This window comes from Grus americana, chromosome 1 (genome assembly GCF_028858705.1).
Source record: "Grus americana isolate bGruAme1 chromosome 1, bGruAme1.mat, whole genome shotgun sequence".
Classification (NCBI taxonomy): domain Eukaryota; kingdom Metazoa; phylum Chordata; class Aves; order Gruiformes; family Gruidae; genus Grus; species Grus americana.
In genome coordinates this window covers 102,563,078-102,707,256 of record NC_072852.1, presented here as the reverse complement: position 1 = coordinate 102,707,256, position 144,179 = coordinate 102,563,078, and the positions used below count along the sequence as shown (strand labels likewise).

Here is a 144,179-nt window from a genome sequence, read left to right as displayed (position 1 = left end):
TGTTGCTCACCTTGCTGAGTCTGTAGCTCCTGCAGCTGCTAGATTTTCACGGAGGTTCAGAGTTTTTACCAAGAGCAGCAAAAAGTTGACAAGATGCTTGCAGTTCTGCTGTGGCTGACAGAGTGCTGAGTTGCAGCAAGGGAAGCAGGAAGGCTCTTGTTCAGCTCGCTCCTGTGATGCATGAAAAGCTAAGAAATAGCCAAGCAGGCAGGGGAGCGATGGCTCCATATGGAGACTTGGGATGTTGAAGGTCAGCTCTGCAACGTAGAGATATGGAAGATGGGGATTTTTGAAAAGAAAAATGGCATTTTTCAGAAATAGACATAAGCAGTTTCCACACAAGCATCAGGAAAATACTTTCCAATTGCCCGTGCCAGTTGGACAGAGCCTCGCCTGGAAGATGTGTATGCACAGGGCCCATGCTGGCAGGCAGCAGATCTGCAAGGCAGAAGCCACAGCACAGACGCTGGTGGCCTCCCCCAGCCCCAGACCTCAGCATTTCCCACGAGAAAGGAGAAGCTGCTGCTCTGCAGGGGCGGAGAGGCCACATGTCACAGCCACCTTGGGGTTCCTGTTGCACCAAAGATTTCCTGACCGATGTTGCAATTACTTTGTCCACCCTCAGCGTGCAAACAACCCCTGCCACCCATGCCTGGTGGCTGGCTCCCCTCTCCCTGGGGGGATGTCGAGGCACTGCAGCGTGGCAGCCAGCCAAGTTGAGTAGTACCCCCTTGCAGAAACACAAACCCTGCAGACAAACCATCTGTCCCCTAAGGCTCTCCTGACTTGGGTTGCATGGAGGGACTCAAGGATCAGTGGGACCTGATGGACAAACTGAACACAAGTCGACAGTGCACCGCTGCAGCAACAAAGGCAAATCAGATCCTGGGCTGCATCCATAGGGACACTACTAGCAGAGATAGAGCCATGATCATCCCACTCTACTCAGTGCTTGTGATGTCACATCTAGTGTACTGTGTCCAGTTCTGGTCCCTGCAATTAAAAAAAAAAAAAAAAGAAGACGCAGACAAACTGGAGAGGGCCAAAGGAAGGTCACAAAGATGATCAAAGGGCTGGAGAACCTGTCCTATGTGGAAAGACTGAAGGGGTTAGGTCTTTTCTCCCTGGAGAAGGCTCAAGGGGACCTCATCAGTTTTTCAGTACATGAAGGGTGGCTACAAATTAGACAGAGGCTCTCTCTTCACAAAGAGCCACATGGAGACGACAAAGGGCAATGGGTATAAGTTGCACCAGGAGAGATTTCCTCATGATATAAGAAATACGTTTTTTACAGTGAGAACAATCAATTATAGGAACAATCTCCCCAGGGATGTGGTGGAGTCCTCATTGCTGGAGGTTTTCAAGATGTGACTGGACAGGGTGCCAGATAATCTCATCTAGGCTCCCTTTCCCATGAAAGGTTGGACCAGATGATCTTTAGAGGTCATTTCCAACCTAGGATGTTCTATGTTTCTATGAGACTTGTCCCATCTCCAGACTCCAGCCTCCCTCCAGGTCTTTGCACCTCCTGGTCCCTGTGCAGCCCCCCTCCTGGGCATTTCCCCTGCTACCCTGCTCCAGCCATCCCTGCCAGGATCCCCTCCCCTGCCTCTTACAAGGGGGAACCATGACTGCACCATCCCTAGACAGCACGTGCCTTTGACAGGAGAAGTGTTGTCTCTGCTCACAGACCCCTCGCTGCTTCTTTTCTTCTGCAGAAGGATTTGTTCCCTTGCTCATCCTCCCATCTCCTCCTGGAAAAGCAGAGAATAAAAAGGGAGACAAGCCTGCCACATTGTTGCCCCTAATCAGAAGGGCACAGGGAGTGGGATAGGTTGTGTTTAGGAACATACCTGAAGGATTTGGGATATCCCGCCCACATACCCATTCAGCTGGTGGATCCAGACTCCTCTGTGCCATTTATCCTGATCTGTCCCCTTGCTCTGCATGGCAATCACCCTTCACCATGAGATCACACAACTCCTACACCCACAGCAGCACGCAAATCACCAGTCCCAACCTTGTCCCATGTAAATCATGGCTAATCTGCCTATTGTATGGGGAACAGGCAACGAATCACCCACTGACCAAACAGAGCCAGGGAAGAAGTGCTTTAGAAAGAGTGCTGCAAAACATGCCCAACATGGAAAAACAGACTCTGGCTACAGGGCAGCTCCCAGCATTGGAGAGATGGTGCTGGTACTTACCCAAAGGTTTCACCATACATGTGTGTGCATATCTCTATTGCCCATGCTGCCCTGCCTGAATTCGGAAATAGCTCCCCGCTCCAGCTCAGCAAAGAACATTTCTACATCAGAGCTTCTAACCTCCATCACATCAACAGTGACCAAATCTGTGGATCCTGTTCTGGATCCTTCATCCCACTCCATGCCATCTGCAAATGAGATGGAGTTGGAAATGTCTGATCCAAACCCGAATCAATTGCCTCGAAGGCTCAGAATGAGTTTTTGGTCCTAATGTATTACTCGATGCTGGAAAGTTGAGAGTGCCTTACAAGCCTGCTAATGAAGCAAGTGCAATAGGGAGAGAAATACAAATCCCATTTCTGTGCCAAAGTGAATTCAATTTTGCAGAGAAACTGCTTATTCAATACCGAGCATCCTGTGATCACTCAGTTCCAGTCTGCTCTTTTCCTTCCCTAACAGGATTTTCCCAGCACTACTTACCTCATCAACCTTTCATTGCTGTTAAGCCAGGATTCCCAGACAATCTGTCCCACTGCCTCAAAACAACTTTCTGTCTATCACTAACAGGTCTGCAGCACCCATATGTCCTGCAGCCTCCACTGCTAACAACAGTCTTAATCTTCTTCCTTAACACCGGTTATCAAAGTAACACTCTGAGGCAGGAATAGATGCTAAATTTCAGATCATTAGCAGAAAACAGAACCAATTATGAAAAAAATAGCCAAGAGTAAGAGATCTCACACTGGATTAAAAATAGATTGTTTTTATTCATTCTCATGACTTCAGTTTGGCATGCAAACAGCAGTCTTTGCAAGCTCAGAAGGTAAATGTGCCTGGAGAGGATGCCAGCAGGGACAGCCTGCGTGGGGATGTTACCCACCTGGCTCATGTCTGCAGCACAGAGGAAGGTACACGCAGCACCATGGCTTATTTTGTGGGCCTGGGAAACCTCCCAGGGGGGACCTGGGCAAGACCGGCTGGGGAGCAGGCAGGGTTACCTCCTGCACGGGGTGGCATCGCTGCTGGGCACGTGGGATCACCGGTCATGGGCCGCCCCAGGGATTTGAAAGCATCTGAGGAAAAAGACTGGCTGTCAGGCACCTGCAGCTCCCCACATTGGTCTTGCTGGGGGGATGTATTTTTCTTTGACAGCATCCTTTCCACCAAATGAGACGTAACTACTGCCATCTCTAGCTCACACTTTTGATGGTAAAAGCACGGCAGGCACTGACAAAAAAAAAAAAAAAATCCATCTAAAGCAGGGAGGAGGAGGAGGAGGGGAGGATGCCTGCAAAGTGAGCGTGGCTCTCGGCAAGCACTAAGAAATCTCTGTGTATCTTCCATCTCCCTCTCAGAGAAAATTTTGATAAAGAATAGTTTCCAGCTGTAAAGGACAAGTGAAGCCCAGCAGTGCTAAGGGGCAGTTTGAGCTGCCCCTCTGCTAACAGCCCGGGCTCCAGCACCAGCTTCACCGTCGGTGACCGTCACCGCCCCGCTGCATGTCAGAACCCAGTGCAGCGACAGCACTGGCGGCCTGACGGGTGACAAGCGGGGGAGATTGTTCATACGGACTCAACAGCAAGTCAGCGGTTTCCATGTTGAACATTACATTGACATGGATTGTTTAAAAGCCTTGAGAGTTTAGCTTGGCTGGGACAGCCACAGCGGCTCAGGGGAGGGAACAAGAAAACTAGATACCATGTCCATGAGGATTATTTGTTCTTCAGCCTCTGAAGAGACTCCCAAAGTGCTATCATCAGTAGGCTTAAATTCATCATGTGGGGCTCTAGTACTGCTGGGAAATGCCTGGGAGGGTGTCTACAAATAGACACCTCCCCAAATAAAAAGTTGAAAGCCAGTGGGAAATAAAGAGGGAATAAGAAGATGGAAAGTTTGTGTGAAGAAGAGTAGCTGTAGCTTGGCTGCACAAAAGCTTTGTCTATTCCAAGTATAGCAAATGGGAATAAAACTCTGAGTCAGACCTTATTTGTCCTATTAATTTGACTGAACATAAAGTCACAACAGAGGGGGAAAAAAATTTACACAAAACAGCCTTAAATAGCTTAAACTAAACCCAACCATTTACCAACACTCAGTCTCAATAAAAGCAATTAGCATGCAAGATATTAAGAACCTATCCCATCTTTAAAATGTCTATGGGCCATAGAGGTGCACAAAAGATAGATTAGAAACAAATTTCAACCTCTTATGCTATCAATTCTCAAGTTAATTATCTGATAATCACCATGGCGTTCATTTACAGAATAAATATCCCATGTAAATTTAAATCTGCATGTAAATAGAAAAAGAGTTAATTAACGAAACAATAAAGTACCCGGCAATGTAAACACTCTGCTGGCTCCACTCCCCATTAGTGGGAAGAGTCTGCTGGAACTTTGTGCTGAACTCCCAGACTGAAGCACTGGGGTCTATGCACTGGGGTCTGTACTCTTAGCAGCAAAGCAACACGTGCTATCATAAAAAGTTGCAAGTTTGCCAGCAGCGAGGAAGCACGAGAAAGCACGGATCCCCATTCAACACAGCTTGTCCTTATTTCTGCCTCCATCAAATAAAGCACATAAGCCTCCGTGGAAATCACATGCTTGTGTCCTGAACTGAATAGGGATAAGCAAAGAACATGCTTAAATATTTTGCAGAATTAGACCCACAATCTTCATTTCGTACTGCAGTAATTAATTTTCAGAAAAATCTGTTTCTATGGAAACTTATTTTGGGTCCAGCAGAGAGATTTTTTCCCCTTTGATTCGCACTTTTGGAGTCAGTCTTTCCTCCTTTCTCCTTCTCTAGAGATGTTCTAAAAAAGCAGATTTCTGATTTCTTTCCCTGTTTCACAGCAAACTACTGTGTCTAAGTTCCCTCATTTGTTAAGCAGAGAAAATTCTCAACTATGCTATTGTGAGAGTGTGAAGTCCTTGAATGGAAGATGCTGTAGAATAAGAAAAGATAATCTAAAAACTTCATCTTGCCTAGTGGCCCACACATTAACATAATTTACTCTACTGAAAGAGGGTTCTAATGCTTTTAGAAGCATTTTTTTTTTTGGGGGGGGGGGGGGGGGGGGGGGGAGCAAGCCCTGATAGGCAGTATAAAAGGAAGAGAAAATGTGAGGGGGTGCATGCCTTTTTTTGCATCTTATACAGTTGTATGTATGGCTACAAAGTAAACAGAATAAGAACATAAAAAAAAGTCTAGATGGTCAGACTGTCTACTTCCTCACCTTGTCTGAGCAATGGCCAAAAGCCCAGGCTTAAAGCAGAAGACAAAAGCAGAGCAGCCGTACATGATACTTCCCCAAACCCCAGCTTGGGACTTAATAGGATGGCTACTTCATGGTTAGTGATGCTTAGTAGATTCCCCTCTTGATCATTTTCTCCTGCAGAACAGAAAGTTGTAGCACAACATCCCATAACGAGGAGCTTTCTAACTTCATGTTGTGTCAAAACCCTGCTCCTTTTCATTCCTTCCATTCTGAGGCTGCCACCGGCTAGCTTCTTCCATGTCCCACCGCTGTCATGGCAGGAGAGAAGGAAAGCCCGACTGCTGCCAACCCTTTCCTTGCCATTTGAGGCTTCTCACAGGAACTGGGGTCGTCTCCCCCGGAGTGACAGGCTGGGGTGGTTCAAGCCATTCCCCGCCTGAAAGCCATGCCATGGCTTTCATCAGCCACTGCCAGCCCTCCCTGTGCCCTTGCCAGATCTGCCGTCCTCTCTGGGGGTGGAGGAACGGCCCTGCGCAGAAGGTGTGGGTTCACTGCAGATGTACACAGCGGCAAAATGATGCTATTTTGGCATTTCTTTCCTGATAACTCACGTCTTGTTTGTTCCCTTGGCTGCTTTGAACATCAGGTGGGTGATACATACACCTGGCTATTCTCACATCGAGATCTTGCTTCTGAATGATAATGGTCAGCTCAAAGCCCATCACTTTATATGTGAAGCTGAGTGATTTTTTCGCCACCATGTCTCGTTTTACAGTCACCTACACAGAATATTATCTGCTGTTTCATTGCCCAGTTCGTCTCACAATTCCCCTGTGCATTTCATCAGAGCCAGCCCTTATTCCTAATACCTTAACTAACTTAATACTATCTTTCATCACTTAGTAGTCATCCTCTTTTCCAGACCGTTTGTGTTCATTGAGCAGCACAGGTCTCACGACTAGTGACCTCCCTTTTCTGTCAGAAATATTTATTTTCTTTTCTGCCTTGTATTTTTAACAAATAGTTCATCCCTGCAAAGACCTGCCAGTCTTATCCCATCATTACTTAGTTTCTGTAAGATCCTTTGATGATGGACATTGTGGAGATCACGGAGACTTTTGGCTCTGTACAGACTACATCCATGGGATTTTTTTTCTCATCCAGATGCTCGCTGACTCCTTCAAAGGACCTAATAGATTTGAGCTCCACACCTGCCTTTTTCATTAGCCAGATCATTTCTTCCTTGCTTGGTGCAGAGGTCAAGCTTCCCAGCTGCCTTCAGGACCCCCAGCCTTGTCATGTCTGCCTGGTCTAGTGTAGCAGCTTGCAGAGCAATCCAAGCCTCTGAGTACCCGTGCAAGTTACACAACAAACTCTGGCCTAATCCTAGAGCCCAAGTGCCTTGTGTTAGTGAAGAGTGTAATAAATATCCCTTTAGACACTCATTTTTCAAAACAGGTCAGATCTTTGCCCATAACAGAGGCTCAGGAAGATGTGGTTGTCCAGTGTGAGCTACCAGACTCCCAGATCACTGCTTCTGGCTTGATGACCCTGTTGCCAGCAGCCTCTGGGTCTGCCCCAGAACAGCCTCATCAGTCAAGTCCCAAGAAGTTTTGTCTTGCTAAAGTCCAATTAAATGCCCCAATGACAGCACAAAAAGAGCTACTTAGGGTCCCATACCTTTGCCTCACCTGGGGAATGCACCAAATTAATGCTCACGCTCCAAGACCAAAGAGAAGGACAACCTTGCGCTGCCTGCATAGGATGCGTGCTGCCTTAAAGCATACGCGTAGTATCAGGACAGTATGTTCATAGCCTTCTGCCTAGGCACAGAGGGTCGAGGGCCTTACCACAGGCATAGCTTCCCAAGGACAGAAAGTGGGGGAATTTGGACCATGCCGATGGTGGTGAGAGTTACCCCGCAACATCCTCATCCTTCCTCCCCATCTCTTTAGACCTTCAGTAATTCCTCTCTGAATTGCCTGCCTCTCCTAACATTATCAGGCAGAAGCGTACGTCCCACTTCATTAAGCCTGTAAGCCACTGGCTGGATGATATCTGACTTGCATCCGTTTGCAATTTAAAACGGGCATTTGCTTCAGATCAAAGCGGTAGCGGCAGCAGGAACAGAAATTAGCATCTCACGGTCTCTCTCCCCCCAGTTTCATTGCCACAGTGTGTCTCCCTCATTACCAGGGAAATGAAACGTCTTTACAGTTCAGGCTGCCTCTGCCTTTTATCCCACAGCCACCGCGTGAGGCATTACTGCCACATTTAACAGCGATTGGTCACAGCCCTTCTCTTTCAAATGGGACAGTGGGCCTCTCCTCCCTATTAGCATCCCACAAGGGGGCTGCGAGGAGTCACAGCCCCTCGTAGTTTCCCGTACTGCTCCCAGTGTTCACCCATTAATTCCCTCATGCTTAAAATAACGATAAAACCAGTATTCTCCACCCCCCCCCACGCCAGTGAATTTTCACACTTTGAGTCGACAGTCCCAGAAACAAATTCTCTCTTCCCACCCCTACAAGGAGCAGGTACAGCACACACAGTGCCAGAGAACAGGTCACCCCCCGCCTCGCAGCCCCCCCCCCCCGCGCTTTGCTTTCGTGGTGGTCCCCAAGGAGGGCTCTGGAACAGCACCCATCGCAAGGGCAGCCTCCGGCAAGGCTCCTTCCCTCTCCCCTCACTTTGCCCAGCAGCCCAGGCACAGGACCTGCTCCTGGTGCCTGCAGGGGGAATAAGCACAGTGTCAATTAAAAGATAAAATACCCCCTGCTCAGATTATTCTCATTAGATAAGCTGCTGATGGACGTGAGTGGTTTGCAATGGCAGTGGTGAGTTTGTGCCCACACGCCCCTGGAGAGCTCACTGGCACTGGCTGCAGAGGAGAGCTTAGCTCCTTGCCAGCATCATTTATAAACATATAACTCTCCTTAGAAACATACAGGAAAAAAATGTGATAAATGAATGAAAGCTAGGAAGCCCACAAGCACATACTCGTAATTGTTGCTTGTGGTATCCCGTTTCTTGTACGAAATGCAGAAGCAAGTAGTGTCTGGACCTTGCTTTCCAGTTTGCATTTCTAAATAGGAGGCGCTAGGGAAACACTCTTGTGTTTGGTTTAAACAATGTCCATGAAAATATTTTTATATTTTTTTAAATGCCCAAGCAGGTAGGTGACCACTAACTAGTCAGTCCCACACCACCACAACCTGGTGACTGCAGCTGGCTTGAAATGACACTGAGCTGGTCCCTCCTGCTTGCTGTGGTAGCAAAGGAGTGAGGTACCACATTACCTCTCGCGCATCCTTCCCACCTTGTACTGCTTCTGCCTTGGAAAGCATCGCTCTAGGGCAAGGGCTGCCTTCTCCTGCTGTGTGCAACAGGACTGTAATCCCGTATTTGCTGGAAGAAAAAAGAGGGAGGAGGCGGAGGATTGGAGAAGGCCCCAAAAAACAGCAGTAGGCAGATACGATGCAGCAGTTTCTTAGTGGTTAAGGAAGGTTTAGAGTTCTAGGAGTGGTTCTGCTTTGGTTTAGGTGCCAAAGACCAAGGCCAAAGGTCACGTGAAACAAGCAGGAGCTGCAGGAACCAGCTGGAATGCAAAATGGCATCAAGTGAGACCACAGCACATATCAAAACTGCATCTTTTATTTCCAGATTTTAAATATTTTATCACAGGAAGAAAACCAAATGTGAAATTTCAAAACCAACCCAGAGTTAATAGGAACGAATGAAGAAATGCTGCTTGAGAAGGGACCTCCCAGGAGAACTCCAAGTCATTTGTTTAGAAGCATTTCTTGAAAGTTTGGCAACCTTCCTCAACAACCTTGCCCTGGCAGTGCAGGACAGCACACTGCTGCTCTGACCTCTGCTCCTAGGGAGCAGGGCAGGCACAGAAACCCTGAGCCATGGGCTGCCAGAGGATGCAAAATATCTCCTTGCTTTCAAGCTGCTTCCCACCGCTCCTGCGCAGCAACCAATTCATCACCCACCCTGCCTCTTCACAGGATAGAGGAGCCTTGCAACGAAAGGTCCTTGGCGCACCCATCTTCAGGTGAGAGAGGCACTGGTGCAATCCTTTGTCCCACTGCACGTTGGGTGAGCCGCCCTGGCAGGTCACTGAGCACTGGCCTTGCCCCTGCCCAAAGGCAGGTGCCATAAAAGCATTCCAGGAGGCAACGCAGGAGTTATATTCCCACCTGTCCGGCCCTCATGTCATCCATCTTCTGAACAAGTGAGGGTCTTGCCACACTGCAGGGTATTGCTCGCTTGCCTCAGAGGCAGTGCTGCTCTCCCCTTGCCTTACAGTTTCCATACCTTCCTATAGAAACGCAAGAGCACAACACAGCTTTTGTGTTTCTGTAGCCCTGTGCAACTGCTTCGCAGTGGATTAATCCCTCTTGGACCCAGCTTTTTATTGCCCTGTAGCACCTTCAAACTGCTTTAAAACCTATGAAAGGACCCTGGACCTTCCCACCACACGCTGCCCTCACACAGGACATTCCCTGGGCAAGGGCACATCTGGGGGACAGGGTGCGACAGGAGCACTGCTGTGCTGCAGGGTCTGCACTGTTGCACAGTTTTCCCCCCTGAGGTTATAACAGCTAAATATATATTTTATCAGCTGTTCTACTTTATATCAGAGGCTGGACTTGGGGAGCCCTGGCAGCAAAATCATCACCATCCCCTGACTCACCATGCACACACATCTCTCTCCCTCTCATGCATTTACCTCAGCTGAGTGAAATGTTCTCTTTAAAAATAGGACTGTTTTGGAGTTTTTGCTGTGATAAGTTACAACTCTTCCAAAGTTCACTCATGGAAAAAAATACATCTTAAAAAATATAGCTGAAAGGTTTGGCAGTGATCCAGCAAAGCCGGGGGGGGGGGAGGAGGAAAACACCCCGGCACTGCAAAAACACACATTCTTCTTGCAGACCCTTTCATCAAGGCCCTGGGCACACTTTAGAAACTTAAATTAAAACCTCTAAACCTGTGTGAATAGAAAGCTGCTACTTACACAAGCCTCTGGTTAACTGAACCAAAATGAAACAGAAGCACCCCATTGACAGAGAAACATTCCTCTCTCTGCCCACCTTCTTCCCCCAGTCCACCAGACAGAAAAATCTCATGTTGCAGGAGAGTCTGCAGCTTTTTACGTGAAAATCAGATGGCAGCAGAGACGTCTCCACACACCTGCAACGGAGAGCCAAGGTGGCCGGGCTCGGGGGATGCACTGAACCCAGCCAGGTCACTCACAGGGCTTGCATGGCTTATGGAGACTGACCCACACACACACATGCTGCAGCAGGGCAGGGGCTGTCCCATGCCACCAGCCCAGCACTCTGGTAATGAGTCGCAATCTAAATAACTTAGATTTTTGAGCAGAAGGCTGATCTTGGTGAGGTTCATCCTAAGACACGTAAAGAATGGGTTGTCAAGCCACCTGTTAGTGGTTTGCTGCAATAACATCTTGAAGAGGTGAGAGATACCAAGTGACAAGAAGATGGCAAGATTATTTTTAAAAAAGAAGGGGAAACTGAACACTCACATCTTAATTGCAATCCTCAGAGAGACACAGGGACGAAGTACTTACAAGCACCCAGAAGAATGTAAAAAAACCCACCAAACTTTTTTTTAAACAAGAACAGAGCATGTCAGACCTATTTAATCATCCCTGCAAGGCGGCTGCAAGCCTTGTGGGAAGAGGTAAGCAGTAGACGACATAGATTCTTGGCTTCACCAAGGCTTGTGAAGTATGGTCCCAAGGTACTGTTATGGGCAAGCTAAGGAAACAATCTAAACAGAAACACAGAGGGACAGCACAAAATTGGTAGATAAACTAGGTGCACAATTAAATTGTTAATAGTTTATGGTCAAAAATGGTTCTTTCTTTTCTTTCCGATGCCCTAACACACCTACATCTCCTTTCTGTATCCCCTAATCACAAACTGGGTGCCAGGCAGCCAACGTACGGCTGGCCTAGGGCTGGCTGCCAGGCAACTCACACTGCAGCCTTCCCTTGGTAGGGCAACTCGCCTGCCTCCTCTCCTTCATCCAGCTACCACTTTTCATGAAACTTGTAGGAGTTTAATGTCCTGGGAGCATCTGTTTCTCTGTCAAAACAGACTGAAACTGGTCCATGAGTTAAAGCATTATTGAGACAGGATTAAGACAAACAGACAGCAGGATCTTTCGCAAACTGGTGCGGAAAGCTGTTCAACAGACCCACGCAAACGGTGCTTCAAGTAGATAGGAAAAGTCAACAGTCTGAACACACAGTGGAGAAATAACTTGCTAGACAGCAAATCTGCAGGAGAGGAGCCTGCCGATTGCGAGGCAAGCGCAAACAGTGCTGCGCTGTCACACGCGCACAGAAAATCAAACATCCTACTGGGATGTGTAAACGGGACATAACCCACAAGGCAGGGGGGGAACCTCTGCAGAGAGCCCCACGTGCAGCTCTGAGCACTCACGCCACAGGACAGACAGATGGGGTCAGGGCAGCAAAAGGGAAAAACTGCACGAGGCTGAGCAAGCTGGAGCCAGCCAGCAGAGACAGAGGTGGCTGAACAGGGAAACAAGAGCAGTAGCCTTCAAACTTATGCAAAAAGTGCTTTTTCAAGGAGAAAGGGACTGAAGCACCTGCCAGTTCCTCGGGATACAGGACAGGCAGTTTTTCTAATTGTAAGGAAAGTGAAGGACTTCAACAGATCATCTAGAGGTGCTGTGGTGTCTTCAACCCTTCCTCTGGTCAAAGGAAGCAGGGCTCATAAACATCTGCCATGATTTCCATACGGCTGCTTTGGTCTGAGGACAGTGCTTTGAGTGTCACCGTGACACCTGACCTTACAACTCGGTGGGACCACATCCCACTTTGTACAATTAGGGGTTGAGTATCCCTTGACTTATAGGGACTGGATTGAAATCTCCTTTCTTCTAATGCATCAGCCAGCCTTCAGGTAGCAGAGCTCCTCAGCCTTGAAAACGTGAGCCCAGAGCATAGAGGAGCTGCCCCGTAAGAACATGCATGGCTTTTTTTATTGCATGGTGCAACCTGGAGATGTCTATCAGGTCCCAGCCATGCAGCTTCCTGACCCGTAAGACAGCCTAGGCATGAGGGGCTGGATGCTGTCTTCTCCTACAGCAGTCCCAGCAAAGAAAGGAGCCAGAAAGTCTTCGTACACTCATCTCCAAGATGGCATGGTGTCCACTTCTTCCTTCTGGGATCCAAGACTCCATACGAGTCCCTTGGTCCCAATGGTCAGCAGGACTTTTTTTGTGGATGGCTCTGGTACCCCTGCTATGGACTTTCTTCAGCCCCAGGCAGCCTTGCTCAGTTCTTGTGTTCCTGTGACAGGTTTTGTGATGAAGACCCATTTCCTTTCGAAGATGATGCTCTTTGGGCACAGGCACTCTCAAAACAAGGGGGCAGCAGTGTCTGAGAGTTTCCCTGGCTAAGCCAAGTGCAATGCCTTAAATGGGACACCAATACGCCATTTCCAGCTCTGCCACTGTTTTTTAGCCTGCGCACCACATAGATTTTGTCAAGTCACCTGAAATGAGAAGCAATTTGATACTTTTGTGTCACAGTGCAAAAAGAGCTGGTTTTTTCCTTTATACCTGTAGAGGAATAACACCACTTCTATCCACAGTGGGAAATGCGTACTGCAAGGACCTCAAATATACCACAATGAACAAAGTGTGAAATAGGTGGGTACCTAACCTAAGAGACAGGAACACCTGTTATGAAAACCCTATTTGCTTAGTAATTCAAAACCACTTCATTCCACTGAAAATAAACACACAATTTCAAGGATTCATTGCAAGAGCTACTACAAAACAATAAAAAGCCCCTCTGCAAGTATTCAGTCCTCCTCAGCTGTCTAGCTCTGCTCCTTCACGTTACATCTGCCATTATAGGCCAGCTAAGTTTTCTTGACCCCTCCAGTCCCTTGCAGTTCCATCAATTGGTCTTCTCCTGTGATGTTGCCCCTGTTGTTTTTTCTGAATTTGAAGTACCAGCAGAAAACACCAAGGGCCAGGAGAAGGATCAGAACCAGTGGTAAGTATAGGATGAAGTTCAGCAGTGGTGGGGATGAGCAGATCATAGACAAAACAGGTGGCTCTAGAGGAAAAAAAAAAAAAAGAAAAAAGAAAAAAGTGAGGCCCCAAGCTAGTTTGAGTTTCTGTCTCTTACTGTTTCTATACGTTATCATCTTATCACTTTTCCCTCAATCTTCAACAGCTACCAATTGTTAAGAATTCATACAGGCTACCTGAGGAGAAGAGGGAGAGAAACCAGGTAGTTTGCCTCAATTTCTTGTTTTAGGAAGTCAGATAGGGCCCTGGCTCGTTCAGCTGAAACATCCCACCAGAAACAGCACAGCTCTTCATCTAATCCAGTCCAGACTGGGCCCAGTAAGGAAAAGCCACACACCCTCCCCCCTCCCAGGTCCCTGTCTGACACCAGTGACAGCAGGATGAGGTAGAAGTCTGTCAGAGCCTGCACCACTGAACAAGGAGGGACAAGAGGAAAGCAAAGGAAAACAGATTAAGGAGGTCCCTTTCTCCACCAGACACCCGCCCCTCCTTGGTTCTGCCACTCTGCAATCCTACTTCAGCCACGCTGAGCTGCAGGCAGCTGTGAGCCCCATCCCTGTCCCTGGCAGCTCCTGCAGAACAGCTCCCCAGATGAGGTGGAGGCTGCCTGTAGACCCTACGGGTACTTCAAAAACCCATGTTTGCTCAGTCCTGTGCTAGCTGAAAAGCTCTCATTTGCAGCCTCTCCATTTTGTCCTGGGCTCCTCACATCCATCTCAAAGTGTTGTTCCTCAATTCTCCTCTTTACCCAAGATCCACATGCAGATGTTTTACGCTTGCTCTGCAGAACCATGCTGAGCATGTGAGTTTGCTGATTTGAAGTTGCAGGGTCCATGAGGGACCCACACAGCCTGGTGGGCTAGGTGTGACCCTGGGGATGAACCAACCTGGGGGCTACTTCTGGCTGTGAAACTGCCTTTTACCTCTCTACCTGTGAAGCTTTGCACCCCATCCGTATAGATGGAAGCAGCATTTACTCTCCCATAGGAAAATAGGGAGAAGTCTCCACTACATGAATGCCTCTATAGTACTAGGGAGGTATCCTAAAGGGCAGGATCAGGGGTTAGAGCTGAAGTTACTCCTGATTATGGGTATACTTGCACATGGCTATGTCATTACCCCTTGGAAAACTCTAAAACATTGAAATCTGTGAGACAGAGGGGCATTTTGAGATACCTGCATCACTGGAGAAGCACACACACACAAAAAAAAGAGAAAGAAAAATCACTCAGCTAATCTCTTGGATTTTATGAAAACCACTTGGCAAAAACACTTATACAAAAATTGGAGGAGAATTTTCCAGCAGTTACTGTGCAATTTTAGTAATGGTTACTCCACCAGTAACGGGTAACAAGAGACAGAGGGAGCTGATGAAGGAGAAATCTGAGTGCTAGAGGGAGCCGTGATGGACAACAGCAGGAACATAACAGTGGGGGTTTGAAGTGCTGTCAGTCCCTCCCTGTACAATTAAATCCAGATTAGCTCTGCTGTAGGTGCAGAGTCATGTGAGTAGGCTCGGTGCGTGCCTGTGCCAGTAGCGGGCACAAGGGAGGGCTCTGCAGGGTCCCCCGAGCTCTTCCACCTGGGTCAGCGTTGGTAACTGCTGCAGAAGCCATAACCACATGTGGGCACTCAGGCTGGGTTCAGACATGGCAACTCCAGGGCTGAAGGCACGAGAAGAACAGCAGGCTCCTCTCAGCTGGGTGCAACATGGTTGTTTTCGCAGTTGTATTTTTTCCTCCACGTGGGTCATCCGATCTTCCGATTTCCCCAAAGAGGCAACAAGAGAGTACTTTTCCCTCCCAGTTACCTCCCTAAAACACTCTGTGTGCCTGACTGAAACCTTTGCTTTTATGTGAAATTCTGTATGCAGAATCCAGGTCTATTTTTGCATACGGCATGCACCCCAACTCACCCCAAGAGGACAGAGTCTGTTTTTAAGAGAACTCACTGGAAATTGACTTGCCAGAAAAATCACACCAAGAATTTTTTCCCCCAAACAGTTAGCCCTCTGGCCCCAGTGGTACAACTGAGAGCAGGGGGTTGTGCCCATGGTCCTCCAGAAAGCTCACAAGCTGCAAAGCACTGCGGACACAAGAGCGCTGAATGGGACCCTTGGGACCACGTATCTCACCGTCAGAGCTCCTGGCATCTCATCTGACCACCACCTCCACTGTTTACAATGCCAAGCACCTGGGTTTCAGCCCTGACAGATCAATGGGACTGGGATCTCACTGCCTCCCCTGCCAGGTCCATAGTGCGTGTCCCTTGAAGAGCTCCCCTCTCTGCCCTGGCTCCCAACACAACTCTGGCGATCTCACTGTCCCCCTCTGCGATCCCTTAGCAAGTCCTCCCAGCCCTGCTCCATCCTTGCCATTGCAGCCGACATCACTAGCAGAGAGCTGCCGTTACCTGCCCGCCACGCACCCCAGCATGGGTAAGGGGAAACCCGTGTGGGGTGAGTAGCCCCTCACGCCCAGAAGCATTACCTGGTGGGATGGTGGTGAGCTGGGTGTACCCCGAGCGCGCCAAGGCTCGCGGAGCCCAGCTCTTCCCCTCACTCTGCTGCTGCCACTCCTGCACCTCACAGAAATACACCCCAGCATCGCTCTCCTCCACGCTGGGCAACATCAAGCTGAAGTCACCGGTGGCGGGGCAGCGGAGATGCAGCCTCCCAGCCAGGCTGTCCTGGGGGTACTTGATGGTGCCGTCATGGTGGAAGGTGAGCAGGGGCCTGACGTGGCTGCTCTCCTCCCCCCGAAACCAGGTGGCTGAGAGGCGGGTGGTGGGCAGGCGGGCACCCTGCAGCAGGCAGTGCAGCGTCATCTCCTTGCCCTCCCTCACTGAGATGCTGTGGTTGGTTTTCTCCAGCTGCAGTTCATGCTCTGGGTTACGATGCAAGCAGAAAGACACATTATGGTGTTGCACTGCCATAGAAATGCTCCTGCCTGCGCTCGCAGGCTGACAGAAATCTTCTGGAATGAAGCATGGGGGATTGGGATGGCCTCTTGCAAGAGTGCCTGCAGGACACCCACAGGCCCCTTTGCTCCTGCGACTCATTCTCCCTGGGGTGTTTTTCCCCATCCCTATCAACTCTGCCCCCTGTTCACAACATTCTGCTGTAATACTTCCCACCCCCTCCAAGTAAGTGATAAAGCATCCTTTGGGCAAAAAGCTCTTTAGGAAGCTGGAATTCTCTGATGCATTTCATTTAGGGCTGCAACCCATAAACCAAGCGAGGCTGAAAGAGGGAAGAACTGAGCCAGGAAGACCCACTGTGCACCCCAGCGGTGCAGTGCCCAAGGTGGGAGCAGTTGAGCCTTCAGCCTTGTTCTCAGCAGCAATGTCCTGCAAGGTAAGGAAAACTCAATGTCTTGCTTCAGGATGCTCAGGAGTACCAGGAAAGGGCAGCTTCTCTATTCACAGCACTGTACGACCAACCAAGCGCACCATGTGTTGGAGGGAAAAGAAAAAGAAAGTGCACGATTCACTTTATTATGAAGCATTAGACATCATCTGCCAGTGGGAAAAATATCAGCTTGGTTGGTTTGGGAGGATGTGGTAAATCCTCCTAATTCCCTGTTTCCCTCGGAGAGGCACTGACACCTCCTGTATCCCTAAGTCTAAGCTCCAACACAGGAGACACTGCTTCTCAAGTCCTGACAGCTTAGGAGAGGCCTGGCGGGGGCCCTATCATAAATTAATCCAAGCTTCTCCAGCAGCACCTATACAGGAGATAACTGCATGCTCACCTGGGAGCTTGAACTCCAGCGTGGTCCTTCCCGATGTTCCCTCTCCAAGTTTGTACCAGCCATCCACCAGCCAGAGCCATTCTTCTACCACACAGTAGTACCTGCCCTCGTCACTGGAGTCTGCAGAGAGTATCTGCAGCCAGAAAACATTGCTGGACACCCTCTGGCTCAGGAATCGGGACTTTTGTGCAGGCAAGCTGAACTCAGACCCGTATTCCAGCACGCTGCTGTAGTCAGCCCTTACAATTTGCAGAGGGGTTGCATCTGCTGAAGAACGTACGAGGTACCAGGTAACAGCGAATTGAGAATTATTCTGGGTGAACATGATCCTGCACTCGATGGTTGTGTCAGCACCACCGACAATCTCCACAGTGCTCTCTTTCGTAGCTACCTGAAGCTTGCTTTCTAAAACAGAGAAACAAAATAATCATATGGGCTGCAGCTGCCAATACAGGGATGCTGGCAAGGAGAGGAACAAGGCTGGCCCGAGAGACCTGCCAAAAGAGGAGGGAGGAAGAGGGTGGTCAGAGGACTAAGACCCATTAGAGGATGCTGGCGCAGAGGGGGTGGGGGAAGGGGGGAAAGAGCAAATCCACACACCCTTATTTGAACCACGGCAGCGAATCACAGGGTGCTACTGGGCAGGGGAGTAGCAGAGGAGTCACCTGGGGAACCACGGGGCAGGAGCAGGGGGATGGAGGCAGCCGCCGTGTTGCAGCTTGGAGGCAAAGCCACTGTCTGAAATGAGCATGTCTACCACTGTCTACCACTGCTTTCTCTATCAGCAGGCTCACATGTAAGTGACAAAACCAGCCCACAGCTTTGGAGACTGTGAACAAGTATCTTTTATCTCAGAGAGACTACAGAGCGACTACCCATGCGGGGGTTTCACTAACAGTCTCCATCTCAGGTCTTTGCTGTGGTTATTAATCGGAAACCACATAACACAGTTCTGAACATCCACTGTGATTATACTCAGCAATCATTCAATTTAGTGCTGAGCAGTTCAGGAGAGGAAAGCTGTGGTGCTGCCTGCAGCTCTGCCACCCCGACAGGGTACACGGTTGCTCCTGATGCGCCTGTGCTGCTCCTGGTCTGAGGGATCCCTTTCCCATCGCACATGGCCTGTGGAAAGGCTGCAGGCTGGTCTCTTTGGAGGGCCTCCAACTGCCTGCATTTCCCCTTGGCCCTCCCCTCCACGCTGAGACACCACCTCTGTCAGATGGGGCCAGCAGTCAGGTGAAGGAGTACACACAGGTATCTACCCGTGGGTAGACAGAAATTACTCAGCATGAGACACCATCGGAGTTTTAAGGGACTGTAGGCTGAGTTTCCATTCTTAGCATTTTCCTACTGCTCAGCTCCTACGCAAGGACGCCCTGTGCCACAGAGGCTGGGGGCAACCAACCTCCCTTAAGCTCAGCCCCTGGGTGTTGCTTCGAGGATGGGCTGCAGACAACATGCTGAGATGCCCCCGCAGAGCCTCTCAGCCCCCTGCCCTTGGCCGCAGGCTCAGCAGGGTACTCTCCTCTGCGGCACCTCCCCAAGGGATGCGATGGCAGCAGGGTATGGAGAGGGAGGGTATGTGGACCAGGAGCGATCTGTGGCTTCTCCTGCAGGGGCTGATGGGGACACGGCAGGAGAAAGCCTACGCATTTCCCCTTCTTTCAAGCATTTCTTCTCAAAACTCAAGCAATCCACTTCAGAGGCCATCACTGTCTCTCTTGAGACCGGACAATGCAAAAATATCCCAACCAATGGCTCTCGGCATCCCTGCGCGTTGTCTCTGCCTCCATCTCAAATTTGCCAACAAAATCTCCCTGCTTACGTCCACTTACGCTGCTCTTTTCTCTTTGCACTTTATTGCTCTTCCTCTCTCTTCTCTCCACACCACAGACAGACACATTTTCACCAAAAGGTTGACAGTTTCCTCCACAGCAAGACTTGCACAAGTCCCAGTATCTGCTTAGTGCCTCACCTCAGTGATGAGGATTTCAGCAGCAACATTCACTGGGAGGTACGGGAGGTGGCTGCTCCCAAGGGATCAGCAAAGTGCTGTCCTGCATTTCACAGTGCACATTTGCTGCTCTGAAGAAACAGGTAAGGGCAAGAAGGAGAAGAGACCAGAAAGCAATCACCCTAATTAGAAAGCTGTGCAAATTCATCAGGTCCACAGATGCAGAGATCCAGCAGACTTGAGCGCACTCAGGAATCAGATTCAAGTTGATGCCTTCCAACTTCAGCACTTAAAAGCATACCCAGCCCAGAGCAAGTTCTAAGGAAACACAAATCTTTAGAGAGGGACACTGGAGATACTCAAAAGCTGTCTGGAGATTGCCCTGGGCAACCTGAGCTCCTCCCGGAAGCGCTGCTGCAGTCAGGGACAAGTGGATAAAACCCAGGACCTTTCCCCAAACCCAGAGAGGCTGCCAGCACAGGAGACAGCAAACTGGCTGTGGGGGGGGGGGGCTCTTGCTTAAGTATGGCCTGGCCTGACACCTGCCAGGGCAGAAAATACTCCAGAGAAGCAAAAGCTACTAGAGCTCGGAGAGGAGCCATGGGAACTGCTGCTGTGAGCACTTGATTTTGATGAGAAAAATTGGTGTTATGCTCTCAGAGAAGATCACCTCAAGAGGAAGCAGAGCACTCGCTGCAAAGCCCCTTTGTTTCAGCTCTATGTCTCCTCTCGCTACCACTAAAGATCAATTACCAAAAAGGGCAGAGCAGCTGCCTGCCTTTTGCTTTGGTGCAGAAAGATGTGGTGCTATTTTCCCTTTCAATTTCTATTTAATTAACCAAGCCGAGCCTCTTGCTGCCCACCTTGCTGTGAACCCTGCCTGCTGACGCCATGCTGTCTGCCCAGCCCAGGACCAGCGGAGCACACAGAAGGGCTGGAGGGGCAGCTGGTGCAAAGCCCCCCACGGCTCGCTCCAGAGCTGGGGGAAGCCACCACGGGCAGCTGCACTGAGAGGCTGACGGGAGCATCCCTGCCAGGGTTGGACAGCAAAGCGCATTATGGCTGGGTCTCCATCTGCCTGCCATGGGCACTAATTATGGGATTCCACCAAGGGTTGGATGCTGAACTACCTGGGAAGCTAGAGATGGAAAGAACCTGTCCTCCTTCCCCTCCTGTTTTGACCTGTCACACATGTCCCTCCCCTCTGAAGCTACAGCCCAGATCCACAACGGCATTTAAACTCCCAAAGTGCCGACTGACACCGAGTGGTAAATAAAGTGCCGAAGCAAAAGTCAAGAACTCCAGTATCTCTGCAGGCTGCAGCTCCAACCATGAGATTTTATATGTGAAGAAACAGGCTGGTGATTTTCATGATTTGCAGCTTCATTTTCTGCAGCTTCGCCTCATCCCATTGCTGCTAGAGCCGGCTTCGTTCCCAGACTTACTTCTCTACCTTCCTAAATATCCTTCACTGGTTCATGCTGCCTTTCTCAGAGCAATGATGCTAAAGCTAGCAGCCACCTCCCACTGTGCATCGCCCCCTCCCAGTTCCCACCATCTTTACAGCATCGCAGTATCCAGTAATGGCTGCAATACGTTTGGAACCAAATGACATAATATCTTGCTGCTCCGCTGCTATCATCTCCTCTGTACAGATGATCTACAAATACACCTACTCGTCTTAATGCCATTTACACTACTGTTTGCTCACAGACGCTGTGCGTGGTCACCCCTAGTGATATGCCACCCTGGGGCTGACTGTAGCGCTCCGGTGTAACATGGAGCACCCCAGCACCCAGCTCCGCAGGGGAAAGGAAAGAGCAGGAAGTGGAGCAGGAGGGAGAGCACCGTGGAAGTGAGCTCAAACAGCGAAGGGAATGTATCAGCTTATGCTACAGCAAACCCATCAGCTGAGAAACATGGAAAATGCATAATGTCAGTTCACTGGGTTGTGATCCCAAAAATCCAAGGATTAGAGGAAGAAGCACTTAATGCATGAAAAAAGAGCAAGAATTTTCCTTTGCTGGCAGAACAGACAAGTAAAACCAAAACAACATGTTCTCATGCCTGCTTCTACAGGCTCAGAGGTTTTGGCCGAGACAACCCCTTCCTGCAGCAGCCCTAGCCACAAGCAGAGTGAGCCAACACCGTGCTGCTGCCGGAGATGGCAGGGAGCAGGCGCACGGCAGGACAGCCGGGGGGCTGCGGTGTATTCGCAACATCTCTCTTCCATAAGAGGACAAGGCTGCCTGTGTGATGCTGGCAGGCGCGGTGGCAGCACGGACCCTGCCTGCAGAGGTAGCCATAAAAGGGAACCCTGGGCAGGGCCCCTGGCTGCGCAGCCCAGCCGTGCCTGGGAGGAGATACCTCCACCCTGAGCACCTTGTGGCTCAGTGTGGGCTCCCAGCCCGGCAGAGAGCCCTGGTGCTTTCTCAGCATGCCTTGAATACACCAGGGGAAGCTCAGGGGGGACGTGGACCTCTCCCAGCACCAGCTTTGGGGGCCAGTCTCTCCCCACCACTCCCCACCACTCCCCAGAAGCCTACACCATGGGAGGCATCTTGCACCCCCAGCAAACCACCAGGCTCCTTAGAGGGACTACTACTTCCCAGAAACAAGGCTTAAAATCCTAGTGGCAAGGCTGATCCCTATATGCCTATCATAATCTGCAAACAAATGGACATTGCTACTGCCCAACACCAGATTTGCCCCCAAGAGTGTTGTAAGGAGCTGTGGTTGCCGAGGAAGAGAAAGAACATGCAGCACCCAGGAGGTGAGCCAACTGGGGACACCCCATCCCTCAGTGGTCCTGGTTGCCCCTGGTTATGATTGATGGATTTAAAATTGCAGAAGGAGAGATCTCTGCTGAGAAAGCACCCATGGTGCTGCTTACCTGGCAGCACCACCTTTATCCCCACAGCGTTGGACCTGGTGGTGGCAGCTGGCTGCCCCTGCGGCAGGGCGTTCCTCCTCCAGACCTCCACCTCACACTGGTACGTCCCCTCATTAGCAGCCACACTATTGTGGATGTGCAGCCGAAAGGAGGCGGCAGCTTTCATCAGCTGGGCTTTCCCTTGGAAGTGTGGCTGTGCTGTCCCCCAGTTCATGGTGCCGTTGGGAAGGACCTGGACCAGCTTGTGGTAGTGACTGGTGGGTGGGCTGGGCTGGAAGAGCCACCCCACAGACACCGGCACCTTCTCGAGGGCGTAGCCAGCACTCACTTGGCAATCAAGTTCAAAACTCTGCCCGTATCTGACGGTGACAATTCGGCTTCTGAGCGTGGCATGCAGACCAAGAGCTGCTTGGGAGAAGAGAGCCCTTGGCATCGGGACAGAAATCCTGTCCTGTGCCATGTCGCTGCCACCCTTCCCACACAGCACCGTCCCCACTGGCCCAGCCACCGCAGCCCCATGGCAGCCAGCAGCCCTGCTGCTCCTCTGCCCCCAAGTTGTGATGTGGTCTTCTAGCCCCGTGTCCCTGGCCTTCTCCTACCTAGCTCCCCCCACCCTCCCACTCCCAGCTCCCCGCGCAACCCTGAGTACCCTCTCATCCAGGCTCCGCAGTTCTGCCCCATGGCAGAGTGCCAGGGATCCTCTGCTGATGCTGCTGCCCTGTTTGCTGCTTCTTTCCACCCTGCACGAAAGCCTTAACGACTCCTGTGGCCCAATCGGTGCTGTCAGGCACCCAGCCCAGCAATAAGGAAGGAGAAACACGCTGTATCACAGCCAAAAACTGCCTCTCCAGCAATCAAAAGAGGAGACGGCATGGGCATTGTGCGCCAGGAGGTTAGCGGCTCTGTGCAGACAGGAGGGCAGGAGAAGCAATCAGATGCCAGCACCAGGGGTGTATCTCTGACAAAGACCATCATACAACTCAGCAAGTGCCTTTGTTGAGCTTAATCACTGCAAGTAATCATGCTGCTAGAACAGATACTTTGTATTGCAAGTTAAGGAGACAGTCAGAAGGACCTGCTGAGCAAGCCACTGCCTTTCAGGTCTCTGGGCATTTTAGCTGTTGTGTCCCACTTATCTCTCCCAAAACATCTCAAGCACCCTGCTAGAAATGGGAAACTGAAGCACTCCAGGCCAAATGATCCAGGTCACCCTGCAGCAGACCTCTGTCCTACCCACACGCACCCACCCACTACTCCAGCCTTGCCTCCAGCATGTCCAGCTTAAAAGCCCAGAGATAGGGGTGTCCCAACTCACCCATGGAGCTGACTGTCACCGCTGTCTCCCTCTCCTTTGTCCAGCTCTGGCCTCGGGACCACTCCGTCACTTCGCACCCATACTGCCCGCCGTCACTCTCATCCAACGTGTTGGGGATCACCAGGGTGAAAGTGCCGGAGCTGGCTTTCTCCAGCCGGAGGCTCCCCCGAGTCCCACCGTCCCGGTAGACGCTGCCCAGGCTGAGGGTGCCATCCTGCTCCATGGTGGCCACCAGCACCCGGGGACCCAGGTGCTGTGGTGGCAGGTGCCACCACCGCACGGACACAGGGTTGGTCGTTCCTTGCACCTCACAAAGGAAGGTCAAGGCATCTCCCGCCACGACCTGCGGCGTGCTGGCGGACACAGACAAGCGTGTGCGGCTCTCTGCAAACAACAGTTACTGCATGGTAGGGGACGTTGCTGTGCTCCTCGGGAAAGCCAGAGATACTGTGGCACTAAATGACAAGACTAGATAAATCTTGACATTGGAAAAGGAAAGGAATTGTCTGAAATTTTCAACCAGCCTTTTCTTATAACTTTGGAGAGGACTTTGCGATTCTAGGTATTTTTCCTTCTTTAATGCATTTCTGGGACATGGATACATAAAGAAATACTTAAGAAATAGAGTCCCAACAGACAGCTCCTGCTACATCAGAATAGTCATAGTCTACGTATGACAAGGAAACCAAGAGTGTCCTACACATCTTAGAGTGGTTTCCTCACAAGTCATCCCTCCAAAACAGGAAGAGTGCCCCAATGGAAATGGCAGTGATTGCACCTGTTCTGCTGGGCCATCCTGTGATCCTCAGGAGTAGCAACAGCTGTTGCTCACAATTTTCTGTACCAAAGACACAGGAGGACCTAACCTCCCCAGAAGTCTACCTGTTTGCTCCAAAACTCATTGCAAAGAGACTGAGCTAAAGGTTTACACTTTGTTGACAGCTGCTGCATCTATTGTGTTAGCAATTGCTGGAGCAAGTACTTTTCCCATTATTATCTACCAAAATCTATGGCACATTTGCACTTTTGCTGCAAGCAGCAGGTGTGTCGTGCCTGCCAAGATGAGGCCAGACTTGAAACATTCCCCAGTCAGGGATCACAGCAGGATTTACACGGAAGATCAGCCATTAGGATTTACTAACCTATTGGCTTCACGGCGACTTGGATGCCTGATGACAGATTGGTTTGGATGCTGTGAAAATCTCCAGGAGCCTTCACCTCCGAAACAGAGCAATGGTAAATACCATTGTCCTTCAGCCCCACCTCATAGATGGTGAGGACATAAACCGTGTTGCTTTGCTTGAATGCTCGGAGCTTCCCCAGCTTGGCTCTCTCCTCATACTCTTCCTCCAAAATCAATACCCCATGGGGGTCGACCCTGGCCACTTCCACTCTGTTGAGGAGCCAAAGCACTTGGAAGTGCCTGCTGCTGCTCTTCTGGGCTCCCACCACGCAATTTAGCTGCAAGGTATCACCTTCAGAAAGGGAGCTTTCAGCAGCAGCTATGTCCACGGAGAGGTCTCTGCCTGTGGGCAATCAAAAGAAAAGAGAGTGCTGGGTGGCCCTGCCCATGCTTCCCTCCCGCCTGGCAGCACCGATGGCCATGCAGAGGGAAATGGGAGGGAATTCTCTATTGAAACATTTTCTTTCATTAGAAAAATGATAAAGATGGAAAATTTTGCCCATGGGGAGACAGTTGCCAGCTCCAGGCACTAACTGGCAGTTGCAGGTGAAGGAAGTACCAGATCCCCGAGGAGCTGAGCTCCCTGCTTTGCAGCAGCTAACACCCTCAGAACAAAACACCCACCAGGACAGCCTCAGGATACAGCTACCCCCTGCTCAGCTCAGGCATCTGAACTGAGGGCTGCCCTTACCCAGAGGCATTGGCTTTTGTGGGGGGCTGCTCCATCTCGCCTCCTGGAGCTGTTCTGCTTCATGTAACAAATATCCCATAAACCAGAAATGGGCACAAAGGGGCTTTATCACTCAGGGGTGTTTTTAACTCTGCTGTCTGTGGTGGGAGAAGGTGCACGGAGGGCTGACATTCAAGTTACTTGTCTGAATGATGCTGCTGGTCCTGCATGCCGCAGCCCTCACTGCCTGCTGTAGGATGTGGGCAAGAGATGCTTTCCAAGTTGGAGAGATTTTGGGTTAGTTTCTACAGAAAGCAGAAATGTCAAGACTTGCCTTAACACGGGGAGGTTGGAGGGAAGCAAGAGGAGTTGGAGGTCATTTCCTAGTCCCTGTCCTGCCCCCCATACTGACTAGCAGCAGGTGCCAAGCAAAGAGGGTAGCAACAAGGGGAGCACAAAGTCATCTTCCCCTGGGCAGACCCTCTTGGGCAGTCAGCTGCAGCTGCGGTAAGGACCCCGTCTCTGGGTCCTATGATACAATTCACCTTCTTCGTGGGGCATTCAAAGCTTCTGCTGCTAATGCCCCCTGGTTCCTGGCATCAGCCTGGTTGGAGAGCAGCTGCAGGCAGAGACACACAGGGTACCCCAAAACCTGGCGCTGTGACCCCACACAGCAGTGATATGGCCAAAAAACAGGAGGTAGGGCTGAGCCCTGACTCCCCAGGCAGGCAGCCTGGCTTACACCACTCCATCTCTTTGGGTCGCTGTGGTGCCCCCCATGTCTAACAACAAGGGCAAGGCTATGAGCTGTAGCTTGGAAGTAAAACAGAGCAGTTCCCAGACTGTCACTGGAAGGGCTCAAATAATTTATTGAAAGCAGACTACCCTGTGAATTTAAACATTGGTTCATAAACAGTTTGCAAACAGGAACGTCAGCCACTGCAGATACGCTTGGCATTCCCAAATATTTGGTGGGGAGTTTATAGAAACCGAGGGAGCAGATGGCCACTATCAGAGTGATTGCTGGCTCCTGGTGTGATGGGACGCTCAGCCCTGCAGCCTGGACTCTCCCACAGGGTGCTGGAGGGACACCCCGGCCCTGCAGATGGGATGAAGGGCTCGTACGCTTGCTGCTGTTTCCCCCCAGCAATACCAGCAGCTCTAATGCAGCCACCACATTGTCCTCTTACCACCATCACCTGCCTCCCACCCTTAACAGATATGACATCGCAAATACTAAATTCTGACAAGGTTTCTCTATTTCTAAACAATCCTGTGGCACCAGTACCCAAAGCCACACACTACTGATCATGATGAACCCTCTTAAACAAGCAGATGCAGGAAAGTGCACCGACTGCCATTGCTCACCAGGCAGTAGCAGATATGGAAAGCCATTGCTGCATAATAAGGGGAATAAAGCTTTGCCAGTTAGCTGGGTTTTGAGAACTAGCCTCTGACAGTGGGAGACTGCACTTCCCTCCCCCGATACCTTGATCCCAAGCCGCACACAGCGTACTCAGTTCTTACCCACCCATTTCTTTGGTTTCCTGCTCTGACTCACCACCCTCCTGCGAGACACTGATTCCCCTCACCCACCGCCCCAGCTCTGCAGCCTCCTCCATCTGCCCTGAGGCATGGTGACAGGATACACCACCTCCGCAGGCAGGTTTTCAGTGAAAGACTTGCTCTTGTTTTACTGCATATGTTGAAGGCCATCAACTAGACGCAGCTGCTTTGGGGTAAAACATACTGGTGGGAAAGAGATTTTGCCGCCTTCTGGGTGCAGCTACCAGAGCCCATGCGCAGCTGGGGGAAGAGCAAGGCAAGGGACCGTGGCCAGCAAAGGGCTTGTGGCAGGTAGGGTGCTCAGAGGAGTGGCAGCAAACACACAGTGCTGTAACCATCCCAGGGCAGTGGGGAGAGAGAGGTTTTCCCACCAGCCCTGGGCGAGGCGATGCAGACCTTGCAGATGCCAGGAGCCACGGGAAGCTGCTGGGCAGAGGGAACAGGAGGTACCTGGCAGAGACAAAGTGGAGTGGGGGAGGATGGGCAGCATTGGCAACGGGCTGTTTTTCAAACTTTCCTATTTTAATCCATCTCATACGTGGTAGCTGGTCTAAGTGTCCTCTTTCTAAATACCTAATACTACCTTTTCCTAGAGCATAAGCCAGGAGCTTGGTGCACCCACTTCAAAGCCCAGTCTGACCCACAGTCCCATTACTGCCATATATGAATGGCTAGGAGGAGACACAGGGACGGTCTAATAAACAGCAGCACCAGTTGCTCTAGAAACCATCAGACTGGTGACAGCACAGACAGACACGCCATCTCCAGCAGACACTAGAGCCATGCAGCACATCTCCGTGTCCCTCGGTGCCTATGGCTGAGGCACTGTGAGGGCAGCTGACTGTCACGTCCTTCAGTTTTTGAGGCCACGAGACCCTCGAGGCAGTCTAACAATGCAGTTTTCTGCACACTGGAGCTTAATGCCGCCGAGGAGTCAGGCTGCCGCGGGCACATGCTGCTCTCTCTGCTAACACCTCGCCTGGGACTGTGAGGTTGACCAATTGCTGCCGGCATCAGAAGTTTTGGCCGCGTGAACCTCCAAAGCAAGAAGCACCAACAGCTCCTGAACCAGGGTCTGCCACGGCCCTGAGCCCAGTCCGCTCCCCTCAGTGCCCGGCAGAGGCAGCCAGACCCACCGATGGGTCCCTGGGCTGCGGCGGAGGCAGGCAAAGGCCACTGAAAGCTGTTGCTATAGAGCCTTGAACACACAAAGGAGTTGGAGCCAACGCGAGTTACCTTACCCTGGCTCATGACCGCCAGCGATGTCCTTCCCGTTTGCTTACGGGAAATGTCCTTCCACGTCTCATCAGGATCCTCAATCCACTCGGCTGCCTCGCAGTACAGCTGCCCCCGGTCGGATGGCTGCACTCCCCCGAGGAAGAACTTGTACGTGGTGTTCCCAACCTTGTTCAGCCTCACGTCCCCCACCAGAAACCTCTGCGCATAAGAGGGCCCTGGTCTCAAGACAAAGTCCTTGGAGAGGGTGAGGACCTCCTCGACGTGACTCTCTCCTGCTCCCTGAAGACGGTACCAGCCAACAGAGAGATGCGTGTGCTGGGTGGTGGACTTGGACACCTCACAGGTGAGCTCCACTGCCTCCCCTTCAGCACGGGTGAGGACTTGGGGCACCATGGAAGCGGAAAGGGTGTCTGCGATCACTGAGCACGGGGGAGAAACACAGAGAGCTTCGGGTCATGGGAAAAATCATTTATTTGCCTTGATGGGCAACCCACTGGTCACTATAAAACCACAGCCAGGCCCTTGAGGGATCTGACAGTGCAGGAGAAATATCTTCTGCAGCTGACTGACAAGGCTTCCATCAGCCCGTGCTGACATGTGGTCAAAACCTCAGCAGGGAAGAAAACACAGTGAATCTCTCTGCAGAACCCTCTTCAGACAAACTATGGGCAGTATTAGGCAACCCCAAAGAGATTAATGAGCAGCCCCTCACAATCACAAGTGCAGGCTGGCACACCACCAGGATAAAGGAAGAAGTGGGTGAATATGAGATGGACATGCCATGCCACTGTGTAGACTTGGTACACTCACAGTAGGGCCTTTCCCTTTGCCTCTCCACCCTGCTGTGTTCCCTCTCCCAGTGCTCCGCAGGAGCTGCTCCCTCCCTCTTTCTGTGGATATCCCACTTGGGTCAAGTCCCATACCCTGACCTGAGAGGACACCAACAGCTAATGCACAGAGCCTGAAAACCCCTGCCCTCCTAAGCATTTGGCTGTGAAATGCTGTGGCTGCCTCAGGAACTGTAGTTAATGTCAGGCCATAGGACAGCAGAGGCTTCCTCTCCCTTCCCTTGCCCTGGCTAGGAGGCAGTGACCAGAGCACCCTGCTGAAAGACCTTTGGGCATCCCAAACTTGGCCACCTGAGGGGTGGGATAGTGAGCCTACAGTAGGGAGAGAAGGAAAATTTGTGCCCACCAGTCCCATTAATCTCCCCTTTCCTCCGCTGCCCCACAATCAGGGACCAGGAGATGAGTACTTCTGCCCAGCATAAAGAGGGGAGCAGCAGAAGCCTGCCTGCCCCCCTGCCTGACAGGGACTGGGTTGTTCCTTCAAGACTCACCTGAGAGGTTCGTCTTGGCGCTGTAACTCCCAAAGTACCTCTCGTCAGTGTTGGGCGTGTGGCACTCGTACACTCCAGCATCCCGGTCCTGCAGCTCAGTGATGTGCAGTAGGACAGCATCCCCCTGCACCCGCTCCACGTAGATCCCCCGGCTGCGCACGCGCTGGGTGTAGATGGCGTAGGGGAAGGAGGGGTCGATGGTGCTGACAATCTGCACCTCCCGCTCAGGGGCCGAAGGCAGGTAGATGGACCACTGGAAGTTCTGCTCCGCTGGGCCCTGGTAGCCGCTCACCTTGCACCACAGCATGACGTGGGACCCCTTCACACGGTAGAGGGGCCCCTTCTGAACAGTCACCACCCGCTGGCCAGTGCTCAAACCTGTCAGCAAACAGTCGGCATATGTGGTGTTTGCAGGGGTATATGCTACCTGAGGGCTGCACACCCAAAACGGCCTGGATGCGTACAGGACCGCAATGTAATACTGAAGAGAATTGCTGTGCAGTCTCATTCTTTGAAGCGCGAAGTCCAAAGGACTTCGCACCCCTTGCAATTGTAAGAACTAGTGCTGTAACAGCAAAGCTCTAAACTTTCTTGTCTCCTAGCACACTGGGTCACACACCATGGTCAGAGGTCTGTCAAGCCTGTTCATGGCTGGAGAGCATCCCTCAGCCAGCCATTCAGAGGGAGCAGCAACCAGACTGAGATCACTGGAGGAAGCTTGTAGTGTGTTAAAATTAGGAGGACCAAGCACTCAAGTCCTGCACAAGCTGGGGGGCGGGGGCGGGGGGGGGAAGGGAGCACGTACCAGAGGTGACCATTGCTAGAGAGGGAGATGCAACACAGAAGCCAAGGGACACGGGACAGCGGAGGGAACCGGCAGGCTGGGTGCTGCAGAGGTGCTCCATGGACAGAAACCAGGGAGGGTGTGGGAGAGGGGGCCAGCAAGAGCTCCTCTGAAGACAAGGGGCACAGGGAAGCATCAAGGGCTCCCTCCATTTCTGCCTGCACAGGGTCTGAGGAGGTGATGGCCACCCATGAGCCCTCCTCTCCTGCAGAGCTCCCAATGGTTATGCTCTATTCTGGTGCCCAGCACACACACTGAGCAAAATGCCCACAGGATATGGGTACTGAGTCAAAAAACAACCATGGAGACTAGACCGGGAAGAAAACTGGTGGTGACACAGCCTAAGAAATCCTCAGAAAATCCCTCCCAGGGGAAGGGCAGGGGAGGGAGGTGTGAGGTAACCCCTTTTACACCCCCAGCAGCCACGCAACAGGGGCATGCACATGCCCTTGCTGAAATCCTGCCAGGGTCCAGGCTATCACTTTGGAGTGAAACCACACTGCTGAAAGGAGAAGATGCTGATGCACCTCTTCCCATAGCCACTGAGCCAGAGCAGCACTGGCCACAGAGGGGCTGTCCTGGCCTCACAGCCCTAGCAAGGTGCCCTGCTGAGCCACCCACCCGGCAAAGGTCCCATCTGCACTGGGGGTGTTTACTTTCCCTTCACCTGCCCCAGGAAAGCCCCCACCATGGTGCAGGGCACTCACCTAGGAGGAGGAGGAGGAAGGCAGCCGCCAGGCACCATGCCAGCCCCATGGGAAACAGCTCTGCTTGGGTCCTCTCCCAGAGGGGTGGTGGAAGGCTCTCATGAGCAATAGTGACAGCCACCCTGCTATTTTGAAAGTGTCTGGGAGGAAGCTGCCCAGCGGCGGTGGTTTCCTCTGCTTAGAAACAGTGGGGAGAGCTGCGGAGGGGAGTGCAAAGTAACACGCCTCTGGGAGGTGACAGCCGGCACCCCGGCCCCACGCCACCTGGGCAAGGGTGATGCCCAAGGCACTGTGCATGCCAAGTGCCCGGCACTACCGGCTGTGGTTTTGCTGTTGTCCCACAGCAGCTCACAGGCTAACAGCCCTCTGCCTCATGACTCCTGCTTTGTTGCATGGAGTAGCTTGCTCCCTGCTAACAGGGGGGTTGAGGGCCCAGACCTTGGGGAGATATGGAAGCAGATTTCTAGGGCTGAAGCTCCCCCCAGCTATTTATTTTCCATAGCTGCAGACACCAGCGTGATGCCTCAGGTACAGGCTGGGTTGGCACAGTGCTCCCCAAGGATGGCAGATCAAGCTCTGCATTGAGGTGCAGTGGGGCACCCCAAGTGAAGTGTCTCTCCCACAGTACCCCCACCAGCCCCTTGCCTATGCAGGTGAGAGACCCTCCGTTGTAACGCCCAGCTCAGGTGGCTTATTGGCTCCCAAAGGATCACCACACAGCCAGAAATCAGCAGGGAATGCTTTCCTGTAAGTGCAACCCATGGGCAGATACCTGCATGTGGGGCACCCTGGACCAGCACGGCTCACAGGGACAGTAAGGCCACAGGGAGCCACACCGGGAGGGCTGAGGCCAGGTGACTGCTGGCTGCAGCCCTGAAGGCAAGCGCTGCAGTGGCATCGCCCACCACATGGCATCGCGCCTTCAGCACTGTATGGCCTGGGGCATGCTGCTGATCCTGCCAGCAGGTGCCAGGGAGGTGGTGGGAGGCTGACGGGGCACATCCCGGGCAGGGGAATCCCAGCCTGTCAGGCATGCAGCCAAACACTAGCAAGGGGCTCAAAGCAGAGACTCTCTGAGAGGATTTGTTTAGGGGTTTGGGGGGGGATTGTTTTGGTTGTGGGGGTTTGGGGATTTTTGTTTGTTTTTTTGTGGTTTGGTGGTTGGGCTTTTTTCCCCCATAAAGGATGGCAGCACAAAACATTTAGCCCTGAGCCACACTGCACCCACCATGCTGCCAGGGCATTGACTCAATGACTAAATTAGCTCAGGGATTCACAAGCAAAAACCAACTGTAAAACAAGTCCTTTTGCTTGATCCCATGGGACTCCTAGAGGGAACAAGATTCATGTAACAAACGAAAACAAATACGAGGTCCCTCCTTCCCCTGTTTAGTAAACTGATTCTCATGACAGCCTGTGGGGCCAGGAGATAGAGGCAGAGGCTCCTCCTTGCAAGGCTCATGCCTCCATTAGCCAGCTCCTCGTCAGCCTGCGTGCACAGCTCTCTAGCTCCACGCAGCTCTCCAGAAAGCCAAATGCAGACCTGGGGGGATGGGTTGTTGCAGCAGGCAGAGAGGTCCCTGCAGGATCTCACCTGTCCCCTGCCACCCACTGCTGTTTCAATGAAACAGAGCAGAGGAGCAGCATCTATTTTGGGAAAAGAGGGTGAAACGCAAGGCTGAAACCCACACGCTGCCTGCACAGTAGGACACAGCCATGCACACAGCCATAACTGCGTGGTAGGCTTCCGTTCCCTGCTACGGGACAAAACCCTCCTTTCTCAGAAGGAAAGGGATGAAGAGGTTTGCTTTCCAAGAGCAACCCGCTACCAGCAGTGCCCCAGGGATGATCCTACTGACAGTAAGCCAACCTGCTTACCGCTTTGGAGGAGGGAAAAGCATCTCTGCTGCAGCAACAGAGTAAATGGAAAGGAAACTGAGTTCAATCTCCATGAGCTTCCGACAATCAGTGTGCAGATAAATACACACACAGGAACAGTTTAACTCCAAGCTTGCAACTCTAATGATGCATGAGTTGCTGTTTACATTTGCAATAGAGAAACTGGGGAGAATAGGATTGCTTGGCCCAGCCCTATCACTGGCAATGATGATGCTCTGTGGACAAAACCAACAGCTCCCTCTTCCTGGGACTGTGCAGTCTAAAACTCACTCTTTTCCTCCCCAGGAAATCAGTGCAACCAGACATATGGCAGGGCTACCTCTTAGCATGTCACCACCATCTCCTACTCCAGAGCACAAGGCTGGAGGTCAGTTTGTTCACAGCACTGTCTTTGGCCTTCATGCGGGTGATTACCATCTGTAATTGCATGCCTCCATACCCATTCTCCTTCCTTTTGCCTCCCTGGATCCCTTCGCAGGCACCCTTTTTGGATGCTGCTAAGCTACTTTGGGCCAAAGCTTTCCAGAAAAACACCACCAAAAATGCATCAAGGAAAGTTTTACCAAGCCCAGTGCAGCCAGGGTGAAGTTAGACTCTACCTAAAAGAGCACAGCAGCAATTGGCAACATCCACGGTGACTTGGAAAACTCCTGGACAGACAAGTGCTGACCAGACGCTCCCCTTGCACACTGCAAGGAGCCTGGGGAGGGATGGGGGATAAGGCAGGATCACTCCCACAGCAGGGTAGAAATGCTATGGAGGAAGCTGTTGAGGATGAAGGAGGTGACCCCATGGTCAGTGTTGATTTTTAGGGGGAACAGACTGCTAAGACTGCAACTACAGGCATAGGGGAGAGGCTGCAGCCCAGATCCCCTGTCTGTCTATATGTCTCCCATGAGCTCGCTCACCTCATTTGGGTGCCAGGGGTTAGAGCACCTATGGTTTCCTCTGCCCACAGCCATCACATTCGTTGCTGGCTTCCACCCATCGCAGCAGAGGGCACAGCCTACCCCACTTTCTGAAAAGTAGCAATGAACCCCACCTTCCAAAGGAAACCAGACCTAAAACCATGTCTTGGGCAAATCCGGCTTTGCACAGGAAGGGTTTTCAGCCACTGTCAAGGTTGCTTGCTCTGGGAGGGAAAAAAAATACCCAACAAAAACACCCCCAACTTTTAAAAGGGAGGGTTCCCCCATGAACTTTTGGCATTGCTATGCAACATCCCAGGTGAAAGCAAACTGCTCTTGGAGAAGCATGAGCTCTGGGGCCTCTGCTCAGCCCCATGGCTCTACCATCTCTGCCCCATCTGAGGCAGCCTCAGCATCTCTACTCACACAGATGAGCATCCTGGAGCTCCCCAAGCACTGAAGCACAGGTGGCAAAGGAGCTAGCGACTAATTTGAGGCAGCAAGGTCCCAGCAGAGAGACTGAAGGGGGCAAAGACAACACAGCCCTCTCCTCCCAGCCTCTCCTCACCCTTCGGCTTGCACAACTTGCCCTGGAGCAGCATGGGTGGGAGCCCTGCTCCCCAAAGACTTTTTTGGGGGGAAAGGCAGTGGTGCCTGCTTGGTTGTAAACACCTCAGTGCCTTGCAAAGGGCAGCCACAGAGCTCCCTGCATTTCAGGCTGCTCTTGCGACTGAATGGGGAGGGGGAATACAGCCCAGGGTGCAGGCAAGCCTTCCAAAAATGCCTCTTCTGCCTTTGCTTCACAGATCTCAGGAGGCATGTCCTCCACCCAGAAATGCAATTGCCATGTACCACAGTGACCAGGGAGGGGCAGAAGGACAGAGAGGGATGGAGGTTGCAGCCTCAAAAGCGAGAGGCTGACACCAGGCAGGGTTGGGGGACGTGGAGAAGAGCACAGCATTAGCTGGGATAATCTGGCAGTCTTGGGGGATGCGCCAGAAGCCTACAGATAATCAGGGGAGCTGGCGCAACAGACTTTGAAGTCTGCCATCAGGTTTTCTCAGCTCAGCTCAGACATCAAAGGCAGCTGGTTACTTCTCCCAATTACTGAGCAGGAGCCGGCCGGCTGCCTGGCTTCCCCAAGGCCGGCCGGCTCAGCTGCGATCCCCAGGGCACACTCTTGTGGGCAGAAACCTCCTGACAGAGCAGAAATGCCCGAATCCTCCAGCTCCTGCTAGAGCCAGGCTCGCTTTGCTGGGAGCTCACCACGCAGCTACATGGGCTTTCACCTTGGGCTGTTGGAGCCGAATGAGATCTCAATGGATAAAGATCTCCACACTGACGTGCTACCGAACCCAATCACTCGCCAATCCCAGGGAAACCAGACAGCCACAAAAACAGAGGGAAGCCTAGCAAAGATGAAGAAAATAGCGACCTTTTCTCATGGCAGTGGGAAGGACAACTTCTGTTACTCAAATCCCGTGTGTCCTGGGACCTTCTAGGACATTGCTCCAATGCACGGCAAGGATAGGGTCTTCTTGAGCAAAACCCACAGCTGCACAGAAAGTCTGTTGTGATTGTTTTGCACTGAAAAATACAATGTGATTGGAACAGGAACTGAAATAAATAATTAAAAATAAAAACGCAACTGAAATTTAAGAGCAGAACAGGCTGGGAAGCAAAGAAACACCCATCCCGTGCAACAGCAGTTTTGTAGGACTAACAGAACACCTACAGCTTTTTTTTTTTTTTTTTTAGTGAACTGGCATTTGCACCATAATTTCTACTGCAAAATCTCAGACAAGAACAAAATTGGCCAGGGCACTGCAGAGACACCAAAATTCCTTCAGAAAAGTATGATGGGTTATTCCTGCTTCACTGCCACAGCAGCAGGCAAACACACTTGTTCTGAATCTGCTTTGCCAGCAGGACATAAGCAGAGCCTGAACCGCATGCCTCATATCTTATCCTAATAAAAAGTGCTCTTTAGCTGCCCCCCCCCATTTTTTTTTATTTTTATTTTTTTTTTAATCTTCTACCCACACAAAAGCGCTGAAAAGCCTCACTCCTCTATAGCCATAGCTCCACCAGTCTTTGTAGTTTGGGCCAACAGTGCATTTCTGACAAATCTCCTGAACATCTCACCTTTGCTGCAGGTGGCAGAAAGCTCAGGGAGGGACACAACGTGCCGAAGGACCACGATGGATGCTGCACAAGGGAGCTAATTCATCTCCTCCCTGACAGCTCCTCACAGCACCCCAGGAAGAAGCCAGTGCACATGGCACCTCAGCAAAGCGGCATTGCTCAGCAGCTGCCCTTTCCTGTGCCGCATCAGGCCATGCTCCTCTGGCTGCAGGGCTTGGCTCCGAGGTGGCGCAGCCTGCCCTCTGTAAATCTCAGTGATCCCCCACCACAGCACAGACAGGGCCCCATCACATCACTGTGTAGTCTGCAAGCACAGCCCCCCTGCCCAGCTCAGCACCAGGAGCTGCTACGTGCCGCCCACAGACCTCTCCACACTGGCGTTCAAAGTGGCATCAGCATCTTTTAAGCTAGCAGCATTGTGAAAGACCATTTGAAGCAGAGCAGCAGAGGGTTGTGTCTGGTCATTTTGGTTCCAAATGGACACAGTGAGGGCAGAGGCCAGGGAAGAGAGGGGTGACGTTAAGAGAGGGAAAGAGGGAGTGCAATCACAGCGGGCTGTTGTTCAGTAGGAACTTCTGTTGAGGAATACAGAACAGTATTACATATTGGGAGAGAAGCTAGGTTTTAATATTAAGCTGCTTATTTAGGTCTCTAAGTTACGGAGATGCTACACTTCAAAACTAATTAGATTGACAGAGCTAGGATTCGATTACAGGATTTCCAGAAGCAAGAGGGTTTAAAAAAAATAAAAATTAAATAGCTGACCTGGAAATGTTAGCAAGGGAATTAAACAGCCATTGCTGCAGCCAATTGTTAAATACCACAAAGCTGGGAAAAATGACAGCTCCAGCTACCAAAACCCACTGCACCAGTGGATGCAGTAGGGAGCTGCTCTCCTAACACACCTGAGTGGAAGATGCATGAAATGTGTGTTTCGCAGTCCTAGCAGTATGCAGAGGGTCTCCAAGGCCCTACAGGAAGCACGTGCCTCCCTCTGATGGCAGTGTGTGAATCTGAAAGTGCAATAATTTTTCCCCACCCTGAACCTGCTGCAGGGGCAGAAAAGGGAGAAGCTGTAGGCCCCACAGAGCAGCACAAGGGCTACTGGAGGAAATACCACCACCTACGCAAACAGAAAGTCCCTTCCTTACTAGCCAGGACACTAAAGCACTGTCTGCACGAGCAGTGTGGTCAGCCCAGTGCTACGAACAATGTGGGAGTCATACACAGCTATGCTCCTGAAGTGATAAATCAAGGTACTAATGGCAGAACTATGCTTACAGCTCAACTAGCATCAAAGCCTTCGCTCATCTACCCGAAACAACTCCCTCTTTCCCACTCCTCTGGGATCATGGGAAAAGCAGCAGTTTCACAAGGTCTAATAGCAGAGCCAGAGCAGCTCTATTTAAAATCCCAGAACTGCCAACTTCAGTTCCTCTTGAAGCTCCTAAAGCTTGCGTCATCTCTGACTATGAACCTTCTCTCCAAGAACACATACGCAGGCGGCCAAAGAAACTCAGCTTAGTGCCTGAGAGGTTGCCAGGGGGTCCTTGACTCACAATGTAGTATTAACATGCTGTTCAGTGGTCTGGATGTGTTTAGCTACCAGACAGCTGTACCTGGCCACGCAGTAGATGCTCTGTTCCTATATGCCACCTTTTCATCCTTCTTGGCATCATTTTGGGTAGAGCACTCTGGACAACACCACCCCGTGTTGCCCTCATTGCCGCACAGCCATTCCAAGAGCAGAGCAACAGAACATGGTGTAGGCAATACTGATGCTGTTGCTGCTGGTATTCTCCATTCACACTAACGAAGGATGTCCTGGCTATAGTCACAGAAAGGTGAAGTTATATTTATGCTAAGCCAAACAAATTTCCTTCAAACAGAAGGCAGGAGCTGCAGTGAACTCCAGGGAAAGCCTGCAAGGTACACGGCTTTGATTAAACAGATATGTTGGGAAGAGTTGCAAATGCACAAACTAGATCTCACTTCTTTGTGCTCGGATTGTCAGGCTCAGTGTGAAAGCAACTCCTCCTTCAGCGTTGCCACTGAAGGGCTTGATAAAGTATGTGCCCAGTACTGTAACACAGCAGCAGTTATCTTACTTTTGCCTGACACCTTCCACCTAGAAGAGCCTGCAGCACCTCCCTTGCTACTCCCCGAGACTGAGAGAGCATATCTTACCACCAAAACATGGGTCTCAGTCAAGCTGTGAAGAGGCAACATGCATATGACACAAGGTAAGGGAGGGTTTAAACACAGCAATGCCATGCCCATGCGTCCTGAGAGCCACCTTGTTAACATTGTATACAATCAGGTCAAGGAAGGGGAATTTAATGAATAGAGACTTACAAAAGACCTTTCTGGATGAATGCAGGGGACTGTGGGAGACAGAAGGAAGAGAGAAAGAAAAAGATAATGGCACCAGGCAAGGACAACTCAGCATGCACCTGAAAGGCTACAGGAAAAGCCATCGGTTTCAAAAGGACCATAACATCTTATTTCTAAAGAAAACGTATACTTCTGCCAGGTTGGGCACTCAGAGCTCAGCTTCTGAAGGGGCTGTCCCTGAAACATCAGAGATGGACACTTCTGAGCTAGGGGAAGAGGCTATGCATGTCAGCCCACAGTGATGGGGTGTGGGGAGAGTGGGCAGTGACAGAACACAGCTGGTAAGGTCTGTACCTGGGGAAGGCGGCCAAACACCCAATAAAGTAGAAACACTTACCTTATGGTAATGATTTTGCTCTAAATAAATACTTCAAGAAGCCTGGTCGCTCACTATTGGTACAGATACTAGAACAGACCGCTTCAGAGGGACTGGACACTGCAGATAACCCACCAGGGACTTCTGCATAAGACACAGTTGACTCCAGCAGTCACATGGCAGAAAAGATGCATAGCAGAAGATTAGGAGCCTGCACAAGGATGTAAACCACAATTAGAGCAGATTGGATCCATCCTGATAACTGCCATCCGAGGACTATTCTTATGTGAAGGTAGAGATGTTACACAAGTAACAAAATAGAGATTAAAATCAATCCTGGAACTGTTTTCATAAAAACATAAGTTATGTGAGAACGGTTGTTACAGAGATCCTGAAGACCCGTCATCTGTCTCGGCTCAATAATGACTACAGCTATCTACTGTGGCTTCCTCCCTCTTTCCCTAGCCTATCACTAGAGAGAGCTGCCATTACCTCATTTCTCCCAGCCCCTACCTGCCTGGCCAATGCTTTCATACATTTATCTTGCCTAATTCTCATGTCTTAGGTAGGCTGCGCTTTCCTTTACAGCTAACGATGAGAAACAGGTACCTTCAGGTTCTTATTCTAACATGCATATCTCAAGCAGGTCAGATAAACTGTGTTCTTTAGCTATCTGTTTCTCAAGTCCAGGGTGGCTAGCCTGGGTGTTAAAGATTAATCCTATCATGGTTACCTTGAGAAATTACTTTGCTTCATACTAGGTACAGTGGTCACTTGTCCGGAACTCACAGACACTGAGCAGCAGCCGTCTAGGAGAAAGTAGGCCAAAACCATCTTATTTAGAAAGAAAATCTGCTTTGGCAAAGGGAATCTGAATGTGTCTTTGGAGTAATTTCCCCATCAGAGATGCTTAGTTTCCTTCCTGGAGTCCTCATGAGGAAAGAGACTACAAAACATTTGTGTGCATGTGTGCGTGGTGCCAGCCTTGCAGATGATCTGTAGCAGGCACCGGGCTGGAGTTCTACAGCTTGAGCTCTCGGCATATGATTCAAGGATACACCACAACAACACGCGCCCACTCTTCCCCAGAGAGACGAGCACAAAAGAGCACGATCCTTTAGAGATGCAGAGACGAACATTGGGCTAGATGGCAAAGGCAGAAGAGACTCCTGAAGGAAAGAACGGGAAGTGAAAGAGGGGAGGCAGAGGGAACAAAACATGGAAGAAATGAGGAAACAAGGTTGGCGACAGAAAGAAAGAGGGAGATTAGTACTACCGTACTTGCTTTCAGAACCTGCATTTGGCTGTAACCACGTACAGCTTTCATATATCTGGGCAGATGCTAAGCAGCATAGGTATTTTCCCTGTTTACCATAGCACTAGCATCCCAGGCGCTGCACACCATGCCCAGGGCCTTTGCAGAGCTGAAGTCAGCACAGAGGCAACCAGAGCCACAAAGGCAACATGAGTCCTGTCCTCTCAGGCATCTCTGTGGGTTTTTGGATGCCCAGTAACTGGTATGCTCACATTGCTAGCTCTGCTGGAGGAGCTCTGGAAGCATCTCCCCTTCTCTCTAGCCTCACCACTTAATAAAACTTTTGGGTTTTAGTATCTTTGAGACTCCTTGCCATCTGTTGAATATACCAAATAATTGGCAGGATCATACAAACAACAAACCAGAGGGCATGAGCCAGGTTAAGTTGCCAACAAGAAACAGAACTTCATGTCCATCTATCTGCAGCTTCATTATTCACTTCTGAAGCCAGCAGAGGTGTACTCAAAGTTGGTGGTCTAGTCTAAGGCCTATTACAAGATGGAGTTTATAAAATCCCACATGAACAAAGCATGATATAATACTAACTTGTTTTCACCAAGTCTGTTTTGGAAAGTCCTGCCTTCCTACCCCCTTGGCAGAGGTGGAAGCAGACATGCACTTAGAGTTCTGGCACTTTGTGGAATGCAACTTGGCTGCCAGGGAGAGGAGAACAGCTTGTCTTTGTGGCAGCTCTTCTGAGGGACCTGGAAATCTGCAGAACCTGGCTTCCTCAATAACCCAGGCATTCCCCTAGAGCTCTCAAGATCAATCATCTGCTGGCTACAGCCCAATGCCGTTTTCCTCAGTAACGGAAGGAGATCCCTGGCAAAGGGCTGTCCAATAGAAGGCTATGCGCTGTATTTAAAGTGTGTTTACCTTACACAAGAATGAGCAGTGGCTTTTTCTTCAGTTAGCATCTCCCACAGCTTGGATCAGTTGCTAAAGGCTCTTGCTTGAAACACCATCTGTCTTGATAGCTGCTGTGCAGACCTCAGCCCCCTGCAATCATAGAAATGTAGAAAGTTCCACTGAAAAGGCAAACCCCATAAATTTCCTTGGAAGATTTGCATGACCAGGCTTCACCTTCACATGACAGGCAGCAGGTCTTCTCATGCATCCTACTCGACACCAGTCAGCTTCAGCCCAGCGGAGGTTTTAGGACTGGCCCTGACCCAAGCATGGCAGTCAGCCAGAGCCCTCACAGCACAACTAGGCTGTCATAGAACAGGCACAGCTGAGTGTGTTGCCTGAGCCTGGTGCTATAGAAGCATCTGAACTCTCAGGCTCTGGCACAAAAGTGCTTTTCACACTGCCTCTATGACACTAGGCTGCTAGATGTTGCTAGAGGCAGGTAGCTGAGCTGAACCCATTGCAGATACAAGGTGCTGGAGACTTTACAACTCCCGTTGTTCACTGCAACACTCAGGCAGTTACTCGCAAGAATCCCCCTTCATCTCCAGACTTCAAGTTTTGGCTTGCTTTCTTATGATAAAATCCTAGCACACTTATAAGAACAGTATTAAGATCCAGGTCATCCCAGGGGGTGGGGAAGGCAAGAGGATTTCATAAAGCTAATACAAACTTACCAGTAAGCTGTAACCTGCACAGCTAGAGGCCAACAGCTGCCATCCCACAAGCATGTCACTCATTACTCATGGGCATGTATGTGTTAAACATCTGCAGCTGCCAAAGGCTTTGCTGAGGGATCAGAGACCATTTATGGTATTTCTCTATCTCAGCTGATAGTCCCTGTCACCCCTTAAGAACTTACAGCTTGGTGCCACCTCCAAGCTTCCCATAGGCACACTCTACATCCTTCCATGCCAGCTGCAACACCACCATCTGGAGAGAAGCCAAAAGGTACCCACCATGCCAAAACCTGTCTCGACCTCCCAAAACCACTTCTGGCTCAAGCAACTTCTTGTTGGAAAGCAAGTCACCTCCTTGCTGTACTGTCATGGTGTCCTTACATGGTTGCTTGGAGGGGGGGGAAATCCTAAATTCAGCCATTGGCAAGGTAAGCAAGAAGCTGACTTCCAACACTACTGATTTTCCTCCTGGTACCTTGGCAATGAGAAGCCTCGGGAAGGGTTCAAGAAGACTCAATATCTAATGCCCAGGTTTTACAGCAGGTATTAAAACACACAGTCCTAACTCCTGGCCCTAGGTAATCAGAAGGAAACTTCCCCAAAGAGATTGACTTACAATGGGATAGAAACAGGACAGACTCGGAAAACAATTATGTTTCCCAATTCACCACACAAATGTAGACAAATATTTAAAACTTACTGTGAAATAAGGCTGATGCTTATTTTACAGGGTAAGCAGTCCTGGAAACAGGTTTACATTTGATACCCTTGCCTCAACAATAGTGTCTGTATACATGCAAGGAAAGAACTTCCCATAGTTCAAACATCCAGACCCACAGCACAGACATAATCAAAAAGGCTCGCTCTTTATTTTAAACATAAAAAGAAATATTTTACACAGCATTGTTAGAACTATTCGGTACCTGCATTCCAGAATTGTGCCAAACACTTTATTTTATAACTTTGAAATTAAAACAAAAGAAAATAACTTGCCCTTCTGCTATATGATGTTCAAGCTTGTCCTGGATTGAAATTCCAAGTGCCTGGAGGAATTTACCAGCTTAACCAGGAGATGTGGCAATGTGAACAGAGGAAGATCAATGTGAGCCCTTAGGATACTGTGACAATACCACAGCTTGCAGCAGGGAGGATATAGATGCTTGCACTGCATCTCAGGCAGCTTACTCTCCTGATACTCTGCAGGTTTAATACACAACCAGATGCACACACACCTCCACTCACACAAACCCTGGTCACACAGGAAATAATAATAATAAAAAACATGAAAAGTGACCTAGATTTTTTTTTTCATTAGAGATAAGATTCCCACTCTATTTTAAAAAAGGGGATAATACAAAATTGGCACGAGTAGAAGGAAACCTGGGGGTTAAGTCTAGCCCCTCAGCTTCTAGCCTTCTGACTACAGCAAATACAGGGTGGAAGGGGATGCAGCATTGCTCTCCAAGCGGCTGGCAGCAGTACAAGCTAGTGGCGAACTTGCTTCACTTGGAATGACAAAGATGGTTTGTTACGGGCCATGAAGGAAGGTCAGCATTAGCTAAGGACATGGGGACCTTTCACTAGTGGAACAGGGAGCCCTGACCAAAATAACCCTGAGTTTTTTCCAGCAGGGAGAAAGTGTGCTATGTTGTGTGCTTGGGAAGAGCTGGCAGTTCCCTGCTCATTCATTCCCTAATTATTGCATTACAGTCATGATCCTCTCCTCCTAAAACTTAACCAAGAGCACATAAACAAGGAGTCAGTCTGCAAGGACAGAAAGCGACTGATGCTGTGCTTCAAGCTTCACTACCACCCCTCCCAAGATGCCCCAATGCCACAGGCCTTCCATGAAGAAAGTAGATGTTAATGCAGGAAAGAAGCTGCTAGATCAGTGAGGGAAGGACAGCCAGCATCCCAAACATCAGAATGGTGTTTCATAACATCCATGGAAAACCCAAGATTTCACTACAGCGGACAGACAGGAGAGGAAGAAAGTCTTGCTGTCAAAGTAATATCCGAGTGAATCCTTTCCTCAACTCCCTTCCTTTGGAAAGCATTGCTACAAATTTCTGGGCTTTCACAGCTGAAGCTAGAGACTGCTTCTGCCCTGTTCCTCAGCAGAGCCAGCTATGCCTGCCTGCAACATAGGCCTTTTCAGAGCTCTTCCAGAAAGGAAAACATCAGGCCAGAAAAGTTGCTATGAAAGTTCAGGCCAAAGTCTTCCAGAGGTTTATAGGTTGGGGGTGTCCCAGTTTTTAAGAAATTTCATGTAGTGTTCCAAGAGTCGAACAACAAGTTGCAAGCCCCAACTCTGCAAATCAAGTCTATTTTGAAGACGTCTCACATTCAGCTTCCAAAAATCATTGGATGCCTCTATGCATACATATGTGACTGCATGCACGCTGGCATGCAGGAAGCAGAACAGCCTTCTAGAAAAAACCCTCGTGTCAGCCTCAGAACAAAGGTCACAATGCAAGACAGGAAAAAACCAACAACACACAGAAAACTGACCACAAAAAACTCAGACTTTTGCAATAGCTACAGTATTGAGTGCAAGGTTCCACAAACACTAATGTGAAATGAAGCCTTCATAGCACAGACACTAGACCTGCAGCTCTCCTGGAACGTGCAGTAGGATGAGCTATTAGAAGCAGATCATCTAGTAGCCACTACCTTCCATGAAAGCTCTCCTTTAGCATCTTTTATCTTCAAAAAAAAAAAACCAAAACAACAAACCTGAAAGGATTGAGCCATGGCCTCAACTCTGCATTTTCACCCTTCTTGATGCAAGCCAAACCCTGGCTGTGATATCAGATTACGGTACAGTCCTACTTCCTTGTTTGTTTATACACAGTATCTTTATTCTGACTTTTATTGCTTAAAACACCAGCTGTGCTGGGAAGACAGAACTGCCTGGAAAAGGAGCTGCTCCCACTTAAGAGCCAGGTCAGTGTATGTGGAAGACCAAAGCAGGATTTCTATACTAAAGGACCTAGGAATAGGTCTCAAACCCATGGGGAAAGCCCTGCTGCAGGCCCATGCACAAGACCAAGACCATTGGAACCTGAAGGATTCTTGCTGCCCTCTTGGGCCTGCTCCTATTCCTACCCTGAGCTGCCTTCAGCTGCTGCAGATCTCAAACTCTGCTCACGGGTTCAAGGGTTACCACTGAGTGACTGGCAGAAGCAGCATCGGAGTCTGGTCTGTGCATTTGGTAATACATGGTTTACAAGTCTCCCTAAACATGATCGGTTGGCCAACTGCAGAGAAAGATTCATCTCAAATTTTTTTTTTTTTTCCTCAAGTCATACCATCATCAGTGGGGCAAGGTCTCCCACCCCTATGCCAGGGCCAGCAGAATGCTGGGCCTTGTCCCTAGACAACATGTGCCCCCCTGCCACAAGCAGAACAGGGTCTCAGGCACAACGTCAGCAGCTGTAGTGGGGAGAAAAGAAGGTGGAAGGGTGGGGAGAAGGTGGCCATAAGCAGACATCCAACAAATGCTTGTCTAAGGATTGATTCTTCAGGGTTGCCAAGTTAGCCCCTATTCACCACAGCTAAGAGCTTTGAGCACCGAAAATAAAATAAAAAACCAAAAGTTTAAAAAAATGTGTCTCAAAGACCTCCAGGCAAGTTTCTATTGTGGGGTTAACTGCAAACCCTTTGAAAGCCAGGGAAAAATGCATGCTGACAGCCATAAACCAATTCTTTGCTTGAATAGCCTCATGAGGCACCGGCAGAGGAACCTTCTCCAGCCTTCAACCCAACACAGAGAAGTCTGAGAGATATCAAGGTGGACAGAGAAAGGGAAGCACATGGTACGATGGGGGTACAGGGGAAAAGTAGATTGGTTAATACAATGAAGTCTAACACTTCTACCAACCCCTTTTCCACCCATCATGCTTTCATACAGGGACATCTTTTCAAAATCAGGGGGGTCAAGGGAACCCCCAACAAAAACAAAAAAAAACCACTTAGTGAATTTTGTCACAGGGCCCTGCTGAAAGAAGGCTCAACAGTTTGCACATTAAAAGGACATGATCCCTATGCAGAAAGTGCTGCTGGAAAAGGAGAACTCCAAGTTGCTAAATATGGCCTGAATGCTTTCAGGACATTATGTGTAACAAGGAGAAGCTTGAGGTCCAGGCTGAAATCAGAGAGGAAACACACTGTCTTGTCTGGGCCTGTGAGCGAGTGTCTCAGCACAGTCCAAGAGCCCTGTGAGTCTCTCCCAAAATGCAAATGTGTCCGGCTCCCACGCTCAGTCCATCTCCATTGACATTAGCCGACGACGTTCTCGTCTTGTTTCCTGCACTTCCTTCTTGCAGCACCAACGAGAACTGCAGTAGCCAATGAGGCAGGATAAAAGTCCAATGGCAGTGGCCAGACCGATGCCAATCAGAAGGGGATACTTGAAAGCATTCAGAACTGAAAGAGGAAGGCAAAGTCATTAGATATCACTGAGAAATTTAGAGATCCGCTTTATTTGTTCTTGGTGAAAAAAGGAAAAAAAATCCCACGTTATTCAGTCATGGGCATATTATTTATTTCAGAAGGAAATTACACTAATTTTCCTTCTTGATTTCTGTTTTTTTGAGGTTTGGACAATTGGTCTCTTACTGGATCCCCTTAACTCCTCACCCTAATTCTTCCTCCATTATTTCAAAGCCTCAGGGAGGTTGGAAACACCAGAGGAACCTTGGAGTGAGATAGCGAAGTAGAGCTAGTTTCAAGAGGTATCCCATTACCTGTTCCTCCAAACAAAAGCCTTACAAAGTTTCCCCATCAGAGGCAGACTGTGGCTGTGTTCTTTGTAATATGTTTCCAAATGGCAAGGAGTGGACTCCTTTACGCTTTGCTTGATTAGCACTACTCGTACAGTATGTTCACTGCCACTCAGCAACCCTGTCTAACCAACCTCCAGAGCTGGTACCTAAACAAGAAATTTGATTTGTAGGCACCTACTCCTCATTTAAAAGGCAGGGTCAAGAACTGCAAGGAGGTTGGAAAGTACAGTTATGATAGTTATCTGCACAGTAGGGAGAACAAAAACTTCTGATTCAAGTTCGTGGAACTTCCCAATATCACCTTTCCTGGAAATACTAAGAAGGTGGCAACTAGTTCAAAACCCCTCCTGCATTAATTTTCCTCCTTAGCTACGTGCTGAATACAGCATCTAGCTGTGCAACTTGCTTCTCATGAAGTATCTACCAACGCTTGCAACTCAGGTTGGAAAGCAGATAAGGCATTAAGTGTAGGGAGCAGTACGTCTTGTGGTTAGGAGAGGGAGGAAGGAGTGAGAGCTCTGACTTTCTGTTCTCAGGTTTGATATTAACCACAACACGACTATTTCAGCACGCCCCATCTGCAAACCAAGGCTTCCTCCTGCAGGCAGCAGAAGAGTTAACACTTGGAGAGAATATTGTGCCTTGATTGAAAGATGCCCCAGCTATGCAAAACATCACCAAGAGAAGATCAGGAAAGAAAACACTCCTGTCTTATGACTACAGTCTGTCCAGGCCTACCTAGTCCACAGAATCTGAAATCAGAAGTTGCAAACAATAGAAAAGTATAACGAAATCTAATGAGACTATCACAGGCACCTTTGAAAATAGCCCTGGGGAATATTTGTCACAAAGATATAACAAGGTGCTGAAAACTAAATAAATTGCATAACACATGTTGCAATCTCTTACCATCCATTTTCACAGACAGAAAGATGGGTTTGGCTTTGATGTCAGGTTCCCGCTGCCATACACCAGTGGCAGATTGCACCCATGGGGTCACTATGCAGTAGTGGTTCCCAAAGTCATGGTCTTCACAGCCATGCACGCGAAGCCGGAATTCCAGGGGGCTGATTCTCTCCAGGCTGAGATCACTGCTCCCGTTTCTCCTGCTCTGTGTCACAATCCCTCTCCGGTCCAGTGATGCCAGCAAGACGGGCTCTCTGTCCAACGCAAAGGAGCGCACAGCAAACCAGGAGACATCAAAGGACATATCATCTGCATTTGTGGACAAAGAAGAATTTAGACATGTTGGTGAGCTCTGAAAAGTATTCATAGTGCCACTTAGCAGCAGAAAGGTTAATCTGCAAACAGCATAGTTAACACTGGTCCGACAGCAGAAGAAAAAAAGAAAAGAAAAGGAAAAAAAAAAAAAGAGAGTGCCCTGAACATATCCCTTCTAGGAGGATTCAAGCAGCGAACTGCAATGAAATGCACTGGCAGAAAGAATGTAGCTGCACAGAAAGGGTACCTTACTACAGAGACGACAAAGAAGAGATTTCTTGCTTTCCTGCTATCCTAAAATTTATATTTCATCTCTGATCTAAGTTTTCACCAAGCAGACCTAGTGTCATAAGAAGTATTATAACTATGCTGAACCTACAGTGAAAAGGGATTGGAAGTGCTAGGTATTTGCTAGCAGAGAGTGATTTGCTATCATTGTCTTCACGCAGGGCCTACACAACCGCAAAGTCAGAAGGCTCTTTCCCGAGTGCACTTTCCTTACATTTAGTCCGCCTAAATGAATACAGCGATTCTACATAGAGTGCAAAAAATTACCTATAAAAGTACAAAGCATTCAGGAGCAAAGCCTGACCATGATGCTTTAATGCATTTTTTCCAGAGTTGTGGCTTACTGTCACACATCATCAGGCATCACACCTTGTACAAGTTTTACCACCCAAGGAGACAGTCTGTAAAATGCATTTGCAACACCTTCCACATTTAACATAGCTGAAAGGTAGTCAGAGTTCATCAGCACATCTAGATCTTTCTACGTTCATGCAAGATCCTATTGATCCCATTAGCAGATCTCAGGCTTAACCCTATTAGGCTGATGTAGCTGAATCTACTTTAAAAATCACCACTATTCTTTGCTAACATGAGCCCAGCAGCACCTGTCAGAGTCTGAAACCTGACATGACCTAGAGCATAGACAGGAAAACCTGCTCACCTGTTTCATCAACAGGTCTTCCTTCCTGGCACATTAGCAAACTGATGGACCCAAACTGGAAATGGAGGTTACTATTTCTGTGCTGAGTTTTGGATACTGGTGGAATGTGTGCACAGGGCTTAACCTTTTCACATCTAAGGCAGTCCCAGTGATTTTGGCAATGTATCAAGCCTCCATTTGCTAACATTGAGATCTCTGAAAAATACAGTATTAGCAACCTGAAATTTAAAACTGATCTTTCATCTAACTGAGTTTGCTCTTAAGTTCCACATTTGATCTCCAGGCTAATGGAAAAATTAAAGCCCTAAACCTGCTGCTGTACTCAAATTCTTTGCAGGTATAAGTGAAGATGATTTTTAAGCCTCTATCAGGCAAGCTATCACTTTGAGAAGGAAGGAAACCTTTAAAATATTATTTTAAGTAAAGTGAAGTAAAGGGACATCCTCAGCTCTGCTACTTGAAGTAGAGAATCAGCTGGCCAGGTATAACATTCCCCCTTACTTCAGACAAAAAACCACCCACTGTTTGGGGTATAATTAAGTCCCTTGTAAGGTGCACTGGTTTTATACACATTTTCGAAAACTAAACAAAAAGATGAGAAAGCAGATGTTACTACCAGAGACACTGGCTGACCAAACTGTTTTGGGACACCAGCCAGTTTCCTGCCCTGCCTGCCATGGCCAGGTGCTCCGGGTGACAGCATAGAACCTCAAGAGAGCACCTGGCCTGTTTTGTAGGCCTACAGCAGGAGTAGGTCTCCCAGTCCTACATGGGTGTCAACATAGGTCAAATGGACCAGCAGCCCTCACAACAATCACTCCTGCCTATCATACCACAGAATATGATTAGTTACTTGGCATAGCACTTGGATCACTTCCCTTGCTTTCAGGGTTAATAAAAATTACTGTAAACACATGTTCAGTTAACAGGACCAAACTTTGACCTCTGCTTTGTGTACTCATCCAACTGTCTGTGGGAAACAGGGCCTCTACTGGAGAGTGCTCTGTTTCTATAAACTACTCTTCATCTCTGCTGCCTGTTTATGCCAAATACGGTAATTGCACCAGTCCTCAGGCAGTCACGTTGGGAACAACCAATTCCTTCCAAAGATCATCAAGACTGCCATTAGCTGTTGTGTTTCCAGGTACCGTAGGAGCACATGGACACCTTCCAGGCTAAGTCCAACTACCCTGACACACCACTGAACTTGCTAAAAAACAGTTTAAACAATAAATTTAGATACATATTAAAAAAATCTAGCCTTCACATTCCCAGACAACTTGCTACCTTTGAAGAATTCCTTCTTTTCAGTTTCAGTTAATTGGAGGTTCCCTTCCCTCCACATACAAAGATGAGTGTAGGCACTTGCTGTCACTTTGAAATAGCTGAATCTATCTTCTGTAATTACAACATGGGACAACAGTATTATGCCAACATTTTTTATTAGTCAGTATACACAGCGTGCAATTAGTGACTCACTACAGACAGTCAGAGGGAGGATTTGGCTCTGAGTACTCTTTGTCACTATCCTCCTTGAAATAGCTTCATACAGCGAAGTCATCTGATTCATTTCTATATATCTCTGGTTTTCATGCAATGAAACACAGGAAAACATAACAAAACTAAGACATAAATCAGGTGCTCTCTAAAGATCTGTGATGAACATGCCTAGAGGCTCCCAAGTGCTAATAAATACGTAGTTTTACTAACATAAAACAGGTCACATGCTAGGTTTCTGAAAAGCATCTGTACCATTCCACGTATACCTTGCATCAATGTTGCCAAGTCCCTCCCTCTCACAATTTTTGTCCCCATTCTACAAAAACCAAACCCAACCACAAGAACCACACTCACACTTAACACTGCAAAGGTTTCTTTCACCGGTTCCTTCCATGGTCCACAATATTGTAAGTAGTGAGAGACACCTGGACAAGGTGCCTCACATTAGAGGAAAGCATAACATCCCACTGCCAAGCTCAAAGGCCATCAAGGACCTCAGTGCCCCCACCTCATGCAACTCAAGCTGCTTTCGTAAAGGAACACAAAGCACTCTGAGCTAGATGCATCAGAGCTCTGTGAGCAGAGTAATAGTGGTGCTGTGCTTCCTCCTCTCTTCAGTTAGTGAGGATCATCAACATGTAAAGCACATCTTTATGCACATTTCAATTTGACACACAGGACTAAGCTGTCTGGGTCTCAGCTGCTTCCCTGGCCAATCACTCCTCAAAACAGGGAATCCTATTTCTAGACCAGCTCTTAGGAACCATACACTTCCACTACTTAGAATGGAGCTTTCTCAGCATCTTGTTACAGTGCTGAATCACAATTTTGAGACCCTTTTTGTTTACTACATTTAAATGAGGTTGAATAGGGCTTCCTAGAGAGCTGAGCAAACCACTTTAAGCCATACAAGAGGTAAACAAGCTGGTTTTGTTAAATTCTCCAGAGTGCCCACTGGGCCTGTCTGGCACAGATAAAAAAAAACCAAGCCATCTCCTTTCAGGCACAGTAAGTAATACTTTTAAATCCCTAAGCACATAGCCCAAGAAGGGGTGATCTGGGAAGTCTAGAGAGACCATTTGTGAAAATGTGTATTCAATAGAAATATCAGAAGCAGCTTCTATATCTTCAGGGCATAGAAGAACTACTATTCCCCCCTGACATACATATACTCTCCTCATATCAATTCAAAACACCAACCACAGCTGCCAAGCCAAAGGAGCACTTCTTTAGATGCAGCAGTTGCTGCCATATACTGAGCTTAGTAATACACACTCCATTCCAGCAGGATCTCAGAGAAGCAGAGGAAATTAAAGCATGCAGCAGCCACACCAAAACCTCTTCTATCCCTTTGAAAATTTCACATAGGTTGGATACGCACAAAACACAGAGTACTGTGAATTGCCTCTACCAGACAAGGGTCCAACCCATAAGTAATGCTTCTAGAAACAAATGGATCAATCTAACAAAGAAGGGCACTGACAATGATCATTGGTCATGTAACTTCCTCAGCTCCTTGGAAGTACTTTATTTTTCTCATTGTGCATACAAAGAGGGAGAAGAGGTGGCACCTGACACTTCAAGTTATTACAGGAAGCATACATATTAATCCACATGTGTGCTTGCAAAGTTGACCGCCTATGTCTACAAGAGCAGAGCTGGCTGACATACCAAGTGTGTTCCAAGTGTTTTGGATGTGCATTTAACAAGACACCCTATGAAATTCCCTGATTCTTCTTTGCTTACAAGAGGGGTCCAAAACGCAGCCCTGCAGCAGGTCTGACACCAGAAGAGTAGATGGCCTTTGAAAGCCACCACTCCCCTCAGAAGAGAGTCAATTGCTCTGCTCTCCTTTGTCATCAGATTCCCAAATGGAAAGACCATGCCTCTACTGCTGTCACCTGTTTTCTTCTAGGAGATACTGGCAACTCTTGCTCTATTTATCTGATTACTTGGTATAGGCTTTCCCTAACAACATGCCTCATTTCCTCACTGGGATGAGACAGTCCTGTTATTTTCACATTCTGTCTAATGTTTGGCACTCATTTAAAAAGCAATTCTCCATTCCAGTTGTGAATTAAATTGCGATACTGACTCAGCATAGAGACAGATCAGAGACGGGATACAGGGGAAAAAGATTACTACTGAGGAATTGCATCTGTTCATTATCATATGAGCCCGTAAGACCCTTCTTCACCTAACCTGCTTTGTTATCCCACTACTTTAGTCCCCTCCATCTCTGAAGGCCAAGGCAGCAGACTGACAAGGGAAGCCTGCACACCCTACAGCTGTTGCATAGATTCCAGCTGTTCCTTGCAGCTCTTCTGTCAGTCTCATCCAGAGGACAGCAAGGAACAGCAACTGGAAGCTCAGAGCATGGACTGAAGTGTTCCCTCAAATCCTGCCACAATGCCACACTTTACTCCATTCTAGGTGTATCTGTTGCCTGTGCCTCATCTGCCCCATTAAAAACTCAGAAAACCCCCAAAACACCCCCCCAAAAAAACCCCTAACCAAAACGAACAAAAAACCAACAAAAAAAACATAGAGGTGGAGATCTGCCATGTTCAAGATGACATTACCCAGCTATGGAACAGATTACAGTGCTGACATTTAAAACTCTGTACTGGCTGCTTATGACTGCTGGAAACAGCATCATTTCCAGCTCCAGACATCATCTATCAATTCAACAGATAGCCATGAAACCCTTATGAAGTTGCCCAGTTAAAAGTTAATTGTGCTGATGAGCAGCTCCTTGGAGAGGTCACTTTTTTATGTAGATCCGTCAGATTATCCTTATCTTGTCAGTGCTTCTCCCAGTCTCAAGCTACCAAAACACACACAAAACCACCACGAACCCAACTGCAGTGGAGCACTGACAGGAGAGCCCCACTGTTACTAAGTGGCCTCTTTTCAAGTTCTAAGTGGGTCAGGGATGCTGAGGCCTCTTTCACAAAGCAACCCCAAGCTTATTCTAGCTGTTGAACACCAGCAGAAGCGGCAGCTGCTCCCTGCCAGCAATTATTGCTTTGCAAAGGAAGCCAGCTGCTTTGGGTACTGCCTTGCCACAATACCTGTAAGAGCTTGGGCACACCTCAACATAGAAGAGGCTTCCTGCTGAGCAGAATCCGCAGGACAGACCGAGGCATACGTACAGGCATACATCGCTGCTTACTGTGTCCAATATCCCAGGCTATGAATCTTTTGACAGCAATAAAGTTTACTCAGCTTTTCCTCCCTACCTAGCATTGCAACAATACAGTCTACAGACTTCTATCATTTTTTCCACAGGCAGCACACAACTGTAATCTAGCAAATTGCTTCCCTGCTACTCTCAGATTTAATGTAGAACAGACATCTTGGAATTTCAAAGTGATTGGCCTTTACTAAGCTTGGTACTTCATCTCATCAGTTACTACATTATAAGTAATATTTTCTGCACAGCACCTCTTTTGTAGTGGCTTACGCATAGATTTCTAAGTTTTGCATGAATCGTGACATCTTTATACTTAGGAATATACATTTATATATTTATATTTACATACATATTTATAGATTTATTTTAAATACATTTTTATATTCATATATATAGAGAGAGACACTTTAAAAAACTAAACCCACTCCAAACCCAAATTCTGGGTATAATAACCAGAGTTATTCTCACAACTTTTTGATGAAAAGCAGTTCAGGCAGTGCTTGGCAAGCATCTAGGTATTGAATAATTCTCTGAACTTTTCAGCTCTTCATAAAAATTTGCCTTTAAAGTGTCCGCTATCCTTTTCACAGCAATTAGGTACTGTGTGTGTTTCTTCTTCCACACAAAAAGGAGGCTTACCTCTGAAGGCATCAGCAATAAACATTCATTTTTGGCATTTAGGTTGCAGTAGTCAATTATTGTGATTTTTAGATTTACATTAAGCCTTACATTCTCCTTGAAGTGTGAAGCTGACTGGCCAGGTGACTAAGATTTGTTGACAGACGACCATTTTCTCCTAACAGGCTTTGCCAGTTAGGAAACAAAAAGGAAACAGGAATAGTTTTCATGGCCCATCTAGTGGCTGTAGGCTGAGATTGCCAGCAGTGGGGTGAGTTGGTACAGACAGCACAGGGGGGTTTAGCAGTAAGAATGCTTTTTTCCCCCCCTTCCCTCAGAATATGAAACAAAAAACCTTGTTTTAAATTAGGCTGTGTAAAGCAAACATGCTCTCCTGTATTTATCTAGTTTTATAGGATTTTCAATGCTGGTTCTCAATTCTCCAGCATCACTTCGAGGACACAGGGCTGTAACTGCTCGTATTATTCTGCCTGGTGAAGGCAAATGAGTTACAAGTAAAATAATTTTGCCAAAATACCTGGCTCAAGTGCCATTCCTTCCATTGTGACGATACACAGCAAATCTGCCAGTTCACCCTGGTAAATCGTTGGGTTGTCAGAATGCACCGAGACATTAAACACAGGACCTAGAAAAGAGTAACCACAGTTATTCACGACAGGCTTTTCTTCAGTGTCCAAAACCTTTCTTGCATATTTCTGAAGTATTCTCTGCTAGTTTGTGGAGACAGCACTCTGAAGTAGGGATAGGCAATCATGCAAGTTTTTGCAAAATAGTTATTCATTCTCAGCCGTTAATTCCTGCACTAAGACAAAGTACCCGAACCTGTCACCCAACACAGAGGCTGCTGCCCAAGTCTGCCTTCTGCTGTCCTGCACAAAAGGAGACGGTCTTCCACTGGTGACTCCTCTAGGAGCATGAGAGTTCAGATCTTCAGGCTAATTCAGCAAGGATCTTTTTGGCTAAGGCTGTCAATAGGAATTCAAGTTAGAGCAAACCAGTATTTTCAGAATACAGATGGTTCTGTTACTGAACTGAAACACAAACAATACAAGAAGTGCATCTGATAACACTTTTGGGTTTTCCTTCAGGCTTTGCCACAGATAGCTTCTTCTGTAGAAGATGTCTCAAAGCCCAAGGGTACAGTAACTCCTTCAGTTGCAAAGTGGTGATGATATTGATGAAAACCATTAGGCTGCTATGAAATGCTCAGACACTATGACAACACATGGTGTTTGACTTCTGAGGTACCTAAGTTAAAAAAATCAAACTTTCCCAAATTTTGACAACAACTACATCTCTGGTGCAAAATTAACACCACCACAACTCCTCAGATATGCCAACATTGCTAGTACTCTTTATTTCACAAGGCAGAAACTGAAGAATGTGTCAAAATACCCTTAGTGATTTCTCTACTAAACAAGGCAAAGGAGATGAATAGGAGGAAAGCTGATGCTAATGATGGCCTCCAGGATGGCTTTGGAGGAAGGGGCCAGGGAACCCAAGAAGGAACCTGAGACTCAGATTAAGAAGTAACCCTTTCTACCCTCCCTGGACTCCATTAGCTGCTGTCATTACCCGTCTCAGCTACCTGTGGCACAACAGCAGCAACAAGAAGCAGAGAACAGTGGTTTGGGAGGACAGAAAAGCTGTTGGAAGATTTGCCCTCCTCCACTCTTAAATGCTACTGTATTAGTACAGGAATTGTAAGTTTCAAATCCACTCAAGATCAGTGGCAAACAATGCTTTTGACAGAGAACATTTAAGGAAATCATCCAAGACAACCCACTTGGTCCCTTGCCCTCCCAACATGTTTCTACGGAAAGCTATGCTGATAACTCACCACACCGCGCTCACTTACCACATCACTTCCAAACTGAGGTTTTGGAAAGAAACTTGGATGTGCCATGAAGCTAGAGCTGTCATTTTTGGTGAAACTTACTCTAGACTAGAAGAGCCTGGCTTCTTTTGGTCAGGAGAGATTACACAGCAGACTAAGAAAAGAATTCCAATTACAATGCAATAATTACTTCTGTGGCTTCCAAAATTCCCCCCACAATTTCCACTGGGCACAATGTGCTGCTCTTTGTTATACCATAAATTTCTTATGCCCCTCTGTCCCAGAAGCAGTTGTACTTTGTATATAAGGGCAATATGTATACATACAATCCCAGAGGTTTGTACCCATTTCAACACTAGAAGTCCTCTCTATTAAAAATGAAGATCGCAAATTACCCCACCAAGCAAGGATAAAAGGGTGGCGTAGAGATGCATTAGAGATTACATGCGGACTACCAGTCAAGGCTCCTACATGCTTCTGCTAAAACATATTTAAGGAAATAAGAGACCCAGAACACTTTGAAGTTCAGCTGTTCAGGTAGTGACTTCATGAGCAGGCTGCAGTCCTAACTTAAGCTTAGTATGATGGGATCCTTTTCTGGGGTAATGGAGAGAGATTAACCTGATTGCTTCCTCAGCCTCTATCCAAACTCTTTCTATGTGAATTCAATTTGTTTCCTGACATTCACACACACACCCCCCAACCATATTCCCCTTGCAGCCTATGTGATTATTCATCTTCAGATAAAACAAGACATTTTCCATAATTTTCTTTGGAGTTGTGCAGACAGAAGTTCAAGGTCCTAAGAGACTAAAGGCAGCACAGACCAAGGCACCCCAGCCAACTGTAACCAGAAAAGTCTCCAGCTGTGCATGAACTGTCACAGCAACAGAAACAAAGAGACTGTCAAAATCTGCCCGGAACATCCCTGCATTCCCAGTACATACCCTCTGTTGCACTGATCAAAGGTAAAACAGCACCATAATAATCCTGGTACTGTTTATAGCTTGGAGTCTATCCTAAGTCACAGCAGCAAGTGAGGTGACATCATGTCACGCTCTACTCCAGCAAAGAGGCTCTGTCCTGGCTAGATGCTGGCAGGGATTGAGCAAGGGAGATGAACTACATGATTCCAACCTTGTCAGGCTATGGATGGGCTGCCTTACCCCTGCCCTGGCAGGGTAAACAAGGAAAGACAGAGGGTACACATAGACAGGACTTTTCAGGCCTTATTTCTAGGCTGAAAATCCAGGCATCTACAGCATTCAACAGACACTGGCTTCAAACCCTGGCATGCCAACAAACCACTAATGCAGAGCGGAATCTGAGCGCTGCTGGCCACTGAATGTCATGAGGGTAAAGGCTAAGCTTGTTTGGTCACTCAGCCAGGAAAGGCCACGTATCATGGTAATGCAGCACTCTTCTGTTCTGGGTCACCAAGCGCATCTCTACCCTACCTCCCACATGAGGAGTCAAAGCTTTCTAGGCAGTAAGAAGGCTGCTAGGCAGCAACTGCTCTGCCATTTCATGACTGTACTTCCCCTTGGTAAGCCACACACGTGTCTTTCCCTTTGGTTATTTCCCTACTAGGGTACATCCCCTTCAAATTACCACCTGTACCTCCAGGGAGAAATCACTGTCCTGTGTCAGAACTGGATTTCAATGGAGTTCAGAGATGTGTCAGGGGTTGTGCTCTTCCCGCTTTTCCAGCTGAGGAGGGAAAACAATTATTTTTTTAAACCTAAGCAAGGTTCATTACAGTGAAAGCTTTAGTTCAGTCTTGAAAATTGTGTGGTTGCAACTTCCGAGGAGAAGCACCTTTCTTCTTTGGAAGTATCTCAGGCCTTTTGCCCACATGCCCCATGCCCTGGGCTTCAGGCAAGACAGGACAGAATAAAGCATCTTCATAGATTCCCCCCCCCCCCCCCCCCCCGCTACAAAACCTGAGCAGGAGGCTGTTTTCAGAGACCCATTAGCCCTGAGCTGGACCACAAAGACCATTTACTCCCCTACTCTCCACCATAAAATACACTTGAGTCAGAGTCGTAGTCACTACACAGCCTGGGAAAGATTCACAGAAGCTGTCGACATGGCTATAATCCCTCATTTAAAAAAGTCACCTGCATGCGACCCTTCTCTATAAAAGGATTCTGGTCTTTGCTTTGTTCAGTTTTATTCTAAAAAACCCAAATGACCAGTGATTTTAACATGATAACTTGCCTGATTTATGTCCACAGTTTAAACAATTTACTCTGACTTCAGCTGAACCTGTCTGGCAACAGGATGAGAGAAGCAGGAACAAGCTGCATGTCAATCTCAAACAAAAGCAGCAGCAAAACAGTGTTTGTTATTGGGTTACAAAACCATCACCTTATCTAACTGGACATCTGCTTTACTGCAAGCTCAAGAAAAGCACCTAGGCAAAAAACAGCACCAGAACAAACACGGGATGCTTCCAGACACATTTTCAAGCCTCCTGAGGACCTCCCAAGAGGTTGCAAATGTGCCACAAAAACCTTCTGTAAGGTGTAGATCCTGTTGTTTTGGGTTTTTGGGGGGTTGGTTTAGTTGTTTGGGGTTTTTTTCCCCCATTACCATCATACCATAGTATTCAAGAGGCCCTGGATCTAGAGTCCACCAAGCAGGGCTTGGCACACAAACCCCAAGTGCTTTTCTCAAGTTTTTACCCTCCAAGACAAAAAACCCTGCTCAACCCCAAGCTTACAGATGCAGGCATGTGGTAACAGGCAACTCCCAGTAGACACAGATGACACTGACTATCAGGGTGTCTGCACTGCCACGCTCAAGCACTTGCAGTATCACAAGGCAGAGTTGGGGAGGTGACGTGAACTCTCCCTTCAATGAGATCTGAGTGCACACCACACTAACATTGAGAGAAACAGAACTCTACAGATAACAGATCATGTGGCTTTGCTCACATTGCCACCTGTATTTAACAGTTTGAAATACTGTTATTGGCACCTACTGGTCACCTGGGAGAATAAAAAAACCCAGAATTTAGTTTCAATTGCCGGGTTGACAGATGAAGCATGACCTGTAAAGCTCATCAAGAACAAAGCAAAGTTAAGTGTTGGAAAGCTGCTCAGGAGTTTGAAAGCTGAGAAATAATTGGATTTTAATAACTTCAGGTTTGAAGATAAGTGTCATGCCCTCAGCTAAATCACAAACAGATTTACAAAACAAACCAGCATTCCCAATTCTAAGCATCAACCCTCCCCTAAAGTGCCATCTTCTGATGAGACCCTTGATTTAAACTAAGCCAAAATCTCTGTTCCTCACTACAGTAAGGCCATATGTAAGCTTAGATACAACCCCTAACAAAAGTTTTCATCTTTATTAAAGTAATAACAATTTTAAAAGCATCTGCAGTCAAGATAGGAATAAAAAGTTTTCAGAGCATTTCTTGACTTCTGAATGCTTGAAAATACACTATATAATTTTACACAGAAAGTGAAGAAACTGAGGTTAGAAGTTTACTGGTACAAATATAGAAGTACTGAAGGAGAAACCAGGTTCCAGGATCAGGACCTGTTTGGTGTAATTTCTTCTGAATGTCCCCTTTTATGGCAGATCTCATTGCTCAAACCGTTGATGCCATGCAACCCAGGAAGGAAACTACAGGATCTGCATCCTATAAGTGATATGGTTTTCACAACTAAAAAGTATATTGCAAATTCTTCCACATATGTAAATAAAAGGAAAACATATTTGTAAGCTGCACCAAATTTGGTTTATTACTTTGTGCTCAGATTCACACTGAACAGGCTGCAGGATGGAAAGGGGGAGTTCAAGTTTACTGAGTTAATTTACTCAGCTTAAGGATTCACATATTGGAGAAAAATAAAAAAATCCTGAGCCCTACTTACCTGATGTCACCCCATTCTCCCTGCTTACTTCCCTGCTTTGTAATCCAAACACCTTAAATATGCAAGAAAAAGAAGAGGAAAAGGAAAATAACCAAAAGCCAGTTAACATCTAGATTTACAACAGAAGAGATCCCAATTACCTAGGTCCTAGGTGACATTTTGGCCTTTTCTATATCATTTTAGCCAGTACTTCTCTGCAAAAATAAGATATAGTCTCCCCACAGACATGAGTTACCTTTATTTTCCAGACAAGCAAAGTAGAGCAGATAAAGGTCAAGTAACCTGACTGACAGAGATCCAGAGCAGGCTGTTCCACCCAAGAAGCCTGCGCCCAGCCCATTACCAAGCAGGGAGGCTGCAACCACTGCATGCAGCTTCCCTACTTGCAATCAGCCAGCACCATGGACCACAACAGGGAAAAAACCTGATGCAGCAAGTTCTCTGTCTTCCAAAATACCACTCATATCTGCCCTGGCACCAAATCATTCACTCATGAACTGAGAATCCCATGACCTGCCTTTCTCCATATAGTGAGCTACTTCACCCACACCATTTCAACCCCCTGCCCTCTCCCTGCTTCTTCATGGAGCTGTTCCCTAACAAGTTTTACCCCAAGCCTCATAATAGCTGTTACTGGAAGAAGCCCCCAGTAGTTTAGTCTGTGGTTTCCACTTCCAGCTACAAATTAATGTACACAGGCACAAAGGCACACAATGACAAAGCACGTTCCTGCCCATTAACAGTGGCTGGAAAATACCAGCCTTTCTTGCCAAAGAGTTTCTGCTGTACTGCTCTTCATTCATTTCCATGATTAAGGTTTCTTTCCTTTAAGAATCTTTCTATTCTCCTTTCTTGAAACTGAGTATCTCTCGGGGTCATTGCAGGGCATCATTTCATTTTAATTGCAAGTTCAACATCAATACTCAGCTCATATTTCAGCAGCTCTCAGTTTATCTCAGCTTCTTCCAAAGTGAATGATAATACATTGCTGTGCAATGAGCTCACATGCAGATGTAATCCAGAGCTGAAGATTTCATCGAGACGCTTCCCTTAAAGTTCTCTTTTATTTTTGTCTCTCCAGAGCTTTCCGCCCTCTGCTGAATGGCACAGGGGGAAGCCAGCTCAGAGCACAGCCAAGCTCCAAATGGTTCCTTCTCATAACATACTTCTCAATATGAGCTTAAAAGCTTCCTTCTCCTCGCTTCCCTCAAGGGAAAAGAAAATAAGACACTTCTGTGGAAATCCCTGTGAGTGTATAGTGGGCAAAAACACTTTAAACACTAACCTGCATTGCAGGGTTCAGGGTAAAAGGGACAGAAAATTAAACGACAAATGCCAAAGAAGAATTTATGACACCAGGAAAAGCCAGGTGGTTTTCACAGAGACCAGGTGCCTCAACATTAAAAAACCAGCTGCAGGCCAGCTGGAGCCATTTGAACGAGATACCGCTACACAGACACAGAGGCCTGCATCAGAGAAGCACTCTGATCTCAAGCAAGTTCCCAGCTATTTGACTGTCACCCTTGCTGGCCAGCTAAGGCTGCAGGCAAAGGGGTGCATGAAAAAAGGAAACAGCCTCTCTCATCCGCTGCTCAGCCCTAGCAGTGCAAAGGCATTGCCACTGGAGCAACACTTCTAGGTTACCAGAAGACAAGCCAGAGATTTCAGGTTGGGTGGGTAGGATCGCTGGCTTCAGAAGATGAAGAAAAGAACAGAAGACATGAAAGAAAGGCAATGTATGCATACATCATCCAATAGCTCAGGGGGAAAGAGGATGCATTGGACTTTCAGTAGAAATGATGCAATGAAATTAAGAGAAAATTTCACAACAAACACCCGCAGCTGTTCTTGTCCCTCACATTGCTGGGCAACCTTTGAAGAAGACATGGCAGAACTTCTGTTCTAGACTGCGAAAACCAAAAAGAAGCACTGAAGAATATTAAAGTCTTCCTATGGGACAGCTTCCCCTGTCCCTCAAATAAGCTTAATCTACTTACAGCTACTGGGCATACAGCAGGCATTCATTTTATGAAATTAGTCTAGTGATCCATGTTATTCATAAGGCCAGACCAGAAGATTCACAAGATCCTCTCTGGTCTTAAAATATATCCAGCAGAGAACAATCTGCCATTGATTGAATATTTGAAAGTTAATAACCTACTAGGCTCCTCCTCATCATCCCCACCCCCTGACTTCCAGTTTATATAATTCAGTGGACAAAATCCACATTTCACTTTTTAGTTCAGGAAGTTTCAAACAAATGACATTACATTAACATTTCAAATCGTTAACCAAATGGAATAAATATGTTCCTCTGCAACAGCAAGTGGAGAAAGAAGAGAGGAGGTCTCTGCTTGCAGCCAGCAAGTTCTGCCTTGAATGGAAAGAATCTGAGCAAGACATTTTCCACAGATGTTCATGGAAAAACATTTCAGAGCACTGCCACATTTCAAGCCTATTGTGGCAGGAAACGCTAAAGTTTCATGTGCGCAGTCCCCAGCTCATATATAAAAAGCTTACAGGCCTCCCGCCGCTCAGATAGATCACATTGCACAATGCGTATGCGCGCTAAAAACCCCTCCTTGAAACATCACCCAACTCAAAGAGATCTGGGACTCAAAGTGGAAGAAAGGATTTCCAGTCCTAGCAAACCTCCCCACTTCCTGTCAAAAAGGAATCAATTAAAAAAAACCAAGAAAGAAATTCCCCCTGTGACTAAAAGCTTCATGTAAAACTGTTTAAGAGCTTCCTTCTGCTGAAAATGCTGCTTCGACATTGATCGCCTCCCCACTTCATCCCTCATACTGCAAGCTGAAAAATGCTGTCAAAGTCCAAGCCTTCAAAAGTAGGGAGGAGACTAGAGTATCTCCTATTTTTTGAAGTTGTACTGCCTTATTATAGCCCCTCCCCCCAAGTCACAGCTAAAATGCCTTTCTGTTACATTTTGAGAACCCCAATAGTCAGGAAAACTGTTAATGAGTCAATTGCACTATTAGGGACAAACATGCCCAGAAGCTTCTCCTCACCCATTTAACTCAGGATTTAGCAGAGCAGTGCTCCCCAGCTTTTACAGTTACTGGGAGAGCTGCATGCCCCTCTGCTTTTTCTGACCCTTTCCTGGTAGTATCTTCCCTCCAATTTTGTGGAGCCTCTCATTCTCCCTAGAAAACACTAGCCATCTCAGCAGTTCTGCCTTTCACCCCTCCCATTAGGGAAAAATCTGGCACCAGCTTCTTTTTCCGAAGAACAAGTTTGACAGCTGCCTGTAGCGCAGGATGCAAGACAAGGGCGTGATATCCAAGCTGTGCTTTTATAGCTGCTCCACCACTTTGCCATCTACCTCCTGCTCCCTGACTCAGTCACAATTTGCATGAAAGACTGTACACCTCAGCAAACAAAACCAAAGCAACGCACCCACGAAACATCTTCTGCCTTGTATACTTCATTGCAAATAATTTCCAAATTATAATTTCACAGTTAGTCTATTCTAACTGCTTATGACACATCCTCATCATGCCCAGAGATGAATGCCCACCAAAGATATCCAAATAACAACTGAAGGACACAAAGTTCTTCCACCAGTTGAAGAAAGGAAGGTATTTCAAACCAGATTTTGCTACATGCCATGATTATTCTGGGAAATAGCTCCCCAGTAAATTGTGCCTGGGATCTCATTTCTCTCTTCATTCTTTTGTAAAGAATGAAAGGCTGACAGGGGTTCAGGACCATCCCTCCTCCTGCTCCAGCCTTGCGACTGGAATTCACACATTCCCAGCGCAGTGCTACAAGCTGCCTCCCTCTCTTCGTTCTATGCACCAGAAATCCTATCTGGGTGAAGAGGCTGGAAGTAGAGAGTGACAGCAAAAAGAAGTCAAGACTGTAACATGCACACTTTCCTCCCTTGCATAGCTCACAGGTTTCCCTCTGAACCATGGATATTAATATGTATTGGGTTTGCGTGGCAAGGTTTTGGTAGCAGGGGGGCTACAGGGGTGGCTTCTGCAAGAAGCTGCTAGAAGCTTCCCCTATGTCCCAGACAGACCCACTGCTGGCCAAGGCCAAGCCCATCAGTGACAGTGGTAGCGCCTCTGGAATAACATAGTTGAGAAGGGGAAAAAACTGCTGCACAACAGCAATTGCAGCCAGGGAAAGAAGTGAGAAGATGTGAGAAACTCTGCAGACACCAAGGTCAGTGCAGAAGGAGGGGGAGGAGGAGCTCCAGGCACCAGAGCAGAGATCCCCCTGCAGCTCGTGGAGAAGACCATGGTGAAGCAGGCTGTCCCCCTGCAGCCCATGGAGGAAGGATGAGGGGGTGTAGAGATTCCACCTGCAGCCCCTGGAGAACCCCACACCAGAGCAGGTGGATGTGCCTGAAGGAGGCTGTGACCCCATGGGAAGCCCATGCTGGAGCAGGCTCCTGGCAGGACCTGTGGCCCTGTGAAGAGAATCCCATGCCAGAGCAGGTTTGCTGGCAGGACTTGTGACCCCGTGGGGGACCCACGCTGGAGCACTCTGGTCCTGAAGGTCTGCACCCCATAGAAGAGACCCACACTGGAGCAGTTGGTGAAGAACTGCAGCCTGTGGGAAAGACTCACGTTGGAGAAGTTGGTGGAGGACTGTCTCCCATGGGAGGGACCCCACACTGGAGCAGGGGAAGAGTGTGAGAAGTCCTCACCTTAAGGAGAAAGGAGCGGCAGAGACGACATGTGATGAACTGACCCCAACCCCCATTCCCTGTCCCCCTGTGCCGCTGGCAGGGAGGAGGTAGAGAATCCGTGAGTGAAGTTAAGCCTGGGAAGAAGGGAAGGGTGGGGGGAGATGTTTTAAGATTTGGTTTTATTTCTCATTACTTGACTCTGGTTTGATTGGTAATAAACTAAATTATTTTTCCCGAGTTGAGTCCGTTTTGCCCATGATGGTAAATTGGTGAGTGATCTCTCCCTGTCCTTACCTCAACCCATGAGCCTTTTGCTATATATTCTCTCCCCTGTCCAGGTGAGGAGGAGTGATAGAATGGCTTTGGTGGGCACCTGGTGTTCAGCCAGGGTCAAACCACCACGTGGCATGCCGCCAAACTTTTTGGATGGGAGTTCAAAGTGACATAATGCAAGGAATGTTGGGAGAGTCACCAAGCACCACTTTTGTGCAGGAAAGCCTCCACATAAGAGCTTGGAGGGGAGGGGGTTGGGACAGATTTCATTCTTCCTGATTTCTTGCATCACCCCTTTGCAAATGCTGCTCTCCCACTGTTTGACCCAGATATCAAGAGTAATAAGGCTAAAATTATAGCCCATTAAACGATCTCAAGGAAGACACAAATCTACGGCAATATTCAGCTGTGACAATGCTGCTCTAAGAGGCATTTGGAACACAGGCAACTAAGATTATTTTCAGAACAGTAACTTACCATAAAACTAAACAAAAAGCCAACCAGAAATTACCTAGAACTGAGATAAGCATTAAGCTGAGTCAACATCCTCTCTCTGGCCAGCTTAGGTCAGGCCGCATCTTCATTAAGGCTTGTATCAGGATGCCACATTTCAAAGCTGCTTACAGAGTGATGTCCTCATTACAAGGCTGTTGCCCTGCACTCAGCCCTTGTCCTTTTCCCAGTGTGTGTAGTATAAGGAAGTTCAGTTTTCAGAAATCACCTCACAGAGAACAATTACCGTAGTTATGAATGCAACCAGAAGTCAGGCTGCTCTTGCCTAGTCACAGACATCTTCTAAAAATCCTACAGCCCCACTATTATAAGCAGAATAACTCACATGAGGAACAAGGGATGTGAGAAGAGACCTTCTCCCAGGCTGTGCTTGTGAATAGGAATGGGGGAGTGCAGAAGGTTTGAGATGGAGCAGCTAACTAGAGAGCATCAACATAGGATGCACCTTTGGGCTACACCAAGAGGACTTCTTAAACAGTTTTGAAGAGATTAGCTTGGTTTATCAAATCATGAGATGAGCCCCTCACTCATAAGTGCACCACCATTAGAAGAACAAGTCTGCAGTACTTCCCACCCACACAGCACAATAGGAAGTCAGTGTTAACATGCATCTCTGATGATCCAAACCAAGCCTGTCTCCATCTCCCTCCCCCCAACAATATACCAGGGCAGGCACGCTTCTCTAGAAAAGTCTCAACAGGCAGGCTATGTTACAGCTGAAGGTGAGGGTTTCAGCAAGGATGTGAGGAACAGGATGCACTTCTGATACTGAAATTCATCCCAATTTGTGGAGCTATGTAGTCCAGCCACAAGGGGCCTCTAAGGTCTTCCAGTGGCAGCATACACTTGCTGAGATGGCTGAAATGTTATCATTGCCTTGACCTGACCATTTTCTGCAATTACATCAACAAGAAGGTGTGCTCAGGCAATTTAATGCTATGCTAATCGAGTCTGGTTTGGAATCTAGTTTAATTTAATGTTCTTCCAGAGCAGCCACTACCAAATAGCAATCTAGTGATAAAGTTGGCAAATGTGGCAGCAGTTACTCCATACTGCGAACCAGCTCTGAGCCTGCAAGACCATAAAAGCTGCATTAGTAAAGAAGAATCCAGAGATTATGATTACAGTCAATTCATTAAACATCTCTCCGTAAACAATCAATAGCACAAAGGACACAAGTACTACAAAAGGTGACAAGCAAAGTTCTCAGCCATCATACCATTTGGAGACCCCTTCCCTGTTCCAAAGAGCATGTATTTCCCAGAGACAGGGAAAACACGGGGAGAACATCAAAGAACTCTCTTCACTTTCTGGCTTAAACACACAGCTGCCAGATCCTATACCAACCTGACGTCTGGAAGTCTATCTGGATTGGGTTGGATAAGCCATTCACTGCTTCACGCCACATGCCACCACCACCTGGAGACCAGGCAGTCACCACACAGCGATACAGCCCAGCATCAGAAATCTGGGTCTGATACATCCTGTAGCGGAACTCATTCTCCTGGACCTTCTCCAGAACCACGCCATCCACACGAGTCTGATCCGTCCAGTCTTCCAGCCGAACTACTGAATCTTGGTTCAAGGAGATTATGCGAGTGGTTCCATTTGGATTTGACTGATCCGTTAGTGGCTTCTCAGCTGTAATGAGGACAGAATAGCGTGGCGTCTTGATGTTTTTAGAAGACACTTTGCATGTCATCTCAAAGGTATGGCCTGCTACAAAGAATGGCTTCAATTTCACCGCCTCCACTGTGAGCGTGTAATCTGAAGAGGGAAGGAAATAAGCAGCAAGAGAGGGGTTAATAAATAGGTGCAGATATTTCTGCAGCACCTTTCAATCTAGAAGATTACAAAGAACAGACAAATCCCAGCACATTTATCTAAACACATATGGACATCCCAGAATGCTACTCAACAGTGCACACACACTAGTACACAACAGTTTGGGTCAAGATGCAAGGATTCAAACACACACCAAATACTGAACAGATAATGCAATATGCAGGTCATAGCATGACAGGACCTCCAGGACTTTTCTATTCAGGAGTAAAGAGATTAGTCAGACAGGACTCCGAGTCCCAGTTTCACACTGGAACTAGAAGAGTACCCTTAGTGATAGGGTACAAGGACACTGCTGAAGTGCTCGTGACTAGTGACAAAAGCCACCACTGACTGGATCAGCAGCACTTAGTGTACCTTCTTTTATTTCCCCTGAAAATCTACTCTAACAGCAATCCAGACACATTCAGTTGAACTCCCAAGATCAGTTGAAATGCATGACAAAAAGGATGATAATGGGGAGGAGTCTCCATCCCCAGCACACCCATACACACTCCTCTATTTCGAAAGAGTTCCGTATACCTCTGTCTCCATTGTGTTCTTTTCCCTCGCTTCTCATGCATTCACCTGAGTACAAGGCCTACCAAGAAGCCTTGACCTTTCCCAACAGCCCATTTGGCATCAAGAATGCCAGCAACACTTACTGCTCAGTTTCTTTTCCTTTCTTCAGCATTCTCTAAGTCCTCCAGCTCCTTAATCCCAAGAATCCCTTAATTACAGGGTTTGGGAAAATTATACATCTAGAAGCACAGCCCCAAGACACAAAAAATACAAGCTCACAATAAGAAATTGAGAAAATGAGGAGTGACTGAAATCAGAACCAGATAAAAGGAAAGGGAGTTGCTAGTTTCCTGGCACTGTGATGAAGAGACATCCCACACACTCAGGTTCTTCTTAAGAAAAGGACGCTGGGGCAGAACACACAGCTTACAGTTACTTCCCAAAGTAGCAGTATTGCAAAATTCAGCCAGTCCGACTTTCCGGACTTACTTTGCTGCAGCATATTCTCCCTTCTCCCCCCTTTATAAAAATGGGTGTAGACACATTAAAAAAACCTACACAGATCTCCTTTAAGCAAGGTGAAACTTCTCAGGAAAAGGGAAATAAGCAATGGTGAGATTGTTACACACTCCCCAAAACTGAACTAAATGCAGTAATATTTATGCCCTCCCCACAAGAGCAACAAGATACTTGTCAAGATTACATTTTGCAGTGTTTTGCCTTCAAGCAGCAGTTTTCACAATGAGTAAACACAGCCCACAAGATGAGAAACCCGGTATGACAACTTTAAATCAGTACCGTGTAAAGCAGATCACAGTACAAAGCTGTATAAAGAAACAGCAGGAGCAGGGAAGGCTGAGCTGCTTCTAGTGGTCTAACTGAGCACAGAATTACTTGATACTTCACACCAACACCCCCCACCACACACACACTTCCACCTGCTAAGCAAGTGGGAATACGAGAGTTGCACATTTAGGCACTCAGGGTACAATCACAATTGAAGTTGCACAGAGTCATTCCTGCTCCCTTGTGTGAGAACTCATTGTGCATCTGATTCTAGACTTTAAACCAATTTTTTCCTCATTCTGTGTTCATGAGATTCTGATATCCCTCTCTTCATAAGGTTGCAGCATTCAGGAGCCTAGCACAGGCCAGCTTGCCACATATTTAGGAATCTAGTAGACAATTATATTTTTGCCCCAAAAGCAGAAGCACAAACAGCTAGCCATACTGGTCTGCCACATTTTGCTGCTTCCTAGGCCTTGTAAGGGAACTCTGGGCAAAAATCCCTCCTGATGCAAACGTTCTTTGTTCTGTTGATCTTCATGCCAGAGCACTGGGTCCCAGACACCAAAAAAGAAATTTTGCATTTGGTATCTCATATATGTACTTAAAACAAATACCTTCACATGATCAGAGAAGTACAGATGTAGCTGAGAAGAGACATCTCTCCCTGCTACATGGGCTCCAAATGCCTTACTTCAACTATTCCCTGAGTCACAGGTCAGGCAGCAGTACACAGGGGAACATCTTGTCCCCAGACAGGACAGAACAAACTTTATTCCTAGGCATCCTTTCTTGACTTTTCATTTGAGGGGCACAGAAAATGCTGCTTTTTACCAATTATTTTTTGCTAAAGAAAATAAGAAAGGAGCAGTGGTAGCATGGAACAGCAGCAGAAATGCCATGAGTAGTGTTTGTGGAAGAGAACATCAGAGGCCCAGAGGTGGAGCTGGAGAACAGTGGTAGAATTCAAAAGGGTTAGAAATTAGGATGTGGAACAGAGAACAGGAAGATATATTCTTATGAAAGTTCTTTCAAAGGAAATTTCTACCTTTTAAAACCCCAAATTCCTTATGTTGGATGAATACAGAAGGCACAGGCACCTCCTCTTACCTGAGACCATAAGAAATGCAGAATGGGGTAGAGAAGGGGACGTAAAAACCAGCACATACAGATGCTGAATGTTTCTTGTAAAAAAGTATCAAAGGAACATTTCTGAATCTGCAATAATATTTGAGACCTGCGGATGTAGTAAAGTTAAAAAAACAAAACCACAAAGACAACCCATATCCTATCAACTGGAAAAGCCTAGATCATCATTCTTAACAGCACAGTTCTGTGCCAAAATTGTGGCAGCAGACAAAATGTAATTGGCACTCCATCACCCCCACCTAGAAAAACATGTAGTTGTCTCTGTGTGTAACAGTGCACATTATGGGAAAGAGGAGAACCAAAGATTTGGCACTTAACAGTAATCTGCAAGAAAAGTTAAGTGGGAAAGGAAAGTTTCTTCACATTTCCTATGTTAACAGAAACTACTCATCAGATCTTATAGCATAAGACGGGCCAGAGATGTCAAAGAACATTTTCTTCCAAGAACTGCATCCTAAGATCTCATTTCTAATCTTCCAAGAATTGCCAAGGGGGCAATGTCTGTGTCTTGACCACTACCCTGCACGCTTGCCCCTCTGCATGCACACCTGCAATCCCATGCAGAGTCTCACCTATTTCTTGTAAAGCTCCATGAATGAAAAAGCATGACAAAACATATCCCTGGTCAGTCAGGTACAGGAGGCTGCAATCGTCACGGTTTATGTTGGAAAGCGGCAGGGGAAGAGATGCTAAGTAAACCATACCCAAAGCTTATAACTAGTTTGGGCACTACTCCAAGACAGAGGTCTAGCAGCAGAAGAAATTCTAGCTGAATGATTCAGATAAAATTTGAGTAATAAACTGTACTTTGGAGCCTGGCAGTGCATGCCTCTGCCTTCCATCACTGGCCGCTCCAAGTGGTTAAGCCACACTATAATTCTCTTGCTCTCTACCACAAAATGTGTGCTCAGATTCAAGAGTACTTCCTTGGTAGTGACCAAAAAGAGTTTTTACGTAATCTAGGCCAGTCAACTTGCTAGAGAAGCCTAACAGCTACAAGGGCAAGGAGACTTGAGGAACCAGCAAACACCTTCCCTGCACTCCAGCTGGAAAAGCAGCACAATGGCCATGGCTAACAGTAACCTTAGAGCCTAATGTCTCACCAGCAGCCTCAAGTAACGCCATCTCAATATTCATAGAGGCTTCTTCATCCCTCAGTGCACTAGCTAGATTGCAAGTACAGGGAATGCAACAGACATTAAGGTAATGGCAGCTTTGCCTTCATAGGAGAAGGAGGCTATACAACACCCTGAAGTACAATTGTAGCCCGTGCAGCTCTGATACCAAGAGCTCTGAAAATACAGCAGGCATACTAAGGCCGGCACCACAGCCTGATACAGGTATATACAACGCAAGGGCTCTCCCCACTGCTGCGCACACACAACTAGACCACCTTCACCAGCCTATTCCCCTGCCAGGCAAAGAGCATACACACTTCACCTTCACACAGCCATGGGCACAAGGAGCCCAGCCACCTGTGACTGAGGCTTGAACACCTAATTTAATGTACTTCCTTGTTCTACATCCGAACTGGCACATACACCTGGCAGCTTGGGGCCATGGGTATGGGAATTTCTTTGCTCAGGAGGAACTGCATGTCTGTATTTTGCAGTGTCTATTATACACCAGCAATAAAGACAAGTGGTACTGGTAAAGATGAGTGGGTGGCAGAAATATCACCTGTTCTCTATTCACAGGACTTTCTGAAAGATTAAGAAGACCTTGCTCCCAATTAAATGTGATGGGAAGGTCTGGGCAAACATTTAGGACAAGTAACATTATGTTAGATATGATTATTTTGTAAATTAAAGACTGAAGTATTAATAAAACCCCAAACAATAATACCTTTGAGATTTAGAATTTCAATTAAAAGATAACATTGTTTTTTGCAAAGAATTCCATGCAGATCCAAAGTTGACAACATTGGTTTAGGAAACAAGCACCAATTCTGCATTCCACTGCAAATAGCAACTGTGTTTTAAATACAGGCAGTACTCAAACTCAAAGTAATAAATAAAACTATCTTTTAAACTATCGAGCTTCTTTCTGGATTGAAAATCATCTACAGAGCCAGTCGAAAAACGTTTCCTCCCTTCCTTTACCCCCTTTTTACTGATTAGAATTTGTACTCTAAATAAGAAAAAATAACAATATAATTGATGCTTTTCATTTTTGAGGTGAGATAAAGATGCTTTCTTTGTCACCTTGGTGGAGGAGAGGGTGGAAGAAAGAGGAGAAGAAACAAATCAGGCAGACCATGTCAAAAACAACGGTGATCTATGATAGCAATTGGCTGCATTTGCAAAGCTGAGTAAGCAGAAAGACATGTGAGCATTATTGGTCCCAACAGAACAAAATAGAAAAAGAAGATAAAAACCTCAAGTCAAAATAGGCAAACATACAACTTATTATATAACACAACAGAAAAAGGACTTTGACATCTTCACACAATGTTTACATTTCGAGCAAAAGCTTCCTTTTCCTGAACACCCCTCTGTACTAGCTGACCCACAGACACAACATAAAACCATTTCTCCTTTCCCAAAAACTCAGAGCAACCTTTTCCAAAGTGGCATTTCTCTGAAATTCACCACCACCACCACCCCCAAGCACTGCTCTAAAGTTAACACTGACAATGCAAGTAATGAAATAGTTGGAAGAAAAGCCTCTATATGTAGGCACAAGCTATCCAAGGAAGAGGCAAATTTCTGTTCTCTCCCTAGGCAAACACGTGAGAGCCTGGCTGCTCGCTTTTATAAGCACTGGGAGCAGTTAGGGACTCAAATCACCAGAGATACTTGTCAAAACAACAGAGAGCAGAGGCAGCAGCAGATTAACTCCTTCATAGTTGCTGGCTACAGCACTGGGCTCACAGCCGAGTCTGGAGCTCACAGGAATAGGATACAGCAGGGGACAGGGCACGCAGAGAAAGGCATCTGGGGCTAGACTGCTGAAAGAGCATGGAGGAACATGAGGGATGGAAGGGAAGAAGGTGAAATCAAACCTATATATTGCCGCCCGCCGCCCCCCCCATTGTACATATAACATGCTTTCTCAGGAGGATAAGGTGTTTGTAGGAGAGCTCACTTTCACATCATAAATCCCCCAACTCCAAGTTTTGCCAACAAAATATACTTTTCAGCATGGGGACTATAACATTTAGATTTGTGTTGCAAAATTAGCAGAGTTTTTGGACTAAAACCAGAAACAAGGGAATGTTCACACCTGTCACAGTTTGTTTTCCCTCAGAAATGTCAACACAGGCTGAGACTTTTCAACTCCAGCTGGTCTCTCTAGCTGCTCCGAAGGCAATGATCCATTACGTGTGCAAGCACATACACACACACACTCCGTGTTGTAGCATAACAACTGAACTAATTGTGACCAGCATTCAACATTAGAGATCTCATTCCTGCTGGAGAAGTCAGCTTCAGCAACAAAAATGACCTTTATGCAGACCATGCTTGGTCTGGGGATGAAGGGAGTACTGCGCAAGCAGCCCACCATTTCTCTCTCCACTGAAGCAGAATCACAGCAGAAGCTCTCCAAATTCACTGTTTAGGGATTATCCCCAAACAACTTTAAACTGATTTCAAACTACTTGTCTCTGAAATATAGTTCTCTGCTGTGGCTGCCTGAGCTAGACTGTTAAACAAATCTATCAGGATAAATGCAGCTTAGCTAAGCACAGATTTTTGCCAAAGACGTTTCTTCCCAGGTTATCCTATTCCTTCTGTCCCTATCCAACAGACCATCTTGTGTGACCTCACACATAAGCCAAACCAATATCACTCCACAGGACACCCATTTTAAACCAGTGTTAAGCGATTCAGGTAACTATTTAGCTTCTAAGAAACGTTCCTCAGAAGTGCCTTCTAAACATGGGCTTGTAGGAGAGAGAAAAAACACTCCAACTGGCAGACAGAGAAGACGTAAAGTGAGTGACATTCCTCTTTTCACTTAAAGACAAAACTGTTGCTAGCAGCAAGACGCGTCCTAGAGAGACCAAAATACTCCAAGTCATGAAAGGAGGGGCAATGACCGCAGCATCACTGCCGGATGCCACCCCACAACAACAGCTCAGCTCGTGGAACTCTCAGCACAGTTTGATTGATGCATCTCTGCTTTACACTTCCACTCCAAACTGTTGCATAGAACTGGTAAGTGCTATTACGGAGTTGCTTCCCTCCACAAATAAGAGGGCTTTACATAAGGTAATAGTGTTTTTTCCTCTTCATAACACAGAACCCCATTTCCAAAGCCCGCTAGCAGGCCTTCTGGCTGCAGGCCTGCTCAAGAGAAAACTATCTCAGCCATCCAGGTCTTTCAGCGAATAGGTGAGAGGTTCCTACCTTGTGTAGACCAGAAAATGCTGACAGATGCAGAAGTCACATCTTTGCTCTTTACCCAAGTGTTGTTGCGGTGCCTACTCCATGCAGAGATGACACAGAAATAATCCCCTCTGTCACTTTCTGAAGTCCACTGGATTCGTAAACTGAAGGTGTCAACAGTCTTTTTAGAGAAGATTATTTCCCCGTTCTGAGTCCGTTCTCTGCTCCTGTCCCCAAGCAGCAGAGTCCAGTCTGCATCCATTGTGGCCAGGAGCTCCTCTGTCACCACATCATCACCATACAGGTGCTGCCTGTAGTACCAGGAAACGGTGAAGCGGATGTTTGCTTCAGTGTCCTGTGCATTTGTGATCCTGCAATTGAGCTCTGTGGGGTCATCTGAAAACTTGGGTGTTTTAGAGGCATTCAAAAATACCTCATAGTCTGGCTCTGCAGGAGAGGAAACCCAGAAGAAAGACGTTAGAAGCTACAAGCAGAAGGGAGAAAGTGCCAGAGCTTATTAAGACATACTGCTAACTTCCAACATCCAGTCTGTGAAAGCACCTGAGCTAGAAGCCAAGTGCCAAAATACGCATTTTTCTTACAAGACCTGGGGATTGGGAACTTGGACTCCAGCTCTGACTTGCACCAGGCTGACGCGAGTACCCTTAGGCCTGCCCTTCCAAACAAGACCTTTCATTTCATATGTCTAGTCAAACCATTTCAGAAAAATCACGACTAAGAAGTCTTGTTGAGGAAAATCATTCTCTTCTTTAGGCCCGGCTCCAAGAACCCACCCTGTGGGTTATGTTTCAGCCCAGCCATTCACCTTTTGCACCTGTTCCAATGCCTGGGGCAGCCTGCAGCAACAGGACACTGGTTATTCTCTAGCTTTGGACTGACCAGAGACATCCCCTTTCCCCAATTTCTCTCCAGGATAAGAGGTCATTTCCCATCCTGAAATGCCTTCTTTTCCACACTTAACCATCCCATCATGTCTCTACAATATGGTTTAAGAATGTTAGAAAACAACCCAAAAAAATCAAACACCTCGCCCACCCACCCACCCGAGGGAGCATGGGTGCCATCACTGGCACTAGCCACAGGCAGCACCAATAGCCATGCACAGGAAATTTCAGCAGGCAGCATAATAAATACTAAGTAGGTTAAGAGTCGAAGATGCATATATCAGAAGAGCTCCACAGTCTGAAGAGAGAAGTACATGCTGTACAGCTATGAGACTAGAATACCTCAAGCTGGAAAAGAAGTGCCTGAAATTCATGGGTTAAGAATGGGGCTGTTGTATTTGAATCTGAAATAGCTGACTGTCCAAAGCCTAAAAGCGATAAAGCAGCCACATGACTATTTTCTCTCAGACTACAGAGATAGTAAAGGAAAAAGATTACAGAAAGAACCTCACACCACAAAGGAAATACATTATTTATTTACTGGTGTTAGAATATTTTTCTGTCTTGCTGTCTACTGTAATTCAGAAAAAAGACTAGCTTTCCAACTGTTCAGCCAATACTCATCACATGGCTTTTACATTGTAAGTGTATTCAGCGCTCTATATTTATTTCTTGCTTTATGTTTTATTTGGCATTTTGCCCTCCTAGAAACAATTAACTGAAGCTATAATTGGGATAGAGAAGGCAATCCAAGGCTAAAGCTTAGGCTTAGCTCACCAATGAGCCAAGATAACAAAGCATCTTAATAGAACTGCTGCGCAAACTGTGTGTGCACATGCACTTTTGGACTTCAGATGCAAAGGATAAAAACAATTGTATCAAGCAGGCTGGCTGCTGCTGTGTCCGCTTGCAGAAAAGATCTCTCACCATTAAGTACTATGCATGCAGTGTCCTTGCATCTAGCAAGAACAAGGGCATTAATACACACCAGACACTAGAGTATCCAGTGATACTGATGGTGAGTTTCTGCAGTGTTAGGTAACACACAAGCATAAAAGTACAGTTTACATAAGTCCGTGGTACCTACTACAAGTGAACTAAGTGCAGCTTTCTGCGTATTTTCAGTATACATAAGGCAAAAGTAAAAGAAAATGCACAGAATTCCTCTGCTGCAACCAAGGCATAGATTATTAACGGTGGCCAAAACCCACTTTTGGTGTAAGTCCCCATAGATCCTACAGCTACGCTACTCTTCCTGTCTCATTCACAAAAGACTAGTCTTCTCCAGGGCTTCATGATATATTGCTCACGCTCTGCAATTTTCTTATTGTTCCTGCTCGCCTCCCCTTCCCTCCCAAAAAAGGCGGCATTCAAGACCAATTAATATTTTCATAGCAATAAAGACTATGAAAGCAGAAACTCTTCTCTAGACAGGAACACGAAACCGAAAAAGCTGCAAGAAACTCAAGTTCTTAGAAAATCACTTCAGGTTTGTTTTATTTGCGGGCAGGGGAAGGACCGCTAAGAAGAGAGTTTTGGCTTTGACAGCACCACTCCAGATAGGCGCTTCACCCTGACAGACATTCAAACAGAGGATTTAGAAAGAATAAAAGGCTGGCTGGATAAACCTCATTCCTCCACTCTGTCAGCTGTCAAAGAACAGCCTCACTGACAGTTCAATGACTTAATACTCCAGCAGCTCTTAACTTCCATTAGGGAGGAGGAGTTGGTGAATTCTGGATGCAGCTGAAAACCTCAAATGCTGAAAATTTATTCTACTTTCCTTTGCCCTAGCAACCAAGCATCTGCCGAAGAGTAGATTTTATTCTTTCCTGTTGCCAAATAATGTCAAATTGGAATGGAAAGAGTAAGGAATAGTCCTACAGGCACTACAAGAGTACATGAGCAAGCAGTGCACCTGTGGCAGCATGAGCATGTGTGCATGCATGCACATGCACACAAGTGGGGGAAGGAGGGAACATTCACAAGTTGAGCGTGCAATCTGAATGGCTGAATGAGGACAGGAAACGAAGACGTTCATCACTAGCGCACTTCTAGCACACATTACAAGTATACTTAGAAACGGCCACGGCTCAACTGCTCTGTACAATGCTAAAATGCAAAATTTAAAGTCATTGTTGCTAGGATTTAACCTCATGACACAGCTATTTATTTCTGAACACCAGGCTTCAGAGCAGGCTCTCTATATGGTGGCCTTATTCAGTACTTTTATGTTGGAGGAGCTCTGCCTTGGTAACTGGACAGTACCACCAGTTTCTGATGACAAGAGGCTCTGAACGGGTACACTGAGAGGGTTCAGGCCCAGATACTTGCATCCAGTCAGAACTGGGAACAAACACCCAGTACCACAGCTCTGCCAGTTCTCTGCCAGCTCACATCTAGGTTCATTCATGCTTCCAACACAACCAGTACTTTGTGAATTTTAGCACGTGCAGATAGATACCTTACCTATAGCATCCTGCAACGCCATCCTGAGTTTCATTGCTTCTAAACTGAAGCTATTCTCTCCCCAAGATTAAACTAGGGGATAGGATGGGTAGGCTGACATATCTAGACCTATCCCTAAAACAACAGGCTTTTGAGAAGTTTTGCTGGAGTTTCATGTTTAGTATTTCTCTCAAGTAACTTTACTTCTAAGGATATTTACATAAAGACAGATCTCCAGAGCTTAAGAGTTCAGCTGGGATAATGCAAAGCAAAAGCTTTATAATCTGCAGCATGCATATGAGACAGTGGATCTCCAAAACAAATTTCTCAGGAAAGGAGTGTGGGGAAAGGTACTGTCACCCTGCTCTTGTAGGCCAGGTAGATCAGATAAGCCTGTTGGATCTCTTACCTACAGCTTCTGTTCCTCATTCAGTCAACAAGTCTTAAATGAACAACTGTTAAACACAGCTGCTTCTAACCAGCCCCTTGCAAAAAAATTTGGACATTGATGGCATTAGAGCTGCAAGAAGGGAAAGTAACTGGGGGATAAACGAAGGTGAGAATAAAGAGATCATCAAGTTTCTGTTTAAGTAGATTTTTCCACCCCCCACTGGTGAATTAAAAGAACTTGCTGCAGAAATGCTGAAGTAACATATGGAAGTAATAACTTCAAGTGCACAAATAATCCTTCGCCTGTCCAAAAGGCTAAAAATCTACTCATTTCTAGGACTGAATGATGAAAAATACACCACACCAAGTGGGATGTTAAATACTTCAGGAAAATCTGGTTTAGTAGCCACTATGCTATAATCAACTCTTCTAGCATTAAGTTAGCCACAAGCCAGGTCTGTCTCACTCAGTCACACTACTCAACAGCTATGTGACATGGCCTCATAAAATGGACTTGTATGTTGAGGGAGGAGACTAAAGCAGTATAAAGTCATGTTCCATTCTAAATACATCGGTAGGATGTGGGGTGTCTCTAGTGATTAAAACAACAAAACAAAAACCCAACAACTTTGAAAGCTATTAGAGTTGATTATGAAGTTTCCATTATAAATAATTTTTATAGTATATGACTCATAAAAATCAGGGGAAACATCTGCTATCACTCTGTTCAGCACTCAGAGAGAATGCCTGTTGCTGGATCAGAGCCCTGCTAATGGTACAAGGGAGGTGAAAGGAGCCAACATGACAACAGGGGCAGCTTCAGCCCCTGGAAAACAAGGCAGACTTTTAAGTTCAATTTCCCAATTGCAGACTGTTCAATGACACCAGAAAGTGGAGTGCATGGGTGGGACACGCAGTAAGAGATCCTAAAACCCTGTAATGTACAAACCCAAGACCCCATAGGATAGATCAGTATTTTTATATGAGAGAAAGGTACCCTACACATATATGCAAACAAGAGAAACTTGCGCAGAAGAGATTGTGCGAGGTCCTCTACCTCTTCTGATGTGACCAAGGAATAAGTGGTACATTACCTATGAAGTCTGAAAGCAGAATCACTTACCTAATGCTGTCACCATCACACTGACTGGTGCAGATGTCCTCTCTACCACCTTATGCCAGCTCCCATTGTGCAGTGGTACCCAGACAGCTGCTTGGCAGAAGTAGTAGCCAGAGTCTTCCACATCCACATCACGTACCAATAGGCGATAGGAATTCCTATCTACGTGGCTCAGGCTGATGAGAGTTGAATCACTGACAACAGAATCACGGTCCATGCTCAGCAAAACCTGAGCATCTGACAAGGTATCATCAGGCGACACAGAAAAATACCACATCACCTCAGCTTGGAAAATACCACTCCTATCTGTTGTGATGTTGCATGTAAGATCCAGGGAGTCTCTTTCAGTCACAGACACATTGCTTGTTGAGATGACCACATCTAGAGCTTAGAAATGAAGAGACAAAAAATTCAAACAAAAAAATGTATTTTTTAAAAAAGAGTCCGCTGTAAGTTACCCAGGACATCACATTCTATTAACAGCAGCTTTTGAAGTAGCTCAGTAGCCCTGCCTTCAAATGCTTGTTGGATATTGAGCTGCACAAGGGAAGTACACATCAGTCAATCAAGGAATGTGTGATGAGGGCAGGGGGAGGAAGGGAGGGAGAACAGGGTTTTTATAACTCAACAGCAACTGGTCCATGAAGGCTTTGTACCAGTCACAGACTGCATGTCACCTTCATACAGCAGGAAAACATGTACAGTGTTTTCCATTCTCAGAGGAGGGACAAGGTGTTTTGGGACCATCTCTCAGAAGAGAAAGCTGTGTGTGTTGCTTGTAAACCTCAGTGCAAATCATTCACCAAGTTACCTGGCCACCACATCTCTTCACTTGCTCATTCCCTCATTCTACATTGCCTAAAATTTAGATGCATGGCGCAGTGCAGCACCATTCCCACAGTGTGTAATGCAGTTGCTCTTAAAAGTCTCAACTGAGGCCAGCACACAGGGCTGCTACAGCAGTGCTCTTCTCAGCAGATCTACAACCAAGACCATGAGCAAGAATACAGATTCCTGCCTTAGGCAGTTAGGTCTCTGGTAGAGATAAGAGACTTCTGCGTAAACCTGTGATCTATGACATAATTGGTACCCATGTAAAAGCTTTCTAGGATTATCATCAGGAATGAGAGACAACATGTAATAGCCAGAGCCAAACTGAGCAGCCACAACTATTGCCAATAAAACCAAGCAACACTCATCTCACTGCTCACCACCTGATAGCACAGAGCAGTCAAACTGACAGAGGGTATCAAGTCCCACCCAAGTGGTAAAACAAAGTCCACTGTCTGATGAGCATCTCATCAGGAATTCCCTCACTGTCTTGTCGTGGGATTGGCATCAGGAGGAATAAGACTCATCTGCGAGGTTATGAACAGCATTTCTCCAAGGAACACTTCTGGCTTCATGAAACAGTGACAGGCATTGAGAATCTGGCAGTATATGCATACAGAGGGACTCAGAGTTTACCCATGTGTTTATTCTCAATGCTCCTTTTTTGATTACAGACATGTATGAAGGCCTCACTTAGGGTTATACACCTGTTATGCAAGGCACGATGAAAAAGAGCCATAGAAGAACAAAGTTGGGTCCAAAAATGTCATAATTTTAGGAGATGAAAGTGATGAGCAAGTAGACAGAAGAGCAACAACAGAAAAAAACCCCACACAGTTACACAAATAACCTGTGCATGACTTTTTTCATTAGATGTGTTAATTCATCTTTTGGGTACGTTTTAATGTTTGTTTTAAATTTTCTTTCTACGAATTCAACCCCACAGTTTACAACAGATGAGAATGAAGAAAGTGCAACAAATCAGGCATACCCCATCTACAACTCAAGTTCATTCTAGCATGCAAGTGCAGAGGTTTCAGATATCAACACTAGATGCTCTTCAAGTCCTACTACAGGATGTGTGGGTAAAAATTTCCATAACGTTTTACCAGAGAATAACCTATCCCATTTAGCATAACTTTAAAGAAATCCTTCATGTCCATGACAAAGTGCCAGGACTGCTAAAAAAGAAGGCAAAAACACTCTAAACAAAAGACCCCCAAACAAACATAAATAGACACTCAAACCACATTAAAAAAACCCTGCACTACTACTGGTCCTGGCTATTCTCACCCTGTTTTCAGCCACTGATTAAACCCCACCTACTTAAACCAAACTCTCCAAAAGTACAAGAAAATAGAGAATTACAGGTCTTTAATTAAGCAAGCCCTGCCTCAGCACAGAGCATCTGCAAGCTTTACTGTGTAACAGACACCCTGAAAAAGAGGGGGCTGATAGCCTGTGAAATTTGACAGGATCAAAGTACCACCAGCATCCAAATGATCCAGCCAAAAAAACCTGAGCAGTTCTGGGTTTTCCCTGTAGTGATTAAAGGATTACAAAAATGAAAAGACACTTTTACTGTCTGAACACTTCTAAAATATCATCATAATCTCACATTTCTGAGGGACCACCATTGCCTGTTTTTCCACCTATTGAGCGACAAGATGCATCACCCCCTGCTTTCCCTCCTCCAACTAGCAGTGGTAATCCTAATGCAATTAAGTGCTTAGTGCATCTACTCCTGAAATCTATGTGGGCAGGGATATTTGGATACCATCAGCACAGCACTATATGTATTTTTGTATCCTTAGTGAAGCATGCAATGATGTGTTTAACAGAACCATTATTGTCCTAGACCCCTGCCAACATGGTGGAACAATCAGACCAATGATCCAGTGTCAATGACAAAAATCACTGGATAATTTGTCCTGTTAAATTATCACTGCCTTCCTCCTTTCTCTTGATTTTTCTATGCTATTTTAACAAACAACATACAGAAAAGCTTCACATCTGTCACTGAATCACAAGCCACTTTTACAGTGGAAGTGCAGCTGCTTAGTGCTGTGGGACAACCCTATGTTAATGAGAGAACAGAGGGAAGGTTTGGGGTGCTCAGGGGTTAAATACAATGTTTATTTAAGAAATGTAAAACCCAGAAGCAATCTGAAGTGAACTAAGTATGAGATAAAATCTAGGTCTAGGCATCTAAGAGGTTCCAGTCAATCCTTCCATGCCATCATCTCCTTTCTCCCCAAAATAAAAGCTAGAAAAATGATGCCAAGCATTTTCTATCAACTCAGATGTAAACAGGCCAGGAATCCAAACAGCACTCTAGGTTCTCCTGGAATGTATACTCATTTAGGTCAGCTTACTCAATTTCTGCTCTCAAAGTATCACAGTCTGGACACAGCACTGCTGTGGTTACAAGCTGTGACCCCAGCCCATCAGTAACACTCACCAGTCCGTTGGATTGCCACACTTGCTATCTCCACGTTCTTCTCCTGAATCTTCTGCCATGAGCTATCTGCCCCTCTCACCCATTCACTCACAAGACACCTGTAGGAACCCCCATCCACTGACGAGGCCTGGGATACAGATAACCGATACGTGTCATTCGCTCCTGTGTCCAAGCGGATATCTCCATTACGGTAGCGTTCTTCATAGCCAGGACCCGGCTGGAATTTGCCCTCATGAGTCAAAGATAGGATGTCCCGCCAAGTTGATCCACTTTTGATTTGCCAAGTCACATGCAGGTGAGTGTGCTCCGGTGAGGTGGTAATTGCTGAGCAGCGCAACTTGAAGGAGTCACCCTCAGACAGCCTAAGAGACGTTGAGGAACGTGCTTTTGAACCACTCACTGATAAGCCATCAGAAATCACTATTTAAAAAAAAAAAAAGACCAAAAGACACAATCATCATAAAACAGAAGCAAGAAGAGAACACCCACACTTACCTGTTCAGATATGAAGCAGTAAGACTACCACAGAGCAACACTTGGCCAGCCATTCCTTCTTCCACACAAATATATTCCAGGAACAAGCAAATCCAGCTGAAAATCCATTAAAGGAAGTGCTCCACTTTAAACAAGCCAAGACAAGCATTCAAATTCATTTATCCTTCCTCTTGCTTTAGTTTCTCATCCAACCATCATCATTCTGACTACTCACATCCAGAACCATGTTGATTTTCATGGGAGTAAAAGATAGAACACTTAAAAAAAACCATAGTCTCCCAAGTTATTACTGAAGAACCCTAAATGAGAGAGCAAAGCTAGGGCATGACTGCAGTATCAACACACTAAAGGGGAAAAGGAAGATTACCTCCTTCATATAGAAAGATCCCTAAATGACACTGTAAGTAAGAGAGAGAATACAGGCTTTGTTTTTTACTTGAAGTTAGCCTCTCTACCCAGAGGCTTAGAGACATTAAATATCTGCAGACATCTTCAGAAAATCCACTGCTTGGTTTTCCCATTTTTATTTATATATTTACTAGACAGAAAAAAAAGGAAAGTTGTGTTTATAGTAAACAGCCCGTCTTCACTTCTTCACCTCGCTTGCCTTTGCTATCATACTTCCCAATTTTCGATTTTGGCTTTACGAGAATTAAACAGGAACGGGGAGAAGAAAAAGAAAAACATAAATCACAGTGCTCATAAGCAACAGAAATTCAACATTCTTAAGGGTACATCTATAACCAATATCAAAAACAAATTTAGAGCACACCTCACTTTTCAGAAATACCTTTCACTTGGACCTCTGCATCATAATTTCCCTGAACGGTGGCATCAGTGCTGGGTGTGGAGCATTTGTATCTCCCTTGGTCAGTTGGCTGGATGTTTCTAATCACAAGTTCCACAGCATCGTTGCTGCTCCGTCTCAGTTTGACATCCCCGTGGCCCACGCGTTTTTGGTACTCCTCAGAGGTGAATGTAGGATCCCAGGTACTCACTATCCGCACAAAGTCAGTGTCCCGGGAGAACTCCCAGTCAAAGTTCTGTTCACTGGGTCCATCATAGTCGCTAACACTGCAAGGGATCGCCACCTCTGTGCCCATGACTCGAATAAGAGGACCTTTGGGCACTCTCACAACACGCCCTCTGCAGAAAGCTACACAGGAGAATAAAGAGAAAGAGAACACACAGTTAAAGGAATTACCAGGACAGGTTTCGATCAAAAAAAAAAAAAAAAAAAAAAAATAGAATCAGGTTGGGCACCCCACTCTGCAGAAAGCAAGAACTAGTGAGAGCAGTATTTCTCATTAACATTTAATCTCACTGGAGCAGAAGCCCCTAAACACACCATTTTTAGTGTGGGCAATCTTTGTTTCATTGCTTATTTAGTAACACATTAGGTAACAAAATACTGAGGGAGAGAAAATTGTAAGGAGGAAGGGAAAAAAAGGGAGAACCAGCCATCGATCCAATGGGTAGCAGTTTCTTTACTACAAGCCAAGTGCTATGTAAGACACTTAAACAATAAGTGGTTTTCACTACTACAGCAAGGGCATAATCTAATCGGGCATTTTTATAAGTCTTCTGCTAACATCAGTAGAGGGTTCAAAGTAGGAAACTAACTCTCCCCTAGCCTGAGGGCAATAAGAATGGTCAGTTGACATTCTTTAAAAATGAGTGTAGTCACTTCTGCCCTTAAGATTCATGGCTTCTCTAACACAGGTGAGTTTCCTTGCCTTCCTAACTGATTTAAAAGAAAGAACTGATTTCAACAGACAAAGTTTTCTTAACAGATTTCTGCAACCATGCCTGTTTCTAGCACACGTTTCCTTTTTGGTGGAAGTCCCAAAACATGGGAGCATGAGTAGAGCACAGCAGAGGCACACAGTGTTCGGACCGTGTTTTGTGGGACTGTGTCACTAGGAGGACAGAACAACAGCAGCAGTTCTCTGCAGAAGGCTGGCAAAGCGGTATGTTATGCTCTAGGCAAAAGCGTGAACCACTTACCTAGCCAGAGGACCTGGCAAAGACGCAGCAGGAGACTTTTCTGGTTGATTTGGCTCTGTAGCCCAAAGAATAACCCCAGCAGCTGCACATGGATTTTGGCAGGTTCTTACTTCCCAAAAGAGCAAACTTTTCATAGCTCCAACCAGAGAAATCTTTTCAGTCTCCAAACATGAACAGCCTACTGCATCCCACCAGCCCCATATCCATAGCAAAATATTTTACCAGCTAGGTAGAACAGGAGAAGCCAGAACACTAGAGGACAGATCTTGCTAAAACCAAGTAGATGACCATAACAACATCAAAAGCAGTTGGACCAAAAGGTTCATCTGAGATACCACAGAAGCAAAGCCAAATTTAAACAAACAACTCCCCAACGCACAAAGTCATCTTGCTGTAGATTAAGACTCCACTCGTGGTTCAGAACTATCATGCCAATAGGTATCCAGGTGTGGGCAAAGAAGTTAGTCTCGTGAAGAGAAACCACCCACTGGGGAACGTGTTATAAAGTGCAGCTTGCCCCCTCCAGAGCAACATGGAGAAGGATCAATATTTCTGTGGGCATTTAAAAACCTACACAAGCAGCTGCACACGCTGAGCATAACTACAAGAGAAAAAGTGTATTTCTACCCCCAGTTACAGTTCAGCAAACAGTTGAACCAAGGACTGACACTGTCTTTACCCCCCTGGTTCATAACTCCCAGCATGCTCTTTGCTTTACAGGCTGTTCACGTGTACAGGCTCAGTCATAACAGTCCAATTTCCTCATTGCCATGACCTTCTGTATTCAACATTAGTACTTCATTAAACTTATTTGTAATGCAGACTGGGGTTAATCTCTTACCCCTTATATTCCTCCAAGGAGACAGTTATGTACCTGATCAAGTGATTGACTAGTCCTAATAAGGAAGCTGGACTTCTCTGCACCATTTACACGTGAATTGAAGAAGAAAACCTCCACTGCCAATGTATTGGTTCCACAAGCAGGTGTCTTTAAGGACATCTCTAAACACAAGTACCATATAGTAAAATCACTGATACAGAAAAATAACCCACAAAAAAAATAAAGCAAGCTGCAGGACTCCGATATATTTCCTCACTAGGTCTTAGGTTGCAGCCCCATTCAATCCTTCAACTTATCCTCTTACAGAAAGAGGTAACAGCAGCAGGTAAGCTTTAAAACACTGCTGACAGCCAAACCAGCTTTCAGCAGACCAGTGTGAGAGGTCAGCTCAGGATCCTGACTGAGGCCACTCCTCAAACGCTGACATCCTTCTAGAAAATACTCTCCTGAGACACTGAAACAAGCAGACAACACTGTTCCACACGTATCTTCAACTGTAGACCCACGTACTGTGCACTGCACTGATCCAATCTAGAGGTGACAAAGGCATGACTAATGTGGCAAGGGCTCTGCATTTGTGTTTGAGATTAGCACCGACAGCTCAGTTTCTCTTCTTCCAAGGTCACTAAAGACCCTCTGACACTAAATGGAGGTAGGGGGTGATTAGCACCTTCATAAGAGAAGGCAGGCCAAAGGGAAAGATAGGGGCACAGGGACTCCTCAACGGGATCTGTTCAGAGTCTGTACCCTATTGCTGTAAAGCAATGACTATCCTGCTCCTCACAGCACAGTCCCACAAGCAATTCCAGTTTAACACAAAGTTGGAAGGAGGGCAGTGGAACAGGCTGTAGGAGAGAAGAGGGACAGCCTGTAACAGTTATAATTGTGTACTTTACAAACAATAACATTTGTTACTGCTAAGATAAATTAGGATTCTCGTAAGGCAGGAGCACACAGAGATGGCATCACAAGATAAAACAACGAGAACTTACTGCAGAGCATCTGCTGCGCCCTGCCCACAGTTAAGGAGGAGTGTGCACAGGGCAGACACTCCAAGGGTGAGCTGCGTTTCTAGGTGACGCAGGAGGCTCAGTACCTAGCAAGCTGTGAATTCAGGGTTCTGCCTTTTGTCCTGCAGAAGTCAACAGCAGGAGTATCCCTAGCTACTAAATAAGGTGTTATGTTCTTTGCTGTGCATTAAGGATTAACCTTTCACGTAGCTGTAGCAGAAGGCACAGAGCTACAGACGCTGATCTTGGCAAGAGGTGAGCTCCATTTTACTTTAGCAGACAAATGAGGAGCTTTTACAAATATTTTATTCTTGCAGTGCCCTGTGTTACTCGCATACACGCCCTCCCTCTTCCCAGAGCAATCAAAGTTCAGCTTTCATGATATGAGAGCTTCAAACTCTGTAAATTTGTTGGAAACATTTATTTTTCATGACACCTAATATATTTCACTGTTAATATAAGGTGACATCATCTTAATGAAATCACCTGAATCTCATTATAACTGTAGAAACAAACGGAGCAGGACAGAACAGTGTATACACTAGTGACAGAAAACAACAGAACTTTGACAATTCAGTATTTTTCAGTATCACTGAGACCAAAGTAGGAACTCAATAACCAGCTCTGTATCATAATTGCCTGAATACAAAACTTTATTTTTACAGAGTTAGCAGACCACCAGATGAAATTGCAAGGAACTATTTTCCAAAATAAAAGGTAATGGAGCTCCTGAAAGAAGGCCAGCAGACAAGCACAAAAGATGAGGCTGGTTCCTTGGGCTCATTAGGCAGGTGACAGGACTACCAGGCAACACTGGCGCTTTTGCAGGGCTGGGCCAGAAACACCCAAAAAGTAGGGCAACCACAGAGTCTTCATGGCTGTTTGTCAAGCACTTGATTAGAGCATTCTCCCAAGGGAAGACATTAAATAATCCACCAGGAACATGGGCAAAGTATGGCTCAAGGTAGAATAATAAACTGGGACCTGCCATATTAATAATACAGAGGCAAGATAGCCCAGACATAGTCTAGACAGTTTTGAACTAGTGTTTGTTCCCTAGCAATGGTCCATGAAGTACTTAAATTTATTTCTCCCATCACCTAGATGCACCATCTCATTGCTGTCATTAAATTACATCCTTTCAGAGCGGAGAACAAGGAAATCAGATGATTAGATAGGTTGTGAAGTCAATCAAAGTACATTACATAGCAACCTGTCATTTTTACAATAACCAAGAAAACAAGGCAGCAGAATTGTGCAGGATCTACAGAACATGTGGTCTGTTTAAACTCTCAACAAGCTACACAACTTGAAGGAAAGGGGTGGTGAGGATTTCCTCTTGGATTAGGGACGTTGCTATAGATGAGGAAAGTCTTCTAGGAGCTTCATCTTCAAACAGGTTTTGCATCTACATATGATTTATGAAAAAACAAGACAAGAAGTAATCTGTGGAGTCACCCACTAGTCTGAGAAGGTATTATCATTGCAAAGAACACACTTCTGCTTCAGCACTCTTACACAAGGTGCTTCCTCTAGCCTGCGCTAGACAGCTCTATCTAATAAGGAAACATGTTCCCTTAGCAGCCCAGAGAAGGAGGTCAACTCTCTACATCTGCCAGCCAAAGGAAAATGCAATGTGACATCCAGTAGGAAGCCAATTAAAGCCAAAAAAGTAAGAGCTGAAGAATGAGTAAATTGGCTCAGACTAAGCACTCGAGCCTCTGCATGAGGAAGACTTAGAAAACACAGTCCAGCTCCTCAACCAAGACAGTCATGGGAGACACAGCAACAACTTTGCTGATGCCTTTCATCTCAAAAGAGCTTTCCGAACAAAAGGTTGTTTCATTTGCCAACTAAACGTTACCATGTCTGGGAAGGAAATACAGCAGCTCTTTCAAATTCACAACAGTTTATGACAGGAAAAAAATACTGCAGCCAGCTTTGCAAATGGTGGTAACAATTTTCCCTCCCTGAACTCCTCCATGTATTTTCAATCCAGACATCACTTTGCTGCAGCACTGTGTAAATAAATGAGGGGGTTGAGCAGGAACAACCCTTCTTGTGCCACACTGGAGAAAAAGCAATGGATTCCCCAACATTAAAGCTGTGCCCTCTGCCTCCTATTTCTAGCAAAATCACAAATCTCCCACTTCTGTACTGCACTGTTTGTGAAGCGTGAAGCCATTTTACCAAATGGAGAAAAAAGAATTTAATTTTTGCATCTTTTTTTGTCCCACCAGAGAGACAAGTCCACACAAATCCTCTTCCTCCATTTTTAAAGTGAACTGATCAGGCTCCCACTGAGAGGCATTCAGTGACTTTCCCTAGCAAGCAGGCAGGTGAAGGGACAGATAGCGTGCCACACATTCACAGGCTCTTCTCTGGGGAAGGAGAACCAAAACGTATCAACATGGGAGATTATAATCCTTATCTCCAATCTTCCCCTTGCCTCTCCTCCCAGCTCCAATTATTATCAGGCAGCTACACATCAAGACTGTCATCTGCAACTATCCGGGAGAGAAAAACAAGTTATAACAAACACGCCTACAGTGTTTGAAAAACCTTTCAATACTGTTAACACTTTTTTTTTTAACATATAACATGATTTTCCTAGAAGTGTTGCACAAACGGTGTATTGCTTTGGGATTCCCCCCCTTTTTAAATGCAATCAATTAAGTTTCCTATCCTACACTGTATGAGAGGAAAAATCAGAGAGATTAAGCAGAATAGAAGGAATTTCTTTAAGTACCAGAAATACAGCTAACTATTGACATTTCTTTACTGGTCTCAAAAAAAAAAAAGAAAAAACTTAAACAAGTGACATCTCTTACCATTCCTGCTCAACACACAACAAATTCATACTTTTCTTTCCAGTGCAGATAAAACACACAGTAGGGGTTGGGATCTATGTAACAAAGTGGGAGGCTCTTGCTACTCTTTCCAAATGACAAAATTTAGATCGTCCTAATCAGCAGAAGCAACCCACACCTAACAACCAGACAGCCTGCACAGGGAGGGAACAAGGGGCTCCTTTAAAAGAGACTAAATTTGATTCCTTATGTCAAAGCTGTAATCACCCCAGTAGCCCAGAATCATCGGAAGCATGCAGGCTCCCTCCATACCTTGCAAGCCAACAGTACTATTACACCTCCCTGACTGCAATACACTCTACCAAAAAAAAAAAAACCCCAAACTGATAGATTTTTATAGCTTGAAAGATCTGCAGCGTATCATCTGAAGATATCAGAGAAGAGCAAATGAAAGAGTCCATGAGAGACACATTTACATTGTTCTTTCCCAGGCGGCTAGGATTCTTTTTTTAGATAATGTAGAGCTCTTATCAAAAGGAATTAGCCTGGGTGTAATTGCTTAAAACCCATTATCTCTATCAGGATGAAGAAACGCATACTGCATCTTAAGTGAAGCCTCAGAAATGCTATCACACTGCAAGGCTGCTGGATTGCTCTAATCTCCATGCCATCTGAGGTATCTCAGAAAAGCCATGTCTCCAGCACTGGCTGAAAATGCAAGTACCCTCCCAGTTGGGACTCCATCTATACCATATGGATTAAGATTCACATGAAAGGATTAAAACAACCTATTGTGCAGCACAGTAATGACCTGATGTCTCCCCCATTCAGCCTCCTCACCCACCACCCCAAGAAAAGGCATTTCAAATGCACCTAAGCAAACGACAAGGCTTTTGCTAGCACACAGTTCTTAGTTATCATAGAACCACAGAACGGTTTGAGTTGGAAGGGACCTTTACAGATCATCTAGTTCCAACCCCTCTGACACGGCCAGGGACACCCTCCACTAGATCAGGTTGCTCAAAGCTCCAGCCAATCTGACCTTGAACACTTCCAGCGATGGGGCATCCACAATTTCTCTGGGCAACCTGTTCCCAGGCCTCACCACCCTCACAGTAAAGAATTTCTTCCTTATATCCAATCTAAACCTACCCTCTTTCAGTTTAAAACTCCTTGTCCTGTCACTACAGGCCTTGGTAAAATCTCTCTCTGTCTTTCATATAAGCACCTTTTACATATTGAAAGGCCACAACACAGTCTCCCTAGAGCCTTCTCTTCCCCAGGCCGAACAATGCCAACTCAGCCTTTCTCCTAGAAGAGGTGTTCTGGCCCTCCTCTGGACCCACTCCAACAGGTCCATGTCTTTCTTGTGCTGGGGACTCCAGAGCTGGACACAGTACTCCAGGTGGGGTCTCATGAGAGTGGAGTAGAGGGGCAGAATCACCTCCCTCAACCTGCTGGCCATGGTTCTTTTGATGCGGCCCAGGACACAGTTGGCTTTCTGGGCTGCAAGCACACATTGGCGGCTCATATGCAATTCTTCATTCACCAGTATTCCCAGTCCTTCTCTGCAGGGCTGCTCTCAATCCATTAATCCCTCAGCCTGTACTGATATCAGGGATCATCCTGATTCAGGTGTAGGATCTTGCACTTGGCCTTGTTGAACTTCATGAGACTCACATGAGCCCACTCCTCAAACCTGTCAGGGTCTCTCTGGATGGCAAATCTCTAGATGTCCCTCTAGCAAATCAACTGCACCACTCAGCTTGGTGTCATCTGCAAACTCGCTGAGGGTGCACTCAGTCCCACTATGTCATTAATGAAAATATTGAACAGTACCAGTCTTAATACTTTTACTCATCTCATTTGGACACTGAGCTGTTGACTGCAACTCTTTAGATGCAGCCATCCAACCAATTCCTTATCTGTTGAATAGTCCTTCCATCAAATCCATATCTCTCCAATTTATTGACAAGGATGTCATATGGGACTGTCAAAGGCCTTACAGAAGTCAGGGTAGATGACATCAGTTGCTCTTTCCTTATCCACCAATGCAGTTCACTCCATCATTGAAGACCACCAGATTATTCAAGCAGTTAAGTTATGCTATGGTGCATCTTTCCATTTCCAGGAGTCCTTCTGCTTAGCTGTTAAGATGTTTGCTGCCTTATATGGCTAGTTACCTAAGCTCTAGCTGTCATCAATGGAGAGAAGCTCTCTGAAAAACTTCTCTCCCACTGCTGTTTATAGTTAGAGCCTAGGGAGACAACCACCTGTGCTCAGCAGAAAAACTAAATAGATTTTCCATGCTTCTTCCCACTCCTTTAAAAAAAAAAAAAAAAAAACAACCAAAAAAACCCCAACACATCAACAAAACCACCCCACCAGTCTTACTCTAAATACACAAAACACACCAGCACAATGGGCCAGATGAACATCCAGTGAGTCAGACGATCTGTTCTGCCCAAAACAAGTGTCTAGATGATGTTACTTTGGATAAATACATAGTAATTGGCAAGTTCAGATCTGGAAACAGCAGTCAAGAAGGCCTTGTTATTTAAAAAAAAAAAAAAGACAGGGACAGTAAGAGAACAATACTTTGCCATATAAAATACACTATATCACTGCAGATAGTCAGCAGATCATCTGATCACTGCCCAAAAAGGTCTATTTTGAAAAAGCTTCACTGAACTGTCTCACAAGAAGGAAAGCCTCCTTCCTCTCCTGTGTCTCTCTGTGAAGGCAACTGCAACAGGCAGAATTGCCTCTCTTGCTAGCTTTAGGGCTATCAGGAATAAAGCAGTTCACCTGTTCAGCTCACCAATTTTGAAGAGCAGCTGACTGGCATCTCTTTCACCCAAGCACACAACCCATTTCAATTCTTTGCCAAAATGAGCCACAGCGATTTGCTGTAAATGCTTCTGTGGATTATTCCTGCTACAATACAGGAGAAGAGACCGGTAAACTACAGTGGAAGCTTGTAAGGCAGAAATCAGGCTGCATATGCAGTACTAATTAGAGTGTAAAACACTATCGCTGGCTGCCGACAGCACAGATCTCACTGTGCACCACTGCTTTCCAGTCACAGGGAGAGGTATGCCACTGGAAGGTAGAGCAAGGCATACAGCAGGTAGAGGGGAAAGGAGAAGCCATATAAACCTTTCCCAGCTATGCAAAGCAGAAGGCTAGTTTGTCAAACAGGCAGATAACTGTGGCACCACTGGTCCAAACAGAACAAATATCTAACAGGCAGAGATAATACTAAAGATCATGTTTTAGATTCCTCTGAATGTCAAACAGCTCCATCACGTATGATCTCTATTTCCTTTCCCTACCACTGACTGACAGTTGAAGATAAAAGGCTGTATATCTAAAGAACTACTTTTCACAAGTCTCCAAAAATGCAGCTGGGAGCAAAACAGAAAGGAGAAAAACAAAACAAGACACAATGAAATGCAAGACCCATGCTGCTGCTTCTTCTTCCTGGGTCTCACCTGAAATACCTGTCCCTGCTAACGACCTTCATTTACTTTCCTCCAAATAGTCTTCAGAACTCCACTTTTACCCTACTCTGCCAGAGCAGCCCGTTGACGTTACCTGGTGACATGTGACCCAAAAAGTCCTGGGACTCTGGAAGTGGTATTTAGACTGCCATACAAGACAGGTGATTTTCTGTTTTTCTGCCTGGGAAGCAATTTGTGTTGCCAGAGGAGAGGTTCAATATGTTACATTCTAAGGAAACAGTTGACAAAGCAGTAAAGCCCACAACTCAAAAAGCTGAAGAGCTAGCACAGTTGGAAGCAGGGCTGCAAATATTTACAGAAATGCTGTATATAAAGTATCGTCACATTTTCTTTAACGAGGAGGAAGGACACAGGTTAAAAACTGTAATACTAATTCCAGCTCAAGAGAAGTGCATACATTTACCAATAATTTAAAAAAAGTCCTCGAACTGGAATATAAAGAATTAAAATTAGTGCTGTTCTGCAGCACCATGGACTTGCACTTATCTCTTATCTTAAATATTTCCCAAAGCAGTTGGAACTGAGCAGAGCAGTCCAAATCCATTCACTCTATATTGCAATTTCCTCTGGGCAGAGACCAGCTATTTTCTTTGCTCTATGTGGAATGCAGCACACCACTAGGATTAAACTCAACTTTCTTTGGATTTAACTGGAGAAGACAATCAGACCAGATAGATGCAGATTTAGAAATGATCTATGTTAACTAAAAACATACAGTGACTGTGAAAATCCAAGACAAGACAAAAAATCCAAATCCCAGACAAGATCGTGTTAAACTATAAAAGCTAATACATTTTTCAACCAGTATGATTTTAACCAGGATATAGCACCTAGCAGAGGTGAGAAAGCTGGAAAGCTAAGAAAAAGTAATTTTTATGAAATTTAAAAGATGCACATATAGCAATATCCATGTGTTTCACAAATCTATAATTTCATAGATTATACATTTAAAAAAAGGAAATACTGGGTTTTGCAGTGCCTGTGGGGTTTTTTTGTTGTTGTTGCTTTTTGTTGTTGGTGGGTGTTTTTGAGTGTTTTATTTACCTACTTAAATCTGGTGGCACTCATCCACCGCAGTTTAACCCAACACCCCATCCATACCAGACAAAGCCCTGTCTAAAGCCAAATTAAGTCTAAAGATGAGATTTAAAAAGCCACATGCTTTCATAATCTAGATATTATTAATCTTAAACTCCACTTCCCCCAAAATTGTTTTTGGGGTTCATTTAAAATCTCAGTACACAAGACCAGTTTCCCAGCAAGCATTCCACTGGATGAGCAAAGGCATCACATAGGCTTCAGCAAAAACAGCAACAGAGCAAAGCCTGATGACAAAAGTCAGCAGCCACAACCAAATAACCCAACACACACGTTGGGCTCTCAGACTCTCTAGTTAAGATCCTGAAGGACAGCTTCACTCTGTTTGCATCTGCTGTTGTGAGAGATTATGGAAGGAGGTAGCTGGGCAGGCAGTGAGGCTGCTGGAACTGCTGAACAAGGCAGCATATGGCATTGGCCCACCTTGGCTCCATGCTTGACAATTGATTTGCAGCCACCGGAGCCAGTGGATGGATGGATCTCAGTATAGAGTAATCCTTTTCGTCTGTAATTTAATTATCTAACAGTCCTGTCTTCACCATAATCAATCTCCAAGAAAGTGGCCACATTAAAAATGCCAACGACAGATGCACAGAGAATGGGTGTTACAGCATGGGAATGAGCACCTGTGTCTCATCAGCACATGCAGGTAAGTGCAGTAGCACAGCTATTGCCAACTCTTTTGCTGCAGAAGAGGTACTTGGACAGATTAACCGACTAGACCAAACTCATGCAGTAGAAAAGGGGCAGTTAGGAATAGATCACAGGCATTCCTGGTTTCAGTGCTCATTTCACTGTATCACACTGTTTCTTTACATAAAGATGAAAACAGAAAGATACATACAGCCAGGCGAAGAAGACAGAAGCAAATGCAAAGCAGGCAGTTAGCTTGTGCTCTATCAACTGTGCCCCCGTAGCTCAGGAGCCCCCAGAGGACTTCATTTGGGCACCTACACCACCACCATATCCATACTGCTGTCTGCAACCTGGAAAACCAGAGACCAATGTTTTCCAACCCCTTTTCTCAAAGCCCATAGATCCAATTAGCACTCAAAAGCCAATTTCAGGTCATGCAGAGCAATACTGTTTAGTATGCTAATCTCTATGGAGCCTGCATGTTAGGAGGACAGATATTTTTCTCCTAGACAAGAAGGAATTGTACGCATGCGTGCACACACAGCGTATGATTTAACAGACATCAAGGCTCTTCCTCCCTTAATACAAGATTTACATAACTAATTCTGTAATTGAGAACAGGACTGCAAGGTATTTACAATACTTCTTGCTGCCGAGCTTTTATTATTTGCTATAGTACTGATGATGAGAAACACTCTTGCCCCAGAAAAGCCAGCTAGTCTGGTCTCTGGCATAAAAAAAAGGGGACACATGAAGTTACCCCTGTTTCAGGAAGAGACATTTTTCATTACGGTATTGTTTCCTTCTTGCAAAGGAGAGGGTCAGAGGTTTGGAGGGGGCAAGAGGAGGAAAGAGGTCCAGATAAGAAAAAGATGAGAGGTCAGGGACATAAAACATGTAGAAGGCACACAAGGATTCCGGTCAATGTCTTTTAAGAAGGTCTGTGTAACCCCCACACAGACCATTAAATAAGATTACCCCCAGATGGGTCTGCAAAACAGCTGGCTTTAAAACAGGCATGCCACAGCACTATTATTTGAAAGAGACTAATGCCACCACAGACAGTTCTAGAAACACAGGAAAAAGCTTCACAAACAACATTCAGATCAATCTTGTTTGTTGCATTAAGACTCCTGAAAATTGAGAGTAAGGTATTAATTTGATCAGTAGATTGAACTCAAGACAGCCTGCTTATTTACTTCGCTAATATTTAAAAAGCAAAAGATCTTATTCCCCATCACACAGAAATTTAAGACTGGCACCTGGCACAGTCCAAAAGGAGAGAAGACTGTAGAGGGCACTTGGTGCTGAGGCCCCAAGAATCACACTGTGCATGTTTGGAGGTTTGCATTGGACCAGGTTTGGTGCCATAGGCCAAAGACCCAAGGGCACCTGAAGCACAGCAGATACACTCCTCGAGTGACACTTCTGGTTCAGTTACATCCAAAGGAATCCTAATTGCACACTCAGATTGCTCCACAGTAAAAAGCAATGTGTAGAAAGTGGGACAGTGAAGAGATTCACCTTAGAAATTAAATCCTCACCCCAACTAAAATGGTAATGAAGATACAGCCTGCATGCTCCTAAAGGATACTTAAAGGGCTGTTCACATTTAACTTGAACTTCAGTGTGAAAAGGGGAACTCTTCCCTAAATCACAAATGTGAGCTAAGCCATGAACAAATGTATGGCTAGGATATGAAATCCACCCACATTTTGCAGTGATGCTTATCCCTGCTCAATAAATTTAACAGCCAAAGTTTTCAAAAAAAAAGCATGCAAGAGTCAAAAATTTGCTGGCATTCACTGCCTCTGAGAGCTTGAAGGCAAATTAGCTGTGTAATTAGCTGTCCATGCCCCTGAATTCTACCTCTAGAAAGCTGTTCTCACATGTGAAAGGAAGCTGTATTGTATACAGCTGCTGTTTAATTTACTAGAAGATTAATTTTACTGGACAAAAAGAAGAGACTTTCTGGAACGGGCAGGTATGTGCATGTGGGCAACACCCAAGAGATTCAGAAACCAGCAGAAAGCTGAACTCCATCATGCAAGACACACACCTGGTACAACTCCACTCCCAATTACCCGAGGCCTGGAGAGAAACAAACTCCTTTGTACTTACACCTTCTACAGCAAGCAGAACAACAAAAAAAAAACCACCACAAAAACCCGAAACACTCGACTCTTCTGACCAAAGTTAGCTAGTTCAAGAAATGAAGAAGTTAAATTTTCAAAAAATCCTGAGCATTAACCTTCAGGGAAACCAAGTCTCTTTGTAAAGTTTCAGGTTCACAGCCTCAAGCCTTCCATCACCTCTGAAAACCTTGTCCTGTATTCAATGCAGGTATTTTGTTATCTCCAGTAACAAAATAGCAAGGGTCATCAATTCAGCACCTGGCTGAAGAAGTCCAGCAGTCTTCTCATGTTCCCCATCACAAATTGAAAGTCTTTTCTACCTTTAGATTATATGCCAGCAAGTTTTCACTGTTACCTGTTTTGATTAACTTGCAGCATTTGCAGTAGTATCTACCCTCACCTCTATAGCCAATACTGAATAGCCTGCCTGGTATACACAGTAACACGTAGCACTACAGAATGTCACATACATTTACGCTTTTGGGAAGAATTTTATGCTGTTAGACATTTGAGAAAACTCACGTGTAGCCATGTAGTAAAAGACTGCATCACAACATATTATTGCTTTAAGTCTTAGGAAAGTTTGGCATTCAGCCATTAGCTACTACTTTTCAGACAAGCATGCCTAAATACACATCTTAGAATGTTTCCTGTTACTCCCACTTTTAAGAAATGTATCTCAGAAGCATTTACTTTGCTGCTGTCATTGGCATGCTGTGTATAGGAGGGTCAACACCAGAGGTGATAAAAAGAAAGGGAAAGTTATCACACAGTCAGAGATCAGCTAATATGTACCATCACCCAGAACATTTCTGAAAATGAAACTTCAGAGGTAGCCAAATGAGCCAAACTCTTGGAGGAAATATCCAAGGTTAAATGTGAGCATACCACTTCTAACTTAGGAAGTCTCCAAGCTATAGATGATCATGAGATGATACACTAGGGTAGTAAAAGGGTGTGCTCACTCTTCCCTTGGCATCTGGTCTTGGCCACTGTCAGAGACAAGACATGAGGCTGAATGGATCTTTGGTGTTAGCCTTCCCTCTCTTTCTACAGCTTTAGGAAGTAGGAGCTTGGACAAAGTGCCCTTCTACTACTGCAGCTCTGCAGTGGCACCCAGGCTGATGACTAGGCTGTGCCCAGCAGTGAGAAGAGACAAAAAAAAATGATGAAACAACACAGAATTTTCAAGTAACTCTTAAAAATCAGAAGAGAGGGAATCCTTTCAAGCATGAAACAAGAGAGAAAGGCGGGTAGAGAACCAACATGACATTAAAATAGCAGGAGGAGAATACAGTTTTTGAAAGATACCCAGAGGGAAAATGCTTAATTGTTTCTTTTCTGCTCCAGTCTCCTTGCAGAGCTGTTCTAGGTTACACTATTTAATAAGACAGCCTATGTACAAAATAAGCAGCTGTTAATATTTGGGTGAAACTTGGATGTGCTAAAATTATTCAGTAACTAACACTTATAATCAGCTTACACTGAAACAGACAGCAGATTGCATTCACCCTAGGCATCCTCACATTTGCTACGTTGGGAAGAACAGTTATGTCCCATAGTACATTGTTCAACAGAACAAAAGACCCCACAGCCAAACTTCATCCTAACAGAGACGGGATGCCATTTTCTGGATCCTGAACTAGTACACATATGTAGCATAAGAACTAAAGACAACATTGCAAGTTCCAAATACCCATTACAAAAGCAATAGTGCACTGCAGACTGTCTCAGAAGTCTCCACCAGCCACTGTATTAACACAAAGAAACAATTTTAACATTAACTGAAATGAAATGATGTCTAGTGCAAACACAGCAGCTGTCTACCAGCATACAATATAGAGCAGCATAAGAACAGAAGTAGAAAGTACACCACTAATTTAGAAAGTCAAGGGTGTTAAAATTCACCTGGAAAGCTGTAGATGGACTTGGCCACTGACACTAGAATTAGCAGTCCACACTTTTAAACTGTGAGAGAAGATTCTTAGTAGTACCTTTTAAGCACCTTTTGAGCTTTCTGGCTAACAGGTGTCTCCCTGAACTACCCCCTTCACATGAGGGCAAACGGCCCCCAGGTAACAAAGGAGACATACTCAATGCACAAGAAGAGCCAATATTCCCTGGAGGTACTTCTGATTAGGCCCCGAAAGCCGGAGCGTGAACACTGCTGTCCAACGTGCAGAGCAAGCCCCAATCTCTTTATCAGAACATAGCCTGGAAGCCATGTCAAGTCAAGGAGACCTGTTCACCCAGCCTTAGCACCAGAGAGGATATGAACTGACATATTCTTTAGAATACAACAACAAAACATGGACCTATACGTAAGAAAACAGGAAGAAAACAGAAATGAGAAATACATTTGTACCACACCAACCTATACCCAAGAGGCGTTAATTTGGCACGTAGGCCTTGAACTCAAACTGCAAAAATGAACTGAAAGCCTATCTCACAAATGCTGACCAAAAAAGGATAAGCAAGAAAGGCACTGAATGCTGTGCAGTACCAGGAAATTACCCTTGCTCTCATGCTTCACAATAACATCTGAAAAGACAGCATTGCTTGAAAAAGTCAGTGTTATACGCAAGCCCCAGTGGGCAAAACAAAAGGAGTTATGCCTTCATTAATACTCAGAAAGAGATGCAGTATACATGTAGTGAGGCTTCTCAATGGATGGTTTAAAAATAAAGGATCCTCCTCCCAGCTCTGCATCAAGCCATGTCCAATGTCAGCAATACACAACAATTTAAGAACAATAACAAAAAGACTGGCTAGCCCTCCACACACAAATACAACGAAACTGTTTATTTCTCTTAATTTCTTCATTGTTTGTAAATTTGTACTTTAAAGCTTCAAAGTACTATTTATACTCCCTGCTCACTTTTCATTTTACTACATCACAAAATCAACTGGGTTTAGCTCTCTTCTTGGTATGGCAGTCATAAATAACAACAAAGGTTGTTTATCAGTATTATTACTGTTATAAGAAAGTAACAAAGTACCTAGAAGGCACTCCTGCTGCTGGTGAAGACCTAAATAGAAGAAGGTAACTAGAGCTCTGTAAATGCTGTATGTAACTATACAACTCTCCTTTTACCTCACCCCCTGCCTCCCCACTTAATTTTGCGGAAATAAGAACAATTTTTTAGAGATTAATGATCTCAGGAGCTTAAACCAGTTAAAATCCACAATATGAAATTAAGACATGTCAAAGAATTCAAGCAGAAGAGCACCAGCCATAATGCAATGCAAGAACAGCTTACAAATGCCTCCACTGCTTGTAGTTTTATAGCCTAAGTCTACCAGGAGTCAAAATGCAGCGTACAAAGCAGGCAGCTAGATCAGGTTTCGCCTTTCCCCAGACAAAACACAGATTATTTCAGGAACTTTGGCCCTTTTACAAGGAATCAATAAGCCTTGGACAAGGGATTGCTAGGAAGTCTTAAAGTACGGAAGTCCAGTCTGTCCCTAGATTGAAAAAAAAACCCCTGAACACTCATTGCTTTTATCATAAAAGGAGATCCTCTTTGCCAAAGAAAACTGGTGGTTTTTTTTAAAAAAAAAAAAAAAAAAAATCAGTTTAACACTTGAGTAATTATTTTCCCTGGGCAGTTTTGTTTAAGGTATTTGTATTTTTGCCTTCCCCATTCACACTACTGTACTTTCATCTATTAGCAGTTCAATGCAAGAAATTAATCTCCCAGAATTCTCTGAGATCCTATTGAAAAAAATCTCTCTACTGATGAAAAGAACCATCTTCATTAATCTGCCTGGCAGATGTATTCTTCCCTTCTAATTATTATGGGAGTTTACAATTCTAATAAAGCTGTACTCACATCATGTTATTCAGATTACAAAATCTCTGGAAAAAGAAAGCTCTCAGGCATGGTGCTGTAAATCATCAAAACCACTTCTTATTCCTAGCTGATAAGCGCTTTAAGAAAGAGTAAGTGTATAGCTGACTGCTAGGAAAGAGTCACAGGCATGGTCAGTCAACTGGTTATCACTGAAACGATCATCTGTTAAGCAGCAAAACTCAACTGATATTATAATTAGAACCCTCTTTTTTACAGGAAGGTTATATATTTATACACTGTTTAGCCCAAACTGAGTGAAACCCACCCAAACAGATTTATTGTAAGCCAAGGCTGTAAGTTATTTGTAGATAGCCTGAAACAACAGCAGAGGTAAAAGCTGTGTCCTTGAATGTCAACACTGAAAGCTACTAACAAATTTAGCATCACTATTGTGGACTGTTTCAACATTTATATATTATTGTGGAAACGCGCAACAGTTGAATGTTGAATTGCAGACATCAAAGCCAGACTAAGACCACGACATAGTACTAGAGTTACGAGAAACAACCTGCAGGAAAAGTTTAAAATGAGGCTCCTTAACTTCTGTCTGTAAAAGGGAAGAAAAAAGGACAGACTTCCTCATCCTAACTTCACAAGCTCCTGCTAAGCCTAGATGCCACTTAGTTAAATGTTTGTCCCTATTTCCTCCTTAAATGCCAGAAATGGCAAAGGACAGGGAAAGAAAACACTAACTCATTCCAATTAGTTAATTAGTTTCTATCTCAACATAAAAAATTTGTACAACAGAGTTAGATGATGCTGGGGGGGGCAGAGGGGAGGTGAATCCAGAAATGGACAGTGGAATTTCTCTATTACTATCACTATAAATTCAAAGAATGTTCTGCCAACTATTTCATTTTTAGAGCTTACTTGGTTTTAAACTCCAATTTTACTATTACTTGGGACTTGTGACAGGATGCACGTGGCAGAAATCATCATCAGAATTATAACTTCAAGTCACAGGAAAACTGTATAATCTAGTAGCAGCATTTAGTAACCACAGTAGTCTAAGGCAATATTCTATAGAGATCTTTCATTAGACCAGCTGATACAGTCAGAAGAGATGGCATTACAGGTCCTTCTTATGAGACAGATGCAGTGAGAAGCCTCTGTAAAGTTTCACATGCACAGTTATACCTTTGCTATCATCCTGCATCAACGAGCACAAACTCAGCTCAAGTCCCACAGCCCCTCACAGTTCTGCCCTATACACTCCAGTGCTTCTACCCATAGCGACTTTCCTGCAGAACAAAACACCCAAGATGACCTGACAAAATCCTTGCTGGCATTCATACTTCTGATGCTGCAGAAAAGAGTGTTTAGGTAGAAGTGAATTCAAATGGAGGAAAAAAGGCAGGCAAAAGATGACTTCATGCACAGAAACAGATGTTCTGAAAGAGGGCAAGAGAGAGATTCCACTCTAAAAATGCCAACAATATATACCACCAGATAAGCAGAATTCTGTCTAAATGAGTGCTATTCAAGTTTCCCAGCAGGTATTCACTGGCCTTTATCTATTTAGATACAAAGCATGCACGCTATCTTTTTCAAGATAAAGGAGAGCCACCTTAGTGGAAGGCTAGCTATGAGACACTCTCAGGCTCCTGCGGCAAAGGGTACTGAAGCAAAGCCAGATCCTCGCAAGCTCCCACCAACCATCCAAGCTACACTCAGTGTATGAACCTGCCATCTCCAAAGAATGCCACAGAAGAACAAGAACACAGGTAGCCATACTTGCTCCATTTCGCACATCTGTAGAGAGTAAGTGTCCAAACCCAGCATGACTTACCTATACACACTACTGCCTCTGAGGAACTACTAGAGATCTGGTTTAAACAGGGTAAATCTAACACTCAGAAGCAAATTTTATATCAAATTACAGTAGAGTGGGTACATCCAATTGCCTGTGAGGAATTTAGAGGTCTTGCCAGACAGGAACAATCATCAGAATATTTTTTGTCATAATCTGGTAGTATATATCCAGGACCACACGGAGGTCTTAAAGGTAGGGCATTAATTACCACAAGTTAAAAATCTCCTTGGCTATACGTATTGAAAGCAATCATCAATTCATGAGCCTTTCAAATTTATAATGTGCGTAAAAACAACAATTGATGGGGAGGTGCAGAGGGAAGTGGTGATGTTAAATAGCACTGAGAAGCACTCAAATAGCTTTGAAGGCCAAAGTTCTTTGCTCACCCACGCAAACAGAACAGTCAAGAAGAGGACAGACAGGGCTGTCCCCTTGACAGCCTCCATGTGCGTGTGTCAGCCACAACCGATACGCATCTGGCTGCTTTGTATCAGAAACCGAGTGTGCTCATCCTTGTTCGGGGAGCGATCTTGTTGACTAGAGTGCCACCCAGTACTTGCTGCTATTTTTCTCAGGCCAACAGACTTATGTTCACTCAACTGAAGCAAAACCAGTAATTCATTTTACGCAGGCCCAGCAAAAGGTAGACGCAAGGCTGGATTCATACCCACACACTCAAAAGCAGAAAGCTCTAGCTTCACATTACCAAACTCCCTGCAACTAGCTGTCCTCCACCATCAATTCACAGCATGGGCCCGTATATCAGGTATCTTTGTCCTCCGACAATCAGCACAAGGCTTCAAGGCCAAAGCTGTCCATCATATTAACCCTGTCAATATGAGAGTTTGACACCTAAGCAAGGAGGTAGAGGGAAAGAATATCTAACCTACAATGAGTCTTCTCAATGGACCTTCAATACGTTTAGTGCACACAGGTCCTAAGGAGGTCCAGCACATGTCATTGTGTTGTGGTTTAACCCCAGTTGGCAACTAAGCACCATGCAGCAGCCGCTCACTCGCTCCCCCCAGTGGAATGGGGGAGAGAATCGGAAGAGTCAAAGTGAGAAAACACGTGGGTTGAGATAAAGACAGGTTGATAGGTAAAGCAAAAGCCACACACACAAGCAAAGCAAGACAAGGAATTAATTCATTACTTCATCAGCAGGCAGGTGTTCAGCCATCTCCAGGAAAGCAAGGCTCCACCATGCATAACAGTTACTTGGGAAGACAAATGCCATCACTCCGAACATTGCCAACACCCTCCCTTCCTTCCTCTTCCTCCAGCCCCTTACATGCTGAGCATGACATCATATGGTATGGAATATCCCTTTGGTCAGTTGGGGTCAGCTGTCCTGGCTGTGTCGCCTCCTGACTTCTTGTGCACCCCCAGCCAACTGGCTGGTGGGGTGGTGTGAGAAGCAAAGACCTCGGCAAGGAAAACACGTCTATGTAACAAAAACATCTCTATATTATCAACACTGTTTTCAGCACAAATCATAAACATAGCCCCATACTAGCTACTATGAAGAAAGTTAACTCTATCTCAGCTGAAACCAGGACACATTACTAGATCTTCTATGAGCCCCCTCTCCTCGCACCCAGGTACCCAAGCACCACTTTTTTCTTTTTACCCCTCCTCCTGTGCACCCAAGGTCAAAAAAGACCTTACATCACCAGGCCAAGATGAAAAAAAATCATCACCATGAAGTAAGTGCTCTTCATCACTATGCCATTCACAGAATCCACAGCTTGGGCCCTTGCCTCCTCCCTGACAAAACCCCCAAACACTTCCCACCCCCATGCACAGCCCGCTCTTCTTCAAGGCTCACCCTGTAGCTCCATGATTGATCATCTCCCCAAACAGCTTCTCTGAACACATTGTCTCAGTTCAAGTGGCAGTCACAGGATGTCTCACATTACCAGCCTCCTCTGAGGTGGAAACCTCAGTTGTAGGGCTTTAATTCCAAGAAACATCTGTGTACTTATGACAGTCATTTGACCAAATTCCCATTTTGGACTGCAAGCGAGATCCTACAGCAAGAAGGCAACCCTGACACTGGAGGATTACAGTTGACCCCAGACTGTCACTCATGTGAGAATAGTATTCACACTGGACTTTGGCCAAATCCACACATGCAAAGTGAGTTCACACCCCAACGCACCAATACCGGAAGTGTGACAAAAGAAGAAAATACAGAAGAAAGAGAAGCCAGCAAGTTACTTTGATGGCATATGAATGTTCCATGAAAGCAGCATAAAGGGACTAGTTTCTTATTCTGGGTAGGAATTGTTAAAGCAAGGAAAGGACCCACCTTACAAGTCTGGGTACAGAATGCCCAAGCGCATCTGCCCTGCATCCATCTGCAGGTTACCTATTCGTGCATCTGGGCAAAGACTAGTGTCTCTCTACAGCTTCAGACAGGAAGAAAAATCTCTATATATACATACAACCCAAAAGCTGACTGCTCACACCAAGAGGGTCAGTGAGAAATACTTTAAATCACCTTAAACAGCTCCTTTCTAAGTAGCTTTGGCCTATCTCTGCTGATCATTATGGGTTTATGAGTCAAAGTCTGGAACAGGCACACTCCCTGCACCCTCTGGTCATGAGCAAGAACACGAGTACCATCTGAAGTCTCATTTGTTCTTTGGCTATTTTGGAGGGACATCCCTACCCAGTAACTCTATTCCCAGTACTGCAGCCTCCCCCTCGCCCCGCCCTTTCAGACTCAAAAGGCAGACACCAGCATCAATTCAGATGCCACAGCATACCCTGCAGCAACATGCATCACACTTCAGTCCTTGTTTTAAACTCTGCAGGAGTCTACAATTAGATATTCCATTTACCTGCCAGTGGTGAGCAGAAAACTTTGCTTAGAAAACTAGGGTATTTCAAGATTTGCTTGCAGACCTTTAAAAAACTTGTGGGTTTTTACCATGGCTGATTTTTGGTGATAACTGCCCCAACACCACCATCTCATGCAGACATACCTCTAACACATTCTTCCATCTTAAACAAGCTATTCCCCCACTTCCCTTTCTCTCTGGGAAGTGTGTCCTGCTACGGTACTCTCTCTTCATCTTCCTTCCCCCACCTCTAGTTTCTAGCAACAGCCACACTTCTGTGCCCATTGACTCCTGGCTATATATGCTATTTTCTCAACTTTTTTTTTTTTTTTTAAATAAAGCAAGCCACAAACCTAGGGATGTCAGCAGCTTTGCAACTATTGACAAGTGCCTATCAATACAGTTGCCAGCAACCAGGGTTTAGTCAATAGCTTTAGTGTCCATATAACCCTGCTTTGTGATAGACATGAAAGACCCAGGCTTACCTTGCTACCTCCCACCTCCAGACAATCACGTGATTTTGTCTCCAACAAGCTGTCACGCTTTTTATTTTCTCACTGATGAAGCCTGCTCCAAGCACTTAAACTCTCTAAGCCAAAAGGTACAGCACGCCTTGTCTAGAACCAAACCCTGAGATCAAAGGGAAACAAGGTTGATGCAATAGACTTATTACTCTACATTAATTTAAATCTCCATATGAACTGAATGTGAACAAGCACACTCTACATACAAGATAAAGGCTCTTTACATAGACGACATTCACTGACGCCACCTCCCAATACACAGTACATTACCAGGCTTCTAAAGAACGTAACACTTCTTTTGGGAGATGGTGGAAGTTGTAACATCTGGGTAAATATTACAGGTGGCACTCTGAAAGCACAAAATAGTTTGTGGCAATGGCAAAAGACAAAGGAAGACACATCACCTCTCCCACCTTCTAGAACTCAGAAGAGGATTAGAGCACAGACAGAAAGACTAACACCTCACTGCTTATTCTAACAGTTTCCATTAACAAATAATTGCTTATTTTCACCTCAGTATTACTTACTGTATTCAAGCATAACTGAATGGGGGGAAAAAAGGGCATTGAAACATAAATGATTATTCACAAATCATGTGAATTCTGAATTTTTCTCAAAATTATGATGTTTGGTACACTGAAAATTTAGGAAGCATCCTCTATTAGTTCAGCATCTGTTTCGTATTTAGAAGCTATTCTTTGCAAATGCAGGGTTCACACAGATTTTGAAGCAGCTCCTGCCAATTCTCTTTTGCAGGGCAGATTTAATACCAAATTCCACTGCCACAGGATTCACTGTGTAATAATGAAGGGTAGTGTGTCAATAGATGAAACTGAACACATCAATAAGAAGCTGGCAGAGGTCCCCGTGGATGCCTCTCCTGCAACAATCATTTTAATGCGTGTAGGAGAACAATGCCGTTACAGCCTGCTCAAAGATTCCCCACAGCCACATTGCATCAAAGACCAACTGAAACACGATGCTAAATCTCTGCAGTTGGAGCTAACAGTGGAACATGCATGGAAAATAAAGTCCTGTACACGGGCAATTATTCTTTTTAAGACCGACAAACCCAAGCAGAGCTAGCTTTTGTCAGAACTGGGCTTGCTAACCAACATGACCCCCAGTAATGGTTCCACCAAACTCTTTTTAATGGCTACTGATATGACAAGAAAAGTGTGACTCAAGCAACATGAAAGCATGCAAATTGCAGTCATGAAGCAAGCACTAAAGTAGCATAGCTAAACCACATCTTTAAGAAAGTCAGTAGAAAGGCAAGTCCAGACTAATCAAGCCTGTTAAACAGAAAGAGTGGCATAAGTTCTCTACTTTGCAACTATAGCAGCAGGAGTTGTTTTACCACCAGCATGAAGTAAAAGACAATGGGGGACACCTGGGAAAAAGCCTGAGAGAAGAACTGAAGCCAGACAACAGAAGTTAAAAACCACACATAAAGTTTACATTGATTTTTTTTTTCTTTTTAGAAAAAAGCCACGTATAAGAAAGATGACAGCACATTTTGTGTGCTACAAGTAGCAGACTCTCACAGCAGATATGATCAGTGATCCACACAGACCAGCATGTCACTCCAGCATTGGCCAATTTGGCAGAAGGGGGAGAGAGGAAAAAAAAAAGAAAAAAGAAAAGGACTTCACAACACATTTACAGAAGTCTGAAACTGGAATAAAAAGGAGGCTTCTACTTCTCCACCCCCCAATTCCAGCTGTAATCCTCTGACACCTTAAAAGCAATGACAGAGTGCTTTCTCTAGGGACCTGAGACTAATTCCCTGACGAGCATTTACAAACTGATGCTTTTCCAAGTCTTATAATGTGGCCAAATTTGGACATTTTTCATAAGAACAGCAAAAGCCACATTCTTGATGCAAAGTTAACTCTCCAGCCAAATTTCCAGCTCTTGCTCTAAAGCATGGAGGTGCTAGAACTTCTCAGCTTAGCAGCTGAGATTATTATTTGGTCAAGAGTGAGGCAAGAGAATTGGCCAGAAGATGCGAGAATTAAAAAGAAAAAATAGCTACTTCTCACTGCTCCCTCCCCAAGTGTAACAGTTGGAAATATTGGAGCTTTTTTTTTTTTTTTTGGGGGGGGGGGTGTAAGGGGAGTGTATTTCCTAGAAAAAAGTGTCAACCTGTAGTAGACAGACAGCCCAGAAAATTTCAGCATGAATGCCTAAAGTCTTGCAGAATAATAAACAATTTAAGAGCCCATTTTGTTATGGCCCTCATAACAAAAGGTATCAAGCAGATATACTACAGGCATTGCTGGCAGCCCTGCCTATCAGCAGCTGTGACAGCTTGCCTGGGAGCTCCAGTCTTTAATTAGTTCTCATTCCTGAAGTTCACAATTAATTCCAAAAACCATCCTCAGATCCTTTTTTAAAGGAAATCCTATCCAGGACTTGGTGTCTCACTCACTTGCCTATTCTTCCCATAGCTCAGCTAACAGTTCAGATCCTTCAGAGCATCCATGCAAATTCCATCTGGCCATAGAGATTATCACTAGTCAAATACTTCAGCTTGCTTCAGCAATTCTTCATATTTCTGCAGCAGTATTTTGCCATTGCTGCGTACAAAAGATATTGTTCTCCAAGCGGCTGCTTCTTCAGACCCTGTCACATAAGACATTCTCTGCAACTTGCCTCATCTAGTGTAATGAAAAGGAGCACTGACTGCAACACTACCACAAGTTTCAAGCAGTCCCAATGGCAATTACATCAACTCAAATCTACCAGCATTACCATACTGCTTTATAACTTTACAAGACTCAAAAGCATTTAGCAACACTGGTTCTACATTCTATCTAGCTCGCTTTAAACTTAGTCAGTATGCCATAGTTAAAGATGATAATGGTTTCCACTGGAAAGCCAGCTTTGAAACCTCTTCCAACTCCAGAGGAAAAAAAAAAAAATATCCTTTTTTCTGTCTCAGACTTCAGTTAGAAGAAATCAGTTATGCTTTACAATTATGAAAGCTTACATGTAAATGAATAAGCCAGTTTCTGATACGAAACTCAAAAAACTAAGAAACTTTAAAAAGTTCCATAACTTCTGTCTTGCTTCTTACCTTATTTTAGATATGCTGATGATCTCTGTTATTCAAGGCTTTTGGCATCTGAGCAGCTATTTTTCAGATCATCCTATCCCAAAACCAGTTTGGTCTGAAACTGATTTTATACCTTTCCCCTTGCAAAACCTAACGCATAAGGTGTATTAAAAGTTTATCTCATTATTTTTAAAGCCCTTCTCAGTGGGTATTCAAGCCTTAGAAGAAAGCGACAATTTGAGGTTTTCTAAAGAATCAACTGACAAAAAACTGGACAATTGGAGAACTTAATCTCTCATTGATACAAGCTGATTCCTTCTTTAGGGCAGGAGATACTAACAACCCAGACAAAAACTGCTTATGTTACAGTCTCTCCCTGTCTTGTTTGATCTGGTTTTGGGGCACCTTGTTCACATTAGGAACTAGGGTCATGCAGGAAACTGCTTATTATTCTTGGACAGAAATTCAAATGTTGGTATCCCTATACAATTTTCTCTTACAGGTCTCTAGAAAAGACTTTACCACTTACTACTGCAGATCTTCTAAGAAAGCAGAACATCTAGCAGGGGCCATGGAAGTAACTGCAACATCCCCAATAAAACTCAAAAGCAAAGTATTAAAAAAGATATTTTTCTTTGCATTATGATACAGATTCTTATTTTATATTCCACCTAATATCTCTTTCAAAACTACTAGAGACCTTGACAGACCCTGACATAACCCCTTCTTTGACCCAGCTCATGTTATTAATGTTTTCCTCAAGTTCTTTCCAACTTAACTTTCAAGCGATTGATTTCTATACATAATCAGAAAGAATTCACATTTTCAGATAATGTGTCCATTTCCCTTCCTTCTAAAACACAGAACTCCACACAAAGAAATATATCAGTGAAAGGCATCTAAAACCAGACAATTGAAATGTTCACTTTCTAAAAGTATTTTACCAAGATATATAACCATTTCCCTACTGTTTTGTGGATAAGTGTTTGACAAGGATTACGGAGACTGGGAAAAAAACCAAAAAACAAACCAACAACAAAACCCAACCACATAAGAACAAATCAACCCATAAATTTATTAGATGTGAAAGCTGAAATCTCATATGTCCCTGAACGTTTGTTTCAGTAGCTAGATGGATGGATATATATTATTTCTTAAGTACATTCCCCTCTAATCAAGCATGTGGCTGCATTTTTAGATGACCCCTACTGCTTACTTCAAATCTTGTTCAGGCAGGTTTATACCTCAGTTCAGGGATTAGAGCCAAATACAACAGAGGCTACCTAAAGAGAGCAAGCTGTTGCTACTTTGAAATGTAGCAATCGACAAACCTGGAGAACAAGGTCAAAGAATTTCAGAAAAAGCACCCAGACTCCCTAAAAAGGAGCCCTGGACAGGAACCTACAAAGATACAAGAGAGCCAAAAAACGGTGACTAAGCTATCATTTGCTAACTGAAAAGAACACAGAATGTAAAGGAAAAAACACTCAGTACACTGCTCACCCTTTGATTGCCACATCTTTCCATAGCCTACACGCTAAGAAAACACATCAGCGTGGCAAAACCACACGGAAAGCGCTTCCTCCTCAGCAACACCACCTGCCCTTCAGTGCCTCACCCACCCAGTTCCAAGGCTCACTACGTACTTCTACTGCCTTAGCAGTCTGTGACTGCTAAGACCAGGACAGGCTTGTCCGTATTTCGCCTTTGTGAGCCTTTTTAACCACCTCTAAAGCTACAACAGAGATAGGCAAGCCTAGCTGTCAGCTTCTCCTTTCTCTGAGTATCAGTGAGGATATGAGCCTGCCTTCTTCCAACAGCAGGCAGGCAAAGGCCACCAGCACCAGCCCTAGGCTCGCCTGAGGTGAGCAGGCACCAGTAAGGGAAGAGGAAACAGATTCCACTCTAACACACCTTCAACGCTCTGTGGGATATCATCCTTACGTTGCCTCCCTGCCCTAAACCTTGGGGCTCTCCCATTTTCTAATGCTTTCACTTCAGCTGCAAATGCAGAGAAAGATTAAAGCACACTTTTCCTTGAAGTTCATGATCACAATAACTTACACTAATTACCAAAAGCTTTCTATTGCAGAGCTTGAATTAAACGTTGATTCAAATGACTAATTGTTGTAGCTTCTGAGGAAAAGAAAAGAAAGAAAAAACCTCACACAACAAAGAATTTGAGATATGAGTTGTAAGAAACAACTCTCTCCATGTATACACAAGGCTCCTGGGCATCTGGCGTGCTGGAACTGACTTTCATCGTAGCAGACAGCGAGTGTCACACAGGTCTAAATGGTAGTAAGAAAAAGGCCATTTCTGGGAAACCCATCCTCAAGCCCCATAACACTCAAACAAAACCCAGCTTTCTTCAGATACACTGAAAATCTTACTTTGAATCCCAAACAAGAACCAGACAAAAAAAAAATAAATCCAGGAGCTGCAGGGCTTACTGTTTACAGTCTGAGCCCTGGTAACCACCAGATACCTGTTTTATTTTTTGGATGTCTTGTCCTAGGATGGATGTTTAGGTTTCCAGAGCGTTGCACAGGTTGATTAAGCAGATTGACTGCAGAATGAAGTCACACATAAACCAAACAATGGCAGTGCAAAATGTCCTCAATGCTGCCCTCTCTTTTCAGGATCTAACCACACCAGAGAAGGGAAGAAAAGAGAGACTAGATCAAGTATTAATCTCAGGATCCACAATCTCCTAACTAGGCAGATTGTAACTGTACTGGATCCAGGAGAAAGGATGAGAAAACATTCTTAATTGTCACAGCTAAATACTTCAGCCATTTGCATCCTTTTGCTGGGTTATTTTGTAAAGATCTGAACAAAACAATCAAGTCTAAGTACACGCAAGGGATGAACTCTTCTACGCTTCAACTCCTTCCCTCCACCTTCCTTATACAAGAAGTCCTCAACACCTGCAGCACATTAGTTAACAAAAAGCCCCAACCTGTCTCTCTAATACAGAGCTACTAGAAAACACATGTTCACAGAAGCATACTTTTCCCATCCAGAATGTGAGGAACACCACCTTCCCAACCTCTTAACATTGGAATATCTCATAGAAGCTACCAAGTAATGGTATCAGAAGACAGTGACACCACAACACACACAAGTAAGACTGAAAAGTTCATAGTATTTTTTTTCCTGCACACAAAAGCACTTTCAATTTTAACAGCACCATTCCAATTAAAAAAAAAAAAAAATCCCCAAAAGGCAACTCAGAACATCCAGACAAACCACATCATGAACAATGGCCAGATATCTGTGCATGCACATTTTAAATTCTTCTAATTATTTTGTCTGGAATTAAGAAAGAAACAACTTTCCTGTTGCATGTCATCCTTAATAATTTTCACTTTTTGCTGCATGACCTTGAGTATCTGAGAGTCCTGATTTTCTGCTTGTCCTACTAAACCATTCTCTCGAAAAAATTTATTCCCTTTCTGTTTCAAAACAAAAACGCTAAAGGTGTTCTTTCCAGTTCTTCACTGTTTCCCCAGCTGGCAGAATGCCTATATAAAACAGATGACTAACCTCAGCTGCAAGTAAGAGAAAGCACAGCGGACACCTTTGTGTGGTAGGATCTTGACTTGTAGATAGACAGCCCTCTGCCCCAACTGCCTCAATGCCTGCAAGCAGTCTCAGGAAAGTGACTGGGACAAGCCCAGGTTTAGGAAGCTAACTTTTCAACTCTTAACTATCTGCTCTGCAGACCTGGATATGAAAGATCCAACAGCCAAACCATGAAGAAAGTGCTCTGGCAGACTTTAAAAAAAGAATTAGTCATAGCAACGTCAAAAGTACAAGAACTAAGTCAGCAAATAGAGTTTTGTTTAAAGAAAAGCATTGCAGCATAAGGTTGGGGCAGTGTTTAGTTACTTGCTCCTTCCACCCCAAATCTGGAAAAGGCTCCCACTTACTACCTGCAATTAGTCAAGTGTTCTGAAACAAGAACTGCATGTAGTAATTTGTGAGGCATGCTTGCTCACCAGCACCTAAAGTACTTTGGACTGCACAGAGCTGACGGAGAACAACTGCTTAAATACTATGCAGAACTAGCTTACCTGAACAATCTTCTTGTTCTCAAGTTACACTCACTGCTACTTCAGCAACACTGTTAGCAACAATGCTACAAGTCCAATGTTGAAGAGAAAAGAAAAAAAAAAGAAAAAAAAAAGGCAAAAAACCTCAAAACCCACCACCCACCCTTTTGTGTAGTTCTTGCTACAGTCTTTATTTCCACACACTGCCTGCCTGGCATTGACACCGGTAAGGAACAATACCACACGTTAAGCTAACGACAGTTACACAATTATGTGAACACGGTATAAACCACCTATACAATTATTTCTTAGCAGAAGAAATTCACGGCAGAGGTACCAAACCCCGGGAGCCAGGAGGGGAGGGTGCAGGAGAAGTATCACTTCCCCCACACCACCTGAGCGCCTGGAGAACCCGGGTTTCTGCGGCCGGGGTGCAGGGTGTGGGGGCCCCTCCTGCAGTCTCCCTCGTGGAATAGGCAGAAGGATCACCTCCCGGGCCCTGGAACGAGTCACTTCACGCTCTGCGAGGTGAAATTTCACCGCCCTTACCTTTGGGCGGCCACAGCCCATGGTCGTGTAACAGCAACTACGGCTACCCCGTCACGTTACCCCGGCCGGTGCACCGCGGGACGCCGGCCGCCTGCGGAAACCCCTCTCGCCGGGGACCCACGCCAGACAGCACCCCCAACACCCCATCTCTACTCTGAGGAGGCCCCTTAAAGTTTCGGGGAGATCCCCGGCAGCAATCCGTGCCCCGGCCCTTGGAGAGAGCAGCGGGGGCCGGGAGGGCTGCGGAGCCGTTAGGGCTGCGCCGGCCGTTAACGCCCGCGGACGGGCCGGGAGAAGACGAAGGCGGCGACGGCCCGGCCAGCCGGAGGACGGCACGGCCCGGCGAGCAGGCGGCGCTGCCTGGCCCCCCGCCGCCCCTCGGAGGGCAGCGCCCCGGCTGGGCTCCGCCGTGCCTCAGGCGAGCAAGACACGGCGGGCGGTTCCTCCCCGCCAAGGGGCCCGCTCCCACGGGCCCGGCCCTCCCTCACTACCTGCGGGCGAGGTGGCCGACCCCAGACTAGCCTAGCCCAGCCCGGACCGGACCGCCCCGGCCACCCTCCCCGCTACCCCCGGTCGCGCACCCCCCAGCTCACCGAGCAGGAGGAGGAGGAGGAGAGGCAGGCAGGACGTCCTCTCCCCGCGGTGCCCCATGCTGGCAGGGCTGCACGGGTGCCTCTCCCTACGCGAGGCGGATCGTCAGCGCACACACTCGCCTCACCCTGGAGCCGGCGGCAGCGCGGTCCTCGGCCGGCCGGCCGCTTGCTCGCCTCCCGCTGCCCTGCGAGCACACGGAGCCGCCCGCCCGCCCCGACCAGCCGCGCCGCGCGGCGCAGCCAACCACAGAGACAAACTTTCCCCAGCGCCCGCCCCTGCGCGCCCCCGCCCGCAGGTAGCGGGGGCGGTGCGGGGGTCCGGCCCGGCCCCCACCCCCTTAAAGGGGAGGAGAGCGGGCGCCGCTGGCCCGTCCGCCGTCAGCCGCGGGGTGGGGACCCCCTCGCCGAGCGGGGTTGCGCGGAGGGCGGTGCTGCCCCCGGCCTGCTGGGGCCGCCCCGCACACGTGGCCCGGGAAAGCCCCGGTGCCCGGGCGGGGAGGGGGTTCGCCGGGGGAGGGGGTCCCCGGCGCGGGGAGCCCCGCTGCCGGCAGCGGCTACCCCCCGGGGAATGGCCGTTGGGCCCTGCGGGCGCGCGGGGCCGTCGTGGCGCCGCTTTTGCCCCGGCTGCGGGACCCCCCTCCCCCGCCACCGTGTGGTGGGGTCTGCTCGCTGTCCTTGCGCACGCGGGTTCCCCCCAGCGTGGGGGTCGGCTGAGGCCCCTTTTCCTCACCGAGACACTCCAGTGCAAGGTCCCTGCATGTAGAACCACCACACAGAGGTGTGGAGGGGTCACTCTCACCCCTGTCCCCACACACAAACCCCAAGCCGGGGGGCTGCCTGCTGGTCCATGCCCAACCCTGTGCACGGAGGCTCCCTCACACCTGGTCCCACTGCCCTAACTGCAGGGTCCACTCATGTCCCCATCCGTGCGTGCATAGTCTCAAAAACCACTGCCGGGTGGGCCCACTCGTGTCCCCTGCCTGCAGGCCTGCCTGTGCTCCTGCCAGCTCCCCGGGTCAAGAGAGGGAGAGCAGGGGCCGATCCCGGCCAGGGGAGCAGGAACGCCCTCTGCCCCAGGTGGTGCCTGGACAGGGCCGCTCCTTCCCGCTGATACCAGGCAGCCACCCCACAAGCAGCGCTGCCCTGTTCTGGGACTGGGTTTCTTTTCCCCTGCCTGGGTTCCGGCTTAACTCAATAAGGGGCTGCTGCCACACGACATTCATGCCACCACTCTGCCGCCTTTCTTCCCGGCCTACTCACAGAGATTTTTGTTTGCTTGGGGATTTAATTTCCTGTTTGTTTGCAAAAACAAAGAACTGAGGAGCTGGCCTGCTCTCTAGTAACTCGGACAGTTATCTGCTGTTTTCAGTCCCATTGCCACATTAGCTGTAAAATCAGTGCTCTCCTTGTGTGCATTTTGCTGTTTGCTGCCCAGGCTACCTGATTTTCTGTTGGTTGGTGGAGCCCAATCCATGTTACACGTTTCTCTGTGTGGGGAATCTCCGGAACCTATGCACAGTTTTAGGCTGCTGCTCCCACACAAAATGGCTGGCTTATGCTTTATTCTAGCATCTCCAGCGCACCTTGGTCTTGAGCATGCCTTGGCTTGGGCGAGGTTGTTTGCTCTCACTAGCAGGAAGTGTGTGCTGTGTTAGTAACTGAGCATGATTATCAGACTGGATTTTAGGTCAGACTTTGTTGTTCATTCTGTAATGTTTTACAGTAGAGAGGGTGTTGCCTGATAGGAATGAAACAAGACCTTCCTAAAATTGATGAGGAGAACTTTCACCCTCCAACCACAATTACCGAGCTCCTGCATGCAGTAGATCTCCTTGCAGAGCTGCAGCCACGAGGCGCCTGGGGGACACTTAGTCCCATCCACACTGAAGTTCTCCAAGCTCCCAAACCGCAAATGAGACTGAATCCACAAGCGTGACTGAGAAAGGGCTGCCCAAACAAAACAAGACTGTCTTCATCTATGTTTACAATACCCTCGTATGCCTGTTTGTTCTTGCTGCCTGTTTCCGTTCATTCTGCTCTAACTCCTCCTTTGGCCAGCATTCAAACACATTTTTTCTTCACTGGAAAATATCATTTCTGTAAACCAAGATATGTCCTTACGTCAAATTCAGAAAACAGGTTAGAAGATCTCTCACCCTTACTCGCCAGCTTCCGTCATGCTGGTTAAACTGCTGATCCTTCCTCAGACTTGAGTCCTGAAAATATATCCCCTTGTGCCTCTTAAGCCTTGAGCAGTGATTCTGATACGTACACATGGATGTAGTCATCGATGCAAAGTTTACTATACGCACAAGGCCCCTGATTTTGCAGGAGCCCCTGTCCCCATTTGCTCTGTGCTTCCTATTTCCTGCGCGCTGTTGCCAGATGAGGATCACTGATCTGGGACCTGAATTACAGTGCTGAAAAGTTACAGCAGTGACTTGATGATTTTCATTATGTCCTTGGAAACATTTTCCTTATGACTGTCCAGTTTGGAACTCCCTATTGCCCTTTCTGTAGCTGCCAGGTACCAGCATCTACTTCACCACTGCTACGCACTGTTACACTGGTGGAAAGAATAGGTAAAAAAGCCCTGCTATCCTGAGCTGTGGTGTGTGGCATTCTCAACAAGTGTCATACCTCACTCTTCTACTCCATCTTTAGTAAGCTTTCCCTCCCATAGGGTCAGATTTCCAGACAGAAGGGGCCACTGTAACGCATTAATCTGACCCATATACACAAAACCATAGATTTTTTTCCCAGCACCTGGATCAAAGGGAGTTTGAAAGACAACACATCTTGTCTTAAAGACTCCAAGTAATGGCAAGTGCCTTACTCAACCTACTAATTTATTCCAATGTTTAATTATCCTTGCTGCTAGGAAATTGCTTCTTTCAAGGTTGAATTTGTCTAACTTCAACTTCGAGACATCAGAACTTGTTACGCCCTTGTTGACAAAACTGCACGTCCATCCCATTTTCATGGATAAGTAACTATACGTGGTGCTCCTATCACCTCTCCTCGCTAAACTGAATAGCTTGTTTTCTTTGAAGCCTCACATTGTAAGATTCAGTTTCAGCTCCTGCAGCATTTTTCAGACTCTGCAATATTTCTAAGTGCTTTTTGACTCGCAGGCACCCACCCTGGATACAATGTCATTGTGGTCTATACACACATGCTGTGCACAGAGTAAAAATAATTTCTCAGTTGTTGTTTGGTTTTCCCCTTCTCACCTGTCTAAAAGTGGAATTAGACCGTTAACTGCCTATGCTGCACAAAAAGCTTGTGGAGTCCATTACCCATGTTGAATCCCCAAGTCTCTTTCTGCATCTGTGTTTTCCAAGAGAGCATCTTTATCCTGCCATTCATTACTGATGTTCTTCCTTCCTCACTACATGGCCTTGCGGCAGGGTATGTTAAAATACATTTCATAATGTTGTGACAATTTAAGCAGGCATTTGAGATCCATCATTGAATTTGAGAACCGTTTCTCTGAGGCTGATAAATCGCCTGCATAGATGACAGAAAGGGCAGGCCTGAAGCTGACCACTGTGTTAGTCTACCTTCTCCTTCAAAGCCTGTTTCTTCTCTTTTTTGTGTGTCCTACTTTCAATGGATTGTTACATGTATGTGATTATGTCATTTTTTCCCCTTGCCAATTCCATTTTGTATAGTTCAGCTATGAGAGCCAGGCTGAGTCAAAAGCTTTCTCCAAGTACAAAGTCGAGACAAATATCTTCCTCTGGTTTTGTGCTTTCTCCATGTTTATTTATGAGATGCAGAGTAAATATGTGGTCAGTTGTTTGTTTCTCAGGAAGGCATCCCATTTGACTTTCAGTGTTCAGCATGTTGTTTTGAGTGGATACCACATATAATTCATTTATTGATGATGTTCATACCTAGATTTCTGCATAATGCATAGGCAGAAGGCATCTCTCATTTGGGGGTAACTAGATTAGCCAGCAGAATCTCAGGGAAGGATCAAGATTGAAGCGTTATATTAAACACATTATTACACATGCACATATGTGCATGAACGTGAACACACACTGATCCTAAAGAAACCCACATGAAACCACTCCCTACTTGCACCACTCCTCCAACTTGCTAGCTTTTGCAAAGTTTCTCTCTTGACAAGTGTGGATAAACAGCTCTTGTTCTCCCCACCTTGTTGCCTGAGCAGCAGAGGACAAAAGCGAGATGATGGCGCAGCAGACCCGCATACAGCATGGAGTGCAAGGGTAAACAGCATTCACAAGTCCCATACGTCTCCTACCAACAGCAGAAGGACCCATCCTGATGAGGACCCAGCACCCTGTTTAGGGGCAGAGGCTGCAAAAATGCTGCTGACGTGCAGTGCAGTTTGCTGGCTGCAAACCTTACGCAGGGGAGAAATGTTTTGGTCCCATTGCCTTAGCTAGGTGAGGCCCCTTGCTCCTGGTGCGTGGCAGCCATTAGCTCTCCACAACAGAAGACAGGGATAGGCAGACAGGCAGATAAGGCCGTGCTCAGCTCCATCAGCAATACGACAGCCAGTAAGGGCAGGAAGGGGACTGTCAGCAGCTTCCAAACTGCTTATGTGAGAACCCCGGGGAAAGGGAACCACAGTGCGAATGTTGTCCTGGAGACATCTACATGGGGATGTGTTGTCTTGTGTCTTGGCTACTCATTAAAGACCCTTTTCTCGAGAGCTGGGAACGTTATCCCCAGCATGCTGGCCAAATTCCACATTGCTTGATTTCATTCTGCCTCTAGGTTCCCTTTGTGTTTGGAGCGGGCACAATACTCATCTTCATTTCCTCTCCTCAACTCACGTTAAATTTTGCCTTGCTCTATTAAACAGCTTGCATGTTCCAGGCAAGGGGCTGCCACATCACGGTTGTGGATGACGTGAGCCCTACACCCTCGAAGCTGTACGGTCGGTTTTGTGAAATGCTTTTGAGCATAACTGGATGGAAAATATATGCCCCCTTGTCATTCCTCTCTCAGTAGTTGAACAAAAATATGGGCAATGGCAGAGAGCTCACAAAGAACTGTGAAAAACTCGGCTTACCCATTATGTATTATGCATTAAAACCTGTCTCTATTGAGCTGTCCAAGATAAAGTCCTACTGGCATTTGATCAAAAGAGTAGGAAATTACCTTGATTTGTCCTGGCTAGAGCTGGCTGCCTCATGTAAAAAGTATTTGTGAATAAATTATTTGCAGATTGATGGGGAAAAAATGAGTAATTTATTTGATAAATATTGTTCAGCTGGCTACTGAGCTAATCAAGTCATGAGAAAAAAATATTGGTGAATGATTTATTTGAAAATCTAGTTGAAATCTGACAGGAGACAATGGTCAAACAAACTACTTGCCACGACTATTCAGATGTCAGTAGATCTAAATAGTGTTCACACACTGGTAAAGCACACCCCGATGCTTCAAGCCATGGCCCTAAGAAAGATATTGAAATATGAACTCAAATCTTCAAATCTACACTCACCTTCTCCTTAAAAAAGATTCTCCTCAACCACAGTCCAAAAGATACCTATCAATGGGCATAGAACAGATACTGCATTTGCAGTTATTTATTCTTATTTATTACAAAGACGCTCTGGAAACTATCTTGCCTGATATAACAGCAATGAAAATTGAGTACCTTTTACTCCTCTACTGCCTCCCTTCAGTGGATCTCTAAGCACTTTACAAATTTCAATGGGTTTAATGTTACAGCTGTTCCGTGAGGCAGGAAGGCATAATGAAATCCAGGAAAAGTAGGAAGCACACACCGCGTGCTACAGGTTTTTTTACATCATAAACCCTCAGACTTCATGAGCATTTTTAGACTAGAGTCCTTTCAATAGAGCACATCATTTAAAGACTGACTACATTTTTCATATCTGGCTGCCTGAAATTTGGTTCCTAACTACTTAAGCACTCAAACAGCTGCTTTATATTACATGCTGAGCTCTTGTTGAATTAGATGGAATTTTTGAGCACTAAACACATGAGGAGAAAAACCCATGTATCGTGATATTTCCATGCATATGTACAGATTTAGCAGCATTTCTCTAGATGCTTGCCTGCATGATGGTCTACAGGTTAGAGCCGTAATAACTAGGAAACCGGCAGGTTGCAGAGACCTGTCTGTGGCTGTGGGTTGCACATCCATGTCACTGACACCACATGAGCAAACCACATGCAGTAAAGTTATTCAACCTGTTATGCAATAAATGAGACATCCTCCTACTTCATGCTTCTCTTTTTCGCTTCCAGCTGCAGGGCTGCAGTCCCTCCGTTGCTTTTTGGTTGAAATTGTGAATGCTTACTATCCAATATGAGGGGCTGCACTTCAAAGCACTAGATAGGTATTAAAGATTTGGTGTTAGATGTTATAGCAGCTCCCACTGTGGTATGAACAGTAAGGATAAAATCAACACCCTATTCAAACTATTGGACATTTTCTTGTCAACTTCAGTGCAAACAGGATTTGATCTCTAGTACCAAACTGAGCACCAGCAACCAAAAAATTAATGAACAGAAAGTACATGCTAAGGCAGTATATTACAAAATTATCACCCAACAACTTGCTGTCTGAACTCCTACAGAAGTGAATAATTAAAGAACCGATCTAAAAGATACATATTTTTATGTAAGGAAGACTGAATATCAAATTAAAGATCTGCTGTCAGTTTAAACACAAATAAACTATAAATCCAGAAATAAATATTTGTATGATTGTTGTTGATCATTAGGGGCAGTTTAAAATCCAGATTTACTCGGCATGAGTTTTGTTCTCTTTCCCACTGGCATTTTTCCTCTCTTGAACTAGGAAAAATCAAAAGGAGTCAATTTTGCTTTCTGGTTTTCTCTTTCTGCGTTATGACTGCAAAAATCATAGGGGAGGATATTGCTCTGTTTTGAAGGAACAGTTTTCATTAGAAACAGAGAAGGAAAACAATAGAAACATTTCTGTTGGCATTTGTTTGTTTTTATATGGATTCTCCTAGGCAAAATTGAAGTCAGGAGGGAGAAGACAGTCTCTGCTTATAACATGAGCAGGTACAATTCTCGCCCTGCTCCAAATTCATGCTCTTGATACAGTCCAGTTACACTCCATTTTGGGAGTTTGCTTTTTTTCACTAAGGTTGATATGAGCTTAGCTCTTCTTTGTGTTTTTTACCTGTGGGACTGCTGTCTTCCCACATCAGAACCAGGCTCAAATCCTTTTCTGACCTTGATTGCAATGAGTAGGACATCCATGCAATGAGGATAAATCAGATTAAATCAGAAGCATTAACAGTGCATTTCTCTGGCAAGTCCCAGAACCTCACATATTGTTACCTTCTACTACACAAGGTGCATAACCCAACTTTGACTTCAGGCTATTCTGAGACAGAAATTACAGTAACAAGAAGCCAGGAGAAACAAGAAGCCTGTGCAAGACTGAAATGCTACACGTAATATACCCTGAGCTGTCACCTATTATCCTGAGTTGATTTAAAATAATCTATAATCCAGAGATGAGAAGTGAGCACCATAGGATGAGGCAAATCCTTCTCATACAGCAAGACAGTGCTGTCACTATACCGAACCATGAAAGAAGAAACATGCTGTCTCTTCAAGGGAAGACTTCTTATTTCTTGAACACTGCAGCTAAAAGAATCTTTTTGAGTGCATTTACATTAACAGGAGTTAATTAAGAGATTAGGCTGGTGATCATGACCCTGTCTGACAATCTGGGCACGCTCTTTATTAACGAAAGCCTAGAAACAGGAAAGTATGGTATAAGCTAGTGCAGCCACTGCATCCCAAGCAGCAGAGATCTCAGTCTAAAGGACGATCCAGAAGTCAGTCTTTTGGGGGTTTTCCCTCCCCCTGATGGGAATGGAGGAAATGATATGAAGAGAGCTTTGTGTTCTCAGAGAAAAATCAGGGAAAGTCAGTGAAGTCCTGTGTGTGTGTTTTTCAGGTTCATTTCTAACTTGCAGTGCCAAGCAAAGAGATTAGAGATGCAAAATATATGCAAAATAAAACCAACATAAAAGTTCAATGACAACTGGCAAACTGAAACCTCTGCTTTTAGCAGAGTTCCAGAAACAAACTCTGAGAGCTTGATGCACAAATAATAAAGGAAAGCGAAGTAACCTGTGTACTTATTTTATTTCCAGTCCTTTTGGCATCATAATAGTCCAGCATCTCCTGCCTATTGCAATTTGCTGTCTTCTTCCCTCTGTTTTGTTTTCACATCAGATGACCAGCTAACTAGCTACTGAGCCAGCAGAGGAAAAAAAAAAAAAGGGTCAAAAACTGCAGATGTGTCAGTGTTTGTGCCCAGGGGACATCAGATAACAAGCTGTTACAGCCTGCCTGCAAATCCACTGGTTGGCTTGTTATTCTTAAGTGTCTACATAAGGCCTCATTGATTCTAGTTTGGCACTTTGCTCTTGACCCTGCAGTGTTTTGAGGGTATTTGCGGTACAAAAGGCTCATCAGCTCATCCAGCACTTCTTCTGTGAGTCTTGGATAATGGTCAGGGAAGCAACTTAGATGCTAACTTCTCAGAGAAGCTGTATCGCACCCCGACCTTCAGATGAGCCATCGGCTGGGGCCTCCTGTTGTCTGCTAGGACACTGCTCCATACATCTGTGCCTTTGCAAATTTTGCATCCTTGAGGATGTTTGCTTTTAGAAGGTGCTCCTGTATTGGCAACACAGGGCATGTGCCTGCTGATCATGTGGTTTGCCAGGACAGACGGAAAAATCCCAACATCACGAGGTAAACTACAGCACAAAATCTCCTTGCCTACTCTGTGACGGCAGGGACTGCAAGCAAGGAAACACATTCAGATTCAAATCATGATATATAAAAGTCTCACTAATTTAGACCCAAGAGACTTCAGAAGAGGGCAGATTTTGGCTTTCTGTGAGAAAGCAGTGTCTGCATATAAAGTCACTGGAAAATGTCCAATAAGGCTACATATACTGTGTCCCTCAAAATACACTTCTGTGACTGGGGAGTAGTTGCTATTATTCATGAACTGCATGTCTTATAGCAGAATAAGAAGGTTTGGTAAAAACAGCATGGATAAATACTATTAGCATTGTTTTAAAGAGACCTCCGATCCAGCCTTTCCACAGATGAGTGAGCAAATCTGGGCAGGTCTGCACGGGGGGTCTGCCTATTTTCTTTATACCTGAGGAAAGCAGCATTTCTCAACTGGTGGAAGGGATGAGAGCCTGAGCATTCCCCACCACTCAGCCTTCCCACAGGCTTTCAGACCAGCTCTTCACCCACCACCATGGCAGCAATGCTGTGGAGTGATGTCTCATGTGAGCAAGGCAACCCAAGAGCGAGGGGGATTGAAGAGCGGGGAACAACTAGTGCGAAAGAAAGTGTCACGGCATTTCCAGAGCTTGTCACGGAGGATCAGGGCAGCTGGGTAGCCTTGGAGACAGAAATTGAAGGTGTGTTATGGGGATTTACATGCTGGTTTTGGAAGCCCTGTTTCAATTTAAGATGATTAGCAATATCTGTGAAAGCCCTCAGGAAACTGACTCCTTTACGTTTTTATAAAGGCATCAGACAAGACATAGCCCCTTTCTTTTAGCAGGAATTCCCTAGCCAGTGGCTGGGGAAATGTGTTGCTTTTCTCCTTGCTGAGACTAAGCAGCTGCTATGCTCGGTAGATTATAACCCAGGCTGCATGGGAAGATTTGATTTAAGGCAAGCCTGGCTGATGACTCTCTGCATGTAAAACTTCCAAACAAGGAGGAGGGAGCAGCTGCAATTACAGTTTTCAATTGGAAAGTGAGAAAATAGATATAATTTCCATTTCTACAGCAATGTGAATAATTATCGAAAAGAAAATGGTTGACTGGCAGCTAGAAGCCTTGCTCCTACTACCTAGAGCAATGGGCCAGTAACAGCAGCACAGATGAAATGCCTGGACGGAGGGGTCCACTTCTAAATGTTAAATCTCTTTTCCCCATTCTCATGTTTGTTTGATTTTCATTCTCACTTACTTGGAATTTACTTTTTTTTCCCCCCAGAAAACACTGTATTTTACAAGGTTTGCATGTGGATATCTCTTCTGTGATTCCATGTTGCCTCTGCTTACATCTCAACAGCCGATCAAACAAGACTGCAAGCCATTCAGGCACTAAGCCTCTATAAAACCCTGCATCCATTTCTAGATTAAAAGCAACAATGTTAATTCTCAAGAACATTTGAAAACCAGCCATATTTAGCAGGTGATGGGCACTCCCCATGAAGTTGCTTTCATACAGAGCTAGTTTTCTGGTGCCATCTCAGACAGGGACTCCTAGCAAATTTCATATAGCCGGAGACTGACGAATCCATGGCATCCTTCTGATGTGTTAATATAATGCCAAGCCAATTCTGAAATCATCTTCTGGTGTATGAATCTGGACTTATTTATCTGAACATCGCCAACGCTTCTGCTGCCACCTAAAAGAAGTTGGTGCCTCAGGTGATGGACACCAGCTCAGCTGAGCTACCTGAACGCTGCAGAACGAGAAGTCCAGCGGTGCTCAGCTGGTCTAACTGAAAATCCACTGAAATCCACTTAGCTACCAACACTGAAAATCCACAGGATCTGAATTAGAATGATCAAGCAGTCAACTTTGAAATGTCAGCACAATCTGCTACTGAGCCCACAGGCTCTCAGAAATAATGAGCATTAAAGAAAAAAAACCCTCTTCAGAAAGGAAGGTCTCACTGATATCGTACATAGCAGGTAATGCCTTTTGCATTTCTTGTTGAGCTTCTGTTGCTGGTCTTCTCTGACTGCTCCCATCAGTACATGTTGGAGCACATCTCATGCCTGTTCAAACAGCAGAAGAGGATGTCTCGTCTTTCACTTTCTCCTTCCTACATACTGCAGGGAATTACTGCTTTTCTCTTCTCCATTCTGCTTCTCATGTGGAGAGAGTCATTTTTAATTTTTTATTGCAGTAAAAATAATACAAAGCTTCATGAATGAAGCTGGCAAAATACAGAATAGGGCTTTACTCTTCATGCACAAAGATAAAATGGTAACATAATATTTAATCAGGGAGTGAAAGAAAGAGAAGTGAGTTCATTAACTTTTCCCTTGAGTGAAAACTCCTGTTTTCATTCTTCTTTTATTTTTATTCAAATAATTTGCAAGAGAACACCATCCGTATGCAAATGTGTGTATGTTCTCAGAAACCAGCTTTCTTTTATATAGATGATCATGAACTCACTCCAATAAAGGGAAAGAGTCAGGATTTTTCCATAGAAATAAGTGGCCAGGCAGCTAGCAGTAAAAGCTCTATTAACCTCCAATTATCTCGTCCACATTCCTCAGAGCTTGTATACTTCAGTGGACATTGTTTTACAGTGCTGGACATCACAGATCCAAATTGCTTCACCTGGGTTTAATTTTTCCCCCCTGCCTGCTAGGGACAGCAGGAGAGGAAGAAGCAGCTTATGCATTTAATTCTCCATGCAGCAAGATCCATGGTCTTGAGGTCTTTGGAGGCTCCATATTGGCCCTGTGAAGACCCACGTCTTCACTTCTGGATGCCAACAGGAGCTTTGGATTTTGCCTGGAGTGCGCTCGGAGGCAAGGCTGCCCGTGACACAGAAGGACAGGGGAAGGGCAAACAGGCTTTGATTTTGAATGATGGGCAAACGTAATTCAAAAGATGACGTTTGAATTGTGCCCTCGTGCACCAGAGACCTGGAAATGAGAATGTGATTCGTTTTACAACCAGGGGCCAACGGCGGGGGAAAGGCGCAGGGTGACAGCTTCCAGCCATGGTTTGGGGGAACTCTGAGCCTTGACATGATAGCTCACCTCTACCCCCTCGACCTGTTTAACAACCACCAGTTACTGGCTTCCTGACTCGGATTGGGCGTCAGTTCTGACTCTCGTTAGGCATCCTCTTTATGGGGAGAAACGCTCTTGTCGAGCAGGCATCCCAGGTAAAAAAATGCGCGCAAGAAAGAACAGCGAGGTTTAGCAACAGGAGTGCCTGTTCAGAGGCTCCGATCTGGACCGTCCCACTGAGTTCCACCCCAAACAGCTTCCCCAGATGCACTGTGATGGCAGCACGCTCCAGCCCTAAAGCACAGAGCACGACGACAGTACCGAAATAACTCCAGAGTTAATATGCCCTGAAGGTATGCTACTTTTGGAGGAGCCTGTGTTGCATCTCTTCCAAATGATCCTCTTATGGGTGTTACCTCCAGATACACCCACTTGGAAAGCAGTTTGGTTAAGCAAAAGTTTTTAAAGAGATGCAAAACTGATCATTAAAATAACCTAAGCAATTCCCACACCCCCTCTGTGACATAAAAAACGTCACCTGGACCTGTTATTTCTGGATTCTTCCTCCTGTAGTTTCCTTTTAGATAAGCACGTTATCAGAAACCACTAATTTATGAGGAGCAGACGAAAAACAGGAGAGCCAGTCCCTTCCTTGAAGACGTTACTTCTGTCAGATTAGTATGTGAAAAACAGCCAGGAACTTCTCAATGAATCTTTCTGGAATATTTCCTAAGCAGCTGCTGATTCTTTCTGAGTAATAACAGAAAAGAAATCTGAGAGGAGAAACTGCAGCTGCTGCCACAACAGAGAGAGCTTATTATGAGACATTGCACTCTTTTTGTTTTTTCACTTCATTTGTTTGGGTTTTGTTGGGGCTTTTATTTTTGCTGGAGTGATAAATTACTATGGAAAATCCACACCAGGAAATTGATATATACCTCTACCGACAGGCAGGTTCCCCTACAACCGCGGATGATGTCAGCTATTTTGGTTACTAATGATTTTGTCCCCTGTGGCATTTCCATTCCCTTGCTACAGCACTCAAATTTTGTGCTGGAGGCACTGAACTGGGGTTTGAGCAATTTGCCACCATGCCTGCCTCTTTCCAGAGCACTCTGGCTCAAGTTACCTTCATTTACAGTGCCACAGTGCACCGTAATAGTAGGCATCTTATCTGCCTCCACGGTTTCGATACTAAACCTTTCTGAGAAAGGATCACATGTGCATTGGATTTTTAGGCCCTTTTATAATACAATAACTGATAACAGGGAACACTGTCTACAGCAAAACACGATTCCCAAGGCTGCACTTCAGACAACCTTTCAGTCCTTAATTACCCAACACAGAATCAGAGAGGAAAGAAAGAAAAACTAGGAAAAACGGAGCTCCAGGCACCTGCTCCCACAGTCCCTGAGGAGGAAACTGGAGCTGCCAACCCAGAGTCCACCGCCGCGCAGCGTTCCTCCTGCTCGGAAAGCGCAGGGGTCTTATGCTTGTCTCACACCTGGGGCCAGTAATAACCTAGAGATTATGAAATGCGATATTCTTGGGGCAGACCTAGCCCAGTGCTACCGAGAAAGGAAATTCAGAAAAGCTCAGCTTTTTGAAAAGAATTACCAAAGCTTTTTGAGTTCCACAAAATGCTACTTTACAGTCGCATTGCAAAGACATGTGACACTGAGGCCAAGAACCAAAACGAGGAGGAATACTTCATATTGTAATACCGATGCACTTCAGGTCGCTATGGGCATGCTACATAATAGTGAAGAAACTTCTAGTCATCAGCGAGCTTTGCAGAAGCACCTCTGATGTCCTCCAATCTCCTCCTTCACTGCCAAGCACCAAAATAAAATAAAATAAAATAAAATAAAATAAAATAAAATAAAATAAAAGCTACCATTGAGCAAGTAGGTTATTTACCCCCTTAGATCTTCCATGCCGTCCTCTGGAGGCTGCACACTCCTTTCTCCACCACAGTTCACTTGCTGTGCAAGTTCAGTTAGGGATTTGTCAAGTCCTTTCCAAATCTGGAAACACCGATGTGTCACAGAAATATTTCTTTGTTCAAGGGTTACTGGGTGGATTAATTGCAGTAGCTCCTCAAAGGACAACTTAATCTGCATTAGCCACTCACCTGCTTCTCAGTGCAGCTACCGTGCATGCGTTGGGAAGGATGATTGGGAAATTAGAAGGTTGAAATCATTCTTACTCTTCATGTCTTAGGCAACTTGCCTAAACGGCTGGCAAGCATTTGCCACAGGGTAGTTAAATGTATTACGAAAGTGAGTCAACAGAGAACTTCAGGCTGGTTTGGGGATTTTTAAAACTTTCTCAGGCAGTCAGCTAGACCATATCCTCCTAAGCAGCTGAGTCCCTAAATTATTTGTCGATTTTAAGAAAATGTAGTTTTAACCAGCAACGTGACTTTGCATACAGTCTATTGTATGTCTTGGAATCAAAACTGGTCTGTGACACAGACATGTTTCATTATTGATTCAACAAGTTTCAATTCCATATGGCTTCGGTTACAGAAAAACTAACTGGAGCCTTTCCTTTCTTGCACAAAAGCATCGTCAGCTAAACTCCAATAACAGAAGCTTTATTTCAGGCATGTGAAAGGGGTGGAAAGAGCCTAATTGAATTTGATTTGATAGCTTTGCCAGTTATAAAAATTAGTGTGGATTACCATTTCTTCTAAATGAAGCAGGGGGAGGGGAAGAAAAAAGGTCAGATTCTGAGCTGGTGCCTGAGTTGATGACCTGGTCCCATTTTACAACTAGGAAAATAGTAGTCCTAGAAGGGTGACTCCGTAGGAATGCAAAAGGACAGTGTGTGCATATGTGGTAAGAGTTATGGACCAGCATGCAACTCCTCTGCAGATCAGAAGTGAATGGGAACACCGCAACATGGGGTTTTTGATAAATCCGTGCTCCTGATTTTGGCAGCCATGGGCTCTCAGTTCTGCTGGCTCTTACACCAATGATCTTCTCCTGGAGGCAAAGCCATCCCTTAACAGAGTCCTATATGGGATCACAGCAATTCAGTCTTCCTCCTGCAGCTTGTGGTCCTCAGCCAATGCCCACTCAAGTCAACAGGAATCTTTTTGTTGACTTCAAAGCACACTGACTAGGCCCTAATTTGTCATTAGATCCTCTGAGTGTAATTAAAGCCATATTGTGTAGAAATGGAGGGTGGACACTGTTCCTTGGATTGTGAATTTTTCTATCATTGCTTGCTTAGTAGGGCCAATGACGATGGTAATACCAGTAACAGAAACATCCGTTTTGCCTGTTCTGTGAGCCTGCCAGTGGCTTCCAGGTGTTGGGCGATTTAAGGAATCATGGTCTTGCCTCAGGCCCAGCTTTACAAAGACTCACAAGGACAGAAGTCTAAACCTTCCCTGGCATTGGCATCCCTTCACTTAATTGCACTGTCCCCTTCTTTTCACTAGATTGGTTTACTGTTGCTTGAGCCCTAGCTGTAAAGTAGGACATTTCAAAAAAGCTTGGTGCTAGAAGCCACTCTTTTGCTGAGATGTGGCATCATTTCTCAGGAAGGCAGTGGGGTCCTGAGGAAGGGAACTGGAACCCAGATCACTCTGAGAGTCAAACAAAAGCTTTTTGTGGGGGGAAAAATGAGGTCTGAGGAGCTCCCTGCCTATAAGCTGTGTCTGCACGGTTTCACTCCAGCTCTTTCCCTGATGACTCTTACTGCTTTCAACAAGTCATGAGGCAATTGCAGATGAAAATCACAAGTGTAGCCCCAACTCCAGCTGGCAGTACCTTAACTGAGACTGGCAGAAGATGATTTTCAAACCAGCAAAAAGGTATAAGACCCCACCAACATATTGCTGGGAGGGATGGGGCTGTGCCTGTGGGTCTGGCCAGCCATGAAGCATCGCAGCTGTACTGCGTGCAGAGCCCAGTGTGGAGAGATTAATGGCTGAGGTCTGCTTGCAGATCCTCTTCCAGTACGCAGAAAGCACCGTGGCAGCTCCTGTCTTCTAACCAAGAGGAAGTGTCATTGTCCTGCTTTTCTCCATCAGCCTATGGGATGGAGTGACAGCAAATCTAAGCTGTCCCATGGCAGAGGCTGCAAGATGCTATTCCCACCCCTGGGGACTGAGCAGAGCGCCCATTCCCATGGAAGGACTGCTAATGGGTCCTGTGCTGCACGACGTTCATTGCAGGGACTAAGTGGTTTGTTATCTCACAGTGTGTATACATTCAGAAATGAGCTAAAAATGAACTGGATATGTTTGCTGCATCTTTTTTAGCTAGAACTGTCTGGGTACAGTAAAACGTGATAGGTGTTCCAGTTGCTCAAACTTGTATCTGTGTTTAATCAGCCCAGATGCCCAGCTGTCTGCTAAAGGAAATCCTTCTGGAAGCCACTGAGATGGGCTTTTCTTTATGAAATCTCATTACTGTGATAGGTGGTAGCAGTGTCTATTATGCAGGTTGGCATTATATTCAATTTCTTCTAACACTTCCTGACTTTAACTGGCTGGGCTGACATCTTCTGTTAGAGGTCTTGCCTCGGGCTGATGGATTCCTCCGCTTTTTGTACTACATGCTATTCAAATCCGGTTACTCTGGCCCTATTAATTTCCTCTTAGGTTCTTCTATAACACCATTACAATGCTGAAGTGCTTACAGCAACTCCTGCATTTATTATCACCAGCTCACCACCTGATGGGAAGAGGCAGTCATTTCTGATAGCCTCTTTGAGCAGCCTAGGGTCTGCCTACCCAGGGACCACGGGTTAGCCTAGCATTCGAGGTTCAGAGCAGGGCTCTCACTGATCTCCATCACTGCTGAGATCAGCACCCCTAGGATTTCAAGACAGGCACTGGGAAACAAGAGCACACAGAGGCAGTGAATACCTGTGAACGCCTGGTTGAAGTGATGTCTGTGATATCCCACAGGCACACGGCAGCAGAGGCAGGGAGAAAGTCCAGCTCTCTGGGGTGGCACTCTGGTGTTTTGCCAATGAGACGGTCTCTTCCTTCAGCCTCCACCTCAATGACTACACACCTTCCAGCTTCTTTAACGAAAGGAGTATAGGTCAACTGGCAATAGCCTCCTCCGTCCTCATGTTTTGCTGTTCAGCCCCTCTGCAGCTGCAGTCTTGTTCACTAAGAAAGGCAGGGTTCCAGGGGCTAAAATAGCAGGCGGGTTAAATGCTCATAGAGCCCAAAATAAGATTGCACAAGGCAACCATTGTTCTGGCTCTCCTCCATTGCCTTCCTGCTTATGGAGAGCTTGCTTTTGCAATCCTTAGCATTGTTCTTTTAGCATTGTTTTGCCAGGGTATGTGTGCGGAAGATGTCTAACAGAAGCTGACCATCTTTTGTAAAGACTTTTCAGTCGTAGCTCTGGGTCAGATGCCAGAGTAAAGCCCAGGAGACAGGTACCGGCATCCTTGGGAGGCCTGCCCCTCCTTGGGAAAACAGGGTGATGGACATCTCAGCTCTGCTTCCTGTGAAACTCCAGCTGAGATTGGACTGCCAGACTCCAGGCATATGAGGTGCTCATATTTTAGAGCTGCCTGGAGCGTGCCTTGGATGTGTGCCATGGCTCTCCTCACAGGGTCCTTGCCATGCGGATGAGCACCCACTCAGAGCACCCACAGCTCTCACCTGGAGCCAGTGTGTCCTCCTGCATGGGAATCAGGAGCAGGGAGGCGGGGACCATTAATCTCTTCTTACCGAAAAGATGAGACATGGCCAGTATGGGCACCTAAATTCAGGTGCCAAAAAGACTTGAGGCTGAGATAATACAGATGTAGCTTCTGGTACCAGAGATCACATGCCCAAGAGCACTACTATTTATCCATCATGACATCAGGTCGCACTGAGTTTGGTATTTAAAACAAAGTTTCAAGCCTAAATTCTTCCTGCAGCCATGAAATAACATAAATGGAGGCTCCCGGCTGACATGCAATCTCGTCCACCTCCTTCCACTTGTGTCATGACTGGTCCGACTTTATCAAGCCTAGCCCCTTCGCCTTCCACTCAGAAATGCCAGTTGGGATTTTACACTTATAAAAAGGCATCAAAGCGGATCTCACAGTCTATCAGAGCATGTGGTGCTCTTTATCCTATGATCTCATCTTCACTGCTGCACTGAGCAAAATGGGCAATTCTCCTTCTGCAAGCTAGCTATTCAGATCTCAAACAGTTGTTTGGGTTTGGGGTTTTTTTTGGTTTGTGGGGTTTTTTTTTGTTTTGGTTTGTTTTTTTTTTCCTGAGCTGCAGTTATTACAAGCTGTCTTTTACAGGCGTGTTGTTGTGCTGGATCAGAAATAGCGATGCATGGCCACTGAAGGTTGAGCCCTGTGTTTTGCTAACACTTTGGAAGACGATGCCATCTGCGACATGATTCAGATCAGTGGTTTAGTGAAATTCTGTTGGCAGGGAGTTATTCACCAGATTAATGTTTCAGAAGTTCTTGTGCTTCCAAAACGATGCTTCGCCTTCCCTCTCCCTCTGCTATTTTCTTTCACATCTCCATATGTAGGCCCTGTCAGATGTCATGAGCGCCTTGTTAGCATGTCTGGACAAGGCAGGAAAAACAGTCTTTGTCGGCAAAACCCCACAATGCACGGCTTGAAAGGGTGCCCAGAGAGCCTGCTCCTCTGCCGCTTTGAGGGAGGGAAGCAGATTGCTGAGGTGCTGCCAGCACCCGTATCACGGGCACACAGTGAGCATCCTCCCCTCAGACACCCCATCCCCACGGCATTCCAACACAGAGGGGATCCTCAGAGCATATGCAGAACACAGTGTGGCAAGAAAATTTGGTTCTTTCATAAGAACTGAATTTTGTCCATCCGAAGACCACCATGGCAAGTTGTCATGCGCCTCTGGGATGTGTCTCATTTGCGTAAATGAGAACAAATTGAAACCACCTTTGATTTTAATACCGTGATAGTACTACAGCTCCTTCCATGCATCAGACTTTTCTGGTTTACAAGCAGCCAAAATAACCTCGATACTCATTTGCAGAGATGGACTTTGCAGAGGTCCCTTCAGGGCAGGAAATCCCATTGCTTTAGGTGCTGCTGAAACACCTACAAAGCCAGTAAAGAGCTCACAGCCCTATGAAACACCTCACAAACATATACCAGACAATTTAGTCATGGGAAATAAAATTCTGCAGTACTGTTGTGTGCATCTCTCCCCAGCTGTTTTCTGAAATACATTTTTCCACAAAATAGCTCTTGCGGTGGCAATTTTCTCCAGCACGCAAAGGTGTCTCCTTACAAAGCACCAGCAGTGTCAGCCACTCTTCAGAGCTGCTACAGCATCTTAAGGACAGGGGCGTTGTTTTGAATTGCATCAGACCTTCTCTGGGTAAAATGATCTCCATGTAGCATTATTTGTAATTGAGAAAGAGAGGTTAGAATAAATGAATTCTCATCACCATTGCAGATCTTCATAAGCTGCCCACTGCCACAGTAATTGAGCACAACAATTAAGCAATAAAGACAGTTGTTTCTGAAGTATAACATCAGAAAAATAGTTTTAATGGTTAAAACCCAAAGTGCTGGGAGCCATCACTGTGACAGCTCTGTAGGCGAGAGCTGTGTCCCAACAGCGAGATGCAGTAAATTCACTCACAGCAATGGTGGATCACTTGGAAAAAATAGTTAGGTAAAACAGAACATTTTCATACCTGTACATTTCTGGTTTGCTGTTGATTGGACAGTCTGTCTGATCATGTTGTGCAGCAGAGTGACAAATAACTTAAAAAATTATTTCCTTGAAATGGTTTGGAAATATACCTGTTGTTGCCATATATTTCATCTGGGAGGCAATTTTCCCCTGCCCTTCTCTGCATCAGCCTGGAGTTTCTGTTAGAAAGATGTGGTAATACAGAGAGACATCAGCATCATTCACTGAATGAAAATACTGAAACAGCAAACAGTTTCTAAAAATAAAAATATAGTGAATATGTCTTTAGGTCTCTAAGGCATTATACGGTGACTAATCAGAGCAGTTTTCCTACGAAAAAGGGACAGAAGCAATAGAGATGGAATCAAATTTAATAGTACAAAATGCGAGGTCGTGCCCTGAGGGAGTAATAACGAGAATTTCTGCTACCAGCTGGGAGCTCATCAGTTGGAAGTGACAGAGGAGGAGAAAGACCTGAGCACACTAGCTGATCAAATGACTGTAAGCTGGCAATAGCATGCAGATGTGAGAAAGACAAATGCGAACCTAAGACATGTCAGATGAGGGATTTCTAATAGAACTAGCAAGATTTTAATGCCATCGCAGAAGTACGGAATATTGTATGTCCATATAAAAGATGAATTAATTTAAAATTGCCTTTTCTGCGTCTTTCTCTCTTAGGATGACCAGGGGAGGAGACAGCTTTCTTCTACAAGAAGAGACTAAATGAGCTTGGTTTCTTGAGTCTAGCAAAATGCCGACTGGTAAGAGATATATTTGTTGCTTACAAATACCCCGGAGGGAAGTACCAGGAAGAGAGAAGAGCTATTTGAGTGAAAGGGCAGCGCTGGAAGAAGAACAAGTGCCTATAAATTTGCCAGGAATACATTTCAGTTGGAAATTAGAAGAAGGTCCTGACTGTCCAAGAAGTGCATTTCTGGGATTGCCTTACAGGAGGTTTTATCGGGACAAAAATCCCAACTTGTTTTAACGCAGAGCTGAGGCAGTTCTTTACAGATACCATCACTACCCCAAACAACAAGGGATTGGGCAATATGATACAGAAGGTCCCTTTCAGTCCAATTTTCCACCATCCTCATGTGTCTATCTCATCCAACAACTTAAGATTTCGCACCAATGGCATTCAGTTACCTTTAAACGGTCAAAGCTATCTAGTTTTCTTTGTTTTGCTGACTAGAAGAACTCACAGCCGAGGCTTGGTGCTGTCCCCTGGCTACTTTATGGCCCGTTTTGTTGTGGAAATTGGTGAGGACAATCCCAAGCCTGTTTCTAATGGACACGTGCCGCGTGAGTCAGACTATCCACCATGTCTGGGGGGGAATGGGCCAAAGGCTCCAAGCTGCCAGTTGCACTGAGATCAGCTCTGCTCCTGCCCAGGGTGGAGGGACAACACTTATCATCCGACCATTAACTGCCAATGCATGTAGAGACCTCACTCCTGCAGCGCGAGGTGCTACACCAGCGCATCGTAAAGGACTCTCTGTGTTGAAGAGCTAGAGATGAAGCTTGGGACAAAGGCACGGAGAAGAGTGGAAAACTGTGATTTGCAAGCACCAGGTAGATGATGGGGAGCAGCTCAGGGCAGCTTGCCTGCCAACTGCCCCGCATTCCATGCAGCACTCATTCTTGTAAAGTCATCTGAAATCCTGAAGAAGCCCAGCCCAGAAGCAAAAATTAAGGTGAATAGGTATGGCAGAGAATCGGGTGGTAGGGGCTGGGTGAGGTTAGGCATATGGCGTTGGAGTCCTCACTTGAGACAATTTAAATCATACCATTGGTATAGTTGAAAGCTGGGAACCTCAGCCTCAGCCTGGTGGAGATTTGTTAGATGGTTCTTAAGATCAGTACACTGTGGCCACCCCTGAGGTGCAAGGAAGTTTGTCCTTTCTCTGCCCGTAACAGGAGACTCTGGGAATCAACAGATGATCTCAGAAAGTGTCTAGATGCAAAGCATTGCATAAGGAAACCTTTTGAGTATGTTTCATTGCTTTCAGACCTTAATATATCAGCACTGACCTTTGTTTTCTTCAGCCTTTTTCTCCCTGGCATATCACGGCCATCAGGTTGCAATGCCATCAGGGTGGTTGTTCTTTTCATGTAGCACTGTAACTTTATGCAGCAATTTGTCACTGCAGATAAAACATCTTTGCTATCCCAGGCGGCATGCAAGCTGAAACAGGCATGGCATGCAAATTCAACTGAAAGTTAAAAGTTCAAGTGCGGAGGAGTTTGGAGGAGAGGAAGGAAGGGGGGGAGTGCATCAGGAGGACGGTTTTGCAGAGGACTGCCAAAGAAGAGGAATAGTGCATGCACAGGCGAGAGCAGGGAGGGCTGTCCAGGCACAAGAAATGCAGCACGGAAGGGTGAAAGTGGGAGCACGGGATGCAAGGAGGGATATGGAGAAAGCCTAGAGAAATGCAGGGGATGGAGGTTGGAGGAGGAAGTTAGAGAGAGCTAACAACACTGCAGGGCTCTGAAAGGAGGAGAAAGAGCCCAAGGGCACTGTAGATAACACAGAATGGCTGCTACATCCCACCCCAGAGCCTCCCCTTCATTGCTGGGCAAGAGATCATATATACACACAGATCTACAAAGCATTTGGAGTTGCTTCAAGGTGAAAGGCACCTATAAAAGGCCTTATTGTTGACATTAAGGAGCTGTGGAAGTCTTCAGTCGGAAATGCACCTGGGTTTTGTCTCTTCGCAGCACAGATGTTATTCAACTGCAAATCTGTGCGGGAGTTTCTTAAATGCATATCTTTGTATTTAATTTGGCCAGTTGGTTTGGGTTCACAGCAGCAGAGTCCTTCCTATGTCTTTGGACAGTACACACATAAAGCCCTTACTCTGAGCACAGCAACCGAATGTATATGCTTAGTTCAGTTTTATAGTCCAAGCACTGAGCAAACCCTCAACAAATGCCGTCTTCAAAAACTGGCCGCACACCCACGCCAGTCAAACTTTCCATGGAGTCAGAACCTCAGAAAACCCTCACCAAGAAGGAAACATTGGCCTGGTCTGAATTCATTTAAGGAGAGGAGGGAAGAAAGAAAACACATTCATCAAGTTTTGTCTAGTCTAATGATACTGGCCTGAAATTCAACCTTCTACTTTTGTTAGATTTTATACCCTTGCTGACCAGCTGCATCTGACTCCAAAGCCCTACATGGAAGCAATCTTGGAAGTAAGACTAAAAGAAACGATACTCTTACTCCATCTTTTTGGGTACAAATGCATCCTCCTGCAGTGAGCTCCCTGTGCTCGGTGCCCCTGAGGAATTGGGGGACCCAGTTTGTGAAACAAAAAGGGATGGGGCAGCCCTTCCTCCCAGCAGGGCCTCGGGTAGGACAAAGCAGCTCTCTCCCTCCCTCTCCTCCCACGAGAAGGGAATTCCTCAGACAAGTTGTGCCGTCCTGCAGCAGGGCGGGCGATGAAGAGAAAGAGGCAGGCAGGGCGTGCTGAGCAAGGCACGTTCAGGACATGGGTGCAGGAGCAGGCAGGGAGCCACGGGGCAGCAATGCAAGCAGGTAGCTGGCCATGCATGGCTCCTTGCACCCAACGAGCCTCAAAAATCCCCTCAACTGAGTACCCGGGGACAGCCCAATCAATGAGCACAGCGGGAGCTTGTGCTGCCCCATCTCTCTACTGCTCTTGTGACTCCAGGCTGATTAAAGTTACCTTTAGGATGGGGATAGGAGGAGAGGACTGTACCAATGCCTTGTTGTTGATGCTATCCGCTGGGGAGCCCACTGTGCCCTTGGAGAAGCCTCAGCTCTCCAGGGAAGGCAAGTTTTTGCTGTAAAGGGGCTATGTCAGGGGACGGAGCAGGGCTTTGTTTTCAGGCAGGCTACGTTTGAATGATGCAGCGCAGAGCAGATGTCCAAGAGAGAGCCAAGAGGTGGGACTGAGGCAAGGCACGGAGAATGAGTCACCCACAGCCGAAGCCAAGCAAGGGCTGAATGTTGAAAGAAATCATACAAGGCGAGAACAGGGCCAGAGCAGAGTGGGAAAGAGCAGAAGTAATCTTAGCAGGGAAACAACCAGAGAGATAGAAGAAGGAGGGTGAACAAAATCAGAAACCTGCAGGAGAGCAGGACGTAAGAATAACCACGCTTCACCAGACTGGTGGGCATCCAGCTTGGTACGCTGTCTGCAGCAGTGGCCAGGAACAGATGACAAAGGAAAAAGTGCAGAAAGGCCAAGACAGGCATCGAGCATGACTTTCTCCAGAGGGCCCTCCCAGCCTCTGGCAGTCCACGGAGGAGCAACTCCTCGAGCCAGGGGCTGCGCCTGCAACTTTACTAGCCGTCAGGGACCTTTTCTCCTCTGAACCTCATTGCTTTGCAAACCCCTCTGTGCTTTTGGCCTCCATCCTACCTGGCAGCAGTGAGCTCCACAGCCTGAGCGCACGCCGGGGGAAAGCACGGGAGGGAGGGATGGAGGAAAGCTGCTGAGGAGTGAGGGAGGACGGATGGGATCCTCCTGGGAAAGGATCCATTGCATCAGTCAGTACAGCCATTTGCACAGCACTCCTAAAATGGTAAATCGAGATCACATCACCGTGGTGCACTCCTAAGCTCTCATGCCAGCCCCTTGGAGGGTCCAAGACATCAGCAGTGCATTCGAGTGGACTGCCTCAAGCGTAACACCGTCAAAAGGGAAACTATTTCTGAGGAAGCAAATGCCAAAACTGATGACTTTCAGCACTGAGAAGTTTCTTTCTCCTCCAGAGGCACGAGGAGCCCCCAGTCCCCACAAGGCCAGTCCCTCTCCAAGAGAAGAGCTCCAGGCACTTGAGCAGCCTGCACTGGAGCTCCTTTCTGGTCACCTCAGCACTAATCAGTGTTGGACCGGCATAACCCTGCCCTGGGAGCAGCAAGAGGAAGAGGATAAAGGCTTTTTCATTCCTCGAATGGTAGAGCATTTCTTTTTTCCTCCAGGAAAGGGGCAGCAAAAGAAGGTATTCTGCCCATTAAAAGAGACAGGGAGAGAGGAGGGGACAGGATTTGAGTTACAAAAGAAACCGGCACATTACAGCAAGGGAGGCTGCAAGGTACAAGGCCACAGTGTAAAAGAAGAAAAAAAAAATTCGTTCAGAGCCTTTACAGCATCCATCAAAGCGATAACGCTATTGCATGGTACGTTTATAGCTCCCTTGCAGTCACGGCAGCAGCTTTTTGGTGGGGTTGGGCTTAAAACTTCTCTGCTGCTCTGGCACCAGCAAACAGGCCTTTTTTTCCCCCATGCATGGACATTTCCCGGCCCCTAGCAGTGACTCTGAAATTCATTTCACCCTTTAATTGGATTTCATAGAGGAGAGTGACGCACAGAGCGGGGATGTCCGGGGCTGCAGGGGTCCCTGGCGCCCATCAGGGCGGCAGCAGACGAGGAGGGTTGGGACGGGGCAGCTGCTGCAGACCGCTGCCTCGCGCGCCGCCTCGCGTGCCCACCAACCCACCCGCATGCACGCCGCGGGCTTGGCGGCTCCACTGGCTGGGGGAGCAGCAAATGCCCTATTTCTGGTGTCAAATTTCAGCAAGCAAGTTGCTTCCATCTCATCGCGCTCAAAAACAGCTGGGCTTAACTAGGTCACATTTCCTAGCCGAATCGGAGGCAAAGGCTTGTCTTGCTTGAGTGATTTAACGACCATAGAAGAATTTTACAAAGCGGTGCAGTGAGTGCCCGTGATGAGCGATGACTCCCCTTGCCTTACTCTAGAGGAGTGAAAAAGACCTGCGCAAGGGACCGAATGCTGTTTACAGCCCCACTGCTTTATGATCCTAGGTGAGAAGCAGCTCCTCCTCAGTGTTAGGAATATACGCATCTCCAAGACGAGCTGTTTCCAACTCATGTTTTTTTCTCCGTTAGCTGCCAAGGCCCAACCTTTGCACACCGCGTTTATCCCGCAGCCGTCTGCACCAGGCAAAGAAGTGCTGCCGCCCCGCTGCAGGGAGAAGCCTGAACCTCAGTCCTGGGTACCGACGGGTAGGTGGAGAGGCAAGGATAAGCAGGCTTTTTCATGCAAACCCCAGTCTTCTCTGCCTGTTTCCCCTAGCTACATTGGTGGCACAGCCCACCACCTCAGTCCTCTTTTCTGAAGGAGCCAGATGTGGTGATGGCTCCCACGTGCTGGCTGATGGCCTCACACCTCTGGGGGGGCCGCTCACCTGCCCTCCCAGCTCAGCATCTCCTTCACACTGTGGCCGCCAGCATGCCTCAGGGAAAAGCTGCAGGGAGCCTCGAGGGCAACTCTTAGGAGCTGCACCCCGGTACCTGCCACGCCAACTCCCAACCCTGACATGAAACGTGAATGTCTTTGTGATTCACCTGCACATCCAGTCCTACCCTGAATCATGCTGGACGCTTGGCGTGCATGATGCATCCTGCGCCTTCTCATCCCCCGGGCTGATGATGTGCTGCTTAAAAGTGTCCATCCCTTTGCCCACATTAGCCATTTTTTCCATCAGTGTCAATGAATGTCTCTTTGATTGCGGCTTATTTAGGAGGATAAACTGATCTGTCTTTATTTTTCAAACACCTCGCTACAATCCTCCTCACAAAAGTGGGAACAAGACAGTCACTATTTTCAGTTTCTCTGCATCCATCATTTTCTTGGCCCATTTTTGCTCCCGTTCTTCATCTACATTACTCATGCAACAAGAGGATGACTCCATTCCATAATTCACCTGCTCTGCTTAGACAGCAGAAAGGTGGTATTTTCAGCATGGCTTTTTTTAATCCTGTTCTTTATATAGCCAGCCATTTTGTTCTCTTTTGAGACGCTGCTGCAGACTGAGCAGATGTTCCCACTGAACTGTGTGTGGTGACACCCATCCTCCCCCCGCCATCACCCAGGCGGCTGCGGTCGATTGAGGGCCCAGCGAGGCAGCAGCAGCGGCACAGAGGCAGCCTTCTCTGACATGTTTGTCAACAGCGAGGTTCGCCTGCCCCTTCGCCTTGGGTAAGTCCCACCGGGTGCCTGCACAGTCTTCTCTAACCTGAATAATTTCATGCCATCTGCAAAACTTGCTGCTTCACTGCTTCTCCCACTTTTCCAAGTCATTAATAAATATTAAGCACCAGCAGCGGGCTCACAGCTCACTGCCCAGCCTGCTCTCCCCAGCCCCAGAGGGAGAGTGCATCCCCATCTCCCTCGCTCCCACCGCCTGGTCCCACTGCCAGCGAGACCCCCGGCATTGCCTCCCATCGGCATCCACATCCCCACCTCGCTGAGGGGGGCTCCAGCCTGCGCATGGTGGCTTTGCTGGGCTGGAGGGGTGTTTTGGCCCCCCGGTCATCCAGCGTTTCTGAAAGTGGAGTGCAGGTTGCCCGACCTCAGCTGGCTCACTTGGCTCCTCCACGTTGCAAAGCACTCAATAATTCACAATGCTAAATGGCCCCTTTGGTTCAGACCAAGCTTCCCATCCCACGGGATGCCAGACACGGCACCGCCAGCTCCCGTTACCAGTCCTGTCCTCCAGCCAGACCAGGACTGCAGCGCACGACAGGGGCCTCCAAACTGAACTCCTGAAGGTCTCGAGGTGCTACCCAGCCCTCTGAGGATGCCGCTCCCCTTCCCATGGGGGAGGAAGCAGTGGGCTATGGAGGGAAACAGTGGTCAAGTGGTCCACAGTGGTGAAGCAGCCCACCCAGGCTCTTGGGGGGCACAGGCGGGGCACCCACCTCCATTCCACACACCGGCACATCTTCATGTACAGCCCAAGAGTAGGACCGGTTTGTTTCTTGCTGCTCCCCTCCGACCTCAACCCCGTTTCTGCTTGTCCTCCCCTTGCCGCACGCAGAGACTCCCATGTTGGGCTTGAGCCCCTTTACCCCCTTGCCTGGGGGGCGGGCAATGGCCACGTGCACGAAGCTGCTGTCTGTGGGGGGCTGGCAGCCCGTGGGGTACCCAGGAGCTAATGGATTTAATGCCTATGGCAGATGCGGACGCACAGCACTTGCACGGAGAGAGATGGGGCGGCTCAGGCGCTGCGCCGCTGCGGGGTGAGAGGAGGCAGTGTGGGGGAGATGGGCAGTGTCGGAGCAAGGCGCTTGGGTGCAGCCTCAGCCCAGCAGCATGCTGTGGCTCTGGCAAGGCGCTTGTACCCTACGGGTGCCTCCCCACCCGCCCTGGCTAGAAATCCTGCTTCCCATCCCGGAGAAGGCAGCTATTCCCCTCGGTGTCCATTTCTGCAGTTTTCCCTAGTTTGTGAGGAAAGGAAGGCCTGTTTTATTTTTGTCTTTAAAGAGAAACAGAAAGAAAATAGGTGTTTCGTTCTGCAGATCTCTGAAGCACTGCTGCCTACCAGAAGTACCTGCGGACATCATGTCTGCTTGCCCAAAGAGCAGAATATCCCACATGCTTTACCATCTCCCAGTGCTTTGGCTTTTATATCTCTTGTACACTTCATTTTCCCTGACAGGTCTAGAAGTCATCCTCCAGGACCACTAGCATCTGCAGGGCTCCTAAAGTCCTAGGGAAGGGCATCTTCCCCGGTTGCCCTGCCAGCCATTTCAGTAGCACGCTCTTTGCCTCTAACAAGCACCAAGGAGCTGCGGTACAGGGCCTTCTGCTCCCCTCCAAGCTTTGCAGGGGGTCAGACTGGGGCTCTGCGTGCATTTTGCACAGCCTACGATACATTTAACCAGACTTGTCACCATGCAGGGAAATCAGCTACTCATGCAGACTGCAAAGCCTTGTTCAACTGTTCAGTCTGAGAGCTTAGTCACACAAAAAAGTACCATGCACAAACAGTACATGACTTTAAAACAATCAAAATGTGCTCAAAAGAAAGCCAACTTTGCAGGCATAAGCTGAGAGAGCTCTTCATAGCCGAGGTTACTTCCCTGCCTAATTTCGGCCTTCCATTCTCCCGGGTTTTGGCCAAAAGGCCGCTAAGAATACCCCTACTTTCTTCCTAATAATCAGTCAAACCACATATCGTCACGTTTTCCAGAGAACGCAACCTTTCTGCACAGACCCAGGCTGGAATAGTGACCATTGATTGCTTGAAAGACGAACATTTTGAGCAACTGGGGAGCAGAGTGTTAGAGAGAAAATGAGAGGCCCGGCTGCCCCTCAGCACGCCCCGCTGCTGTGCCCTGCAGCCTGCCTGCCCTGCAGCAGGGCACCCAGCGAGCCACTTGCAGGGGACACCTCTCTCCTCGGAAGAAGGACTGAGCATGCAAGCAATAGTAAAGCCTGTTTTCCTAAACACAGAAGGGAAACAAAGGAGAGACTTCCCATTCACTGTTTCAGGCTCATTTCCCCTAAAACCCTCTAAAGTGGTGCTGCAAGCCTTTCTTTGATGTTTGCTTACATCCTCCTTTATCTGCTTCTGTGATATTTTTGTGGCTTTTCTGCACAAAATGATACAGCTCCCTCCCTCGCTCCGCACTGGCCTCCTATGCTTACACTCCGTTACCCTTTTCTCTGGTCACACCTCTCCTCCCATAGCTCAAATATCTGACCAACCTTTTGTACCGCTTGCAATTTGGATAGCAGCTCCTATCACTTCAGCTATATATTTCATAAAGGGAATGTGTTTGGGGTTTCTTATTTGTATTTTGAAAGACAGCGACTATTAACAACAGCTCTTGCTGACCTCCCTGCTGCATCCAATTCATTCTTAAATAGCACAACTAGCAGGACTAAAATCTATGTAAAAATATTGCATACTACCCATTCCTGAACATTATTTTTCTAAGGTTTTCTGTTTGAGGTTTTTTCTAAGGTAGGGTCAGGAATGGAAGAAAAGCTTCTGAGACTGGGCTTATAGATATTGTGTTATTTACATTATAGCTACAAATCAAACAGGGGGGAGAGAGAGAGAGAGAGAGAGTGTGAGTGAATACTTTTTTTTTTCCAAATCAATTTGTAGTGCAAAGGCATTCATTATTACAGGGTAATCTCCTTCTTACTATTAGACCTCACTATCAAACTTTTCCTAGACACATTCCTCTCCCATTGGTTAATGTTCATCAGATTACTACTAATCTTATCACAGACTTCACGGCACTCCTTGGAGAAAGTCATGCCCCCACCCCGTGGCCCTCCCCTTTCTACTGGTGATGGGCTGATGCTGCTCCTGAATACAACTGGTAATGCTTTTTCCAACATAGATTCAGATCTGATGGCACCAAAATCTTCATGAGCTCATTGCAGCCTGCATAGCTGTTCCGTATAAAAAACCAAAAAAAGAGTGACCAACCAACTCTTCAGGCAGCCAAAAGGTTTCATTTCAGTATTGTCAAAATGAAGCATTTGAAACAATTTTTCATTCCTTTGTAAGCCAAAAAGTTCTCATAGATGGAATAAAGTGAAATACATGGCTTTTCCTCTTCGCTTTGCCATGTTTTGACTTAGTTCATGTTTTCTTAATTTATTGTCCTGCCAGGGGGTTGCCAGGAATTGCCAGTTGCAGCAGACTCTGCCGAGTTTCCAGAGCGGAGGAACGAGGTGCTCACAACTTCCCCTCCCCGGGCTCTGCTGCAGTCCACTCTGCCCCATCCAGGCAACCGCCCAGCTTTCTACAAGTGCTTCTGCCCAAAAAGTGCCGTTCTCAATTTTCTGCGGATGCTCTCTGCATTACCAAGACCCGTCCCCTGCGCGGGGAAGCCCTTTAGCCTGTACCACGCTGCATGGAAAACTGTTTCCTGGGCAGGGCTCCGAGCAACGCAGCCTTCTCTCCTGTGCCTTACCGACAGGTTATTTCCACCAGAATGCTATTCTAGCTTAGCAGCTTTGCTGGCCTGTTCCTCTAGAAACGACCAGCAGTTTGTCAATAGGGACCTGGCCCCAGGATGCCCAAAGCGCACAGCGTTGTAGGTGCTGCCCGCAGATGCATCATCGCTTGCCCACTGCGGCAGAGTCCTCCTCTGCCCTCTCTGTATCCCATAATCACTGAGCGCTGCTGCTGCCAGCATCTGAATTGCAAGTTTACAGCCCGGCTAAATTGCCGTCCGCTCCCCACAGATCTCATTCAGCATTTCCGCTATCACCCTCTCATTGGATATCTGTTTCAGATTAATTGGCCC

At 46.3% G+C, this 144,179-nt stretch overlaps 2 protein-coding genes across 4 annotated transcripts; both read right to left on the bottom strand.

Moving 5' to 3' along the window:
• Positions 1-9,084: 9,084 nt before the first annotated feature.
• Positions 9,085-31,114, bottom strand: CD101 (CD101 molecule). Of its 2 annotated transcripts, XM_054819706.1 has the most exons (10): positions 31,002-31,114; positions 29,451-29,828; positions 28,114-28,530; positions 24,596-24,979; positions 23,454-23,837; positions 22,139-22,543; positions 17,533-17,693; positions 17,289-17,421; positions 16,026-16,421; positions 9,085-13,561 (listed from the first exon to the last, which is right to left on the bottom strand). In XM_054819706.1, the coding sequence occupies exons 1-10, from the start codon at positions 31,048-31,050 to the stop codon at positions 13,362-13,364; spliced, it is 2,907 nt and encodes a 968-aa protein (XP_054675681.1). In that variant the 5' UTR covers positions 31,051-31,114; the 3' UTR covers positions 9,085-13,361. The 2 variants fall into 2 exon arrangements, with proteins under 2 accessions (XP_054675681.1, XP_054675672.1); XM_054819697.1 differs by having other exon boundaries at positions 17,289-17,693.
• Positions 31,115-42,415: 11,301 nt separating this feature from the next.
• Positions 42,416-113,989, bottom strand: PTGFRN (prostaglandin F2 receptor inhibitor). Of its 2 annotated transcripts, XM_054804420.1 has the most exons (9): positions 113,645-113,973; positions 83,076-83,441; positions 81,791-82,210; positions 78,502-78,885; positions 73,657-74,082; positions 66,374-66,793; positions 54,377-54,484; positions 47,264-47,569; positions 42,416-45,995 (listed from the first exon to the last, which is right to left on the bottom strand). In XM_054804420.1, exons 1-9 carry the CDS (start codon positions 113,700-113,702, stop codon positions 45,829-45,831), a joined length of 2,655 nt encoding a protein of 884 aa, XP_054660395.1. In that variant the 5' UTR covers positions 113,703-113,973; the 3' UTR covers positions 42,416-45,828. The 2 variants fall into 2 exon arrangements, with proteins under 2 accessions (XP_054660395.1, XP_054660404.1); XM_054804429.1 differs by lacking the exon at positions 66,374-66,793 and having other exon boundaries at positions 113,645-113,989.
• Between the last annotated feature and the right edge of the window lie 30,190 nt (positions 113,990-144,179).

Bases quoted from the DNA above. Each gene is read 5' to 3' on its own strand.
- PTGFRN (XM_054804420.1), bottom strand. From the start codon at position 113,702: ATGGGGCACCGCGGGGAGAGGACGTCCTGCCTGCCTCTCCTCCTCCTC. The intron at 78,886-81,790 runs GTGAGTGTTACT...TTCATTTCTAAG, and splicing joins TGTGGCAATCCAACGGACTG to CTCTAGATGTGGTCATCTCA. The intron at 47,570-54,376 runs GTATTTTGGCAA...CCACAAATGCAG, and splicing joins AGGAATGGCACTTGAGCCAG to ATGATATGTCCTTTGATGTC.
- CD101 (XM_054819697.1), bottom strand. From the start codon at position 31,050: ATGGGGCTGGCATGGTGCCTGGCGGCTGCCTTCCTCCTCCTCCTCCTA. The intron at 29,829-31,001 runs GTGAGTGCCCTG...GTTTGCTGACAG, and splicing joins CTTCCTCCTCCTCCTCCTAG to GTTTGAGCACTGGCCAGCGG. The intron at 22,544-23,453 runs GTGAGTTGGGAC...TCTCCCAAGCAG, and splicing joins GGTGACAGTCAGCTCCATGG to CTCTTGGTCTGCATGCCACG.